This window comes from Passer domesticus, chromosome 15, assembly GCF_036417665.1.
Source record: "Passer domesticus isolate bPasDom1 chromosome 15, bPasDom1.hap1, whole genome shotgun sequence".
Taxonomy (NCBI): Eukaryota; Metazoa; Chordata; class Aves; order Passeriformes; family Passeridae; genus Passer; species Passer domesticus.
In genome coordinates this window covers 5,853,905-5,966,025 of record NC_087488.1, presented here as the reverse complement: position 1 = coordinate 5,966,025, position 112,121 = coordinate 5,853,905, and the positions used below count along the sequence as shown (strand labels likewise).

The 112,121-nt window shown below is 42.7% G+C and overlaps 1 protein-coding gene and 1 long non-coding RNA gene across 3 annotated transcripts; one reads left to right on the top strand and one right to left on the bottom strand.

Moving 5' to 3' along the window:
* Positions 1–34,942: 34,942 nt before the first annotated feature.
* LOC135281791 (uncharacterized) lies at positions 34,943–37,360 on the bottom strand. Its single transcript, XR_010348288.1, has 3 exons — positions 36,952–37,360; positions 36,639–36,769; positions 34,943–35,838 (listed from the first exon to the last, which is right to left on the bottom strand). It is a non-coding gene; the product is annotated as an uncharacterized LOC135281791 (long non-coding RNA).
* Positions 37,361–41,145: 3,785 nt separating this feature from the next.
* USP7 (ubiquitin specific peptidase 7) lies at positions 41,146–111,878 on the top strand. Of its 2 annotated transcripts, XM_064390978.1 has the most exons (32): positions 41,146–41,778; positions 71,643–71,747; positions 72,137–72,169; positions 77,417–77,615; positions 78,994–79,132; positions 79,834–79,922; positions 80,631–80,739; positions 86,424–86,554; positions 88,939–88,993; positions 89,554–89,634; positions 89,741–89,831; positions 90,606–90,688; positions 91,646–91,755; positions 92,615–92,771; positions 93,636–93,780; positions 94,337–94,467; positions 95,563–95,697; positions 95,904–96,005; positions 96,685–96,790; positions 97,132–97,224; positions 98,018–98,085; positions 98,994–99,094; positions 100,445–100,598; positions 101,901–101,968; positions 102,998–103,106; positions 103,200–103,277; positions 103,651–103,751; positions 104,333–104,432; positions 105,290–105,409; positions 106,644–106,715; positions 107,654–107,744; positions 110,497–111,878. In XM_064390978.1, the coding sequence occupies exons 1-32, from the start codon at positions 41,697–41,699 to the stop codon at positions 110,601–110,603; spliced, it is 3,345 nt and encodes a 1,114-aa protein (XP_064247048.1). In that variant the 5' UTR covers positions 41,146–41,696; the 3' UTR covers positions 110,604–111,878. The 2 variants fall into 2 exon arrangements, with proteins under 2 accessions (XP_064247048.1, XP_064247049.1); XM_064390979.1 differs by lacking the exon at positions 72,137–72,169.
* Positions 111,879–112,121: the final 243 nt, after the last annotated feature.

The window sequence follows — 112,121 nt, the reverse complement described above, 5'->3', positions numbered from 1 at the left end:
TCATTCCTGCAATACAATGTAGTGTCAGTCATGATTTATCAGGCAGACTGTCCTGAAATTTGGCTGTGCCTGATGCCCATTCAGTGCAAATCAAACAGGGAGTGGTGATGCATCTCTGGGCAATCCTGGGTAAAACCTTAGCACCCAAATTTCCTGCTTTAATTTAGACAAACCTGGCTACACACTGTTCTCAGGAGTAGCTACAGCTGATAGAAACTGTTTGGATTCTGAGGGTTGTTTTCTCTTTACACATTACACCAGGTGGGGGGGAGAATGTTGCAGTTGTATGAATTGTTTTTGTAGTTTTGTGAAGTGGCCATTAGTGATTTCTGGGGTAGTAATGGAGACAGGCTTAGCTGAGAAAATAGGCATACTGAAATTTGAAATTAGAAAAATGTCATTTTTTGGTAGAATAAAGACATTTAACTTGGTCTACAGACTTCTTTGTGCCACCTGAAGATAAAAAGGGTGTTAGGGCCTTGGGAAAAGAGCCAAGCACTTTCTGGGACTAAAAGAATAATGTACCCAATGAGTACAGCAGGTAGAGAAGCAGAATTAAATGGAGAATGAAGACAATATTGATTGACTTTTTGAGGTTATTTGTGGAGGAGGCAGCAAAGGAGAGAAGAAAAACAAACAACAGCACCGTGCACAAAACCCTTTAACACACCCAAACGCTCTTCTCCCTGACACCTCCGAAGCAGGTCTCAGCAACACTGATTCACTAAAGAACCTTTTCTCCCCGAAATAAAGAACAAGTTTTGTGCTTTTGGCCTGCTGCCGGTGGCCTGGCACAAACACAACTCTGCTGGTTTTGGTTGCTGGTAAGGGATTTGTTGGCCAGAGTCAGATGCACAAAGATTGGGAGGGCACTGATGTGCACATGGCAAATGTGGAATCTGAGTAATCTTAGTGTTTTGCCTCTTAATTTCCCCCATGGGAATGCTGCACTGATGAGAGCAGTGTGGCATCCCAACTGAAGTATCAAGGGAGATAATTACTGGAGCATGATGAGAATATGCTAATTGTAGAAGGCTCTGAAGACTTGTTTTATTCCCTTATGCAGACTCTTACTGGGAGTTGAATTTAATGATAAATAAGGGAAAACTTTTTTTTTTTTAATATGAAAATATGGAATGGGGGAAGAAAAAGGCTGATTGATAATATCCAAAGTGAATACTAACACTAACATTTTTAATTATCTGAATGTGTAGATGGCTGAATATAGACATGGGAATGTTTTCACAGTGCTGAAGCCAAACTTGAACACTTGTATAAGAGAATATCATGATATTTTAAGAGGAGGAACTTAAGGGAGTAAGTATTCATGTCACCAAAGGAAAAAAACATCTGAGTGACAATATTTTCATTTCTCTTCACCATTTTGTCCTTTGGGATCAGACTCTTAGTATGCTGTCCTCCAGAAAAGCAGGTCAGCAGGGAAGGTGGATACTCAGCTGCAAACTGTAATGTTTCTCAGACAAAATTTTTCCTCCCCAGGGAAGTCCAACCTAGTGTGGCTGAGCAAGCAAGCAGCAGGTATTTATAAGGAGTCTGTCTCACAGAGAACAGCCATGCACTGACTGTTGTTTATCACATAATCAAGACAGTTTAAGCTGCTCCTGATGTGCTCAGATGAGTTTTTATGTCTGCTGGCTGTTACTGCTGTTCCCAGCTGAAAACTGTGATGATAGAGCACCCTTAGTGCAAACACTTGATCAGTCTGAAACAGAAACCAATTGACAAAGGTTGAGACCATCCAAGTATGAGGGCTCCTTATGGTTGCAAGAGCCTCATATTCTCCTGGTTTTGAGTTGGGAAAGTAGAAAAGTAAGGAAATAGGATTAAAGGATTTCTTTTCTAATGTGTGCTCCTTGGTAATGGTTTGCTCTGAAAAAATAAAACTTGGTAAGCACTGCAAAAAGGTTAGTTGTATGCTTTTTTGGATTTTTAAATTTTGATAACTTTAAATAAAAATGTATCAACATCATCTGCACCATTCCTGCAATTTTCTCGGAGCACTTTAATAACAGCACTTCTAAGACCATGATCAAAATGGTGTCACATAAAAGCAACTTGAGTAACACTTGGTCAGTTTGGTTTTGCCTAAAATAGTGACCCAGGGACTTTGCCCAAAATCAGTTCACAGTTTGAGAAGGAAAGCAGTTTGACTCTGCGAGAACAAGATTCTCCAAACCTCCTGTCAGGGCTCTGATATCAAAATCATTTAACAATCCAGACAAGGAGCAAGACTCTCCTTTTGCAGGAAAGACCATGACTCCTGTGAGATACAGATCATTTATGTGTGAGTTCAAACTCTACCAAAAAGAGTAGGAGACACAGGTTTCAGTTTTACTGGGTAGTACCTCACTACATATTTGGTTTGGGAAAAAAAAGTCTTGGGAAAAAACCACTGTGGAGGTCATCTAAGTATTTTCTTTGCTAGTAGAGTAGATTATTTGCTCCAGTACCTTCACGAGATGGGAAAGCAGGGGGTTTTAAAATACCTTAATGAAAGCAGAATTTCTGCATGTGAACTCGTGGTGGGATGTTGGGATATTTGGCACAGTGTAAATTACTGCAGCTGGCAGGTGTTTCAGCACTTTCTGTCATGTTAGTTGAAGGAGGAGCAGGATGCCAGAGGTCTCCAGCAGGTTGCCTGCATGCTCCCAAAGGCAATTCTGAGTCACTGCAACATTTAGTTGCTCTCTTTTTATAGAGCATCACAGACTATGAAAGAAACCATAGTTTGCTGTATCACTCTTTGCAGAGTGTTTTGGAATTGCAGATTGTAAGAGTGTTTCTAAAGCTAACCCTGTACTGAGGTGGGTTTGTTTGTTTGTTTGTTTGTTTGTTGGCAGGAAGTCTCCATCCAACGGCTTTCTGTCTGAGCTGTCAGCAAACCTCCACACAGCCAGTAATGTCACATAACCCACCGCTTCTGAAACCAAGAAATGGGGTCACAGGCAGAGCACGAGTTTATTACTTGCTTTGGTGGGTGCAGTCATGCAAACACTCACTTTGTGCTGCTGGAGTTGGCTTTGGAGAGCAGCATCTTCTCATACCTGATCTCATTGCAAATGAGAAGAAGTACCCTCCCTTTCTGTGGTACCCACACCAGTGCTAGAGCAGAGCCTGCCTCAGCCTGGCTGACTAACTCACACTGCCCTGCTGTAGTTGAAACAGTCATGGTTGAGATAGCGACAATATAAACAACACACTCCATTTTCAGAAGGCTTCAAAACCTGTTTTTATTTTAGCATGCATGTTTTTTATACATTCTTAACAAAGCTCATAAGTTCACACTTTACTTATTGGTCAGAAGAGACAAACAAAGTGCTTATTGGAATAGAGAGTTGCAGGTTTCTCTTATTTATCCTTCTGTCTTTCTTGGTTTCTATGTCAACGACCTTGGTAGGAATTTTTTCAGGGATAAACATGGATCCTCTTATCAAACTTCTCTCTAGCTCCAAGAAGTCACTGTAAAACCTCTTCCACACTGGCCTGGACACACACCAACAGGAGTGCTGCAGGCTCTGATTCACTTGCACCCCTGGAGCTCTGTAGGGAGTGATTTTAGCAGGATTAGATAGCTGAGTAAGGTGTGACAGCCAGCTCCCTGATCCAGCCTCTGAGGCTCAGCAGAGCCCCCACTGAAGCTACTGAACATTCTGCTTGCTGAAGGACAAACAAATATGAAGGTTTTCTTTAAAAGAGCAAGTGGATCTATTGTGCATAGTTGTGGGCAGTAATATGAACAGAGGTTAGACATTGGATTTTGGATACCAACTTCAATGCCCTTTCAGGTCTTCACCAAATTATTTTTTAAAAAGTGCATTTCTCCCCACACTCTTCTAATCAACTGAGTAGGAAAAATCCAAACCACCTACTCCCATGTTGTTATGTGTGTAATGACTGACTGCTCAAGTTTAAAGAATTTCAAGTGCAGTCCTGCAGCTCAGCTATTGAAGAATTCAAGAACAGCTGGAATACCAGTAATCTCTTGGGACCCTGGCCAGGGAAGACTTCATTTAGTTTGTGTGGGAGTAAGATGCATAAATCTTCCCAAAATGGGTCCTCCAGCTTCTCTGCTCAATTCTCCACCTATACAGAGGAGATAATACACTTCTATTCCATCAAAAGTATGGAATAATACCTGCACTTCAGGGATCCCCATAGTGTCAGTTCTTGAAAATCTTCTTACCAATTTGTCCTGAGCAAGCAGAACATGAGCTGGGGAAGGCAGTGGAGTCATTCAGTCTCAGTGGATAATGTATGTGATTTCTCTCCTGCAGTGGATGGTTTTCTAGCTGAAGGAAAAAGAGGGTGATGTCCTACTGACTCCAGAACTGCTTAATTAAATACCTTGTCTCACCAGGCAGACTGCATAAGATTTTTGCCATGAGGTGTTAATAAAATGTTTCAAATGAAACAGAATGAAAATACTAAAGAACACCAAGTTTAACAGACAAATTCTGGTTTGTAGATGTAATGTGACATTATCACTTCTGGCTGCCTGGCTGGAACTTGCCAGAAGCCTCAGCCAGGACAGCAGGGGTGGCAGGGCTGTGGCAGGGGTGACAGGAGGTGGCAGGAGCCCCAGCACTAGCTCCCCCAAATCAGTCTAAAATCACTTCCCCCAGGGCTCAGGTCATGATCTGAGCCCCCTTCTTCACAGTGGTGCAGTGGTAGAGGGCAATGTTGTGAGGAACCCCACCAAAACTTCAGCTCAGGTCATTAAACCTCTCCAATACTCTCCACAAAGAGCGAGTGCTGGGCCCCAAAAGGTTGCTGTGTATTGAAGAAATTGAAAATATTCTTTCCCAGATTTGACCCCCTTTTTCAACAGCTCTCTGCAGCACGAGAGCTGCTGCTCCTGTTCCCAGTGGCTGCTGTTGGATGGAGTGCAGGAGGCTTTAAGTGCCACTGGAGCTGGGGCTCGGGCTTCAAGTGCTGCTTCAAGTCCTGAATGCACCAGGCTGCTTTGAGAGGCAGGGGCAGGGGGAGATGGGTGTTGCAGAGTGCAAACCTTCTGTGATGGGGCAGTTTTCTGGGTTGCCATGGTGAGGGCAACCACCACGCTGTGCTCGGTTGTAACAGCCTCAGAAATACAATGGCCAGAGTCTATTCCAGTGCAGATTTATGAGGATGCTGAAGCACTTACTCCAAAGCACATTTTTCTCCCCCCATGGCTATAGTCAGTTGTTGTCAACAAATGATCTGTAACTCTTCCTGTATTTTACTCCTGGGAACAGACAGAAACAAACCCTAAAATCCAATAAATATGGAAATTGAGTATGCTTTCTTGAAAAACTTCTTTTTTTCCTTTATATTCTCTTTGCCTTTTAGTCCAGATCTGAAGTTCTTGTTCTGGCCTTGCAGATCAAAGCATTTTGGGTCATCTCTGCCTACTTTTGCTGCTCCAGCTCACCCCATTTCATTGTGGGCAGTGTCAGCCAAACAGGGATAAAGTACAGGCACTCACCAAAAGGTCCTGAGCCAGAAGTTTCCCTCCATTTCTTTTATGTCAGCATTCCCAACTGTCCATCACAAGCCAAAACAGATAGATTGAAGGCATTTTTTTTCACCTTACTGTGTTTGTAGAAGTACTGGTTTTTAGTCAGATTGGTTCCCCAAGCTGGTCATTGGCCTCATGCAGTGTGAGACACATTACAGGGACAGAGCAGACATGAATCAATACAGAGTCATCAAGCAACAGCAGCTAAATTCTGTGTTCTGTCATTCTTCCCTTCTGCAGGTGAAATATTAGCTGGCAAATTCCTTCACCTTTAGCTTGCCTTTTGGGAGGAAAGAAAAAGGAATAAGCTAAGGGAAGGAGAGTTTTTAAACATCAGCCTTCCCTGAGGTAAAAATATCTGCTGAAATGGTGAGGAAAAATCATAAATAACCCCAGTACAACTTGTAGAACAAATAAGGCATTCTAAAAGTCAGCTGAAATTTGTTTTAAATTCCCTGTGCCCCCTCTGGCACACACTGGCTTTAGCAGGCTGTGTCAGCTGGAGCCCTGCCAGCCCAGGGGGGATGGTGCCATCCATCCAGGTGTTTGTCTGGAATAAAGTGCCCTCCTGCCAGCCAGAAAGTGCTGCCTGTGGGTGGGTGCTGGGTGCCAGGGGGACAAGAGCCTGTGGGATCTGCTCAGGCTGGGAATTCCTGGGCTGTATCACCATTTGGAGCACGGGGTTGGATTCTTGTGCTGCCCCAAGTCTGCCCCAGGTTTGAAGAGACTGAACTTGCCCCCTCAGAGCAGAGCAGTTTTGGTACCTTTGTGTTTGTAAACGAGTACAGTGAGCTCTGCCTGGCTGCAAGGTACCTATGGTGTGTTTTCTGGGGCAGCAGATGGGTCTTGTTGGATATTTTATAAAGTGGTTTTAGGTCTGGGGTTTTCCTGTACCCAAAACCCAACAGCTGTCACAGAGCACAGCAATGGGATCAACTGTTTGATACTTTTCCCTTTTTCCCAGGAATTCTTACTCTTCTTCCTCTGAAGTTGTGCTTTTCTGCTGCCACCTCTTTTGTTGGTTGGTTAGTTCTTTTCATAACTGAATTGTTCTAGCCCACATGGCACATCATCTTTTCTACATAATGTTTTCTCCATTTTGGGGAGAGTGACCATCATATATCATCATATATCCCTTTCAAAAGCTTCATTTGTATTTATTTCTGTCAACTTAAGGTCAGTGTGCCAGGTTCTTCCCTCTGAATCAGTGGAAACAGATTGTAAAAATACATATGGGATATATATTAACATTTTCTTCTGTGGAGCAGACTGAGTGTCTTGGCTCATGTTGTGCCACAGCTGGCAGTTCAAGGGATATTGGGGCTGAGGATGGATGAGAAGGTGTGTGTCAGTGCACAGATGTTCAAATATTTGGAGGGAAAAGATAATTATTCTGTTTTAAAAAGCAATATGTTTCTCTAAATAGCCTAGAAGCATCACATTGAGTTAGAATTGGGAAGGGATGTACTGCTGGTTTTCATTTGGGGGGCTTAATACTGCACATATGCTTTTTACAACTGTTTTATCTAAATTCATGACAGTTAGATTATCCCTTGGCTTTATATTAGTGTTTAATATATTTAATATTCATAGATCCATAATTCAGCCTGTGTAATCAAATAATTACAGATGCCATTAGCTGAGTTATCACACTAATCTGGGTGTATTTCTATGGATAATAATTTAATGAAATTATCACTTAATTTCTGGAGCCCTCTTCTCTGCACAGAAATGAAAACGAAATGAATGTGCTGCTCTTTTTCCTTCATTAAGAAACTCCAGCCTTGATTAACAGGATCTGAACATCCAAACATTTAAGACTTGGTTTCCTGAATTTCCACTCCCAGTGGCATTCACAGGAGGACACCAGATTAAAAAAACAGAGCAGAAACTCCCCATTTTCACCAAGGCTGTGTGGGAGGAGAAGGGAGCAGTGGTGCCTCCTCCTCCTGCACGCCTGGGGCAGGGAGCACACCCAGCCTTGGCATGGCAGGAGCAGCTATGGGGGGAAGATCTGCCTGTAGGGGTGGGTGCCTTCCACCCCTAAGGCCTGTCTGTGGAAGATGTTGCTCATCAGAAAGGCCAGGAAGGCACAAGTGTGGGGAAAGGACATCTGAGGGGGAGAAGGGAGTGGATGGCAGAGAGGCTGCTCCTGCAGACAGAAGGCTGAGCCCTGGCTGAGGTGGGGCTCACCTCTGCTCTGTGTCCTGGCTTTACAGGGTGCAAGTCACACAGCTGACAGTAAATGTCAGCTCCTCCCTGTCACTGACAGCAGGGGTTGGTTCTGCTCTGCTTCTGAACCAGCTTTGAACTCATTTTCTCTTTCTCAAATAGATTTGAGAACTATGAGCTCTGTGCAAGGCTGGCAGCTGCAGAGCAGTTGGATCTCCAGGTGTTCCCTCCAGATGTTGTCTCTCACCTTCCCTGATCCCCCCATCACCTCAGTGTCCATACCCCTCACCCCTGACCCCCAGACAAAGGCAGGGTTGAATTCCCTGGCATGCCCAGAGCACAGCAGCCCTGCCTGGATACCCCAGCCCGTGGGGCTGCCCTGAGCTCTGGAGCCACAGCTCCCCTTGGACTGGGGGTGCTGCGCTGGGAAAGGCTGCTCCTGTGCAGTCAGGGGAGATGGAAACTGCCAGGGTCTCATCAGGAATAAAGAGAAACAAAGGGATTAAAGAAATGAATGGATTCATTACCAGCATCACAGTGGCCTGGATGCTTCTGACTTGGGGATTTCCCAAGTTCCCCTACAAACCTGCAGGAATCTGGCAACCATCCTCAGCAGTGAGGCAAGTACAGAGCAGCTCCTCCCTGGTGCACTCCCACAGCAATGGTTTATGGACTTCCTGAGTCCATGGCTCCATCCATTTCCAATAATAATAATAATGCTGATCTGCCCCTTGATAAATAAAAACAAAGCTGTTGGGAAGTTATGTACTGTGGGACCATTTTCAGCAAACCAGACTGTAAGCAGCCTTTTTTCCTTCTGTTTGACCCAGGAGTGAGTGCAATCTGATGATGCAGAAGGATGCTGTGGTACCAAGGTGTGAGTACGGGGACCTTGCCCTTCAGCACACGTGACACTCCCCTGGTCTGAAACTTTGTGGCTGAGATCCTCTACTCTGCCATATGCAGAAAATCAGATTTTCATAATAGAGTTTCTGGTAAGCAGGGAAAATAAATTGGGATTCTAGATCAAGCTTTTTGTTGAAGCACTACCTTATTTCTGGGTTTAAATCCCTCCTCATTTTCAGACCTATCCTTGGATGTGGTTCTTCACTTTCTATGCTGGGTATTGCTGTGTGCTATTAAGGGAATGTTATGTTCCACTTGAGAGGTGGTAAAGTGAAAATCACATAAACACTCAGGAAGAGCTCTTTGAGATGCTTCAGGACTTAAAGAGCTATGAATTTGCAAGCCCTACTAGCATGATCTCCTTTTATGGCATGTGTTTGTATCAAAATATGGTATTTTTACACTCAGATTTGACATGTGGATTCCTTCCAACAGGAATAGAAAGAAGGCATCAGTCATCTGCATTTAAAATCCAAATGGAGGATGTTGCATATAAGAACTGGCATTAGGTAATGAGAGGGAAGTCACCAGTGACTTCTATTGATCCTCAAAGTGTGACCCTGAGCAAGTCCTTGAATCCTCTGTGCCTCAGCCTGTGATGCTCAGGCATGATTAGCATGTGTACTTTATCAGCAAGGTTGTTGTGCAAGTTATTTAATGAGTGCTTGCAAAATGATTTGCAGCATTTGAATGGCAGAGGCTGTGTAATTGCACAGCACTGCTCTGCTGTATAATTGCAGAGGCTGCAGGGATCCTGTGGCGAGCTCCTGGCTGCCTCCCTGCTGAATAACCCACGGGCAAATGAGCATTTTAGTGCTGGGAGGAAAATCCAGTTACCCTGGAGCGTAAGTGTGGATCCTCCTCATTTCTGGGCAGTTCATGCTTCCTTGTGTAAAACTCAGGGGTAGAAGTTTGCTGCTGAGTGCTAAGCAGCTTTTCCTAGTGCTGTCCTCTGACTTAAGATATTATTTAAGCAGAGAAAAATTTGTCCAAGTCAGCAACAATCTTAACAGCAGGGAGAAAATACCATGCTTTGAGTGTGTCTCCATCAGGATGAAGAGCTTGCCGCTGGAGGTATCCGTGTCCCAGAGGAGGAGTGCAGTCCTTGTGTGCATTTTGCCAGGCCTCTCTCTGTAGCCCTGTACTCCCCACGTGTCCAGCTGGAAGGCCAGCCCGTGGATGACTCTCAGCTGTCACACAATACTAAACCCTGCCAAACAAGCATGTCCAGCAGTGAGGAAACTGGGCACTGCATCTCACACAAGAGCCAGGATCCTGTTGTGCTTGCCTCTCCCTCTGCCACCTCTGCCTTCAGGGCTGATCCCTCCCTGGTGTCCTGCCCCTGGGGACACCAGACACAGCTCCAGCCAGGGCTTTGGCCTTCTGTCTGTGTAAATAGAGCAGCTTTTTTCCAATGTTTGCACGAGAACTCCCGAACTGCAGCAGTGCAGAGAGGTTTGGTTCAGCTGTCACTTTTGCCACTGTTTTTTCTCCTGAGCAGGTGGCTTTACAGAGAGTTCTTCTGGTTTAAACTTCCAGCTGTGTCAGGAGGCTTTTACACACACCAAAAAAACAAAATATTTACTGTTAAAGAACATCTGTAGGACCTGCTCCAAGCACCAGCCTGTGCTGAGGAGATGAATTCCTACTGATTTGGCCTTTTGCCCCAAACCATACCAGTTTTATCAGAACTTCCTCCTCACCTTTTGAATTATGCTGTGGATCTGCAGAGCCAGGGTTGTGTGTGTGTCTCACCCCATGTATGCAAAGCTCTCAGCTCAGGGTTAAAAATTAGGATGGGGTTCATTTTGTCCCATGCCCATTAATTTGAATGTGAGTATAAAGTCCATGGATTCAATATAATCTGCTTCATGCCTCAGCAGGGATTTCACTGGGGTGGAAGGAATAAAGCTGCTGCCCACCCTTGGACACAAGCTGACTTTGGAGGGGATTTGCTGGTGTTTAAGCTTTAAGGTAGCACAAAGACAAGAAGTTTGGATTGCTATAGCTGTCTTACCTGGATTTAGTTTCAGTCCATTTCCTTAAGGAACTACTTGTGAGCATAATTTGAATAAGCAGCCTTTAGTAATAAGCCAGATGTGCTTATGATAATAGGTGATCTGTTTCTATAGCAGGTGTTGAATTATTCTTTGTGATTTGGGGAAAAAATCCTGAAAGAGATTTTAAAACAAATAAGTCAATTTCTTAGGCAGATGCAAATGTAGGTGATAATCTAGAAATAATTATTCTTTCTACCATTGAAATTTAAAACAGCTATGCCATGCCATTGTGACAAAGCATGTGTGCTTTGGACAATGTTGTCAAAAACCATGCCTAAAGTCACTAAAGGCCAGAAGGCTTGTTAAATGGAAAAATCTTGGACAAAACTCTTAATATCTTCCAGAAGGAAAGAAATCTGTGTGAGCACTTCAGAGTTCTTCATTCTGAAGATGCAGATCTAATTTTTTAGGCCAACTGAACAAAATGTCTGTCTAGAGAGCTCCAGAAAGAGCAACAGAAGTAAACTATAAATATTCAGCTCTTGATTTCAGATTTTAATAAATTATGAGCTCTGGGAGAAGCATTTTTTCTCTCAAATAACAACTGGCTTGATTCATTTGATAATTTGGTTGTATAGTGCTTGTCACCTTCTATCTGGATACAATCCATAAGTCTCTGGCAAGGCTTTAAGATGACACATCCTGGAGGAGATTGGGTCCAAGGGTCCAAGGAGGAGCAGCCACTCCCGGTGGAAGCCACAGTCTGTGTCTCTGTCCCGTGTCTCCAGCCATAAATAAATCTGCCCGGGAAGGTCTGATGTGGCACACGGCGCTCGGAGATTACCGACCTATTTAACAACCAGGGATTGCTGCGGTGCCAGCCCCAGGCTGTGTCCCTGCAGCTGGGGACAGCGCTGCTGCCGGCCGGGACAGCGCTGCGTGCTGCAGGGGCACGCCTGGGGCTGCACACCTGGGCTGGCACACCTGGGACTGGCACAGCCGGGCTGGCACACCTGGAGCTGGCATACCTGGCACACCGGGGCTGGCACACCGGGGCTGGCACTCCTGGGGCTGGCACGCCGGGGCTGGCACTCCTGCGGCTGGCACACCGGGGCTGGCACTCCTGGGGCTGGCACTCCTGGGGCTGGCACACCTGGCACACCTGAGCTGGCACATCTGGCACACCTGGGGCTGGCACTCCTGGGGCTGGCACTCCTGGGGCTGGCACTCCTGGGGCTGGCACACCGGGGCTGGCACGCCGGGCACACCTGGGCTGGCACACCTGGCACACCTGGGGCTGGCACTCCTGGGGCTGGCACTCCTGGGGCTGGCACACCGGGGCTGGCACGCCGGGCACCCTGCCCGCTGTGCCGCTGCCTTGGGCGGGCAGTGTGGATGCGGGGACGCTCCCAGCTCTCAGGGAGGCGAAGCCAAAGCAGACAATGGGAATCGTTCAGTTGCCCCTGGCGGTGTCCCCCAGGTCACAGCCGTGACCGCGGCGAGTGTGGCACCCCCGGGCCCTCCTGTCCTGGCTCCCTCCGGGCCCCGCAGCTCTCCGGGGAACCGGCAATAAATTATTATTGCTCCAGTTTAGAAATCGCGTGTTGATGCTCGGTGCTCAGAGGAGGATTCCTGCCCGGGTAAAAGCGCGCCGGGCTGAGCTGCCCCGGGGCCCGGAGCGCTCAGCGGGCAGGAGGGAAGGGAGGGGAAGGCTGGGAATGCCGACTGCTGCCCGGGAAAGGGATCCGGGAAGGTGAACGGCAGGGACTGGCTGTCCTCTGCTGTCCCCTGCTGCCCGCCGCTGTCCCCTGCCCGTCACCGCTGTCCCCTGCTGTCCCCGTTGTCCCTGCAGCCCGCTGCTGTCCCCTGCTGTCCCCTGCCCATCACTGCTGTCCCCTACGCCCCTGCTGTCCCCTTCCCGCTGCTGCCAGCTCCAGTCTGTGGCTGCCAGCTCCTGTCTGTCGCTGCTGTCCCCTGCCCGCGGCCAGCCCCGTGTCGCAGCCCAGCGCTGCCCCAGCTCCCAGGGATGGCTGCAGGGCGCTCCGTCCCTGAAGCCACACGCTGCCTGTGAGAAGAGTGCTTCTCTGGTGACTTCGAAATTATTTCGTGTAACTTCAGTCTAAGCGACATTTCGTCCTTTCTTTAGCTGAACCCCACCTCCAGGGCAGGAGAAGGGTGGCCACGCTTCCATCTACTGACCTTCCAGCGCGGGTTAATTATTTTAAGATCTACCCCAAATATATTTAGAAATTCCAGCAAATAACTTCTCCTCCAAAATAAACGCTTCCCAGCGCTGCGGGGTTTACCACACCATCACCCTACGCTTCAAAGTGAAAACATGAATAACTAACCATAAATGTGACTCCCGCACTCCGCTGAACGCATCGGCAAAATTTCACAGGGAGCCTTTCCTTTAATAGAAACCATCAGATTAAATTCTCCCTGCTGCTTTAAGAGGGGGAATTCAATTTACCCTCAAAGATTATTAAACACTAACGCAGCTCTAACTTCGGGAACCCGTTTAATAGTGTTTGTTTCCAGGAAAGAAAAGCCTCTTGGAGTTAAAATAACGAGTTGTGTAAGGAATGACTTAGACAAATGCTGCAGAGAGAAATGCCGGGGTATCAGTCACTGCTCCAGGTTACTTGCAGGGCCATCCGAGCCCTCTCAGCTGTTAACGAGGGAAGGTCAGCGGCTTTTGTGTGGGGCACAGAACGGATGGGCTGCGCGTTAGCGCTCGATTGGCATCCTCAGTGCTTGTGGCGGTGGGGCAGAGGGACAGTCCCTCCCTCGGGGTCCCTCAGGGCCCCCTTGGATCAGCAGCAGTCCCTCGTTCCCTGGGAACTGCAGCTGGGAGCAGATCTGAGCCCAGGTTCTGTCCCACACTTGTTTTGCATCTCATTTCGAGCTGCTGCGTCCACTTCTCTCGTTCCAGCCCGCGCTCGGCACCTTTGGCTGGAAAATGTGCTGGCAGCGCCAAAAAAGTTTTTCCAAATACCTTCCTCTGGGCGTAAGGAAGATCGCACTCCTACCAGCACACTCACTCCGGAGAGGACAAAATAACCGGGCTGCTGTCCTTTCTGCCCGGCAGCGCTCTGCCAGCCCAGGCTGCTCCCACCTTGCCCGGCTCGGCTCCATCCTCCATCCTACAGCACGCAGGGGAAGCTGCAGGACTTTTTCCCTCTTGTCTCTGTCAGACACCGCGCTGTGTCTGCCCACCTCATCCTTCACATCCCCGGGATTTAGGGAAGTTGCTCTTCGGGTTGATGGGGCTGATCCCGAGCTCCGGCCGTGATTAGGAGCACTTTGGTCGGGCATTGCCTCTAAAGGCACAAAGGTTCCCAAATCACCTTCCCTACCTCTGAAAGAGCAAGATGCGAGTTACGAAAAAAATTAACTAAATTTTTGAAATTCTCACGTTTACACAATTCCAGTATGCGAAGCTTAAAAAAAAATTAAATAAGGCAAACAACTACGTAAATGTTGTTAAATGCCCCATATAATAATAGAGAATTAGCAACTCCGCAGGAATCTGTGTACCTGAAAGGCCTTTTCTGTCCCCTGCCAGCCCACTTTAGGGACAAATAGTTGGTTGTTGTTAAGATCGGGAGATTAGGGGAGCTGGCAGAGCCAGGAATGTGCGCTGTTAAGCAGACATCTCCCATCCATCCTGGCTGGGGGTTGGGTCAGCAGCTGCCCTCCGCCCGCGCCCTTCCCACACAAAATTCACCTTTTCTGCCCCAAAGCTCTCCTCGGACTGGCAGCCTTCACAGAGCTTTAGCTCTGCATTGTTTTTAGCTTCCACCGAGCTGGATCACGGTTCACTCACTCCTGAGATTGCGTCCCGGTGCCTCATCCTTCTGCTCGGACAGGCAGCATCCACTCGCTGGATATAAAGGGACTTTTTTTTTTTTTTTTTTTTTGCTAAAAACCTCCTGCAGCAAGGGGGACTCGCATACAATACCTGGCAGGAGCTCCACGACTCTTAACTGTCAGAAATTCTTGTTAAGGCAAGGCCGCAAAGTTTTAAGCACAATCTTCTGTCCTTCCCACTCCTGCTGAGCGCTCAGATGTGCTTAAATCCCTCTTAGTGGCTCTTGAAGTATGCATGTGCTCAGATAGAGAAGTGTTTGTCATTGTGCACACTAAATGTTTGTGTCAGTGCCATCGCCTGTGGGCAAAACAATGAAATTTCCTTTTCTCCAGAAGTGGGAGCAGAGATGCCCCTCTGTGGGCTCGTCTCTGTGTGACATCAGAGAGGGATCCGCAGATTTAAGATGCATCCAGCAGCTCTGAGGAGTCCCCCTTCCTGCATCACTGTACTCACCTTGGAGATATGTCTGCAGAATTGAAATTTTTTTGGAGTGGGCCAGAGCTAGGCTGTGCCTGGTGCTGGGCAGGGCTGCGGGGGCAGGAGGGGAGGGAGCTGCTCCTGTCCCCAGGCGGAGGAGAGGAGAGCCCGGCACAGGAGCAGCTCGCTGTGGCACGGGCAGGTTGAAGGTAGCAGGGCTGATGTGATGTTTCGATAAAAGCCTGTTCCTCACGGACACGGCAGCCCGGGAAATGCCTTCAGCTGCTGCCAGCGAGGCGTGTGCCCGGCAGCGCCGGGGAGCTGGCTCTGTCCCGGGAATGCTACATGGCTGCTGCTCCCGAGCCAGGGCTCCCGGACAGACCGAGCACAGGCTGGCTTGGTCACCGCACACAGGAGCACTTTGCCTTTAGAGAAGCATGAAAGGTCTCAGCAGGCACCTTCTCACCAGAAACACTCCTGTGTGCTTGCCTTTAGGCGCTGCAGGATCTCTGTGTCCTTGGTGCCTCTGTCCCTGTGCAGTGTATCTAAAGCAACATCCCAGATTCAAATGGAGCACCCTATGGTCCTAACTGGGCTTTGTTTGTTGGTTTTTTGGTTTTTTTTTTTCATTGTTCAGCTTTACAGCTATGTCTTTCTAATGGAACAAGAAAACCAAACCAGACCCTGAATGACAAATGTTGTAAATGCTTCTAGAGCAGGCGTTCCCGGGATAACCAGGGGATGTGTTTCTTCCTGGGAAGAAATAATTTTCAGGGACCTTCATGCTGCTGTTCCACATAAAACCTGTGTCTAGCACCTGCTCAGGGGAACAGAATCTCCGCTGAGGTCAGGGTGCAGGGAGAGCGAGGGAGGGGAGGGATGAGCTGGCCCGGCTCGGCTCGGCTCGGCTCGGCTCATGCTCCTTGTCCAGCCTCCAGAGACTGCCTGCCCCTCCAGGGACGGCGGGATTGGCTGGGAGCCAATGCAAACCGCAGCCCGTGGGTTCAGCGAAGGGAGAAGATTGAAAAGGTGTGCACAATAACGCTGAGTGCTTTGGAAATCGCGGCCATCAGCTCAAATTAGCATTAAATCGCCGCCCCGAGCAGCGCCCGGAGCTCAGAGCGGGGCGGGGAGGTGTCTGCGCCCAGCTCCCTGCCCCAGAGCCCAGCATCCAGCTCCCAGAGCCCAGCATCCAGCTCCCTGCCCCAGCTCCCAGCATCCAGCTCTCAGAGCCCAGCATCCAGCTCCCAGAGCCCAGCATCCAGCTCTGCCCCAGCTCCCAGCATCCAGCACCCTGCCCCAGGATCCAGCTCCCAGCTCCCAGCATCCAGCTCCCTGTGCCCAGCTCCCTTTGCTGGGCTCCTCCTGGAGCCTTCAGCAGCCACAGAAGTCCTGGCTCTGTGCTTGGAACACTCACATCTGTTTCCCATCCAGGCACTAAACTTTCACGAAATAAATAAATTAATTAATACTGGCCACCAGGAGCTGAGACATGAAACATCAAGGTACACAGTTCGTAATGTCCATTTATCTTTTGGCATTTTTCAGTAGTTACAGCCCCTAAAGCAGAGTGATCTCAGAAAATCCTTAACCCCACGGTCAGTGCAGTGCTGAAGAGCAGGCTAGACGAGGCGAGAAGAGTCTTCCAGAGGAGTTGCATCACCCCGCTGTGTCTCCCGTCATCACTCCACATGCGGCTGAACCAAAGCCAGCCCGAGCCCTGCGCTCGCCCCCCGTCCCTCCCAGGGCCCTGGACTCAGCTCTCAGGGATCCCAAAGCTTTCCCGGGTGTCATTGATGGCAGAGTCCTGCTGGATGGCCCGGGGGCAGTGAGAGCACACTGTGCCCTCTCCTCGGGGGGTGCAGGGCACCCCAGGCTCCCCACGGAGCCGCCCAAAAAGGGGGTGCTGCTGGGGGCCCTGCCTGAGCCCCAGGGAGGGGCTGTGAGCAGGAGCAGGCACCGGGGGCTCGGGGCAGCTCCTCTCCCTGGCCCCTCAGAGGTGCTGGATGAGGGGGCTGGAGGGGAATGTGCTCTGCTCCCAGCCCTGCCTGGAGCCCGGCCCTGCCTGCAGCAGCACCCAGAGCCTTCACTGAATTCACTTGGAGCTTTTCACAAGTCAGACCTCCACACTGGAGGGATGGCTACTCTCCACAGGGGGGAAACAGCAAAAGAGATTAATCTTCTCCAGGCAAGTAAGCATTCAAATGAAACTCATCGCTTAGTGAAATGGCTGCCATTAAAGCAATACCCTCTGAACCTCATGAGATCGGTTTTGCCTTAAGCACAGCCTGAATTGACAATTAGGAGACCTGTGGCTGATGTAACTGAGACACCAAGGGGTAACAGAGACCACAGGGAACTGAGTCCAACACAAGAACAGGAATTCCAGGACTGGAATCCCCATGAACCAAGACAATCCTATTAGACCTCCCTACATATTTCCCAGTAAAGCCATGGCAGTCCTACCACATCGTCTTTGGAAGTGACAATGACTCGGGAGCCTCAGCAGAAGTGCATGAGATTTTCGGCTGTTGGGCAAGGAGAGAGCAGAAATCACCAGGGCTGCCCTGCTCATCCTGAGTGCCAGGACTGTGCTGACCACCAGGGCCAGCAGGGCTCTGCCCTTCCCACTTCTCCTGGGAGCTACACGGGAAAGGCAGGGAGGGCAAGGATGGAGTGCACCCTCTGCTTCATAGCACAGCTCCACATGCTGGGACAGGTTGCAGAAAAACATTGAACCTTATTTTACAGCTAGAGTTGGAACAAGGTTTAGGAAACACAAGTAGCTCCACTTTAGAAAATTGGAAAAGTGCCTCCTTGGGAATAGGGCTGCATTAGCAGGGCGTTTTGGCTGATTAAGTGAATTTGCATGCAGATTTTGCTGTTTCAACAAAGAAAAAAGAAAAGATTTTTCATCCTTCTTGGCTGTAATTTTTTCAGAATTTGCCTGCCAGGGTAATTGTTTAGGATGACGAGCGATTAAGATCTGTTTTGCAAACAGAAGTATAATGAGGTTTTAATATCTGGCATTTCCACAGCAATACCCTCAAATCCCCATAAGATAAAATACAGTCAGGAAGAACAACAGACATCTCCTAGGTTGTCACCAAGAAGTTTCTGGCTTCGGTGCTTTTGTGTGGTTTTCAAAAAAAACCGAAAGGAGATGTAAGATTATAATTATCCATGATGGCAACACAATGCTCATAATGAGAAAACAATGCTCTTGGACTTCCACCCAGGGCAGCACCCGCCTCTTCCTCTCCACATCCCTCTGAGTAGCTGAATTAAAAATAAAATATGAGCTGGGGAGGAGGCACGGTGCCCATGGCAGGAGGAGCAGCCCCAGCCCTGCTCGTGATCCTGAGGCTCTGGGCCCAGGCCAGGAGGATATTGGATCATTTGCTGCTCTGACAACAGGAAGCCCGAGACAAGGCATTTCCCATTCTTGTTCCAGCATTCATTGAATGGCCTTTAAAAAAAGGAATGTCCCACAAAGGAGTGGCTTTAAGGAGTGCTCCTCACAAGTCAGAGCAGTGCTGCCCATCAGGGCTTCCTTGGGCCCTGCTCTTCATGGCACTGACCAGGAGACCACCTGCACTGCAAAAACAGCCCTTTATCCGGGGCTCTAGCACTGATGGTCCTTACCTGGCACATTTCCAACAGGATATTGGAGTTCAGATCCAGGTGCTGCCCAGACCAAGTGTTTAATGCTCACTGCAGTCACAGAGGAGGGAGAGGAGGGAACATCCCAGCCGTGCTGGGGTCTCACTTCTGAGGTCTCGCCACCTCCTAGGGATGGCTGAAGAGATTTCTGCTACCCTTGATGCCCAGGGAGAGCCTCTACCAGCTCTGCCCCTGTTGTCTGACTCCTACTGCCTCCTCTCCCCTTTCTCCCACCTTGTCCTCTTCTGCAAACCCCTTTGCTTCCCAAATCCCTCTCCCTACCTTAAGTCTTCTGACACTGTGTCTCTAAAATAAGTCTCACGTTCAGTACCACAATTTACAGAGCAGCTTAGACTTCTCCCAGTCATTGTGTCAACAGCTTGACCTATGAGAAGATAACTGATGCTTTCACTACTGCCCGTTCCCTCTTTCCCCACAGACATGGATGCTGGCTGCCTCCAGACTCACTGTCCATTAATCAATGCTTAGCTAAGTCATAAATAATCTCTTTAAACTCTTTTTGCAAGTCTTCCAGCCTTTGAACTGCTCTGTAAACTTTGCTCCAGTGCATCTTGGAAAGAACCTCTAAATGACTCAAATATTTCCCGAATTTTTCATGGGTCCTCTGCAGAGAGGTGACATTCATTTGAACAATCAGCTTCATTTGCACCACGTGGGAAATGGGACAAGGAAAAGTGAGACGTTCCCCTCAGGTTCATCAGCAGCCCAGACAGAGATGTAGTTGCTTGACCCTCGTCCCAGTCCTGCCCCCAAACCACGTGGCAGGGAGATATCTATCTCTCCAGGAGGATTGCCATGCTGATCTCATCACTGGCATCTCACCCGCCCGCTTTTTTATCTCTAATTATGTACTGACACAATTATCCTTCATTACAGAGAGTGCCCGCTGTGCACACACAGACAGGGAAACAGCTCTGCACTGCAGCTGGGCCGTGCTTTATTCTGTCTGCTGCAAGATTTACCCACCAGCATCCTTTTTAACCATTGAGTGTAACAGAAACCAGTGAGGGGGGTAGGGTTTTGTTCTCTGGATAGAACTGCCCTCGTGTCGTAGTTTACAGCTCATCCACAAAGATACAAATTGTTTTCATTTCTTCTCCCTTTTAGCATTTTCTGCAATATTATCATTACACATGATAAAACTGCTATCACTGAAGCTTTCTGCTTGGTCCAGGGCACTTTCCCATGTCATCTACCTGTATTTATTTCTCCTTTGCAAGGATATAAATAACAAAATGTATGACCTGAGGCAATCTGGGTATGGCAGCCACTTCTGAAATCACCAGATGGAAATCAATCAGATTCTAACTGCACAGGAGTGAATGAGGATGCCTGGCCTGATGACTGCCGTGCACTGGGTCACCCAGGAGTGACATTTTGGGGAGGAGAGGGGGCTGCAAGCGAGGCTGAGGTGGAGCCCCACCCTCCCAGTGCTGCTCAGACGCTCCAGCCTGGCTCCCAGTGAGGTGTGGCTGGTGGGGGTGTGTGATGGTCAGTGCCTGGCTGACCCGACTGCCCTGGGCTCCTGCAGGGACTCGGTGCACAGCGAGTGCCTGTGCCAGCCTGTCCTGCCAGGCTGCACAGCCTGGGCTGTTCCCTGGCAGGGAGAACAGCTCCCTGCTGCCCACAGAGTCCCCCTGGCACCTGCAGGAGGGGCCAAGGGCTCTGCCCAGGGTCTCTTGGGTGGCTTCTTGTGCCTCTGGTCACAAACAGCTCCAGCCCAAAGCCAGTGGCCTTTCCCTGGTACATGGCACCTTCAAACACCAGGACATTTGATGACAGGAGTTTATTTGTCCAAATCTGTCACAGGTCAGTGCTTAAATAACTCAATTCATATCTTGGTTCCTATTTTCTTTCATCTTTACTTTTGGAGTCAGCCTGAGAAAGATATATATACCTGGTTTGGTATAAACCCTGTTTTAGCAGCTGGGGATGTGAGCTTTATGTCTCATACCAGAAGAGCTGTCAAGAGCTGGCTTTCCCATTTAATTCAGTCCTGCTGCCAAGGGAATGGGTTTCAGATTCCTCTGAATATTCTTGGATGAATGGCTAGACCATGCTGGTTTGCAAACTTAATAAAAAAGGAGGCAGGGCTGTGTTTTCATTTGCTTGTATTGTTTTAAGCAAGTTGATACATTCCACAAATAAAGATATTCTTTGTTTTATTCTTTGCATAGCAGTAAAAGAAGTTTGAAGCTCCAGAATCCATCAGGAATTCCCCAGCCTGGTTTTTAATCTGTGTCACCTACCATGAGCGAGGTGCTCGTGACTGATTCATATTTTGATATTGCTGCATTTTATGGGCCATTTATCAGGTTTGGGCACCATCAGAAAGTTCTAGTGAAACATTTTTGTGGAGGACAGAATGGGAGGAGGACTGAATGGGAGGTGGACAGGAAGACGATTCCCCCCTGACTTGGTAGAAGAAATGAAAGATATCTCCCATAGAAAAGAAGTGACTCTGTGAGTTCACAGGGATGTAATGCAGTCTGCCTGTGGCTCTGCCATGTGCTGTGCTCAGAAACCCTAAAAACACTTTTTTTTTTTTTTCCTTTAGAATCGAGAGAAGCTGTATAATATTTACACCCTTCTGAACAGAGCAGAGGAGTGAGTCATCCCACTTATCTCACCAGCCCCTGACAGCAGCTCTGAGGCACTGGGCAGCATCACTGATCCAGAGCAGGGTGGCAGAGGAGCACAGGGGCAGCCTCTGGAGGAGCAGACCCAATCTCTGCTGCTGGGCAGCAGTGACACACAAAAAAATCCTGCTACAGCAGAGTCTGTATCACTCTGTACACTTTCTTAATTTGGGGCACACTGTTAAAGATTTGAGGACTCTTCAAGCCGTTTTTGTTTTTAGAGGAACTTTTGGGTGAAGCCCAAACAGCTTTGGCTTGGTGAGTCAATGTTTCTTTCAAGCTTTTCACCCCATTTCCCCACTTGATTGGTAGCAAACTGTACTTAAAGGACTATTTTCATATGATCCTTGATGTTATTCCACCAGATCAGTGTAACATTAGTCACCACACAGAGCAGAACCAGCTGGAAAGCAGCACAGAAGCCATGTGTTGCTCTTGTTCAGAGTTCAGAGAAACAGACACAGCTCAGCATCCAGCTCTGTCAATGCACCTTAAATTGATCTCTAGTTCCTAATCCTGCCTTCTCTGGAGATAACGTCCAGTGAAATTGCTCTAACTTTATTTGTGTAGGTCTAATGCTGATCAAAGATCAGGATACTTTCACATACTGAACATTATGAGATAAAGACCAATCTTAGACCCAGAGAGAGTACAGAGCATGCCATGTCCTCTCATAATGAGCTGTGACAGGGAAATAAATTTACTTGTCTAATACTTCTGAATCTGGGAGGAATGGAGATAGGTTCCAAACAGGTCCCTGTGTTACTTTGCTCAATGAAAATTACATTATTTTATCATGTTTTCATACTAAGAGATTGGTTTATACCCTTTTGCATACCAATAGCAACATTTCTAGTTCAGCATTCACGACCTTTTATCTCCCCTGCCATTGCACTCCACATATCCATTTCCCCACTGAGAAGCTTCCACCGCTGAGCTGTGTTATCACTGTCAAGCAACCACCTCGATATTTGAGTGTTGTTTCACAGCTGCCTGTGACACAAACTGAGCTGCTCAGGACAGCCCTGCTACACACATTTAGAGAGTGATTTGCCTAAAACAAGGGAGAAGAGATGGGCTCTGGTCTCTGCTATTGAGCCTTCCCACAAACTCCTGCCAGCCCTTCCACCCTCCTCCACTGCTGAGATTAGCCTCTCATTTTTTCCCTGGAGCACTGTGGATCCCTACAGTCTCCTAATAAAGCAGCACATTTTGTTCTTCCCCGTGCAAGATGTCTCACAGTTTGGAATTTAGGAGCCCAGGCAAGAGGTAAGCAGGTTGGTTTGGAATGGTCTCACAGTTTGCCACTATGCCAGAGCTAATGGAAGGTTAAACCAAAATGAGAAGCAAATAGCACTTAGCAAACTGGAGGTGATGATGGGAGGGGGAGATGAACACTTTGGGGGCTGCCAGATATTTTTCTGAGCCACTGTCAACCTACAAGCTTTGCCTTCCATTGATTTATCACCTTATTGCCCTCAGTATCAGGATAACAAAGACTTTCTCAAGCATCTGAGTGTCCCTAATGAGAGAGACTCTTCCATGGTCTCCCATGCACTGCACAGCTCACATTGGTGGCCCTGCAGGCTGTGACAGTCTCCAGAGAGAAATGACAACTGAACATTGCCCAGAAACTTTGGTGACATCTCTGAGAGCTGCTGAGAGGTGTGTGACATTTGGCGTGTTCGCGGTTTGCCACTGCAATACTCCAGGCTTTAATTCTGGGTCTATCCAAGTTCCTTGTGCTGGGCAGTACATCCCCAAGTTTGCCTTTCTGTCCCCACCTGGCTGTGGCTTGGGCTGCAGTGCACAGTAGAAGCCTTTCTCCTGAGGAGCAGGGTAGCCACGCACGGGGGACTCTGATTCCCAGGTTCAGGCTGTACCTGGCATCTACATTTGCTCTGGTGTACCAGTTCTGAGTGTGCCCCTCTCTTGGGAAGGGTCACATGTTAAGAAACAGGCTTCCTCTAATTAGCCAAATTCAAACCGTAGAACTGAGTGGCTTTTCCACAATTCATCATTTACATTTGTCCAGGAGCAGTACAAAGGGTGCTTGGAAGCTGCCAAGGAGGTTCTCACCTTCACTCTGGGAAGAGATCAAGTAGACAGTGAATATAAAATTTCCTTTTATCCCTTTATATTTGCTTATTGCATCTCTCTTTTCAGCCCATTAGGAAATAAGGTCAGCATCACCTCAGAGAGTACTTGTCATGCTGTTTTGCTGTCCCCTACTTTTTGTTCACCAAAAGCCACCCTGATCTTGTCTGAGCTTTGCCTCAGCCCTCACATCTGGAGGGTTTGTGTAGTGAGGAGCCAGGAAGACTGCATAAAGAAAAGGCACATTCATGAAACAGGAAAGATTATTCCCCTTAAAATTATTTCTGTTATTTTATTTTCAGTGAAGATTTGAAAATTCTCCTACAGAAAGACCCTGGCCACGAGGCAGTGAAGTATTTTCCCAAGTCTCTTCCCAAGCTCTTGTAGAACATTGAGTCCTTCTGCTGTAAGAGCTCCATCTTTCCTGATGCAATCAGTGGTCTTTCAGATAAGCTATCAGTTTGATGCTCCCAAATTCTCACTGCTCCCTGAGCCCTGCAAACTTGGTAATAATGTCCAGTGAAAAGTCTTCCAACCTGCTGAGCTGCTCTCTGGTGTGAACTGATCAGTCCTGCTGCCTCTCTGGTATCGAGTCCAGGCTTGTCAGTAAGTGACTCTTCTTCCAGGAGTCCCACATGCTGGAAGCAGATTTAGTTTCATGATTGTTTCCCATGAAGCCCGGATGACTCTTAGTCCCGGGAAGAAGTAGGTCGTATTAGCGAGGCTAACAGGATTAAGCACAGTTCAGTAGGACACTCAGATGGCCACGGATTTCTGCCCTGCCGACAAGCACCGCGGCGCATCAGGAGTGCCAACATCCCTGACAAAGGAAAAACTTAAACACTCCTTCTTTTGGTACATACCTACCTCCACCATGAATAAAGAACAAAACCGGGCAATCTCATGGTGGGGTCCTGGGAGCCCTCAGACCAAGGATATAGAACGAGTCCCATTTTCCCCTTGACTTGTCTCTTTCTGCATTGCTGCTCGGAGCAGCCCCAGCAGAGCGGGGGCTGGCAGCGGGTGGGGGATGCGGGCACATCCCAGCCCCGACTCCCAGCCTCCATCCCAGAGCAGCAGCGATTACATCCTCGCCACCGCCTCTAGAGGGTAGAGCAATCCTGACTCTCCACAGGGGCAGGCGGGCTGGACAGTGCCATTTCAGGCTCCTAAAAGCCTTAGAATTTCCTTAGCAACCCCGCACAGGACCTGCCGGTCAGTGCAGCCAGCCGGCAGACCTGGGACTGGTGATGCAGCAGTTTCGCAGCGCGCTGCCAGCTCCATCCCGCTCCAAACATATTCATAGCAGTCTCATGGACGTCCCAGGACTGCTTTGGCAGCAATTGTGCGGGATAAATAAAGCTCCCATTGTTGCAGATGACTCTGCTTTCAATTGCAGGGGAATCCAGGCCAGCGGGGACTTCTGCCTGATAAAGGCTCGCCCATTTCGCACATTTGCGCCGCTGCTCTGGCAATGCAGGGCTCAGCTGCACCTTCCCGAGTTTATTTTGGGACAGCTGTTTCCTAGCCATGTGCAGCACTCTTCTAAGCAGCTACCCCTCCACTATAAAGCTTAATTCTTGTGTCCCCAGGCTCAGTGCACTGCCATTTGAACAGGCAGGAGCTGATATATTCTCAGTAGGTCCAGCTCTGCACATAAAAACAGAGCGAGACTTTGCTTCAGAAATCTTTTTGGGGAAGAGGGGTTTGTATCATGGGATATAAGTCTATAATCAAGGGATTGTGTGATCTCTGAACTATTGGGTGGAAGGGTGTTCTTTCTATGACATGCCTTGACAGAAAGTCTTTTTGTAGTAGAGTTTGAGCTGTGCATGTTCACTTACAGCAGTCCCGATCATGACCTCTGAACAAATGCTTGAAAACTCCTTGGATTTCACTAGCTGTAAATATTCCTTTCATAGAATAAATTAAAAGGGCCTGATGCAGATGTTTGCATTCTACCTTAACTTTACAACACATTTATTTGCCCCTCCAGCAATCTGCAGAACAATTACTGCTCCTGACTCGTGCACAGCCTGAACAGCACAGAGATGCAGCCTCCTCAGAGAGAAATACCAGTCCATCTTCATTTGCTTAACTACCTTCCTCCTAAAACCCTTCAGAAACTGCATGCAACTTCCCTGGAACAGAAATTTCTCACTGGTAGGCACCTGAATAATTAGAAGTCTTATTGAAAATTTTATTCCAGCAATCTGCTCTGCCTATCCAGCACGTGTGTTTGAAGCTAATCAGAGCTCAGAAGGCAGTTTATATAAATCAGCCTGGGGATGGTAATATGATAGCAGCCGTGCTTGTTTATAACACAGCCTTCTACATGGTGCAAAGTCTGAGTCTGATTGTTTATAGCAGCAATGAAAAGCCATGCCTCTGCCTTGCCCTTTGATTGCTTGTCTCATCTGAACCACTGAAAGCTGCAAAAAAATTCCAACAGCACTTTTTTCTGGGTGTTTAATCCACTATGCTGCAGCCTGTTGAACAGGAAAAAAAAAAAAAAGTAGTAAAGTTAAGGTAGGCAGTTTTTCAGGAGTCTAACCTCTCTCACAGGGGCCAGAATGAGTGTCAAAGCACGTGTCTCTCACAGGAGCACTGGGACAAAGCTCCCCACGGCCCTGCAGGGCTGGCTGGCTGCAGCAGCTCACGGCCTGTGCACAGCCAGCACACACAGCCCAGCTGGGCTCACAGGGACTGGAATGGGGACTGTGAGAGAGTCGTTTGTTTTCCCACTTCTCTGGATGCCAGACGTCTCAATCTGCTTGCAATTTGGGGAGGGAGAGATCCCCAGGGGAGCAGGAGGGAAAGGAATGGAGGAGGCTGCTTCCTATGCTCTCAGCATGGCAACCCATTGAGAAACAAGGGAAGACAGACAAGAAACTTGCTAAAACACAGTCAATTATGCCTAAGGACCCTACAAAAGGGAGAAATGTTGCTATAAACAATGCTCTAGGAACCACAGAAATGATGAGACATGGTTTCTGCACACTGTCCCGTGCAGATCAGATTCTCTGATGTCTGATAGCAGAGTTGTGCTCTCCTTGCAGCTTTTATCACTGGGGAGGCATGGTGGGTTTCTCCCCTGCCCAGCACACTATTGGAGTGACACATGGAGCACTCTGGATGTATTCATTTAGGAGCTAATTTCCTGCTGCTTTTGGAAAAATGACAAATGTGTAGGGCACAGCCTGACCCCTCACAGCCACGCTGAGGACCAGCACAGAGGGCACGTCCTCACTGCTGGAAGGAGGGTGGCACACCCGACCTTGGTCCCAGGCAATACCAAGTAACACCACGTGCCTAACATGGGGCTCACCTGTGCTTTTACAGGGCAAACAGGAAGCTTTTCCCTAGCAGGTTTCCCATGGCCCTTCTCCAACCACGCAGAGCGCGCGTGGCCGGCCAGGGAAGCAGGGAGCCCTTCCCAGCACCCCTGGTTCACCCCACACTGAGAACAGCCAGACCTCAGCTCACCAAACGAGCACCCCAGCACTCACCCTTGTAAAGCTCCCAGTGAACAGATCACCCCTGGCTATGTAAACGAACAGCCAGTGGGCAGGGCTGGCTCTGCAGGGAAGGTGTCTGTGTCCCCACAGGGTCCCCACAGCAGGGTGGGTGACACAGCCTGCTTTATGGCTCTTGTAGAGGCCACGTGGAAAGCCACCTGAGGCTGGTGCCTCAACATGACCATGGTTTATGGCACACTGTTTAACCCTTTGCTGTGCTTCTCCAGGAATGTGGTGTCACCCGAGGTCTGCAAGATGCACTCAGGGGTGTGCAACAGCCCCAAAGTCCAGTGCCCTGAATTCATGGATTGGCTGTGCTGAGCTGCTCCTGTTACAGAACTTGAGGAGGTCTCTTGCACAGCCTATAGCATGTTAGCTATGTGAGCTTTGCATTTATTTTGTTATCAGACTCTCCTGTAGCTCCTGGAGGGGGCCTGTGCCCAGCCATGGCTGTCCTGGCTCTTCCTGCAGGGTGAGCTGCTGCTGGAGGGTGAGCTGCTGTGTGATCCTCTGCTCTGCTGCTCCAGCCTCTGCTCTCTGTGAAACACCAGGATATTCAGAGGATATGCTCTAGTAATTTTATTGGTTCCCTTTATCAGTTTTCAGCATCCATCTTTAACCTTAATTATATATTTATATTTCTGGTGACTGTAACAAATGCCTTTCCTTCTCTCAGCATCACTGACAGTAATAGTATAGACACACAGATGTATTTGCCTCCTTGGTGTACAATGAGTTTAAATCCATAAAGAAAAATTAGAGCTAGAACTGCTATTTTGGTGTTGGCCTTTTTCATTAGAGTGAGATACAAATCATAGAACTCCTAATTTTCTTTATGCTGCTGCCCAGTCCCCTCTGTTCATGAATTAGCTGGCATTTCTCCTAGCTCACCATCAGTGTGCTGAGATGATGATAAACCTTACTGCAAATTAATCTGGGAGTGGGTGTAGGTAGTCTGAATTTGTGAATTTTTAATTCCAGATATATCTCAGAACCATTTTGCCTTTCTGTGACAACATTCCTCTGAGACAAACTGAGATTGCCTACAGGTTACTGCTATCATTTTGTGCTTCTTTCACTTACTTAACCTATTTTTCTGCTTCCTGGATTCAACCATTAAGCTATCCAGTCCTTCAAGGAGTGAGTCAAACTTCCCAACAGGGAAGTCACTGATAGTCAAAGACTTGTATTTCTTAGGAGCAGCTGTTCTAAGGGGCCTCTGCAATACCTAATGTATTCATTTATTTCCAGTGTAAGGGTTAAGGAAGTGTCCCAAGCAGCAGAGGCCACACTGGCTCTGCTGGCTGCAAGCCACCACACAAACACCTCCCATTTATAACATCTCCATTCAAGTGTCTTTTGCACAGTAAAAACATTTATAAATGAACACAGGCCACAAGGAGTTTATGTGAGTCACTGTCCGACACAATAAATGTCAAATGTGAGCATCTGTTAAACTGCAGGGGGTTTAAAATGTCACCAAAAGTGTTTTTGGAAAAAGAATCTCCATGAGTGCTAAAGTAAAGCAAGGTGACAGGTCTGTATGGGAGGATGTGCTTGACAATCTTCCTGCTCTAACAGGCAGTCTTCCTCCTTTTCACTGGCATGAGCCTGTTTTGTGTAATTTCCATGGTGAGTTTTCTGTATGCAAACACACAATTACTACAATATGTGTGTAATTGGTTGTTCTGTTAGTTAATCATGTGGCTAAATCATCTCTCCATAAATAAACCAGGAAGAATCACACACCATCAATCTAGGAAAACAAATGAAAATAAGATTCTCTCCACAAAGTTTTGTGAAAAGACTTAATTCCCTCAGTCTCAAGAGGAGACAGAGTGCTCTGTCAGCCTTGCTGCTGCTGGGTCTGATCATCTCCTGCTCCCCTCTGGTGCCAGCTGGTGTTCCCAAGGGATCCTCCAGCCCTGGGCATTGTCAGATGGGCTCCGGCAGTATTTGCTTGGTGTTAGGGAACCTGAGATTTGTTATTTTTTAATTGATCCACTTCACATTCTGTCTTTAGGAAATGGAAAGAAGTCGATTGAAAAATAACTGTGAAAAAATGAGGAAGCTCCTCTGGGCACAACAGTCAGAGAGCTGATGGAGCCAGGAGAACAGGAGGAACAATAGGCCTTTGTCCTTCTCACAGGTTATTGCTGTTTTGTTTTCCTTGAAGTCCAATACCCAAGAAATTACTCCCAAACCAGTCTTGGTTCCCTCCAGTTGCTTCATATGTTTTCTGGTGGGAATTTTCAAAGTGCTCTGAAGTGTTAAGCTTTGAAAAGTTTTGGCTTCCCTGACAGTTACAAAATGTTTTGGTTTTTTTTTTACCAAAAAAGAGTTTTTTTTACAAAAAAAGATTTTTAACCAAAATAGCAGGGAAAGAAAAGTAATGAGCCTGAATTTTATGAGAAAAGAGAAGGTGGCTGTGGCAGGGCACAAAGCACATGTGGAGCTGCGGCTCCCTGGCAGTGCCCAGACCTACCAGAGCAGAGAGCCACAGTGTGTCCTGTGGCACACAGTGGCCAGAGGAGGGACACGACAGACAGATGGACAGATCCCAGCTGGAGCTGCACCCTGGCACAGCCCCTGGGCACTGCCCGGGCTGCCCTGCTCTCAGGAGCCCATCCACACCAGGACCTCAGCCTAACCTTGGAGATTCTCTTCCCTTCAGACCTGGCCTTCCACTCCTGCCTCCTTCCACCTCCATACCAAGATGTAGCTCCCCCTGCTCAGGCACCAATTCCCAAAATCACAGCTGCTCCTACCAGTCCTCAAGAGTCAGCTGGAGTCCTTCCAGCTGTGGCTCCTCCACGTTTCCTTGCTGCTCTGCTGCTGTGTGTGTCTACTTCACTCTTCTCTCTCCATTGGGGCAGAAGATTGAGGGTGTCCCATGGATTTCCAGATAGCCACTCCTCAAGCTTTTGCCTGGCAAGATTCAAAACTGGCTTATCACCATGCACAAGCTCTCCACAAGCAGCCAAATCAGACCAACAATCTACCTGGCCTCTAGTCCCTGCCACATTGCCCAGAACCTCTCCATCACTGCCACCCTCTGATGCTGAAGCAGCTCCAGCATGCTTGGGCCAGCAGATTAGATCAGCAGCCTGAGGTTACACCACCTTCAGCCTTGCTCCTCTCCAAGGCAGAGATATCTGATCCTCTGGGGAACCAGGCCCTAGATTGTCACTGTCAGCCCAGTACACTGTAGGAAAATAACTCCAGCCTGGATTGGCCTTATTGCAGCAGAGAGAATTGCAGCAGCCCCAGTGCTGACTCACAAGAAGTTGTCCTTGTTTTGAGGGCAGTGACACCTGGCAAGAGGATGGGAAAGGTGAGCACAGTGGTGACATCTTTAAACATACTGACCTTGGCAACGTAATATTTCTGGGATTGTGTGACACTGCTATAAATTATTATTCAGACACACAGGAAATGAGGACATTGGACGGGAAAAAGTGTCCTACCCCCTTGAAACCTTGGACTGAGAGATGGTCAGTAGCAAGTTGGAAGAATCTTTGAAAAACAACCCATTTACACTGCTCTCACATTTAGACAGCACTCCCTCTACTATAAGTAATTTTCAGTTCTCAAATTATAGGCTATAGAGAGGAAAAAATCAATTGCAATAGATTTGCAGGTCTGCAAATGTCCATGTGTGAAGTTATGCTCAGGAACATCCCCTTTGGAAAGCTGTGTGAGCCTGAGGGCATCAGGCCTCACCCTCTTCCATCTGTACCTGTGCTGGCTGAGGCATTGCCTGCCTTCCTCAGGTCCTGAGTGTCTGTGTAACCTGTGCAGAACTGCTTCCTACTAGTTTAAACCCCTTTAGGCATGGGCTTCCACCTTTTTCCTGGAAAGGTATGTCCATGTTTTAGTACCTAGCACTAATTAGACATTTTTCATATACTCAGTCTAAAGGTTTTGAAAATATTCTTTCTCCTCTCTTACTTTTACTCAAATTCCCAGAATAAATAATGGCTCTTTTTTATTTTGTACCTGTGTAAGTCTGAAATATTCCATAGAATAACCCATTTCTGAATTAATATATGCATAGTTTTTCCTAATTGTTGGCTTGTTCTTTAATTCTGGTTAAGTGTTAGTGCTGTGAATGTCTAGTGAGATCTTATAGTGCACTAGCAACACCCAAACAGTATTGACTGTGGAATATCAACTCCTTAAAAAAAGGTTACTGTTGGAGGAGAACATTCAGATCCTCATTTCAGTGAAGATTCTCAGTTCTATATCTTGATTTCTCAGAATGAGATAAACACAAGCATTTATAACCCAGAGAGGTGGTGGCTGGGTAGGCACAAACTGGTGGCCTTCACAACTGGATCAGCTGCTCCATGCAGCTCCCAGTTTGAGCAGGAGTGAATGTTTTACCAGAGAAATAAATCAGAGGGCAAAAAATAAAAGAGGATGAGAGTGGGAAGGAAGCCTGACAGAACAATACAGAAGTTACAAAATCAGTATCTTGTCAGACTCTCCTGTTGCTGAAGGACAGGAGTGAAGAGTCTCTTCAGGGAACTCAGCTCTAGTGAGTGGCTGCCCTTTCCAGAGGGCTGTCTGGACTCTTACCCCTGGAGTATCAGGAGGTGACAAAAAAGAAGCTACCACTATGAGAAAAAACAGGACAGGGTGGAATTATTGGGAGAAAGGGATGGATACAGAGCCAAGCCATATTTGAAACAAAAGGTGCGGTAGCTCAGAGACATTTCTATCACAACATTGCATTCCCTGAAAATGTATGCAAGGTTACAGCAAAAGCAACTCAGAGCTAAAGAATGTTATCCTGAAACAGATGAAGTTTCTACTGGTTTGAAAAGCTTGACTTCTATGATATCAGAAACAATTTCCACAGCACTGCATGACTAAAATAGGACTTCTTGCTGTAGACCAAATCTAAAGCATAATGGTTTGTAGAGGCATGGAGAAAGTCCACACAGCTCATCTTCAGTGGCCTTTACAACTCTACCTTTGGTTGTTAACAAAAATTTAGAACAGGTCTCCACTATAAGATTCAGGGTAAAAATGGCAAAGTGTCTCAAGTCTGTTCTTTGCAGGGACTCTCAGATGAGTTCTCTGCAGCACTCCACCATTTAAAATCTAAAAGATAATGAAGAAGTGGCTGATGCATGAAACTCACTTGCTGTCAGAAAAATACTCTTTGAGAAATCAGACAATGATTGGTTCCAAAGAAGTCAGCAATAGCAGACCCTCATAAAGACCCTAGAACAGAGCTTTTTGTAGGTTTCAAAATCACCCATTGCCACATGAACTCACAACAAAGTCTTAAGAGTCTACCTTGGAGTAATTCAGGTCAGGTAAAAGTTGTTGGCATTTTTACACCAAGGAGCCAGACTGCCTGGATGTACTGCTTCCCACATGCACTGGGGAAGGTCAGTGGCTTAGCTTTGTGCTATGATGGGCTAAATCACCTAGGAATCATCCAATAAGAACACCAGTTCTTCTTCACTTGCAGCTGTAATCTTCCCAGGTTTGAAACCCAGCTGATCACCACTCTGATTCTGATCGGAGGGCAGAAGCAAAAGATTTCTCTTTGATAGAAAGCTATTGACAAGAACTTTAAATACCCCAGCTCCTGGGCCTTAGGCTGTGCTGAAAGATGGGGTTTGCTCCTTCAGCTTCTGCTATGGAGGATCCCTGAGACTGATTTCCTTGAAGCTACTCAGAAGCATAAAATCCTATTACTAAATAAGAACCCCTGTCCCTGAGCATTCAGATGACTCTGTGAGTAAACCCTAGGCAGAAACATCCAGTTTGATGGTGAGAGTTTATTTGGCCTATGGACCAAAACACGACAAAGCTGTGCTACTGAGCCTTTAGAAGCACCAAATTAAGGCTTTTTAAAGAAGATTCTGATTGTTAAGCTATTAAAGAAAAACTTTTGAAGTATCAATGCACTCTGAGCATTGAGGCAAGAGGTAAAATGAGCACCACCAGTCTGCCAAAACACCAAAGCAGCCTCCAGAGCAGCCAGGGAAATCAAGTGTCCAAGCAGGTTCCTACATGCATCATAACACTCCAGGCAACAGCCTTCAGCACTGGCAAAGCTGTGGTGATTCGGTGAGCACTTCCTCGTCGGGCACAGTCAGGAAGAAATTATGAGGACATGAAATTTTCATATACATATAGAGACACACATACATGTACATATGCTTGCTGGAAAGGTATAGGAATCATAAGAATACTGCTTTTTCTTTAATGCAGCAACTGCAGGATCAAGCCAAAAAGTTATTGAAAAGTATCTTGTCCTAAAGATCCCAGAATAAGAAATTACTTTTACTGAAAAAATATAAATTTGTTTTCTGTGCATAGCAAATCTGAAAAATAAAAGTGACAATTCTCTTTCCTTCCCATGCCCTTCTTCTACTGACCACAGCATGCATGAGAGGTGTTTCAAATACAGTATATCTAAAACTGCTCCAAATATCTTCCTCTGATCCTCCCCACAAGTTTTCTCTATAGAATGTAATGGGTTTTTATTGTTAAAACGCAAGCTCAACCAAAATGTAGCCTGAGTGAAAGGCCACTTCACTCCCACTCCAGGAGGGGTTGTGCAGAAAGCAGGGTGTGCTGAAGCAGTGCAGCCTGCTCTAAGCTGTGATGCCAGCACCAGCTGAATGTCTCCTAGTCAGATAACAAACCAGCTTGACTAAATACAATTCATATTCATGGCTAAATACTGAGGACAAATAAAGGTAGTCAGATGCCACAGTTGGCTTTGACTTCACCACCTGTGGAAATGTTAATTCATGCTTAATACTTTCTTCCTACACTACTGTGGGTTCTCCTTCTTTGTTCTTGAAAGTCCAGCTTCCCAAACTCCTCTGAATGTAAACTGTCACTGACAAAAGGAAGAAGAACAATTATGTGATTCCACCACCAAACAACTCCAGTTTCAGTTCCATTTCAGAATTCCAGTTAAATGAATTCCTCCTATTTTCAAGTCTTCAAATGCAATTGCCTGAAGGAGCTCTCCAGATGTTTATCTCCGTGCTCCAAGCCCTGCTCTCTCTATTACTCTAATTGGTATCTTCCTCCTCTCTGCAACATACTGCAAACCCCAGGCATTGCTGGGGTGAGAAACTCCTACTCCCTCTCAAAAAACACATCAGGAGCAGTTTTCTAGGAATTAGTACTCAGTTCCTGCTCAAATGTCTGTAGCATCTACCTCTGAAAATTACCTTAAAGAGGAGTTGGGAAAAAAACCCTCATTTGTTTCTCAAGGTCTTTATGACAAAAGATTAAAGATACCTTTTTTATTCTGCCCTGGGTTTTTGGCTGGCTTGCACTTTGAGATCTCCAGCTTTGCTGGCTGGCAGATAGCATAGGAAAACAGGAAGGTGACAATGGCAATAAGGCTGATATCTGAACAGAGGGCGGGGGTTCTAATCAAACTACTTCTTTCTACTGAATGCTAATTCTTAATAACAGGAAAATTTACTCTGGGCTAAATTCAGCAGTCACATCTTTATCAAAATCCAAATGGCTTTTACTTCATGAGTTTCATCTAGGAATTATGAAGCTTCATAACTCTGATTAAAAAAAAAAAAAAAAAAAAGGAAAATACTTCTGGTCATTTTACTGGGAATTTCTGACCTGAAATAAAAACTTGAGACTCTCAAGGACACTGCATTGATTCTTGGATCTTCCTGCCCAGAGCTACCTGCAGGATCACAGCTCTCATTTGAAAGTGATAGAAAGAGAGTTCTGTCTTCTAGGACCTAGTTTTATTCACTTCAAAGCTAAAGGTGTGTCTTCCCAAGCTTATCTTTTAAAAGTTTCTCTCTGTTCCTAGTTTCACTTCTTCTATTTTATTCTCTCTAGGGTCTTTTCTCTGCCACTTAAAAATGGATCAATTCAGCCAATGCTGTGACACTCATATGAAGTAAAAATGCCAACTACAGATGTCACTTGCCTTGTTTATTTAGCCATTCTTGACTACAGATTTTGTGAGGTTTGCTTGTGAAACAGTTTACAAGAATAATCTTCAATACTGGAATCCGATCCATCCATGCAGACTCCGCTGACTTCATTGGGTCTGATCAAATTGCAGGATCAGTTCCTACATTTGTACTGAGCTCTGCCAGATTGTAAATAACACATTGGAAAAGAAATCAAATCTACCCCTCAGTGTACAACAGATTATTCTAATATGACAGACACAGACTGGATGCAGCCATGGCATCCCCTGGTTGTGCTGTCCTTGGCCTGCATTGGTTTGTTAAAGTGTGGGCATGAAGTGAAGACCAGGGTGAGGAGGAACCAGGGTCACAGAGGAGGTCATAATCAATGTGAAGTCTCGAAAGTGGGAAGGGATTTGTGAAGGCAGATTTTTCTTCTAAGGAAGAAGGCATAGGAAGGAGATAAGAAAATTGCTGGAGTTAGATGGCAGGGTGAGTCTCAGGCTGATGCTTGGGCTGCCATCAGCTTCACAGTACACAAAAGCTAAACTCAGCATCCAGGTTGGGATGTGACGTGCAGTCAGGCAAAGGGAGGTGATTTCAGGGAGAAGAAATGGCTCAAATTTAAAAAACTCATGTTTTATTTTATATCCATTTTCTTTTTAACACAGTAGTTTCCTTGATACTTTGCCTAGCAGCACTAACACCGGCAGAAAAAATTGCATTTTGTTTAGCAGAGACAGCAGTACCTGCCTATCTCTGTGTCCCTTCCCTGCAGTCAAAGCAGAGAAATACATTTGTGGACACACAACTAATGCCTCTAGATGGCAAGGCCAACTTAAATGTGTGCTGTGGTCTTCTGGGTCAGCAGTTTGTTGCTTTGCAGAGCAGGTGTCACAGGTGTGACACAGACAAGTACCATCTCTTAAGTCTCAGTGTGGTACCTTAACTGGAAAGTTTCTGTTCTTGTTGTGCTCAAGAACTCTCTGGGCAAAATGCACAGAAATTCTTTGGTATTCTCATTTGAATAGAAAAGTGGTCAAATGCCATAACAGGTGATCCTTGCTTTTAATGTCAAAAATCTGGAAAATTAAAAAATTTTTAGCAGTAGGGTGATCAATTGCTATGTTAAATGAAGAATTCACCTCATTTTGATCCCATTACTCTGATGGAGAGTGCAATACAGGAATGGACAGAACATACAAACCATTATTTTTTCTAAAAAGGCCACTAACTCACTTTAATATACACACAGCTCACATTCTGGACTGGTAAAGTACCTTCCATTCCGTTTTTACTTTGGATGTCTATTGCCATAATACTTGACTTTATACTTTACAGTGTCCAATAAAACATGATGAGAAAAAAGAATCATTGGACTTCTCAAAGATGGTAAACAGAGACTGATCACCACATACCAGCTTAGGTATAAACATTCAAGTTTTCAGCAAAACAGTCCTCGTTTTATTCTGAGAATTAAAGTTTAACAGTTCTTTTTTTTTTAATCGTTATGACATTAGATGTCTCAATTGCCTGTGAAAGCCACATAAAAATTTTGGCTCTGAGAAACTACTATGAAATATACTTTAAATCATGTAAATCTTTGAATTATGGTGTATTCAGTTGGAATGGGTTCACCACCTTTCCTTACTAAGGAATAAGAATTTATATCTCTCCTTAAAATATAATGTTTGTGTGATCAAAGATAAATCATCAAATCAAAGATGTCTGTATTGAGAACATCCCTGAAAATGCTGTAATTATGTATTTTACTCTAGATTTCTGAGGAAACAAAGCTTAGGTTATTGCACTGTCTGCCTGTCCATCAGTCTCAAAAAAACCACCAATCAGTAAAGGGATAAAAAACTGAAGTGGGAAATACCTGCATACTTTGTAGAAATTGCTGGCACATTAAAGAACCATGGAATTATTGCAGCTTGGAGCGACTTTCAGAAGTAACTGAGTCCAGCCCTTGCTCAGAGAAAGACTGGGGTTATTCAGAGCCATTTGCCACTAGAAAGAAAAGCCATAAAAGACTGAAGTTATTGCACGATATTGAGTGCTACAAAATGTAGAAAATACATTTACAGGGCATGAAACTCCATCCATCCCACTACTTGTGGAACAAGTTGCTATAGCTAAATCCATACACTGCAGTCAAACAAATAACCCAGTTTTCCCAGCTCATTTTGAACCTTTAACAGCATTTTACGGCTTTTGACTGTTGGCTTCCTGTCTCATGTGCTGCAGGAGGCTTGTGATCTTTTCTTTCCTCACACTCAGCTTGAAGGTGTTTGCAAGAGCCACTGATCACCTGCTTCAGCTGGAAAGTCTCTGGTTTGCAATTATGTTGATCCAGAGCACCTGGGACAATGGATATGATTCTTTGGGTCCCTAAATAAAGGTTCCTTTCACTATTTCCAGGTACAAAGCAACCCAAGCAGCACAGGCAATGGGGCAAAGCATGAGAAGGACCATGAACAATGGAATAGGGGGGCTTCTCGCCACCATGAGATAATGCAAACTACTTTTATCACTGTGGCAGCAAGTGTCTGATTGTGCACATGTGAGATGGAGGAGAAAAACTATGACAGACCAGAAGAGGCTGCCTGAGTGGGGCACACTCAGTGGCATGAGCGTGTGTCACTGCCTGCTGGCACAGAGGCACGTCTGCATTAATGGATATTCATCCACAAACACAGCAGAATAAGCTGCACAAGCAGCAACCCCAGTTCTGCTGGTTTAGTGCATCTGTATTAAGGGTGTGTGCTGGTGTAATTGCCCTTCTGTCATTAAATGGCTATACATCTTCTTAATTATAGACATGGCCACCTGCACACATTATGGAGCACCATCGTGGTGCTGGAAATGACTTCTGCACTGGCCAGGAGAGGCCATCTCTAGGCTGGAGCCAGGGCAGCACACAGAGCCAAGTGGGAAGCAAGATTTCCTGCAGCAGGGAGGAAACAAGCAGGCTGGCAGAAACACGCCTGCTCTGGCTGATTCTGACATGGGGCACAGGATGGGCTGAGCACCCTCCTCCTTTCCTTCAGTTTTCTGCAGTTCCCTCCCACAGTTTTCCAAGTTGCGACCATCAGGTCCTGCTGAAGATGAGGGTACCCCAGAGCAGGACAGGATGAACCCCTCTGGCTCTGCCATGGTCAGGATCTCTCTCCTGGAGGGCAGAGACACAGGGAGGCACAGGGAGACACGGAGCTCTCCGCATCCTGAAGGCTCAGCCTGGTGCACAAACGGGCTTGTGAGTGTTTTAAAAATAAACAGCCCGACTTGGATTTATTTTTACATTTCAGGGAGGCTGGGGAGCAGGTCAGCCTCGCAAAACAAAGCCCATATTTTCAATGGCATTTTAAAGACTCCAGCACCTCTAACTCCATCTCATTAGGATGAGTAATGTGGAGGGAATGTGGAGAGGCTGCAGCCAGTCCCAGCCCTGCTGACCCGGGCACACACAAAGGGGATCCCCTTTGCCTGCTGGCCTGTGGCCTGCACCTGGGAGATGAAATCCCTGCTCAGGAGCAGCTTCACCAGATGGCCCAGTGCTCTGTGGGGCTCCAGCGCCAAGAGGGGCAGCCCTGGGAGACAGGCTAGAGGGCAAACTACAGAGACGATTCTTTAGTGGGTATAAGCAATGAAAGGAAGGAGTGAAAAATCAAGTACAAGAATGAAAGGAATGGATACCTAGACTCTAATCACAATGTTCCTGCTAATGGTATTTACTTTAGTTTTTTTGTATGTATCAGTAACCCATGCCAGAGATTTGCCCAACTTTCCTGCACAAGGAATTTGCCATCAGAACTACAGTGGACCGGAGCCACTGGAGGATGCGGTGTGCAGTGCAGAAACAGATTTGTAAGGAAATAGGAGGCATTTCTGGATCAGCTGGATGAGTAAGTGATTTGGAATCAGCACTGGAATGGAGGCAGTGCTGGCAGCAGTGACATGGTCAGGTGGTTATACAAAGGTGACCATCCTTTCCTTCAAAGGACAGAGCCTTCGTGTCCTGTGCTGGAGAGCAGACAATTTCAGGAGGGAGTGCTGAAGGGTCAGGAATACTCAGCAGACGTATTATTCATGTATTTAGGACAAAGTGCTAGCATATGTTGAGATCTGGACTTCACCTTAGGCTCAACAGTTAATAAGATTTCTATTTCCTGCTTAGAAACAATCAAATCACACTGCTACAATCACTGGCTGATGGTAGAAAATGCCTATTTAATTATTTCATAAATGCATTTAACATTACTATATACCCATACTTAAAATTTATTCCCTCTTAAGTATAAATACTTGAATCAATTCTTAATAGAATTTCGCTATTTTGGCACAGTATAAATGACACGTTTTCATATGTCTTTTCAAAGCATCTTAATTTACTTTAGACCTTATTGTAGCTGGACTCTCAAAAGATAAAGTTGACTTAAATTAGGAATATACAGTCAAGTGCTGGATTTTGATATTTTGCCTTCACAAACTGATGATGCATTGTTCCCTCACACAGCTAATGACAGGAAAATTCCCGCCTCTCTCTTAAAAACTATATTTTACACTTTTCCACAGTAAAGGACTTGTACAGGTGAATTTTGCACAATTTTTACTCCCCTAAAACAGTAGGAATTTTGGAACATGATTTCAACAATTTTGGAAAACTATCTACCTTAAAATGAACTGAAGCTCAGAGCAGTTTTTGCATACAAAATGTTTTTAAGGCTTATGATAACATCAACCCACAGTTAATTTTAGGGACTCATTCTTGCCCACAAGCCCAGTGTCCGTGGCTGAAAAATCTGGTAATAACCTGTAGTCACCTTCTTGTTGTGACATACTGGTTCATCCTGTATTGGGGATCACTTGGAAGGGAGCATGGAGGGATGAGTTTAAACCTGTGTATGATTTAGGAGGTTGGAATGGAAGTCGTTAGGAAAGAGTAATTGTTCTGAGAGGTAATTACAGGGAAAGACTGGCAGTGGGGAATGCAAAGTTTAGGACATGAGAAGACTGAAGATACGTGCATCAATCTCTGTCTGAACATCTGTCCTAATCTCCCTCTTTTGCTGAGACACTGTAAACCCAGATTTGGCAGATTTGTCATGTTTTTTTGCCTGGGTCAATGCCAACAAATAATTTCCAGATCTGCAATTCATTTTCCTTTAAAAAGCTTTTGAAAATTCAGAATTTACTTTTTGAGAAGCAAACTATCAAATTAAGTGCTTGTAAAACCTGATCCTCCCACTACTATCCTCATTGTCGCTTATTTTTCCATTTTCTAGACCTGGAATTTACTTCTTAAGGCAGGGTTTCACACACCACAGTTGGAAATTATTTTCCTCCCCTGTACACTCCTATGCTGCTGAGAAGCCAGACATGTTGAATTTTCCCCTCAGATTGGTTTTGCTTTGCTCATTTTACAAACTAGAAGAACAAGTAATTTTTAAAAATTCATTTATCTACTCGCAGGCAGACCAGCTTAGGTACACTTTCAGTCCCTTCAGGAGGCCCAGTTTTGCATGTTCTGAGTCCTTCCCTTTGGAGCCTATCCTGCTCCCTGTCTTCCAGGATCCCGAAGTAAACACTGGGCTGTTTAATGGAACTCTGCACGGCCTTCCAACTACACTTTCGTCCTTAAATGAAGTTGCTTCCTTCATTGCTCTAACGACAGCCTGGACCAACCAGATATTATTTATTCACCCGCACTCCTGCCTTCTCCATCCATCCTGAGAAAACAGTCCTCTTCCCTGGGAGCCACTACATCCTCCGGACAAGGCCCGTGAAAAAAAGCAGTGGCACGCAGGCGAGGCACAGTCTTGTTTACAGATCTTTCCCTTCGCACACACGACACAAACCCGTCCTTTACAAGCGGCAGCGGGTGCCGGCCAGGCCCGGCCAGCCCCGCGCGGGTGAGGGTGCGCCGTGAGCCCCCGCACCGCCACACACCCGCGGGCCCGGGCGCAAGAGGCACCCGAGCCCACGGGGCGCCGCCGGAGCCCCGCGCGAGGCGGCCGGTGCCGGTGCGCGGCCGTGCGGGGCTCCCTCGCTCCCCGCGCGGCGAGCAGCGCACGGCCGGGCCGAGCAGCGGGCTCTCCGCCGCAGCGGCGGCCGCGAAGGGCCCGGCGGGCAGCGCAGAGCGGCGGCCGCAGCGCTCCGCGCGCAGGTGGCGGCGGCCCTGCGGGGAGGCCGCGGCGGCAGCGCCGGCCGGCCCCTGTCCCCGCCCCTCCGGCCTCCTGGGGCGGCGGCGGCGGCCGCGGCGCTGTTCCCCTCCCTCTCTCGCTCGCTCCCTCCCTCCCTCCCCGGCTGCGGGGCTGTTCCCCCTCATGCGGATGTGACATTTCACGGCGTTACCGCAGCCGCCATTTTGAGGCACAGAGCGCTGGCGGCGGCGGAGCGGCAGCAGCGCGCCGGGGCTCGGGCGACGGGGGCGGCCCGCGGGCCGGGAGCGGCGAGCCGGGCGTCGGCCAGCGGCGGTGCCGGGGCGCCGGGGGGGGCGGGAGGGCACGGCAGGGGCCCCGCGGCGCCTCCCCGACTTCGCAGCGCCGCGGACACCTCGCCGGGGGAAGGGGAAGCGCCGGGCGCCGCCGGGCCCTGACTCCGGGTCTCCCGTCCCCCCCTCCCGGTCCCCTCCCCTCCGGCCCCCGGGGAAGCCGCCGCCCCCGGCCGGACCCTCCTCCCAGCCCCTTTTCCCCGACCGGGTGCCGCCGCCGAGATTGGGCGAATAGCGAGTAAATACGTGCGCGTCTCGCTGCCTCCGCCGGCGCCCCGCTCCCTACTCGCCGGAGCCCCGCCGCAGCCCCCCGAGCCGGGCGCCCAGTCCCGGCCGCTGCCGAGGCCCCGCCGCTCCTCCGCCCCTTCCCCTCCCGACACAGGCCCGCAGCCCCCCGCGGGAAAGGCCCAGCCCGCCGCCGCCGAGCCCCAGCCCCAGCCCGACATGAACCACCATCAGCAGCAGCAGCAGCACCAGAAGCCCGGGGAGCAGCAGCTGAGCGAGCCCGAGGACATGGAGATGGAAGGTAAAGCCGGCCAGGGCCCGCGCCCTCAACTCCGCGGAGAGTTTCCCCCTCGCCCCTCTGCCCCGCTCCCGGGGCTCCCCCACCGCCGCGTCCCCCCGGGGCTCCTGGGCCGCTCTCCGCGGTAAACACGCTCTGCCCGGGCCGCTGCTGCTGCCCCGGCACCTCCGGGGCGCGGGGAGCGCTGCTCGGCGGGGCTGCGGGGGCACGCCGGGGAAAGTTGCGGTGCGGGGCCGGGGGAGACGGCCCGGGGGGCTCGGCAGGAATTCGCACCGCGGGAGGGGGAAGGCGCGGGGGAAGCGCCGCTACAAAAGGAGCCCCGCGCCCCCGGACCCTCGCAGCCTCCCGGCGGGCGTGGGGCGAGCTCGGAGGGGGGCTCGGGGGTCCGGTCAAAGTAGTTGCCGTGATTCCGGGGCAGGGTTTTGCCTGGGGCGGGAGAAGGGGACGCGGCTGTGGCGGGGCTCCCCGGCGGGGCGGGCGGGGGGCTGCAGCCCTGCCCTGCCCGGCCGCTCATTGTATGCAGGCAGCTACGCTGCTCGCCATTTTTAATTAACCCTCCTCCGAGGGTTATTTACAGAACCCGCTGCCGGCCGGGCCTGCGCGGGTCGGCGGGCAGCGCTGGCCATGTGTAGCGCCTGCACAGCCCGCGGCCCGCATCCTGCACCGTCATGCAGTTGCGCTGGTTCCATAAAGGAGGCACTACGTTTGCATGTTCCCTACCCCCGTCCGGTGTAGTCTCCACTGGTGCCTTTAGCGGGGCCTTTTTTTTTTTTTTCCCCCTCTTCTTTCTCTTTTTTGCATTGTGGTGTTGTTTTTGCACGCCCTTCCCTCCTCTGAACAACACCTTCCATCTGAATTCAATGCTGTAAAATTATTTTGGGCAAACGTACAGCAGGGTTTCGTTCCCAAAGGAAGGATGGCCACAGTGAGCTAGCTACTCGTACTGATTGACTTGGAGGTCAAAATCGCCAACTACCTAAATATCTTTTAGAACGCCTGGCTGTGAAGATGACAATTCTTACTCAGCCGTTTTAGTCAAGACTGACAGAAATATTTGCCAGCACAAGATATTTTGCTTGGAAACGGGACAGTCGACTTAGCAAACGTACCTTTCTGCTAAATAATAACGATTGGAATTGGGAGGAGTAAAGGTGTTTCGGTGGAAGTTTGTCACAGTGACTGTGAGATTGCATTTCGATATTAGAAGGTCATTACATAAAGCCTGGTTTATAGGTGTCTATTTCATACAATAATGGCTAAAACTTATTTATTACCTAAGTTACTCTTCAGTTCTGTTTTAGTAAAATCTCCAGAGTGATGTTCTTTACAGTGGGACAAACACGTAAAAGGAGTTGATTCAAAATATACCTCCTGTTTGTATACATACAAGTATTAGTGTCTTGTGGGTTACAGTTTCCAGCAGATTGTTTGACAGTCATCTGCATTTAGTAATCTGCATTTTCTCAGTGTCCTTTTTAAGTCCTTTAGAATATTGACTGTATTTACTGTGTTTATTTTGAATTTTGTGGGCTGGATACTCTGCCATTCTGGGCTCACTGTGACACACTGGATATTTTTATGCAGTTTAAGGGTGTCCTGAACTTCTCTGGATTGCTCCCCCTCTGCCACTGGGAATACAGGAGTCCAAAATACATGCAGAAATAACTGATGGTTGTGAAAATCATGCTGGTGGCCACCTCCACTGGAGGAAAGAGTCTCTGCACATGTCAACATAGTGACACTAAGAATACATCATTGTCTCAGAAATCTATTTGAATCTATTAGACCACACACAGCTGATTCCAACTGATATGACAAACTTGGTAATTTTTGAGACTTTACAGAACTGTCCATTTATGTAGAAACAAAACCAGAAAAGTTTAGCCTGTGGAGGTTTTTCCCATACTTGATTTTTCTTAGAGAAACATGTTAATTTTACTGGACTGCAGAGATCAGCTTATTGCTAACTTTTATTAAAAGTTGACATCATGGGTATATATTAATTTAATGTGTAAAACAATGTTTGTTATCTTAATATATGGGTGTTAGTGCTTTCTTTAGAGATGTTTTCAAGCAGCGAGGAAAGGCTTAATAACATGTAGTTAGCTTAATTTTAACATGCACAGAGCAGTATTGGATGCCATTCTTCAGTGAGTGATCACATTAGATTTAGGAGGCATGTGAAGAATGCACAGTGGAAAATTGCACATCTTGATTTGAAATTACTTGAAGGTTTGCTTAGTCTGTGTACAGCTACACCAGATGAACAATTTTTTAAAGAGTGAAACAATTTTAGATGTAGTAATCGAAGTGTGGAATTAAACTCTTCAGGGTTCAATCAGATATGGTATTTTGAGTGTTTGCTCTCATGTCCCTATTTTTTCCTCTCCCCTTTCCCTTATGACTAATATACTCTTCCTTGATGACCTTATGGGCACTGTGTAAATGAAAGTACTACTGGACAGGGCTTTTGGACTTCACAAGGGATGAAGACACTTGCTTTAGAAAGAAAACTTAATCTCTGCATCATGGAGGAGAGCAGCTGTGGTAAGGGCCAGGTACACGCTCAACAGCACTGGGGGATGCAGCCTCAGCTGCTTGCAGTGCTCACTGCAGTGCTGTGTGTTACTTGTCACCCCTCTGTGTATTTGGAGCTGTTACCCGTGGGTGTTAGCAGTCAGCTTTAGCCTTACTGGGGCTTGGCAGCACTGATATGTGGACAGAGAAACTTTAAATTTCAGGGCACGGTAGGGATTGTGTCCCTGTAGCTGCAGGCAGCTACTTCCAAAGCCAAAGGGACACTTGCAGTGTTTGCTGCTTCTGGCTGTCCCCTCATGTGCCACACCAGCAGCAGGGGGTCAAGATGCAGTTCAGGTTTTTAATTGGGTTCCCCTTGCAGTCCCATTTAGTGTTGTGTGAATGTGGTGAGAGCATTGGGGCAGGAAGGATAAGAAGGGCAGCTTGAGGTAGCACAGGTGCCTGGCCAAATTCTGTCACTGGTCCTGCATTCTGTGTGCAGCCCTCATTTATTCACTGCTGCATAAGAGCATGTGATTCTGGCTGCCTTGGCTGCCTTTGGGCCGAAACAGAGTGGGAGTGTGCAGATGAGCCGTTGGTGCCTGGGTGTTAGATAAATTAACAGTTTGGGCTGGTGATTAGTAAATTATCCTGTGGAAATTTTGAAGAGTTTATTTATATGCTAAATAAATTTAATGGAAGAAATAAATAATAGTTTTTTCTGTACTGTAAGTAGGGTGTGTAGTTTGCTTTATCATGCGTAGAATTAGGGCTCTAGCGTTGCTAGTGAGTTGCTCCAAAAAGTGTAATTGAATCCAAGTCTGATACTTTATATATGCTTCCTCTGTAACATCTTTTCACAAATGCGTGAGCTTCAAAGAACTCGGCTGCAGTTACATGTTGCATAGAGTTCTTTCATGAAAAGTCTCTCATTTGCAGCTTAATAACTGTAAGTTTCCCTTGTTTATAAGTTGAATCTGGTTTTTTGTAGGTTCAGCCTCTGCCCATAGTTCCATAGGTACGTGTGTTTCTCATTAGGAAAGTTTCTTTCCTGAAGTAGCCAGCACAGGCTTAGCAACACAGTGTCACAGGCAGGGAACATGCAGTGTCTGGGAGTTCAGGTTGCACACTTGTGTCTTGTCCTTGTGTCAGCTCTGCGGCCTCTCAGGCAATGCCATCTTTTCAGTTTTCCCTTAGTTTGGGCAATTTAAAATTGAAACTTGAATTGCAGGTGAAATGATGCAACATATGTACAAAAAAACCCAGGAAAAACATGTTTGTGTGTATGTGCAAAGTTTAAAATCACACTATTTTGCTGTTTCTATGCAGCTGAAAGTTTGTGCTCCTTGCTCATTCCTGTTTTGCTCATTACTGACAGAATTTGCTAGATTTCAGACCCACTGTGGAATACTGGTCTCAAATACTTAACTTCTTTTTGCCTGACTTCTGAATGCTTTCTTCCCTCTCATGTTTTGTCCTCATTAGTATTCTCAATTCCTGGCAATTTAATATCATTTGCATATATAACCCAGTGTTCACTTCTTTTTCTGCTTGCTTCTATGCCTTCGTCCTGAAGGCCTGTATCCCTCTTTTTCCCTGCATTCCTTTGCTGTCTTCTGTGTTGCTTTTAGCCAGGTGGTGATGAAATGGGGCTGTGTGTTTGAGAGGAGAATATGCAGACTAATTTCATTATACAGCTGTGGATATCTGCTTGTTTATGTGTTCTTCCTGCCCCTTCCCCTCTCCCGTGTTTTCCATGAAATAGATGATGGTCAAATGAGTGAGTATAAAAATTGCTGATGCAGCAGACAAGGAGCAAAATTAGGTTAATTCTGGGGTTATACCTATTGCAAAGAACCAGGCCTGGCCTCTTGCAATAATGATCATGATTGGTAGCTCTGGAAACAGCTTGCTTGGCCTTGGGAGAAGATGTGCATTGGATCATTCTCAAGTAGCCACTACATGCCAAGCAGGGAAACAGCCTTGGTGGCTTCTGAAGAGTGCAACTATGTCTGGAGTTCTTTCTGTGCATTCTCCATAAATCTCCACTGTGGATTCTCAGTAAGTTGTCAGATTTAGTAAACTCTCTGGGAAGAAGTGGAAATAGTGGGATAGTGGAAAATGTGTGCAAGCTTCAGAGGGAAGTGCAGATCCCACACTCCTCAGGATGAGCTGTGTGTCTCAGACTTCCTTACAGCACTCCCGTTGTTCCACGCTGTTGACTGAATTCGGAAGTGGTAAAAACTGCTCCCTGTTGTTCCTAGGGAGTTAAACAAAGTCAAGTAGCAAGCTGTCAAGTTGTGAGAGGAGAAGCAATAAGAGCCCAAACTACTTTTAAAAAGCAGGTGAAGATAGCTGTTTAAAACTACCTGAATCGGTTTCATTGCTGCAAAGTAATTTATCACAAGAAAATCTAAACAGTGCATCCAGCCTGTAGCAGTTAAACCAGTTCAGCCAGTACATCTTGAATGACATCATCTGATATTTGGGGTAAGGGTGAAAATGAGCTGGTTTAAATCTTGTGAAGCATCCAATTCTTCTTGAATGATAATAAATTTAAAATAGGGCATTGTTTGCTTTAGTTTGTGCTTTCAGGTGCCTCAGATCAGTTGCTTTAGTTTGACTTTGTATCTTGGGGCTGTAGGGCTTAGGGCTGTTGATTGTGCAGGAGTAAAATACTGGGTGGCTTGCAATACAAGCTATTAGTAATCCATAGCAAGTATGCTTTTTCCCCTGAAATACATATGTATATTAATATATTCAAAATCTGCTACATACTGGTTTGACATTTCCAGCAACAGGGTTAACAGTTATTAAAAAGTGTTCTGACAAGTAGAAGGGGGGTTGGAGATGAGCTATCTTATTTGTCAGGTTATTAAATATAGAGTGTTGTTTTCTGAAACATTTCCATTGGTCACTCTAATGTATTTTGCTGCAGTGGTTATAGCATTTTAATTTCATATAATAGCAAAAAGAGTGAAAGTGCACCTAATAAGTGGCAATGGCTGTAGCATAATCTGTGCATATTGTTGCAGACATAGACTGCAACATTTTAACATTTCTGTTAATCCATTTATTTTTCATCTTGCCTTGCTGATTGTAGTAAAGCTATTTCTATAAGTTTAGAAACATTGAATAGTGTTTGAATGACTTGGCAGCAAAATGAAGAATGGTCAGCTTGGAAATAGTGTCTTGTTCTAACTTTGATTTGCCTAGATTCCCTAGAAGGTTGAGATTTTGTCCACTAGAAATAATTAGGCTTCTGGAAATTAGTAGATGCATTTTGAAAATACTGTGCTGACTATTTCCAGTTTGGGGAAGACAGTGTAGTGTGTAAGAATCTTGGGGATTCTCTTCAGAACTTAAAAATACATTTGAAAGTGTTTTATATTGGACTGGATATGGTCTGGAATATCACAATTTGATTGTCCATTGTAACAACGTGGGCATATTTGTTAGGCAAAACGTATTAAAAATATGGAGATTAAGTGATAAATTTTGTGAAAATTTAAATTCCATGTTGTAATCAATACAGCATAGCTCAGTTAGTGTTTTTAATTGCTATTTGGCAGCTGTATGAAACATTACCAAAATAAGTCATTCCTGACCCATATAATAGTGAAGATTTAAACAAAACCATCATGCTCTGTAGCATCAGATGTCTTAGGAGAACAGGATGTTCACTGTCTGCAAACCTGAGTTCTCCCTGACTGCAGCTGTAAAGTGAGCTCCAGAGTGATGCCACTCAGAGAAGGTGTGCCAGGAGCATCCTACTTAACTTGGGGAAGGAAAAACACTGTTCCCTCAGCCTGTTCTTGCATATGTGCTGGTGTGTGGATCTAGACAGGCTTCCAGGTGTCCTGAACAGCATCAGCTTTTCTGCAGCACAACCAGCCCCTCAGCTGGCACTCCAGAGCATATTGCAAGCCAGAGGAAGATGATGTGGATAGTGAGCTGGGATGTCGTATGAGGAGAAAGTTCAAAATAGATTTTTTTTTTTAACAGTACTGCAGTGTTTTGAAGCCTAGGAGAGGTGATGAGTTTTTTTAATATAGTCACATCTCTTTGATATGAAACATAAAATTGCTGAGAAACAGAACTTGGAGCTTTATATGTTGTGTTAAGTGGTTTAGTGCACTCCAGTAGAACTTGATTTAAATGCAGAAATCTGTGGAAATTATTAAGGTCATTTTTCATAATTTCCCTTTTCCTAGTGTAAATAGCAAAGGATGTGTAGGAGTATCACTGGTGTTCACTGAGCTCTATCTTGATCATCTGATGATTTCACAAAGCACAATGTAAGGGTGTTTTTTAAGAATATGGCATCTCCAGCTGTGCATGTGTGTTTTGGTAAAGGTCTAAGGACAGTTTTGGTTTAGGGTTCTAAATGTGCTGTTACCCTAATACAATAAGTTGGATTAATTTCTGCCGTGTTTTTAAAAAAGGAATGGTTCTGCATTCCCACAACAGAGATTTTCCTGCCTGTGCATTTCAGTCTTTTCTAAATATTCCTGATACTGTTCAGCAGAACTTTGGTGGAGATTTGATAAAGTGTGAGAGTACATTAAAATTTGGTGATGGTTTTAAACTGCAAATACAACTTAGGAGGTTAATATTCTTTCTAGTAAATAGATCAGGCATTAGTGGTGTAAACTGATTTCATAAAATACATAGTGAATTAGAAAGGTACAGACATTACATCTATCTTTAGTAGATAAGGTAATAAATGATGTTATTTATTTTAATATATGACATTTAAGAAGGGAGAAATTACATTTTTGAGAAGAGAAACAGACTTTCCAATATAAGACCAACACATTGTTGTGGGAGGAAGCCACCCTGTCCAGGCACTGGGGCAGCTGTGCCACCCCCTCTTGTTGCCCCTGTGTGCAGCTGAGCCCTCATCCCTCAGCAGAGGAGGAGGATTTTGGGGAGGTGCTTTGAACTTCCTCATGTTCTGCACTTATCCCCCTGTGCTGGACATGGTTGTTGCACTGGCAGAGGCTTGTATACCAGCAATATTGTATCCCAGTGTATTAGGGTCTAAAGGCTGGCCACCCTGTGCCTGGGATCTGTATTTCTGTTCACTGCTGTTCTGCCCATCAGCTGTGATAAGGGACCATGATGGAGCCAGTCCTACCAGGCTGCCTCAGCCCCCTGTATGACTGTGCTCTTCAGCAGTGTGCAGTTTTTGCACAGTAACCTGTTGCATTTTTCAGTCTTGCCAGTCTCTGATTGCTGGAAAAGAATGAAGAGATTAAGAAATGTTTGGGGAGTGAACATTTTCTTTAATTTTTATTTTTTTTCCTTCCTCTCCCATCTAAAAATGCATATTGTTTTAGTCAAAGTGGAATTCTGAATCCTGGTACAGGTCCATGGTGATTTCTGCATCATCTTTGGTTTTTTTTCAAGACCTGAGATCACTTCATTTGGAGGTTGGGCAGAACTTGGATTCTCCCTTCCTGCTTACAAACCCAGACAGTTCTCTTGATGCAGCTGCCTCTTTGCTGCTCACTAGTTGTGAAATGTGTCTCAGTTGCTTATAACCGGGTATTTCTGGTAACTGCAGTCAGGTAATAATTGTTAGGCACAAGTTTTCCTTCAGAGCATATCTTAATTCTTCCAATTAAATAAATGATTAATTTGTTTTTGTTACAGATGCAGCTGACAGGACACTCACATGCTGCTGTGTGGGTATAGAGGCTTCAGGTCCTAAGACAGTGTGAGGTGTACTTGTTGTAAAAGAAAATTTGCTTAAGCAGAGTCTGGGTGAACCTTTTGTTGTTCATTAAATCAAGCTGAGGATTAGTTAGATTTCCTTCTCCCTTGGGAATAGCAAGGAACTGACCTCTTCTAAAGAATTTTTCACCTGGTTAAGTGTTAGTTGTTTAGTAATATCAAGGGGTGAACCTAATTCTAGAGAACAGGAGAAACTATTAGAAGCTGAACACAGAGATAACTCAAATGTGTCTGTGTATGATATGAATTAAATAGTGGGTCACAAGGCACATGCAAAACCCTTCCTGCTAATTGCAATTAGAGTACTGGTGTTTCAGTTCTCGTCTGCTTTCCTCTCATTCTTCCTGTGTGGCTTTCACCTCCTCTATTTCAGTCTGACTGCTTCAAATACTTCTTGCACTCTGCATCAAAAAACCAGTCCCCTTAAAAACTAAGATAACACTTTGTAGTATTTGTCTTGCCACAAAGGTAACCATAAGCTTAAGTGTTGGGTTTTTTTCTTTTTTTTTTCTTCTTTCTAAAAGTGTCCTTGTGGCTGAGGAATTAAAAATAAGCAACAGTAAAATCAACCCCAAATCTGCCAGAACTAAAAACTGACTAATAATTTCTTTAAAAGTAGTTAGTTCTGAAAGCTTCACCACAGAATTTTATAATAATTGGGGTTTTTTTTTCAAATATTCAGTTTCATTTTGATTTAAAAATATTTCCTTATCCTCAGCAGGTTTGTCTTGTTTTTTCAACTTATTTTGTTCATCAGGCTCATGCTTTGACCTAATACCTGTGCCCTGGAGTGTGCCACCCAAAGCAGGAGAGAGGGCTGGTGTGGGTAGGATGTGGTCCTTACTGGAAAGGATTCTTGTGGCTTCTCTCTGAAGGAGGGAAAGCTGTGCAGCCCCTTTGCTTATCAGCAGAGCTGTGCTGGGGAAACCCTCTTGGTTTTGATAATAGCACAGATTAATGGGAAGGTAATTAGGAAGTTGCACAAGAATGGATCTCGCAGTGCCTGTGTCAGTTGCCTGTTGATGAGCCATGGCTGCTGTGTCCCCTGTGCTGGGGATCAGGAGTCAGACCCAGGGGCTCTTCAGTCCCTGCAGCAGAGCAGGAGCTGAGCTGGCTCCGGGGCAGGGTGGGTGTGGAGGTGGGCCAGCCTGTGGGCATTGCCACTGGAGAAAGGTCTGTGGAACCTCAGCATGTGTCTTCAGGCTTTTCAGCTCGGGATAAAAACACTTCAGCTTTGTTGGTCAGTGACCTCTCTTGCTGGATTAAGAAAACATTCCTACTAATTCTATAAGACCTTTGAGCACCCTGCAGTTACAATGAGCTGAGTGTGGTGAGAGCCCATGCCTCAAGTGATCCTCCTCAGTGTGTTTATCTGTTTGTTGTCTTTCAGATCATACATACCCCAGAACTGTGTAAATCTGTATTTCAGCTAATAATTAATAAATATTTAGATAATTTATGCCACCTTTGAAGAACAAAACTGAGGTCAAATCTAAGAATAGTTTGTGATTGCTTGAAGTAAAGCTTACTCAAAGTCTGAACATGAGCCATGGGAGCCTTACTTATCCAAATGTGTAAACTTGCTTTTGCTGGTGAAGTTGTACCAGTAGCACTGAATTCAACACAGACTGCACCTTGAAGGCCCATTTTGTTCAAGATGATGATTATTATTATTATTCTCACCTGGATTTGTTTAAATTAGTCCAGCAGAAGTTCACTTAGCAGGTGTGCGTGCTTGACCTCTCTGGAGCCAGAGGCATCAAGCATCTCCCACGTCCAAGGAGTCTCTTGGCTGCTACAGTGTCAGGTGGCTGTGCAGCAGTGCAGCTGAGAATAATGCCTGCAAGAAAGAGGAGCTTAACCCAAAATTGAGCACAAGCTGCACAGAAGGTCCTTGCTTTTGGTCTGGGCACCAGACTTCATGATATCAGATGACTTTTACATGCTGCTGGGAGCCAGGGGAAGAGTTGTGTCAATTCACTTCAACATTGCTACAGAGAAGAGGTGTCTTCTAGACAGGGTTTTGTCCTCTGTGCTTTCCTTTTGCCACCTTGCTCATAGGGAGATGAATGAAGAGATCTGAATTTAAAATAAGGAAGTTATTTTGTGTTTATTTTTAACCTAGCTCAGTTCATTGGTCTGCTTTATTGTTTGGCCCCACAGACAAGTGGGTCAACTGTACTGAGGAGGCAGGAGGACGAGAAGATTCTTAAGCCATTAATGGCTTCTAGAACTTGTTTTTAAACATACCCAAGACCCTTTGTTGGGCACCTGTCTCCCCCAAGAAATGCATTGCAGGGCCATAGCAAAGTTCCAAAGGTATAAAATCCAGGTTTGCAGAGCTCTTGGTGCAGACACATGGTTTTACCATTATAAAAATTGAATGTTCAGATGCAAACCACTTCTGGGGATGAAGTTGTTCCTATTACAGGTCTGCTTGTGCATGTCTTCATTTCTTTTACTTATTTTTTTATTTTCTTCTCACAAGGGTATTCCTTGTTGCTTAATATAGTTTCTTGCATTTTCCAGCTTGGAGATACCTCTGAAGGGTCTTCTGTTTTTCCACCTGTATAAAGTGGGCTACTATTTTCTGATTCAAGTACACATTAAAAAGTCAAACAGTTACCTAATTAAAATTACAAATTTAAATAATAATATAAAATATACATTTCAATAATAAATTAAATTAAATTATGGTCTAAATGTATTTGTGGGAGTTTTAGTCTCCTGTCCAAGTTGTCTTTTCATGTGGGCTGAGAATTTCCAGCTTGCATTCAAACCTGGAGTTGGTGTTTCCTGCAGATGTGTGATCAGCCAAGGTTTCTGGCCAGTGTAATGGTACTAATTTAAACAGGGGACACTGATTTCTGGAAGGTGGTTGGATAATGAAGGTTTTTAGCAGGTGTGCTAGAAGCAGAGTTTCAGAGTTAACCTGATTCCTGATCTGGAAGGTTTGCAGAAGAAGATGCGTGAAATTTCTGTCATTTTGAATTCAGCTTGAAGTGTGCCTATTGCTATTAGCATCACATTCTCAGGTTAGACCTAAGAAGGTAAAAGTGGCTTAGAACTGATGAGCTTAATGCTAGACATGGTCTAGTTAGCATAGCTGGAGCAAAATGTTGGCAGAGATTACCTGGGCTAATGCTAATTTTTGATCTCTCATTTTTAATATACCTTGAAATGCACATTAACCACCTCAGATGCATGCTTTATTAAATCAAAGGATGGGAGTACAATAGAAGTATTTAAAAATTTGGCAGCATACAGTTTTGTAAATAGATATTTGTGTTTTCTGGAGTAAGAAATTTTTTAAAGTAAGTGGAGTTGTTGAGCAATTACGGTTGATTTCTACCCTAAATATGGACCGTTGCCTTCTGTGAGAAGCTAGTTAAACCCTTGGTGTTGTAAACCCACTGCTGGTAGTGTGCAATTTGATTTCTACATCATGCTCAGAAATTTGGGGGAGTTATTCATTTGGTAACTTGCTTCTCCAGTGGGGATGTACTGCAGCCCATAAGCAGTCCTGTTCCTGACAGCACTTCCTTCCTGGGGAGCCATCTCCCAGCTGGGATGACAGGACACTGCTCTGTACCCCTGTGTTTCCCAGGTGAGGGTGCCCCAAAGGTAGAGGAAGGGCTGCCTGGGGAGGAGAAGCTTTGGAAAGGTGTAATTGCTCCGAGAAGAAAAGCTGTGCCCTCCCTCCTGGTCCAGTTCAGAAGGGCAGCTGGGAAGAATGCCCTGTTGTTGGCTGCAGCCTTGTCTGGGTGCTCCTTGCACTGAGCAGAGGAGAGGCTGGAGGGATACCTGCTCCTTTTCCTGCTGCCACGGAGAAGGAAGATGGTGTGTTAGCTGCCTGCCAGGCAGGGAGTGGTGCCAGCACTCAGCTCACATGGAATTTTTACTGGTATATGTTCACTTCAGAAGTTCAGCTTATATTCAAAAGATAGCTGTATACTTGGCTGTGTTGAGTGGCCTTGAATTTTCTGGGAGCTGGAATGCTTTCCTCACCATACTGTTTTTCTTTCCCATGTTGATTCACTCACCAAGATCTGTAAGTCCTGTAGTGGTTAAATGTATGCAGCTGTCTCCTTGATCTGCAGGGAAATTTCTACTGTCTCTGTAATCTTCAGCAGTAGCAAAAGCTATTTTAAGATGCTGTTTTAATAGTAGTCCAGCACCTGAATATACCTGAATAATTTGATTTATGGCCTCCCCATATTGCTTAATCGCTCTCTGTGTTGTAAGATTTGGAAGAAAATACAAATTTCTGTAGATATGCCTCTTGTAGTGGTGAGAAATACCTTCTCCTTTCCACAGACTTCTACCAGCTCTTTGAGATGTGTTCTTTCAAGCAACGATAAATACAAGGATTGGAGTTAAGTTGTTGGAGCTATATTGAAGTGCATGTTACCATTTTAAAGACTTTGTGGAGCACCAGTGAGATAGCAGGAGCCAGCAGTGACAGGAACAGCTCTTGAGTGCACATCACGTACCTGCCATCTCTGTGCATCATGTACCTGCTGAGGTTTTCACTCATCCTCTCTGTATTTCTGAACAAAACTCAAAAACTGAAAACCCTTAATGCCCTAGAACGCCTGCTTTTCCTTTTGTTTCCCCGTGAGGATGAAGCATCATGAAGGTTCTGGACCTGAAGGTTCTGATTGTTGGATGGTGAGAGACTGTATTGCTGGCACTTGGATTGCTGATCCTGTTCAGGATCTGGCCAGACCAAGTACACTAGTATTGAAATAAAATGTAGGGTCATTTCTTTGATCTCAGATATTTGTGTAAATTAGGTATTACAATAATAGTGCCAGTAATACTAAAATAATCCTAAATTCTATAAATAATACCAATACTGCTCTTTCTGATTTAGTCCTCACTTTTACAGAACAGAAAGTGTGAAAGCTGTATCTCATTGAGCTAATCTGATTGCATAGTTGTTAAAAGTGATAACAAAAATCTCATGGAAACTCTTGTACATCCAGCAGACTTTTTTTCTAAAAAAAAGTCATAGTTGTCCCTAGAACAGCAGTTGTAACATGCAGTTAATGCAGTGCTGTTGTGTAGCAGGAGTTTGTCACTCCATGCTGGCTCTTAACCTCAGTGCAGAGGGATGCCTGGATTCTGCTGGAGTGCTGGGGACCAGTGCCTTGAGTTTGTCTGCACGTGTGCAAATGATGCATTTATTGGTAGATGTGGAATAATCTTTGCTCTTCCCCAGTAGCTGGAGCTGAGCATTCAAGTGGAAGTTCCCTGTACAGCTCAGCAGGGTGAGTTCAGCATTGTGCCTGAGAAGGAAGCTTGCAGGGATTGGGGTTGTGCTCAGACTTAAGGGGTGCTCGGTTGCATTAAGGCAGGGAATAAGCACTATTGGCATTGAAATCCTTACATTTGTAGCCTTTCTGTTTGCTTGAGAAATTTGTGGACTTGATTGCTAATGGGATTTGCAGAAAACAACGAAAATACTCTTCCCCCCAGTTATAAACCCAAATTTGGGTGTGAACACTTGCATGTGTTAGGTACGATGGCAATAGCAAATGTTAAAGCCAGGTGCCTCTAAGTTAATTGAAAGGTGTTTCTCTTTGTTCTGGGGTCATTTATTCTGTGTCAGCACTTTGAAGTAAATATTTTAATTTTCAAAGAAGAGAGAGTGGCATTTGCAATGTTTTGAACACTGAAGGAGCACCTTTTTATCTTGCACTGTGCAGCCCAGCAGTAGTGGTGTGGTGTTTTCCTGTGTGTGCAGCCTGGTCCTTGGTGTGCATTGCCTCTCTCCTGCAATTCAGCTGCAAGTGGCTTAAATCCCAGGGCCCTGCCTTGAGGAGGGCACGATGGGGAGATCCTACAGCTTGACAGAAGTTTTCTGATAAAATCCCAGAGATCTCTAGCATCCCACAGATTATCATCTAGGTGTTTAGTGAAATATCTTGTTTAGCCAGATTGTCCAAGTCAAAGTGAGCCAGAGATGTACTCACCCTGTCCCCGTGTCTGTGTTTCTCTCTTTTTGGTCTTGTGGGGTTTCTTTGATCTTAAAGCTTGTTGAAAATGCATCAATAATAAAGCATCCACGGGGACATTAAAATACCTGAGCTTGGCCATATGTATGAACAGTGTATGTTTATTTTAACATTTTTATGGTCAAAAGATGTAATGGTGGGGAAAGGTACATCTGCTAGGTAGAAATCTAGACAATATGTTGTGTCTGATGGGGTTTGTGAACAAGCTTAAACAGGTAAAGACTCTCCTGTTACATGTGCACAGATAAATTTCCTGTTGTGTAGCTTAGCTGTTTGAAGTATGCCAGTGTTGTGTTACCACCCAGATAAACACAGCACTGCCACTTGTAGCCACCTGGCTTCTGTAGGTAAAATAACTGAATATTCTTTGAAAAGGTTGGTTTGGTTCTTTTGCTGGTCTGAGAGCTGTGTCCCAGAGAGTAGCTTCTCCCTGATAACCTCCAGCAAAATAACCATTCTCTTTTCACTCCCTATTTTATCTTCTCCTTTTTAAAAATTGTCTTTTATATCTCTTCTTATTTTTTATTGCGAAGGCACAGTGTGTCTCTTCCTTTCTTTCAGAGAAAAAGTTTCCCCCTCCGGAAGGGATAACAGTTGCAGTTAAATTATTACTGTCTCAGTAATTCTTAAATCCTGCTCTAATTCTGATTTTGACCAGTAACATCTGGAGCTTGTTTGAGGTTTGGGTCAGACCTGACTGTAATGGCATTTAAATTGGAGCTCTCTCCTTCAGTTCAGTTAGTTTAATGAATAAAAAAAATTAGTCACTTTTCAGTGGAAAAACCTGCAAATAATGCACATTAATTGCAGATACTTTTTTTTCGTACGTACTTCTATTTCTTCAGCAAGATCTCTTAAATCCTCTCTGCTTCTGAAAGAAGGAACATCCTTATGGCTTCTTAATTGAATTTTTTTGGTGAAAAAGGTCTGGAGCTGAAGAAGTGCCAGGAATGACATGCTAGACAGTTTGTGGTGTACCTCTGTGTTGGGGTTTATTTTTCTCTTCTCCCCTGTGATCCACTGCCATGCACTATCCCATGCTCACACCCCTTCAAGGAAAACTGTTCACAGTTTTAAAGTCATAGAAAAAGAGGGGCAATGAGGATCCAGTAGTGAGGAAGACTGACCAAAAAAGTCTGCTTTTGTATGCTCCAAAGATATACTCCAAATAGTGAGAGCATTTGTGGGAGCAGGAAATGTGAATGGAGCGAAAAAGTGCAAGTAGTGAGGGTTTCCGTCCCAGCTGTGTGTGAGGTTGTAGTGGCTGCTGATGACACAGACCACAAAACACTGCGTTATTAGGAGAGAAAAATACAGGGTGGGGAGTAAACTTAAGGGACTTAGTGTTGTCCTGAGACAAAGGAAGAATCATTCATCATCAACAGAATAAGGAATTTGAGATACAGCTTCATTTGGTGATGGTGTTTATACCAGCTTCTAGCCAGAGGCAAAGCAGGAAGGCACTAATTAATTTTGGAAGTCCTTAAAGTTTGCTTCAGACGAGTGGCACTAGCAGTGGAGTGAAAATAGAAGTAGTTGGGAAGATTTGCTGGAAAAAATAGAGTCTTGAGTTTGGGAGTGTGTTTCTGGAATGAGGGTGTTCTGCAAAACGTAAGAAAGATGTAATTCACTGAGGGGGACAGGCAGTAGCCAATGTCCTAAAATGTGTTTTCAAGTCTGTTTTGTTGCCTTTATGTTCTAAGAATAGTTGACCAGAAAGCTATTGAAATACTGTCTGAGGATTTGGCTCATGATAACAAAAAATAAATGTAATATGTAGTAAGAAAGTAAATATGCAACAAACATGTGAGTAGTGAAATGCAATTTCCTCTTCAGAATGTATTTCTGGTGAAAAATGTGCTAATTATAATTGCTGCCACATGTGAAGTAACTAGGTTTCCCAAAGAAAAAGGAGAAAAATTTTGACCAACTTGTTTTGTCTCCCTTTACAAGGGAAAACTAATTTGGATGATTATTTGGGATGGTGACACATCAGGGCATTACTGAGAGCACTGAAATATCCAAGAGCCCCACCATATACAGTAAACTCCATCAGAAGCATCATTATCCCTCCACTCCTGTCATTTGGTTGCTCTTTAAAATGAAATGAAAATAAAATTACATAGGTGTGAGGTCTTCCTTCTTGAAGACATCTCTCAAATTTCTGTTTCTGAAATAGTTGTTTGCATAAACCATGTAGTTTTGAAGTTTGCAGCTGCAGTTGTTACTGTATGAGGTACAGGGTTCAAGAAGCTCTGTCTGTGATGAGGTTCTAAAAGATTGCTGGTTTAGAGGTGTTCCAGTGTATATCAGTAGGTTCTTCTTTATTCTTGTTTGTATTACAAGTTGCTCAGGTTTGCAGATCTGAATTTGGCTGTTCACAGCTAATGTGCCTGTGAAATACACAGCAGTTTCTTTGCCTCGTGGATTTCAGCGTGTTTGTGTTAGGATTTGGAAAAGCAAGTTAGCCTCAAAATCTGTATATGGCTGGGTCTGTATGCTGTTTTCTATAGAATACAGAGTATAACTTCATTCCTGATTGTGATTGCTTAACTAATAGGCCTGGGGAAGCAGGGACTTGGTTGCGTGGTCCCATGGCAGCCTGTTGGCACCAGAACAGCTGGTTGGCTATTTAACACTGAATAGTTAAACAGGAAAAGCTTTCTCAGTCACTTAAAAGTTTTCTTTTGTTTTCAGTAAGAAAAGAATGCGACTTAAAATTGCTGACAAAGAAAAAGTGATAAAATTGTCAGTGGAGTGCTTAACTGAGGATTATAAAGTTCCTGTTCTGCATTCTTTTAAGAATTCCATGGTAAATAGTGGAGAGTGACACCCGAGATTCCATACAAAACAGTTTTTCAGCTGTGTTATTTGTTTGAAGAAAGTTGTTCTCTATATAGGCAGTTTTAAATAATTAACACTGTTTAGTGCTAATTTTGGTGTCTGCTAACATTTGGATGTTTTCAGTACAGTAACTTTCATCTTCAAAGCAGTGAAGTGAAGCTGATCCTCAGAACATTTTACAACAATAATCAGCTCTTTCTTAGAGCCTAAGTAATAATTTTCTTGCATTAACACTTAGGGGTAGAAGGGTTGCTGTCAGAATGCAAAGGGAAAATAAAGGTTAAATCTTAGTTAAAACTAATACTGAAGAAGGTGTAAACTGCTTTGGGATTTAATGGTTCTGTGTTAGAGACTGAGGAAAACTCTTGAATCAATGCTTAAGGCTTCTAAAATTGTTTTGATGATTGCTAGTGTTCATGCTACAAAGCAGAAGAAAGCAGCCACCTGGCAGATGATTCAGTAGATTAAGGCTGGCCAGAAATTTAGTGGTTGAAGTTTCTTGGGAGCGTCTAGACCCCAAAAATCTTCATGGAGACTCCAGTCAAAAGGGGACACTGATGGAGGGGAGGGGATTTCCAAATGGGAGCAGGATGGGGTAAACCACCCCACAGTCTCTGCTCCCTGGGGCACCAGCCCTGAGCCTTTTTCGTATTCAAGGCAGGGACATCTCCAAATCTCCCATCCCAGCTGGGCACCCCTTCCATGCACAGTCATTCTGTGTTTGTCCTCTTTGGTCAGGGAAGCTTTTGTAGGACATGGCACAGTGCTAACAGGTGAGGCTGGAAAATTGAGCTTATTGAGGAGCAACCTCACAAGCTCCTGGGAACCATGTCTTTTAGGAATTTAGGAAACTAGTGGAGAATAGAGCTCTGAGATCTATGTCTTAGAGAACAAGAAAGCAGCTTCTTTTCCAGATCATCCCGTTTGAAAAAAAGGAACATTTTTTGTTTTGCTCATTTTGCAGTTGTTAATTTTAGATGAGAGCGTAATTACTTCTTGTTAATCACATCGAAAACAAACGTTAAAATTAACCCATAGTGTAGATTTTTTTTTTTGTAGTAGGAATCTCTTAAAATCATGGTTTACTATTATACGTGAAATGTATCTGTTATTAAACACAGTGAAAACTGAATTTCAGTAGAAAAGAATGATTTTGTCAGCAGTGCTCCCTGTATGGCTGGCAGGAAGCAGTAAATGTTCCTGTGTTACCAGGCTGTGCACGTGTGCATGTGTATCAGTTCACATAAAGGACTTAACAAAGCAACCTCAAACCTCAGGCCTTGAATGGTTTAATTGTTGTTGTCGTTTTCCCCACGGTTAATCTACACTTGTAAAAGCGACCCTGGTGTGAGGTTAGGATTTATCAGCACCGGGCACCCCGCACTAATTGGTTCAGCTCTGCCTTCACTGCTGAGGTGCTTCTTCAGAGCAGAGCTGCTCGGAGCAGTTCCCTGCTCAGACCAGGAGGAAACACACCTGGGTGTGTGGGGCTGATCCTGCTCCCAGCCCTGGATGCTTCTCCACAACTGGGAATGGTTTTCCTGAAGTGGAAGAGAAGTATGACTTGGGCCTGCTCTTTGTTTTGGATGAAAAGTGCCAAACACTTTGGCAATAGGCATTTCTTTTTTACAGTAAAGTTTTATAGATTCTGCAGAACTGTTCTCAGTCAAGAATTTTGGGGTTTTTTTCCATATGTGGCTAGTAACAGGGTTTTTTTTGTATGAATGTTCTAAAGTTCCTTATGGAAACCCTGAATATTTGCATAAGATTAGCCAGCCTGATTGAGCAAAAATTGTTTAACCTGGTGTATTGGGGTCTGTGAGTGGCAGATGCTGATGTTAACCATGAGTGCAGGGAGGGATGGCAGAGTTCCTTTGCTGCTGTGCACACCCCGAGGGTGTCTGAGCCTGGCCATGCTGCCTCTGTACCTTTTCACTGCTCCTCATAGAATCTTCTTCCATTCACTGCATCGCCTTTGGAAGTGAACTGGGAATAATAAAAGCTTTGTGTAAGTTCACTGTGCTGCTGCATTTTGAGCACTGAGTGCAGCCTGGTTAACAGCCTTGCTTCCCTCCTCCATCTTGAAAAGATATAGCAGAAGTAAAGAAGTTACAACAAGGAAAATAAAGATGGTACAAGGTATCAAGTGGCTGTTTAGAGGTAATGTCTGAGTAGACTAGGAAGGGTCCTGGATAATTGAGGAAAGAAGTGCTAAAAGTCTGGAGAACAGATATTGTTTCTTTAAACTTGCATTCTGGTAATTTAGTATGAAGTTCCTTGTGTGTTATAAGTAGTAGAAAATTCTGTATCCCCCTCTACTCATGAAGAAGACAAACCAGCACACACGAGTCTTGATTTACAGTTCTTCTGTATAAACAATACCTTTCTACTTCCATATTGCATCTCAGATTGCTCTGGTACTCATTTCTCTGTGCTAAGTAGAGCCTGTAGTGGTTCTTGGTTGCAAAGCTACTGCCCCAAGGAAAATGTAATCAGGTACTGTGCTACTGAGATCTTCTAGTTGTGTGTCCCAGCTGGGCAGGGTGCATCCAGTGGCATGGCAGAGATCACCACTCCTTGTCCTCAGGGACACAGTGTTTGCATTTCTCTGGATTTGCCATGGGACTAACTGATGAACTTTGGAGATGCTTTGGCCAGGGATTTCAGGCTGCTTTGCTGTAACAGCCACCTCTGAAACACATTCCATAGTTATCCTCAAAGGAGTACTTTCTTGTGAGTGTATTTGATGTTGACTCCTTTACTATGCAGCAAAGAAGCCTGGATTTAAGCTTGTTTGTGTTGTCAGGTGAGAAAGAAATATGATTAACTGTGCTTGCCTGCTTTTTCACAGTTTATATAGTTTTTAATGTTATTTTCCTGAATCTGATTTATTTGCTTTTCCCTCTTCTCACCAGAGCCTAATCTAGAACTACCAGCTACCTGCAACCACTGAGTCAGATTCTGTGAGCCTGGAATACCTTATGTATCTATCCATTTCTCTGCACAGCTGGGAGCATAAGGAAGCAGAGGGAAACAAGATCAGTCTTAGCAAATCTCCAATGATAAAGGAAGACCTTTAAAAGCATTACTGAAAATAACAGGAAGAAGTGCTGGAGGTGTAGATCCCTAAATGTGAGGGGTTTGGACATATTGCACAGTTTCTGTGGCTTGGAGTGATCTTTTCTCTTAAAAGATAAATTAAAAGATGGGGCTAAAGTAGGTGATTTATATTTTTTGTTCCAAGTGCCTATAAAATTAATTCCAGTGCAAATCCATATTGTTATCCAATGTTGTTCTTTACTAGGAAATTAATTTTGCTTTTAAACTGCAATATGGACAGATCAAGTGTTTCAACAGTTTAAAAATCATGTCACTATTAGGAAAATAAAGTCGAGCTACTTTCCTGTGCTACTGCTAGCGTGAGCAAAACTCAGCGTGCTCCAAGGCTGAGTTCAGGAGTGAGCAGAACAATTGGCATTTGCTGTAAGGATGAATCTGGTCTCAAAACAGAGTTACAGAATCTGAATTGTGATGAATAATATTTTGACTCTGTAGCAAAGTTACTGCGCAGAAGCAGTGTACCTTCAGAGCTGGTTTGGGCAAGTGGTGTGTGTGATCATACCCATGTAAGGCAATGTTTTGTGCTACTGGTAAACGTGCAAAACCTTCTTGCTGCTTAAGCATATGGTGAGTGTTCAGTTATTGTATTTAATTGAATACATGTACCCCAAGACTCTCTGAGGCTGTGGGTTGCTCTCATCCAAAATGATATAGGAGTGAGTTCTGCAGAATTTATGTATCTGAGTAATAAAAATCGTGCTGGTCCAGGTGATGGAGGTGTGTGCTTTTCTGGACTTCCACAAGGAAAGAGGGAGGTGCTAATGGGAGCAGAATCACTAATTACATCGTGTGCTTATATATTATCCAAATACACGCATTTTAATTGCTTTTTAATTGTCTGTTTTAAACACACCAAGAACATGTCCACAGCACTGTAGCATGCTGGGTATAGTGTCATATAAATGTAAATACTCTCTGGCCCTTGGACTGCCCTGGCTCCAGCTGAGGCTGCATCCTTTTCTTCCCTCTTTCAGAACTTCTTTCCGTGAGCAGTTTTGCAGCCTCTCTAATGATGGCATAGATGGTAGCTTTTACTGTTGCAGTAGAGAAAGCTATTACTTAGTAGAGCAGCAAAACATAAAGAGGGGTGTGATACTGGAAAAACACATTGTTCAGGGTGTGTTCGGTGGGTTGGGACCGAGTGCCCGACCCGCAGCAGAGATGTAATCACGCTGCCATCTCTGGAATGTGCAGAGACAAGACGTGACGAGTTGGGAAGTTGCTTCTGTAGCCTTGCTGCTCTAGATACAGCAAGGAGAAGGTAGTGCAAGTCCAGGAGCTGCTGCCATAATAGGTCATGACACTTCTGATGTTTTGGACTTTCCTGATCATGGAGGAAAATAATTTATCTTGTCAACTGTTCTAGTTACTGCTTTTGAGTATTACAGGATAGCCAGAAGCAGTCTTGCTGCCTTTCTTCCTGATCTGATAGTGTTCTAGAAGCATAGCCTAAGCTAAAAAAACTCTTCAGACTAGAAAAGGGACTGTGAAAGATTTTTCAGCAGACCTTCTCTGGTCCCGATGAGTGCCAAGAGGTTGTGACACTGTACAATGCATAAAAGCCAGGATAGTGAGACAGGCAGGTTGATATCTTCTGCTAAATAATTTCGCTGTGCCGAAGAAAATCTCATGCCAATGCTGCTGTCTACCCCAGTTATTAAACACCTGGGGCTTAAAAAACTTTTGAGAAATCCTTTCAAATATGAAGGCTGCCCATACACACTCTTCACCAAGAGCATGAAGTTGTAATTTTGTTGGATAATTATGGGTGTGTTGTTAGTGTCCAAACTGAACTCTGGTTCATGCAGTCTTTCATCTGACACTGAATTATTCATAAAGCAAAGGGTTAAACTGCTGAAAGCAGGTAATTTAGTCACTCTTGGTATCAGTAAATTTGTGGGGTTACTTCAGTGGCAGCTTAAATTCCACTGAGTAGTTGTATTGATAATACTCTAAATGCTTTTTATGTGTCAGTAGGAAGTTAATCACATTTTAAAGACATTTTAAGAGTTTTGTTTTGTAAAGTGCCATCAGACTGCTCCTGTCTTTGAAGATCAGCAGATAATAAGTTGCTGCAGCAAACTGCTTAGTTATAGAGCAGGTTCTGAGTAGGCTATTTGTTCTCAGCTATTTTTCTGTCCACAAAGTTACATTGTACCTCCCATTTCTTTTCCCATGAAGATAACTGTATCAGTGGGATGAAGCTTCTGATACTATTTACCTTACAGACTGATGGTGTTCAGGGGCATCTTAGAGTGTAACTGCTTTGTTTTATCTAAGAATAGAATAATCATGTACTCTATTAATACAATTTTGTTCCCATTCATTAGTTACATTGGCGCAGTTGGAAACCAGTCTGGCCATCCTGTGCTTTGTCAAAATGTCCTTTTTGGCCAGGCAGAGCCAGTGATGGGAATGCAAGGCAGCAGCAGCATAATGATTGATCAGTGTAATAATAAGTGGTGGCTGCAGTGTTGTTACTGTCTGTCTAGTCATTGCTACATATTCTGTGGGCATGGCAGAGATGACTCTGCTTCCAGGAAGTTGTCCCATCCCAGTTCTTCATTCGCTGTCTTGTGTAACATCATCTTCTTCTGTGGGAGACTTGCAATTCCCGGTAATAATGCAATAATTACTTGCTTCAGATGACAATTAGAGAGCAAGAGACTTCCATATAATACTACTTTATTTTTTATTTATTTTTTTAATATTTAACATTGGCTACTTGCTCTTTAGAAAATAAATGTCTTTTCTCCTTTCCTTCTAAATGTAATAGAGCAAATTTTGAAAGGATTGAATATCTTTAAACCTTATTTCCCTAGCTGGAAGTCCCCTCTCTTCCTATGCCCCTAATACCTTTTCCCCTTAGTCTGTAAGCTTGGCTCTGCCTCCTGATGCTTCTCTGGAGGCTTTTTCCCTTTAAGACTTAGACATTGTCCTTCACTGTACCTGTTAAGGTGCATACGTTTCTAGATACACCTTTTGACCTGATCAAGTAATGAACCATGAAAAAAGAAAAATAATAAATGAAACCAAAGCAAATTTTCTCCAGCTTTACTAATGAGAGAATTAACTTTTTTAACTAAGACAAATTACCTCATATTTACAAGTAATGGAAAGATCCATGACAGCAGTTATCTACATCTTGATCCATAGGATCATGGGGGTTTGTGTTCTTCCCTTGTCCCTCCTTCCATTCTTCTGGCCAAACTAATCTCAGTCTCTGTTACTGTTCAATAAGTTTGAAATGTTTTAGGTGAATTGGTTTATTTTTGGATGCCTTTTGAAAGGCAGCCACAGTTCAGAAATTGCTTGATTCCTCTTCAGATTTTTCATTATAGCAACCTAGGACTGTCTTGAAAATATGAAACTGTGTAGAATGCTTTTCATTTAATTCCTTTTCTCTTGAGTCCCTTTGTGAAATAAGTGGTGTTTGTATTTTAACTGCAGGTAGGGATTAGAGGCCAAATAGTTTCTCTTGGTTTGGAAAAGCTGAATTCTTTCAGAGCAAGTGAGGAGAAATTTTTGTCAGAACACTTCTAGTAGTTCAAAGATTGACTACTGTAAATTAATTCCATTCAGATCATGGAGTTGGGAGCTTGTTTGGCTAATTTCGGTATGTGTGGTTGTTTTGGTTTTATTTTTTGGCTTGGGTATTTGGTTTTTTTGTTTGGTTTTTGTTTGTTCTTTTTAAACCCTGCCCTCCTGGGAGCCAGTCTATTCATCTGGCTTTCAGAGCAATGGTTTCCAGACCTCGGGAGAAGCAAGCTGCTGGAATCCAAAAGTTTTCCTGTGAGCTGTTAGAGCCACATGAAATCCATCCCACGGGAGTGCCTGCAGCCCCCTTGCAGGCATGGTCTGGGCAATCTGTGCTCCGGAGTTGTGAAGTAACCTTGGCATTGTTACTTCCAGCTCAAGGCAGTATTTGTTCATCCTCTTCTTCACATTTTTCAAACTTTCTTGTTTGTTTTCAAGAAGTTATATTATTGCTTGTTGTTTGAGTCTTTTGAGTGTCCTCTTTGCACCACCACAGTTTGCTAACTGCTTTGGAAAGTGTGGCATTTACTGCTTGCTTTAGGAATTTCTCAGTTATGTATTTTGATATGCTCCCAATACCTACAATAGCAAGGATCAATTTGGGGATTCAAGAGGTGATATTTATGATAGCATTTGAAATCACAGAATGTTTATTCATTATGATTTCTAGTAGTGATGATTTCTTAATTTTTTTAGCTTGTGTGCTATTATGCATGTCAGGCTGGTATTTTAAACTACACACTGAGGTAAACTTTTAGATATTGATTTATTTAAAATACTGACATATTTAAAAAAATAATTTAAAAAAACTTTTGAAGGGATTGTGCTTTGTTCCACAATAGAGGAGGTGTTCTGTAGTGAGTACAGAGGACCATGGCTCTGCTGGACTGCTCTGAGGGGTGTGGCAGCTTCCAGTCCTGACACTGAGATGCAAAGCTAGACCTGGACTGTGTGTTGAGCATGCAGTGGATATCCTTGATGCTGATGTAGGTTGACTGCTACAGCATGGATTTTGCTCATGTGCATTCTCTGACTTTATTCTTATCTCCTGCCACCTGATATTTTTGCTCAGTAAGTCCTTTTCCCAGTGTTTACTGCAGGTTCACTCATACACTGGATTTCACACACACACCCCTTTATCATATCTGTCTATAGTGTTGTATTTGTATTTTTAAAAAATTGCCCTTTTAAAACTTCCATGAAGGCTTTGATTCTGGAATGTCCATTTAGTCCAGCAGAAGAGGAGAAAGTTGTGTTGTTTTCTGCTTTCCCCCACTAAAAGCAAGACCCTGGATGTGAAAGATCGTGGCATTCTTCAAGCCGCTGCCAGCAGTGAATGACTGACTCCCTTCATGCTGCTGAAATGCCCTTGGTGCAGCTCCCTGCTCGTTTTGGGGTTGCTGTGGCACTGCTGCCTGGAGAGCTGTGCTTGCTGTGTGCAGGGACTGTCCCAGCCCTGGTCCCAGCGATTTCCAGCCTGAGGCGGATGTGTGTGATAACTGTAACCAAGTCTTTAGTATCACTGTTACTCCTCCGCTGTGGTCTCCTTAACCTCAAAAGGAAACAAATGTTTCATACCCTGCTGCCGACACTGCTTCAGTTTCTCCTCTGTGGCTGCCAGCTCCCAAAGCTAATGACAGACATTGTGGATAAGCTTTCAGACTTTGACTGTGGCTGTGATGTGAGTCACGACTGAAAGCTCCGTGAAGTTTTATAGCTCGCCGTCGTCATTGTTAACTAGAGGCAATTTCTGCAGTAGTGGAATTGCTGTGCTTGTGCAGTCATTCTGTAGCTTTTGGCCACACGTGACTGTAAACACGTGTTTGTGCTGAGCAACGTGTCCTGCAGCTTAGGGACAGAGCACTCTGCACTGCTTCTCTCTTAGAACTGCATTTAAGTTAGGCCACAAGCCACGTGAACTTGACAAAATTTTTTTCACTTTCCCATCAGTAGGAAAAAAATATGGCAAACTGAAATTCTTTTCTTGTAGATTTGAATTGTTGTGAACAGTAGAACAACAGAGCAATCTTACTGTGACACACGAGTTTATATTATTAAACAGGCTGAATCCGCCAGAAAAACTTTTCTTTTTTTTGAATACAGGGATCGTTTAAAAATCAGTGGTGTTCTAATTCTGATTGCTTACTAGTGTGTTTGAATATGGTAATACTGATCTCATAGTCCATAACAAACAGGTTTTTTTCATATATATACTTTCTATAGAGTCTCTCATTATATGGCAAGTTTACAGTTTCAGAGAATTCAGTTGGGTTTTTTTCTTCTCTCTCCCTCTTTCCCCTGCAGCAATTGCCACAACCATTTTGCTTTCAGGCTTTCATCTCAGCACTTCAGTAACAGACCTAGTCAATGAGCGATGAGAAGTGTGCACCTGCAGAGTCACTTATATATAATCCAGTAATTTGTTTGTGTAAGATAACTGACACTTCTTACCAGCTTCCCAAACTGTGGCGTCACGCTCCAGTTTTGTTCCAGTTGCGTATCTCAGTGTTTAGACTTATTTCAGCATTCATGATATTTCAGTAACTAAGTGAAAGCTTGTTTTTGTGCACAAACTCACTAATATATGAAATGTCTCTTCTTGGAAGTTGTCTTAGCCTCCAAACTCAGAGACCCCCTGTAAACTCTGCAAGTTGTATTTTTCATTTGTAACACAGTGTCATGGGCAGAGATGCATGTGATGTTAAATGTTTCAGAAGAAATTGTCATCACTATTTTTGCGTTGCCTTGCGTTCCTTTTTGTAACAAAAGAGTATCTACAGAGGTTTATGTGTTGCATTTTGAGGAGGTGAAAAATAAATGCTTACAAAACAGTCTTTTACAGTGTCTACAATTTTGCTATTGAAGGCTGTATTCATTGAATATTGTAGTAATATACTTAAAGAGTTAAAAACATTTCCTATTCCTAAAGTCACTTTGTTGTGATACTTCCTTAATTGATGTGGTTTATATTAACTTTCAGTTGATTCACAGACTGCATGTCAAATTTATTCCAGGGGTATCATTAAAGCTGGGTATTCTGATGTGGGAATGGACAGGTGACATGACTGCAGTGGTGTTGACACACTGTGGTTTAAGCTGCATTAAAGACAGCAGTGTATTAAGCAGTATGTTTGGTAGGAAGGTTTTCCTGGCCAGTGTGGACAGGTATTTTTTCTTTTTCTTAATCCTGTAATGTATAATTTGAATAAGTTTTTGGCATTGCCTCTGCTTGAGGCAAAGGAAAACACGTTTCTTAATTAAACCTTGGTATGATTTTACAGTTCTTTCCTATGAGCTCTTAAGGACAAGAGAGAAAAATACAAATTATAAAAAACAGGTTTTCAATGCTCTACTAGAAAATGTATTTTGTTACACCGCTTGCTAGTACATCTGTTGAAGAGGGATTGTGTTTTTTTTGTGTAAAGGATTAGTTGACTTTTATTAGCAGTTAAAATGTTTCCTTTGTTCTCAGTAGCCAAAAGCATTGATTGGTGTTATCTGGTTTCCATATCTGAAAGCTGTATCACAAACTTTGTGTCCATCTATGTCAGAAAAAGCAGCAGGGGCATTCATCATGGTTCATTTGTCTTATCACTAAACAGTATCTCAGAATCTGTCTCTGTTTAAGTTGATTGCTGTTGTGTTGCTGTGATCTCTAACTCCTCATACTTTGAGAGAGCCGTATCTCGTTTAGTTACGGACAGTTCTTTCCCCATGAAACATGGTGTCAGTATTTAAATTCCCTCTTTAAAGATAACATCGGTTATGCTTTTAGTGAAGAACTGATCTATTCCTCAGGTGTTTGCTTCAGTTTGTTTCCAGACACTAAGTTGCACTGATGAATGAAAGTTGCACTTTTTAGGAAGAAAGCTGCACTTTTTAGGAAGAAAAAAAAAAAAAAAAATAGTATTAATTTAGTAAACAATTGTTGCATTTTGAGAACATGCTGTGTGCTTCTCGAATGCAGTGACCCAGAGAATAGCTTTCTGTTTAGACCAGCACGTGCTGTTAAAAGATTAAAAAAGCAGGGGGGAAGACAGGATGTTGAAATGAAATTGGAGATCTTTCCTTCTCACTCTTAATTTGTGTCATTTTTCCTGCTCTTAAGTTGCAGGAGTTCTAACCTGTCCCCCCATAATTTTGTTGTGGTAAACCTTGAACTTGTTCTACTGTGGCATTGCCAGTGCCAATTGCTGCTGAGGGGGCCCCTGTGGCTCTACCACACCCGAGCCGATCTCCTGCAAACCTTTTTCTTACAAAGCCAAAACTTCCAAGTCCTACTTGACTTTGCTTTTGTTCTAAAGCTGAGAATTTAGAAAAGTGCATGTGTTAGTGCTGCAGTATGTGTTTCACAGCACCCCTTTCACTGGGACTCAGTGCTGCACCCTAGTAAGTGTCCAAAAGCCGTGGGTGTGCATTAAGCTCGTGATCCAGCGTAGCTCTAATCCAGGAGTAAGTCTAACCTGAGCTGTTTCTGTCGTGCTGAGGGCAGAGGTTACTACTTGTGCGGATTTACTGGGAGAGTAAACAATCAGAATAGAAGTGCTGGGTGTGAAAGTATCTTCCTGTGTGCCGTGAATCGGAATGAGGCTGCAGAAGTGTGGTGTGCTCTGAGGAGAGGGAGCGCTCCGAAGCTCCTGGTGACTGGGGCTGCTGCACCTCTGCCGTGCCTTGTCCTGCCTTTGCTGGGGGCTCGCTGGCTTTTAAAAGACTCGGGAGGCGATCACACAGCGGTTCCTGTGGTCGCTTGTGTTTGTCTCTTTTGCCCAGGAGGATCTCAGCTGCAGTCTGCTAGAAGGCAAGTGTCCGGGCTAGCTGGCAGATCTTGCAGACAGCCGCAGCCACGGACCGGGACACCCCTGGGCATCCCTGCCCTGCGTGCCCGTGCGGAGCTCGGAGCCGCTGGGAGCTCGGCAGGGCCGCTGGCGAGGGCAGCTCTGTCCAGGGTGCTGACGGGCGAGGGCACGGCCAGGCTGCTGTGCAGAGCTGGGATCGTGCCGTGTCCCTTGGGAACGGTGTCCATCCTGTGGCACAGGTTGTCTGCATCCCCAGCAGTGCACACAGTCACTAACTTGTGTGGAGCTTTTGGGTCCAAAACTGCTGCTCCTGGTTACACCAATCAACCTTGGGGCTTTTGAGGGGTAGTAGAATATATAAGTTAATAGCATGACTTGTATAGCAATGCAAAACTCATCAAACCTTTTAAATTAGAGTGTCTTTTAAGTAGTGCTTGTCCTTGAGATGGTTGCAAGGGCTTATAGGTTTTACAGTTTGATGATAGGAGCCAGTTTAGTTTATCCAAGAATATATCCACTTTTCTGGAGTCGTGCTGAAACTGTCCACTGGCTTTTGGTGTGGAAGCAGTGGAAGGAGCTGTTGTTCAGTTGTTGGAGGAATCAAGAAGGTGCTTGTTCAGTCAAGGCAATGCAACTTAGAAATAGTGGGGTTTCAGTTCATCAAGTTGTCTCATATCTCTTGGTTTAGTGGCATGTACATATGTAATGGTCACTGGAGCAAAACTTAATGGCAGTGTTGGCTAGAAACTGGAAAATGTTATATCTAAAATGTTCCTTAATCCTAAAAGATTTCCTTTCCAATTTTCCCCAAGTAAGATTTAAATCTTACTGTTGCATTTGATTAGAGGTTCAGATTTTTTCTTGAAAAACCAGTAACACTGAATAAGTCTTAAAGTAACTTGTTGGTTTAGAAAGTCTGCTATTAGAAACTTGTGTAAAAATTTCTTGCATTCTAAGAATGCAAGAAAAATTGAGGAAAAAAGTTCTTATTTAATGAGACTTGATTATGAGATACTGATTGCAAGGCAGTCTGGAAACTTAAAAGTCGGTTTATGTTCTTTGTATCTGTATTCCACATTAATGTGGACTTTTCTTCGTCCATAGGTACTCACCTATATGGGGGATTTTTGTTAGACACATACCACTACAACTTTTTGAGCAATAACTTAATTAAATACGGTTCTGTGCAATTGTATGCTATTTGTCTGTCTCATAAATACTCTTAAAGACAAAAAAAGTTAATTTCTGATTATTAATTACATATTTAATTTTTGTATACTTTTTTCTGTCTTAGCTGGAGATACAGATGATCCTCCAAGAATTACTCAAAATCCTGTCATTAATGGGAATGTAGCAATGGCTGACGGACATAACAACACTGAGGAAGACATGGAAGATGGTAAGTGAATATTTGATAAATGCATGGTTTGTTTGGCTTCTTTAGTTTAATGATTTGGAGGAGAAGATAGTCCATCTCTTACCTATGTCCTATGATCTGCAGCTCATTAAAAAATTAATCCCTCTGTAGTTATGGCTGCTGGTTTTCTGTGTAGGCATCCTTTTCACATAGCTGTACAACAGGATTAAACTTCTGAAGGATGGTTTTTTTTCTTGTACTCTTTCTAGGTACTCATTTAAAAATTGCTGAAAGTGCTACTGTCCGTTGTTATGTTTTGTGATACAGCCCTTTAAAGGTGCTGCAGCTGGGCTTTGCTGAATAGTAATTTTATCAGTTATGCAATTCCTTCAGGGTGTTTAGAATCCTTATCTGTCCTGCTCTCTTGTCAGGTGGCAGCTGTGATCTGGTTTTGTCTTTGTGTGGTAAGTCAGTGGTAACTATTCTGTTGAAGAACATCTTTTGCTCTCAGTTGACACCTAATTTTACTTGCAAAGGCAAAAGAAAAGTTATGTATTAATGTCCTGTTAATAAAAGGGGACATGTGGTTTTGAAGTCTTTTTCTTGGTCCATTAAATGAAAATAAGGATGTACAGTTTGTTGCAGAGGATCAAATAATTATAACTCTGGGTATATTTAAAGAAAGGTAACAAGTTTCTAAATATGTTATGTTTAGTGAGGAAAATGTGCAGTGATACTTCTTTTCTTAGGAAAGGGTATGGGCAGGGACTGCTCATTTTGAAGAATGAAGTAAAATTGAGTTGGGAGAAGGGAAACATATGAGTGGGATTTGTTCCATATTCCATGTTGTCTTATGAACGTGCATTTAGGATTGGGCTTAAACATTTAGTTAGATTTGTGCAAACATGTTAAGTAATTTTTCTTTTTTTTTTTCAGAAAAATCAGAGTTCGAGGTTAAAGGTGAAAAAAGTGCTTACTTTCATGAGTTCAAGGAACATAGAATACTGATAGAAAATAGTAATGTTCCATGAAGAGAATAGGGTTTAAATTCAGAACAAAAGCGTCTCATGGTTGAATCACTTCTGTGTCATTGGCAAAGATAAAGTTTTCTATGACCAGAGTCTTGAAATTAAAGAAAAATGTAATCTTAGCATATGAATTTTATTTGTGTGAATGCCTAATCTCATTCAGAGGGTTTTGATTTATTGCTCAGAGTCTGTTCTTATCAAAAGCTGTTATAAAAGATGTTAAATATCTGTCAGGCCATGGTATTTAGAGGGTGGTAAGAGCACACCACATGGGTTGACACCAACTGGCTAGAACAGATCTGTTTAAGCTGTGTTCTTGGTAAGGATGTTTATATGTAGAAAGTCTGGTGGTGTTTGCTGTTGATACAACCAGTACATAGCACATTGGTGAATTAGTAAAATCATTTGTCCACTAGTTGGTCTGTATATACTTGCACAAATTAACCAAAATAGAGACTTAACCTGCAGAAATAGCTGATGAAAGCCAGGCTATATCAGGGCTGGCAAATAATCAGAGATTCACCTCTTCATTCAGAATAACATTGACCCTTTAGCCAAAAAACTGCTGTGAACCTGTTTGTATCAGTTCCCAACTGTTTGACTCCTCTCAGAACTGGGTATTGAAGGTGTTGTACTAGGGAGAAAAAGTATCTGTAAGTGTTTGTCAGAAGGTTTGTGAAAGTTTCTCATGCCTTTACAGACTTCCAGCGTGGTCAGGAGCTTGGGCCCACTCTGCAGTGGGACATCCTTTAGGATTCAAGTGTGATTATTAAGCAATACTCTTAATAGTTCCTCATTATCATATTTGAATAAGGAGTGTCTGGCTACGTGTTGGTGCTGCTACAGCTGTGCATTGACACAGATAGAGTGTTATTGCAAAATGTTAGAGTTGCAAAAACATTCCTGAAGACTTGCATCACATAAGTGGATGATGCCTCTTTTCCAAGTCTTGTAAATCAGATTAATTGCTTGCTGTTGCATTATTTACACATCAGTGCAATTGTTCTCTTGTTGTTTGTGCTCTTGCTAACCTGGTTTGCAGCGTGATGTGCATGGGTAATGGACAGCTCAGAGATTCCAAAGGCAGGGAAAATGGGAGATATGGGCTTCTCTGATAAACAGGCAGTTTTCCTTTGCTGTTGCTCATAGAAAGGGACATCAATCTGAGCTGCTGCAGAATGCACAAGGAGAATTTAGAGACCTCTTCAGCAAAACTAATGAGTTTAATGGTTCCTGTGAGAGAGGTGAACAGTAAGATGAAAGGTTGATGCTTCCAGCTGGATCATAGAAATCAGCTTTCTGGTGATTTTCTGAGTTCAAGAAACTTTAGAGCTGATTTTGTTCTCCCAGCTTAGCACATAAAGAAATGACTGATAAGATTGGGGGGAAAAAAAATCCGTGCAGCTCTCATCCCCTTTGCTAGGCAACAGGCTGCAGGCATTGTGAGGCACAGGCAACAGGAGCAGCAGTGGACCAGCAGCAGGACTTTCAGATAAGGCTGTGTTCTCTCAAGGCTGTGACCAGTACCTGTTGCTGCTCTGTGTGAAGTCTTAGCAATTAAAAAGAACCAGCTGAAGGACTGTGCTGTGCTTTGTATGGAGAAGGACTTAAATGAACCAGACTTTAAAAGCTGGAATAGCAGCCTCTGCAAATAAAGTAAAAAATAATAAAAACAAGGCTCTGATCAAAACTTGTTTGCAAGTGCATCAGTATTCAAAGCAACACATAGAGTAAATTCTCTTAGAAGTTCAAGTTCAAACAGAAGGTCCCTAGCTGAACATAAACTCACAGCTTTGCCATTACCTCCTGAAGTCTCATTTCTGTGAAGAATTGCAGAGGCAAGAAGGCTTTCAGAAGCATCAGTCTTAGCCATATGCTGGTATTGCATGCTGTATTTGGATCATTATTAAAATATTCATAGAATATTCAGCCAGTTTCTCCATTAATAATTCAGGTTCAGAATATTTTAATAACTCCAGTGCACTTTCAAGGTAGCAACATTTACTAAGAGAATAAAGAAATCTGCTTTTCCCAAAAGTATCCACATTTAAATATGTGTTTCAGCCTTAAAATGGATCGTATTCAGTATTTGGATCTCAGATTTGAAGGATCTTTCTTCTGTGAAGATGCTGAATGTGACATTCATCACATCAATGAAAAAATGTTTTCCACATACCAGAGACAGTCCATTGCATGTAATTTCTCCAAGTACTGTCAACTGGATCAGTCCTTTTGACCTTGTAGTTCTGGGATTTAAAAAAGTCTCACTTGCCAGTCACTACTAAATTGTCCTGCTGCCGTTGCAGTCTTTAACTGGCATCTGGAGGACATGTTCATGATGGCAAAAAAAGGCTTTGTTTATTGGTGTACTCCAGATAATTTTCACGTTTGCTATGTGAACTTCCCTTTCTAATAAAATTCATCCTTTAATCCATTATACTTCCTAAGAAAAAATAGGCTTACTGGAAGGAAAGGAAGGTTGTTATTTTTAAAGAAACTTCTATTTTAGGGTTGACCTGTGTTACAAGGCTGCAATTTTATGGAGCAGTTACTAGTGCTTGCTCAAATATTTTACAGAGAAGAGTTCCCATTCCCTGGTGAGCTCTCATGCTCAGGCTTTCCTGAAAAGAAATCAAGAAATACAGGCAAACTTTCTCTGAAGCATCTGCAGATGCTGCGTGGGCTGCATTTTTTAGCTGACACTGTAGCAGCACTGCTGCATCCTTGTGCTGAAGTGCTTTGAAAGCTGCATCAAAGGAGGCAGAAAGCAAACTTGGCTCGTTTTTTGGAAGCTCAGACTGAGCCCAGAAGCACTGATATCATGATTGTGAGTAGGGAGGTGGCCTCAGGTTGGTTTGATATCCACGTGTGATACAAGACTGATTTTAGATTGTTAAGTGTGTTACAGATTTGTTTTATCTTGGCTGCAAACCAAGTTAGAGCTCCTCTGTCTGCAGCCTGTCAGGTTCTTAGGTGTAGAAGATCAGCTCTTCACTCTGTCAACGGGCAGTGAGTAGTGAAACTGGGAAGAGAGCATTTTTTAAGTAGGTGACAGACTGCTAGTTAGCTGCACTTCCAGGCAGGGAAAAAGGAGAAAGTAATCCTTTGAACTCTTGTGTTACTGAGGAAGCTGACAGCACGGGGCAACATGAAGGTCTTTGCAGGAGTGGAGGGGGCAGGAAGCAGATTTGGGCTGTAGTACCTTCAAGAGATAATTGGAATGCTTAGGGCTGTCAGACCATACACAAAAACATATTCTGTGTTGCAGTTCAGGAGTAGGACAACTGCTTGAAAACTGCTTCACAAGGGAGAGGAATGAAATCTGCCATAGCTCCCTGGCAGTTGTGGATAAAACTTGGTAATTTGCTCTGTGAAATGTATAATCTTTACCCTGTTGCATGTTGTAATCAAGAGTGTTCCATTTTTAAAGTAAGGTAGCAATCAGGGCTCACCTGTGTTTTGGAAAAATGATTCAGCGCTGTGTCTGGTGCTGTGCCAAGCTGAGTAAACCTCTGCTGTCCCTGTATGGCAGGGACACTGTGGTACTGTGTGCCTTGTCACAGTTCACACTCTGACTTCTGCCTCAGTGCTGTTGTGCCTCAGTGCTCTTTGTCTTTGGGTGTCACTGCGTGTGTGACACACCTTTGGTTGTGCATCCCTGTGGGTGCAGTGAGAGCAGCAGGGTGACCATGGGTGCTCCCTGCTGCCCTGTGTGCTTGTCCAACCTCCTTGGAGCCAGGAGGATTCCATGTCACACCAGTGTCAGACTGGAACCATGGACTGGGAGTGTCTTGTGCATCCCTGGCCTGTCGAGCTGTTGGGATAAGTTGCAGGTTTTTCCCTCTGAGTGCAATATGAGGCGTGTCACAGCAAAGAGAGCCTGGCCTTGCTGAAGCTGTCACAGTCTCCAGCACCCTGTTATAGCTGTGTAGTACAGAAGCAGAACAGATTGTGGTAGGTGAAGAACTGGGTATGTGGGAAGAAGGCAAAATTGCTTTAATTGCGTGTGTCAAAATAAGCTCTTTGAAAAAAATAGTCTCATTTAATTTAGTGCTAGACCACTAAAAATCTCTGAAGTCTTTGCATAGCACAAAGAAAACAGGACTGTGTTCTTGAGCTGATTTTCAGCAAACTGATACGATTTTACAAAAATCCCAACAACCATCCTATGGTATTCATCTGTTTTAAAATATACTATTGCAAGCCAAAACCAACTAAATGGTGGCATGATATCAACAGGGCATTTGAACAGATTGTGAAACTCCATTGTGCATATGGGTTCACACAGAGAAGGGACTTAAACTGGGCTGTGGAGATGCTACACAACATGAAGAGTTAGAGTGGGCTGTGATTTAGTTGTAGAGCATTTGATGTCTCTGTCTTACTGCATCTGCTGCTTTAGAAGAAGCTGGACTGGTAACAAATACTAAAGAGGCATTTAAGGAAATAGTGTACAAAAGGAATGTGTCTTGCAGTGCCATGTTTGCCTGAATGGAGTTGCAATGTTTTTCAAAATGAAAAAATTGAGATGTCAGTAATTAAGTAGTTCACTGTCCCTCTGGGATGGGGATGCTTTTGTTGCTGCCAGTATTCCACTATGAAACATGCTCATGTTCCATGCTGTTGGTCATTTTGGAGTGAAGAAGGTGAGGTGTTTCAAACAATGTTGTGTGTGTGTTACAGATACAAGTTGGCGATCAGAAGCAACATTTCAGTTTACAGTGGAACGCTTCAACAGGTTGAGTGAGTCAGTGCTCAGCCCTCCCTGCTTCGTTCGGAATTTGCCATGGAAGATCATGGTAATGCCACGGCTCTACCCGGACAGACCACACCAAAAAAGTGTAGGATTCTTCCTTCAGTGCAATGCTGAGTCTGATTCCACGTAAGACCCTTTTAATTATTGTACAAGTCTCACTTGATACTGGTTAATCTATTGCAAGAAATACAAACAACCCCTTGCTTTTTACAAGAGGAGAGAATTCTTGCAAGGGTGTGAGTGCCCTTTACCCCCCATCCTTCTAAATCTCAAAGCATAAGAATAATCCCCTCTTCAGGATGAGCTAAAATCAGCCTGTGTGACTAGAAGTTTGTGGTAGAATTTAGACATGTGCCTGCTGAAGGAGAAGCCCTTGACTGACAGTTTTCTTGGCATGGAAAAAGTTCTGGGTTTATTTCAAATGAAAATGGAGCTTCTCTAGCCATGCCAAGCTATAAATGCTGCCCTGTGAAGCGTGTGAACAGGTAACTGCTACCACTGCAGGCAGAGCAGAGCATGAGTGCTCTCCTTAAGTGGAGTCCCTCACTCATCCAGAAAGATCTGAGCATGTGTGTGTTCTTGGGGTCCTGCATGCTAATCAACGTGGACTACCTTTGGCCATTTTTTTAAATAATAGAGAAATTTAAAAAGATAACTACAGATTTCTGGAGCATTCCTGTAGCTTATCCAGGAAGAGTGTAGACCTCTCAGGTGTCCATTCCAATAGGGTAACTCCATTCTGGCGCTGAATCTCACAAAGCTTGTTGTTTTCTCTGAATAATAAATTCTACTTCTTCATAATTTTCAGAATTTAGAGGTGAGTGCTCAGGGCAGAATGTAAAGAAAAAGTTGTAAGTGTATTAAAAAGTCACAGGACATGTGATTCACATCCAAGGATTTGCAGAAGAAGGGTGATCTTCAGACGTACCAATGCAGGTGCAGCTGGTGAGGCTGAGCAAGCAGTGCCACTGCATGAGGCAGTGACAGGACCTTGTCCAGGCTGTGTCCAGACTGACTGCCTGGCACAAGTAGGGTGGTTTTGAACACCAGTGGTCATGAAGAAGTGCTGCTGAGACAATAAGATTTGGGGAGTTTATCTTGTGGGAGGGAGGGTAGAAGCTCCTCATCCTTTTCTTACCAAAGGCTGAGACCTCCCACTCTGTAGGCACCAAGAGCACTTGGAGCTGGCCCATCCATGTGCAGTGAGGCAGATCAGAGCTGACTCACCTGGGGGAGCCGTCAGCTTCTTAAACCAGCCCGCAAGTCACTGACACACTTTCTTGTCAACACTGTTGCCATAAGAAAATCTCCATTCTAGGTTCATAATGTGGCTTCAGAAAGCCCCAGAGGTTCATGCCCTCAATAACAATTAGCATCTAATAAGGAAAAAAAAAAAAGGATGTGTGAAAGTAATGTACCAAAAATCCCTAACAAAAAAAATTATGTAACGACTATAAAAAGCTTGGTTTTGAAAGAGTTTCAAGTGTTTCTTCTGTATTTATAGGTCATGGTCCTGTCATGCACAAGCAGTTCTGAAGATTATAAACTACAAGGATGATGAAAAATCATTCAGTCGTCGTATTAGTCACTTGTTCTTTCATAAGGAGAATGACTGGGGCTTTTCTAACTTCATGGCCTGGAGTGTAAGTAATTGGACATGTATTAATCTATTGCTAGGTAGGAGCATTTTTGTACCTGTCCTGCATACAGAAGTGCTGATAGCAAAGGGGTTTTTTCCCCAAGCTGTTGTTTTTTTTCTATCTTTGCTGTAGATTTCTTTTCAATTTCTTACTCTGTTAATTTGATTTTTGTAGAGTGCTTTTACTTATGTTGTAATTTAAATATTCCTTCATTACTATTTTCTGCTCAAGTGCTTGTATTTTGTTAACACTGTGTGATACTCGCTGACATTCTGAAGCAGCATAAATTTGCTTGCATTTCCATATGTTCTTTATGTATATGTACATGTATATTTAATGCCCTAATAATACTACTAAGATTTCTGTTGAATTATGAAAGCTTTTTAAGCATTTGCAAAGGTTTTGGAATATTGTCCAGAAGAAGCAGAACATTTGATTACCAACTGTTACGTCATTGAAAACAAAAAAATTACTGTAAAATCTTATAATGCAGGAACAAGTTTCCTGCATTGAGACATTAAAAAAGAATTAAAGTCTAGTAAGCTGTAAAACAAATACTTTGGTATTCTTCAGTTTTTCTTTTGCAGTTGATTACTGCTGATAGTTCAGGCTTGGAAATTAAAAGTGATGTCTAAGTGGATGCTTCACTGCAGCCATGTTGCATGTTCCACTTTTCATGTTCCTGTGTCACTCTTGTTTTACAGGAAGTTACTGATCCTGAAAAAGGCTTTATAGAAGAGGACAAAGTTACTTTTGAAGTCTATGTTCAAGCAGATGCTCCACACGGAGTAGCGTAAGTACCTTTGATTAAAAACAAAGCAGGGTTAAAAATTCTTAATTCTAGTATTTTTATGTTGCTTGTGATCATTCAAGTATTCTGTGTTATTGTCATTTGTAGCTCCCATCAGATATTCTCCCTTTGTCACTACTAGTTGATGAATTCTCACATGGCAATTTTTTCATAGTCACATAGAGATTTTGTATAGCTTAAATTTCTGTTTGCATCAGTCAGCAAAATGCTGTGGAGCCTCAGCTTCTGTGTGAGTTGATTTAATACCTCTGCAGTTCTGGCCTGAGCATTTGTGGTGTGGGAGCTGCTGGGTTTCAGGTGCAGCCAAGTGCTGTCTTACTTGCCTTGGTTTACGGTTGTTGTAAAACTGCTTCATCTCAGTTGTTCTCCTTCATGGCACTTGTAAACAGTGATGTTGTACAGAGGTGCAGACTTGCCCTTAAAAGTACAGCTTTGAGCTCCAGGATACTCTCACAGGATGTCATTTTTCTGCCATATAGAACATATTTTTAAAAAAGAGGTAATAAAATCACTAAGCATCTAATTGCAAAGAATGTTGTTACTGGCAGGAAGCAGTGGAGTGGGGTTTATTTGAACCTTCAGTAGCACTGGAGAATAGCTGATACCTACCAGCAGCACCACCTTAGCACAAACACTCTTTATTATTGGAATACAGAACTTCCTTGTTTTTAACCACAAACTATTTTCTAGGTGGGATTCAAAGAAGCACACAGGATATGTTGGCTTAAAGAACCAGGGAGCAACTTGTTACATGAACAGTTTGTTACAGACTTTATTTTTCACGAATCAGCTACGAAAGGTAAGTAATACATGAAAGAACACGAGATTATAACATTGGCTGTTTTGAAGCATTTATAAATGCTAATTAAAACAGACCTGTGTGATCCTTTTGCTTCTTTTATCCTTTCAGAGGAGTTGTGACTTGCATGGTGGTGCATGTCTTACTGCAGGCAGAGTACAGGAAGCTCCCTTTTGTAGTTTGTGGAACACAAGCTTTTGCCTTCTGTGGAAGCAGGCAGAGCACCTGAAGAAGACCTGAGCTTAGGGGGTGTTTCTTTGACTGTATTGTATGTTAATATTGCTAGGAATGCTGGGGGCGGGGGAAGCAGTTTAATCTTGCAGATAAAAGATGGAAGCAATTTCCCTTTTCTGAAATAGTTAAAATAGGGAATTACGGCTTCTCAGCCCATAAACAATGCACAAAGATACACCTTTTCTCCATCTTGAAATTGCTTTTATGCAGCAGAATTTTTTTGTTATTATGGTTGCCATTCTGTAGTGATGGAAAGCATAGTATTTTCAGTAGTTTAAACATAATTTTATATTTACTTTAGTAGTATTTTTTGTTTACTGTAGGTGTTATTTCTTTGCTGGAAAGAACTTCTTTAAATACCTTTTTAATAAATATCTCATCTAAAGCCAGGATAAAATACACTAGATAATGTATAATTTTAAAATGGTGCATTACTCTTACTGGGAATAAAAACAGAAGTGATGACTAGATACTGGAGGTGGCTATTTAGAAGAGGGGATGTACTTGGAGAGTATAACAACTTGGCACTATTGAGTGTATTGGAGTTTTCTATTGATCCTAATTCATCCTTCTGTGCATTTCTGCGCTTACTGTCTGCCTCTTAGTGAAAATGAACTGTTCTAACTTGGACTTTCTCTTATGTAGACTAGTTGCAGTTCAGTTAAGCTTTCTTTTCTCTTTTTAATGTACCTGCTTTCCACTGTTTGTAATTTCCCACCATCTTATTTTTTATATCCCTGTGGCCTGTAAGTGTCCTGGTTGGCATTTCTTCTTTCTCTTTGCAATGCTGTTTACTCTGAAGCACTGCAAAAAAAAAGAATACCTCAAATTCCAATAGAATGTAACTGAGATCTTCCTAATGCCATGGACAGCAGATAAATTAAAACATGATGCACCTGTTCATTTTTTGCAGGAGGTATAATTTACTCATTCAGTTTATCACTCATTATAGTGCCTGTTCTTTTTGCTCAGCACTCAATGTTTGTGTATTTTAGTTTTTTCAACAACTTCACTTGGCTCTTGAGAGAAAAAAAAAGTGCTTTTGTAATAGCTCCATCTAATGCAGTTGGGTAGTTTGTTCAAAACTGTCTTGTAGTCGCTAAATCAGTATGTACCATGAAGTAGTGAATCTGTATTCTTATTGTAATACAGACTGGTTTCAACTGAACTGATTATGCCAGGCATTCCCCTGCACTTCTTCCCCAGACACAAAATAAAAGCAACTTTTAGTGTCTCTTAATATCTGGCTAGTGACCATGCGAGAAAACTTAATTTACTAGAGTTGGTAGCTGCAGCTTCCTTTGTGGAAGTGTTCCTGGACATCAGCTGGAATGTCCAATTCCTTGCTCATTCCTCAGGCTTTCAGAGCCCCTTCATACAGAACAGGTGACAGTGGCAGTTTTAGACAGCTTTAGCATTTATCTGCCATTGGTACAGATCAAGAAGAATCAGTTGTTGCTTTGTCTGAAAAAAGTATTTTTTACATTTTTGTTTTCACTTTGACCAAACTTGTTCCTCTCAAACCAAAGTAAAATAAAACAAAACGTGCAGTATGCTTGGTTTGCTTTTCCCATTTTCATAATTTCAGTGAGTCCTCTTTCCTTGGAAGAAGTAATGATTTCTGTTGCTGTTACTTGGAGCTTTGTTCACAGAGAAGCTGCTGTCAGGAGCAGAGCTGGGGAAGCAATGAACAATAGCAAAGGCAGGCACATACCTATGGCAAGTCAGGCCCTGGGGAAGCGTGGGTGAGGATTGATGGAGAGGTCCTTTCTTCTCTGCTCTGCTTCCCCATAGCACATGGGAGGCTCTGGGTGTTTGAGATGAGACTTCCCTTTTAAGCAACGAGGTGGCTTCAGTGGCAGGGAATAAAGAAAGGAACTTTGACATCAGAGCATATTGTTATTTGTTCTTTAGGACTGATAAATGTGTTTAACCACAGTCTAGTAGGCAAGGGGAGGGGGACTTCCCAGGGGTCCAGGTCTGACCCTGGGCTCTGTTATGAGGTGTCCCTTCAGTGTCTCCAGCCTGTCAGTGCCTGTGGCTGCATTCAGTCCATTTTAGAACTGTTTGCTGGTTCCCTTGTAAAAGTCCCTACAACTCATGAGAACATTACAGAATATTTATATAAATACATTAAAATAATAAATGCTGGTCCATTTCTCCCTGATCTGGCTCTTCTCCAGTTATCTAATATATTTTACCTAACCTTGGAATTCCACGCACAGTATTTATTTCCCTTCTTTAATTCCTGGCTTTAAGCAGTGTGTTCAAAGTTACCTGTAGCATTCTATTGTTATATAAATACCTAAAATTTTTCTCATATCTCTCAATATGCCTATACATGTCCCTATCCCTCTTTAGTGCTCATTTCCTGAGGGAACTTCTCAGGCTCTTTTACATGGATCAGAATGCCTCACACCTTTATCATGAGGTCAAGCTTTCAGAATCTGGGAGGGTAAGGCAAAAAAATAAAGGTTTGAAGAGGATAATATTTAAAAAGTGGTAGTGTGGAGAAACAGTTAAACTCGGAGAAGTGAGCTCCAGTATTACCTAAACACAGAAACAATGAAGAGCCAAGAAAGGCTGTGTTAAATGTCTGCTTTGTCATAACACATGTACAATTTCCAAAGAAATAAAACTGGTGTTTTTATTCAATGGCAGCTGGAATGTAGTAATTATAAGTAAATTGTAAATTATTATTTGAGTGTTACTTGAGAGATATAGGAAGGGAATTAATTGTCCAGATGGTATATGAGAAAAACATTTTAAAAAAACGGGAACTAAAGGCAAATGATTTGATTTTGATTAATTATCAAGGTATTCTGAACTCCAGTTTATGCATTTTTGAAGGAAGAGTCAATCACAAGATTGATTTTTAGCCTGCTGTAGGTTTAGCATATTAGTATTTATTTTTTGAATATATCAACACTGACTGTATTTGCATTTTTTCATGACTTGATTTTCACGCCTTGTTTCTTATTTGTTTAAACATAGCACGTATCTATATATTTGTTTTTTAAAAAAGCAGTTATAAGATGTTCAAAAAAGATAATAGGGGCTGATGATAGAATTTTGGAAGATCTGAGACTTGGTCATTCAACTACTTCTGTTTCTACCTTTAGCTAGTGACACTCAGTCTTAAAAAAATTCATAAACCAGATACAGGACGAGGTTTAAAGGTGACTCTTCAAGGTGCTGACTTGTTCTGGTGTTAATATTTTAAAGCAAAAAATAACTTTTGCTTGTGAAATCAAAGGTATAACTCTGTCTAGTGATATTTGGGGTTTGCCCAGATTGACCTTGTTAACTGGGATTCTGCATTTGGATGATAAACATAAAGCAATTGGAAATTATTTACTTTATTAGCTTATATGAATTGCTCTGGAATTGAATGTTCTGATTTTAGGAAGGAGATTTTCATAATCAGGGTGGTCCAGCTTTACATTAGGATGTATGGAGGGGTGGTGGGATCTCCATTCCTGGAGATGCTCAGAACTTAACTGGATCTGATCCTGAGCAACTGGACCCCAGTCAGAACTTGGCACCTGTAGGCAGAAAAGAGATCAGAACCTACAGAGTTCTCTTCCAGACTGCATCACTAGAAACTCTTGAAGCAGTACTTAACACCTTAAAAAAAGTTGAGGGTTTATTGAGTTTCAGCAGTTAAAACCTGTTGCCAGTGATAAAATTGAAGATGCAATTTTCTTCAATTTATAAAATTTATAAGAGCGGTTTAAGCAAATCTCAAAGTGGAGCAAAAAGAAAACTTTTTTTTTGTTGTCATTAGGGTGAGGTTGGAGTATTGTTCTTAAAATTACCCTAGCAAAGACTTCTGTTGACTGTCTTTCAGAAAGAAGTTGATGATAAATTTCAGCAAATTTTTATTAATTCTTCCTTTTAATTTGTGTAAGTACTACTAACAGTGTAGCTTGCAACTGAGGAGGAATAAAATTTGGAAGTTACTTGTGTTCATGATTCTGTTTTAGGTCCTCTCTATTCACTGGTAACTTCTGAAAATTAAATAAAAAATCTTAAAGATACAGTCATGTGAGTTATCATAATAGTTTACAGTTGTGTAATTAACCATTGTTTTCCTGTCAGAAGGGATTTGCTTTCTTAATGAAATTGTTTCTCTTATCTTACTGTAGCTATTCTGATGATATTCTTTGAAGTATTTCTGTTGCTGTACTTTTGGAAAATGTAGTGAATCCTCAGAACTGGAGTAGAAAACTGGCCTGCCAACATTTTAGGCACTTCCTTTGTTGTTTTTTTTTCCTTTCTTATTTTGTCTTTTGCCACACGCTTGTATTGTTTTAGCGTCAGTGTTGCTTTAACCTGGTGCCTGTCCCCTGTGGTTCCCATCCCTTGCACTGAGCTGTCCTGCAGCAGTGCCTGGCTTTGCCCAGAGCTCCCAGCTGCCTGCAGCAGTGCTGCCCTTGCTGTGTGTGTGGAGCTGGGGTCCAGGGTCAGCCAGATGTGCTGCCCACCTCAGGAGTTCTGCCTAATGCACAGACTGAGGTCAGTCACCGAGGTACAGTTCAGCACTTCACTCACAGAAATGGATCATTCCCTGGTGTTTCACAGGCAGAATTTCAGATGGCAATTTTTCAGGTTTTAACAGGTTATTTTCTCATATGCTACTTAATATTGGAGTCTTTTTTAGTTTCATTTGTTGCCTAATCTCCTTCCAGGGCTGTCTGTTCCTTTTTATATTTACGCTTCTCAAATGAACATCTCTCTTTTGTTTGCTCTTCCTTTTCCCTAGATGTATTGATGTACACTTTTTAAAAAGTAAATCTCATCTCAGTGACTATTGAACTCCCCTAATCCCTGTTTGGTCTATTTGTGTAATTTTTTTGTTCCCAATCCTTCCCAGATCAGTATAATCAGTGAATTGAATTGTTAAGCTGTTTATTTGCTGGACAGCGATGATGTTAAGTAGGAATGAATGAATCAGGGACTCTCAGAGCTTCCTCTGACATCTTTCTCCATGTGGACCATTTCTGGTTTTGTTCACTTGTTGCCTTTGTTCACTTGTATGATTTCATGGGGTTGCTTTTTCACAAAACCAGTTATTTTCAAGTCTGTGGTATTGACTGCTGTATCTGGTCCTACTGTGATGATTGCACAGACATACTGGGCATGAGAAGGTATTTAAAGGTGTTAAATGCTTTAGTGCATTTACTGTTCCAGGCTGGAATAAGGGAACTATTTAGATAAAATAACCATGAATGGAATCTGTTGTTCACGTTTTTCTAACCACTGTGCTCTAAGAAGAATTGTTCCAGACAATTAACATTTTTACACTACAGTACAAGATTTTTTTCAGACTTTTCTGAAGTGTTGATTAAATTGAGTTCTATGAAAGAAGTCACTGAAGAGGAAAGAATGCATTAAACAGGATGAGCAATAAACCTTTCTGATACTAATTGAACTAAATGCTTTTTCAGGCTGTGTACATGATGCCCACAGAAGGAGATGACTCATCCAAAAGTGTTCCTTTAGCATTGCAAAGAGTGTTTTATGAGCTGCAACATAGTGACAAACCAGTTGGAACTAAAAAGTTAACAAAATCATTTGGGTAAGTTTCAGAAACTTGGACTATTTATTGGACTCAAGCTTCATAAAAGCTTCTTCTTTAAAAAGATACTATTTTAATAAGGTTGCTTTTAGAGAGGTGCAAAGAAGTGTTAATGCAATATGATGTTAATTGTTAACTTTTGGTAGTCTACTTGCATAGGTTTTTATTTTTAGCCAGTACTTAAGATGGCTGATCCCAAAGATATTTTGGGAAAAGGAATTGTACAGAAACAAAACTGTTAAAAGCAGGGTTATCATTTACCTGAACATTGTGTGATGCAATTGACTTAAGTAAAATTCAGAAGAAAATAGTCATTGAAACATTGCAGTTCATGTGTTGTTAATGTCTTTAAAAAATGGAATCTGTGCTAGTTTTAGTGCAATAGCAGTAATTTGCATGTCCATGTTGTTGAACACTGATGGCTGCTGTAACATTTTCCTACAACATACTGAAGACACAAGTTAGGACAGAAAGATTAACATTAGTATAACCTTTACAAGTCTTCCCTTTGCATGTCCTGTAAGTATGGAGTAGGATTTTATTAAAATCCATTCTAAAATACTTTATTTTGTATTACTGTGTCTCACTGTATTTATAGGCTAGTCTTGTAGTAATACTGACAGGCACTGTTTTATTTCAAAACACATTAGCAGCGCATCTTATTTCAAAACACATTTTGCATCATCTTTTTCATACAGTTGTCCTCGTGTTCATCCTGCATCTGCTGCTACAGCCTGCAGTCGTGCTCTGTCCTAAAACAACCTCTTTGCAACCTTGACTCTTCCCCTTTTAGGGGAATCTTAAAAGGAGATCAGTAGCCTGTGTTGTCTGTTTATCTGGCCATTCCCTCTTCCTACTAGCACACTGTGTATTTGGTGGATCAGTGCTCCTGCTGTCCTGTTATAGGACAGGACTTGGTGACAGAGTAAATATTTCATCTCCAGTTAAGATCCCAACTGTGTTATATTCAGTAGCTTGAAGAAGCTGTTCCCAAGGGTGTTGCAGATGCTTAATTTTGTATCCAACAGCAGGGTTTTAAAAATGTATTCATGCCTGCTTTTGTTCTTGGAAAATAATTTTAGAATGTGTTTGAAGATTTAGGATTCCCCCTTCCCTCATCATTGAATCAGAGAGGGGTTTTTGGCCTTGTGAGCCCTAGGTGCTCGGGTGTTACTAGGGTATTACTTTTTACTGAGTGTTGTGAATTTCTAGGTTTGACTTCTTTAAGTAGGAAATGATGCCATGTCTGAAGGAGCCCTTCTTTATCCTAATTTTAGTGTGTGACCTTTTTCTTTGCTTTGTCCTATGAGCTGGCTAGTTTTTAAAGCCTAGAGAGTCAGGGCATTATTTTCTATTCTTAATTATCTGACAGGCCACTTGATTCAGCTCGTTTAATGTGGACCCCACACAGTTGTTGGCACACTTTGGAGATTAGTTTGCTACCATGTGACAGTGGGGGTGAGTCACTGAGAAGAGAGTGGGAGGGAGGATAAAGTCAGCCCTGCTCCTGATCACCCTGCTGCTGGTTCCAGGGCCAGGGTGGAGCATCACACTGAACCTGCAGCTACAGTCAGCCGAGTTTACTTTATACAGTTGGGAGTGCTGGCTGCAAAAAAAAAAAGTTGTCAGAGACTTAGAACTTAAAAAGTTTTCTTGAGTTGAAGTTACAGTTCTCACAGGTGTATTTAATGCTGAACTAGAAACACTTGGTGCATCTTGTTTTATTAAAGGCAGGAGTGCTGAACGCCCTTGTTGTGGTGTGCCATGCTGGCTATGAGGCATTTACATCCTGCTGCCCTCAGCCCTGCTTTCACACCGTGTGTTTGCACATGGACAGTTCAGAAAGCTGAATGCCTCCTTGCAGTTACTGCATGCCCAGGATTAACTGTTTAGATGAGCACAAAGGAGCCAGTCTTTCCTACAAATCCATTTGCTTCCTTCCCTGTGCTGAAATAATCCCTGAATGCCACTTGACTGCACCTGAAGGGCCCTCAAAGAGAGGCAGCTGGAATCCTGCTGTGGAAACTGATGGCATTGAATTGCTCCCAAGCCTTTATTTAAGAGGTTTTTTGGCATGAACTGAAACTGGGTTGTAGGCTGGAAGAGCAACAGTCAGGCTGTGGCCTCCTCAGCTGGCTCTGGGTGCCTTTGCTGTCCCTGCCCCAGTCCCACACAGGCGAAGTGGGGTGGGCTCAGAACAGCTGCCACGAGTTCACTGCCCCTTCTTCCTACACAGCTAGAGAACCTGTGCATCAGCCAGTCCAAAATCTCAGTCTGTACAGCTTGCTGTGTATTACATTCTTGATCTGCAAAGAAATCAAAAAATGTCTTTTGAGGTGTTTTTTCCCCTAATTAGTAATTTTTTATTTATTTGCCTTACAAAGGTGGGAAACTTTAGACAGCTTCATGCAACATGATGTCCAGGAATTATGTCGAGTGGTATGTTTATACTATTTCTTGCTGGTCTGTATGTATAAATTTCTCTTGATACTCTGTGTGTGTATATATAAATTACAGAGTTTAGGAACTATTAGAATTAATCGTCGCCCTGATTAATTTAAATGAGATCTCAAAGGCAGAGTTTTTGCCTTTTTTCTCTTTAAGAAAAACTTTAGAAAAGTTTTTCTCTTTAAGAATGGGATTGATTGTGGCCTTTTGTGTGTGAGGAATTTCTAAAAAGTAGGGAAGCTTGAAAGTTACTGGAACATGTGCTAGTGGTACTTTTGTACCATGGATAGAAATGCAGTTTTGAAGATGAAATGCATTGTTACATCTGTGGGGGTTTCCAGACTCAAAGAATGGAGTAGCTGGAGTAGCCCTCAGTCTGGGGGAAAGGGGAGGATTTAAAGGACTAGAAAGGAGGTGCCGGTACAAATAGACTAACGTTTCGTGTTTGTCCAAGTAACTTAGCATCTAATCAGTTAACTGATAGTGTGTGTGTGATGAATAAATTTAAAAACTGCAAATTCATCTTTTGTAAAAACTGGGGTTTTTTTCAGCTGCTTGATAACGTGGAAAATAAAATGAAAGGCACATGTGTAGAAGGCACTATCCCCAAATTGTTCAGAGGGAAGATGGTGGTATGTATTTTATACCTTTCTCAAAAATAATTTAAATTAGCTCTCATGACTTTTATAAAATTGAACTTCTGTTCAACTACTGTTCTTGTTTTGGTTTTGTTTCCAGTCTTACATCCAATGCAAGCATGTAGACTATCGATCTGAACGAATAGAAGATTATTATGACATCCAGCTAAGTATAAAGGGAAAGAAAAATAGTAAGTGATACATTGTGATATGCACCCATGCAGTACTTCAGCATTGTGGACAACTTTAGTGCCTGTTGTTTTCAAATGGGTTTGTTTTGGTGCACAGTGATTGGAAGTATGTGCTTTAGGACACCTTATTGAAAACATTTTCAATGCAGAGAATGTTTCTGCCTGGATTACTTTTCTTTTTTTCCTTATTCCATTTCCTTTGCCTGCTCCTTCCTCCCTAATTCTCTTATTGGTATCTTTTCATAAAACTCTAAGAACTTTAGGAGTTTTCTGGTGTCATAAAAATGTGCCATGGTGATCACAGTGGTATTGTCACAGTAGTTATAATTTATATATAAAGCTGAACTCGGATGAAATGGATTCTTATTTAGACCTGGCCATAGTAATAAGAAAAAAAAAAAAAAGAATTAACTACTCAGAACAGCATAACAGTGGTCCCTTATCATCCCTTCACTGAGCACTTGGGGTACAAGGCACAGGAAAGAAAGCATGTATAGGAGTCCAGCAAACAGAGGCATCTGGCTTGATGCTTAACAGCTGAGAAGTGAGGAGTTGTGGCAGACAGCTGTAGCTGTGTGATTTTAAAATCTGCTGGTATTCTTAGATATGCCTCTGCAATATAGTACCTTTCTTGATATTCTTAAACAATGGAAAATTAAAGTAAGGAGAGAAACTCTCCTGTCCTAATATTTCATTTGATTAATATGTTGCAGGCTGAAGTAAACTTACATTTCTTCCTTCTTCTGTACAATTCCCCAATCTTTTTTCATTCAGTTTTTGAGTCCTTCATTGACTACGTTGCAGTGGAGCAGTTGGATGGTGATAACAAGTATGATGCAGGAGAACATGGCTTGCAGGTATTATTTTTTTAACCTGGTTTTGAATCTTATTTCTTTGACAAAATAACAGTGTTGCAAAAAACCCATTCTAGATTTTATCAAGTGATTTTGGTGATGTTTCTTCTTACACAAGCTTTTTATATAGCTCTTCTTATTTGGTGTTAGGTTTCTTAATATGGAGCTCAGATTTTATAGCAATTTAATTTGTAGTGAGTTTTATATGTCCAAGTCTTCCAGTTGCTAGAATGATTTACTTTTCCACCAATCTCAAGACTGCGAAGTTGTTCCTCTATGAGTAGTCTGTTTTTCCATGTGTCAAGTAAAAAAACAGCATAGCTCTAAAAGTAACTTTGGAGAGCTCATGTTTGTATTCTCAGCAAGAGCACCAAGTGAACCCATGGAAATTAAACATTTATGTGTGTGCACGTGTTTCTGAGCTCTTCAGTTGCACTTTGCTGCACCCACTGGAGTAAGCTGAAGTCCTCTATAAATAATGTTCTACTAAAGCTTATTACTGCAGCTTTGACATACCAGTTTTTGTCAGTAATGTTCTATATATTCTTTAGCTGTTCTTAGGAAGGTATAGCACAGTAGCCAAATCCTTGCTGGCAGGTTGCAATGAACATGAAATTCTTAATTGATCAAAAATGAGCTTTTACCTCCATATTCTCCCAATTTTGTTTATGCAGGTAACTTGCTCCTAATGCAGTGAGGTGTCCACATATTCTTGTATGAGTGGCCTAAATTTCATTCAATTGAGTTTTTGTGTTAGTGGAGTAGCTCATGGGAGGTGAGCTGCCTAACAATAGGCAGCATTAGGATAACTCAAATTGCACCCAAATTTTGAACCATTCTGGTGTACATTGTGTTGTCAAGTCTGTAAAGGTCCATATGAAGACTGTCTGCAACAAACAAGTATTTTGAGTTGCTAAAAATCTTGCAATTTCAACCCTCTATTTCCTTTAAAATGTCTAGGAGGCAGAGAAAGGTGTGAAGTTCCTAACACTGCCACCAGTATTACACCTACAGCTCATGAGGTTTATGTATGACCCTCAGACTGACCAAAACATCAAGATAAATGATAGGTAAGTGGCTTGGTTGGTTTAGTGTGTGGGTTGGGTTTTTTTATAGAATTTAGACCTGTGAATGTATTTTAGCAAAAAATAGCTTCCCAAAATCCTGGTTTTTGACCAAGCTCTGAGAAGCAGGCATGTGCAGTCACTCACAGTGGAGGTCCCCTAAAGGTGCACTGGTTGAATGTTGAAGTTCAAAATGACAAATTGAATGTTTGGTAATGCATAGTGATTGTTCTGACCATGAGCAGGTGCCTGCATCTTTTAATGGCTTGTGTAGCATTTTTTGTGCAATGTGTGGCTAGGCTGCCACCAGTGTAAGCAGGATGAGTAAGGAGTTACCTGCTTGCCCTCCATCTGTTTCCATGGATGGAGGGAGAGCCATTTGCCCACTCACTGTAAGTAGAGGCTGATAATTTCTCAAGAAGATACATGGTTGGTTGTAAACTAAATGTTTATTGCAATTATCTCATTCTCACCAAGGTGAGATATTTCAGAGTAATGTTCCAGTCCAGTGGTACCTGTGCTAGGGAAGCTGCATTTGTCTGCTAGAAAATAACAGATTTCAAAGCTTCTGCCTTGACACAGTGAATCCAAACCAGCCTTAATTCAGTTGAAGTGCTTTTGTCCTTGTTTACTGAGGGCATGCTTTCCTGAGCTGCTTGAGAAGTTTATTTTTATTCCCATATTTAAACAGTATAAATTCTGCCACTGTATGCAGCATGTCCTGGTTACAAGTGGCATTGTAACAGTAACATGTTCAATTTTTATTCTTTGCTTTAGGAGTTCACATAATGTTCCATAGTAGTGCCTGATAATGTGTGTCTATCTTAACTACAAATAAAATTATCTTAATTCTTTTTGAAACTAGGTTTGAATTTCCTGAGCAGTTGCCACTAGATGAATTTTTGCAAAAAACAGATCCTAAAGATCCTGCAAATTACATTCTGCATGCAGTTCTAGTACACAGTGGAGATAACCATGGTGGACATTATGTTGTTTACTTAAATCCAAAGGGCGATGGCAAAGTGAGTATTGAAAAGCATCTAAAAGTATTTGTGTGTTGTAAATGCAGTTTTTATAATGGGCAAATCTTCAGAATTTTCTTCCCCTAAAAGAAGAGTGCATACACACTTGGCTTTTAACAAAAGACTTTTTAACTGAGGAAATCCCTTCTCTTGTGTGTGTATGTATTGAAGTTCTGCAATCAGATTTTATCCAGCATTTTTTTGAGGTTGACTTTGCTGAAGCAAATATGAGCATTTCCAGTGTTTCTGTGACTCAGAAGTTCAGCATGTTTGTGTGTGTCCCACTGTTCCAGGTTTAGGTGACTTGATTGGATCGGACATTTATAGGTCAGGTTCTTCTTCCCTTGAGTTGACTGGTTTTGTGTGTACATGATTGTTCACAGTAAGAGTAGAAGTCAGATTTTACTGTGGATTTGTTGCTATTTGTAATTTGTTCTTAATTGGCTTTATTGTTTTAATTTAAAATTTGATATATATTGTTCTAAATATACAGAGAATTGCTCATTGTCTTTTGTATCACTGCTTTTTATTTCACTTTACAACAGATGAAGTAAATTTTCTGTTTCCTACAGAAATATTAGATGTTTGAAGTCTTAAGAAAAGCTTCTTGGAATCATTATTGTGCTTTTGGTACTCACTGTAAAGTGTTCAGTAAAGGTTTGGTATTTATGGACTTCCTTATGCTGAGCACAAGTAGCAGGTAGCACAAATACTGAACTAGATTTCCTTTTAAAAGTCATGCCGCTTGAAGGTAATTTTAGTTACTTCAAAGAGCTGAAAGACATGCCAGAAATAGGATTAATTTATCATTCAGGAACAGGTTTTTACGTGTAAAATCACCTTTCTGTGAAACTTCCTCCCTAGTGGTGCAAGTTCGATGACGACGTTGTGTCGAGGTGCACGAAGGAGGAGGCGATCGAGCACAACTACGGGGGGCACGACGACGACCTGTCCGTGCGGCACTGCACCAACGCCTACATGCTGGTGTACATCAGGGAGTCCAAGCTCAGTACGTGTCCCCTCTGTGCTCAGGGGGCACGACAGGCAGGGCTGCTTTACCTCTGAGTTGTTGGCATGTTCCTGCACAGCAGGACTGCCTTTTCTGCAGTCGGATCGTAGCGGGATGAACCAGCCGTTCTCTCGCTTTGGGAGAGTGTGTGCTGCTCTGGGTCATCTTCTGCCTCAGTGAGGCACCTGCAAAGTGCTTCAGCCTTGGCTGGTTTATAGGATGGGAGACTTAGTGAACTGACTTGGGTAATGGAATTAAATCAAATTGATTGTAAACATGTAGATACATATGCGCTTTAAAAAGGGAGTGGTGGCAAATATTTTTTTAATTCTGAACTGACTATTTCATTCAAAAGTCTATGATATATATTTCATGGGAGTAGTGGCTTGTTGTAGAAGTGCTTCTTTTGCCAAAGCATGATGATATCAAACCATGTTTTTAAGTGAAAGATGAAGAAAGTTGGTTTTGACTTCAAATCAGAGGGAAGTCAAGTGTGTATGAAAAAGAAATTGTTTGATGTAAATCTTGAAATAACATCATAAAATCTGCTTTATAGGTGAAGTTTTGCAGCCTGTCACCGACCATGATATTCCTCAACAACTTGTAGAAAGGCTACAAGAAGAGAAGAGGATAGAAGCTCAGAAGAGGAAGGAGAGGCAGGAAGCTCACCTCTATATGCAAGTGCAGGTCAGCTTTTGAAACTGGAAGATTAAGTTACAGCTGCTGTACCATGAAAATGTAGAATATTGAACCACTCTGGAGGCAAACCTTGATTTTCTTGCTATTTAAAAAAATTTTTTCTTCTGAAGTAGCATTTGAAGAGAAATTATAATTTAGTGCTTTTAGGTATATTTACATATGCAATGAACTCTAATAAAACACACAGTACTGTATGTTATAAACATTTATGTTTACTTTAGAATTTATTGTGCTTGTAAATAAAAATAGTAAGTTCAGGTGAAAGGGAAAAGGACCAGGTTATTTCAAATGGCTGCCCTGCCACTGCACTTCTGTCTCCTTCAGGAATTATTTTCTAAAATTAGAATGTATCTAGCCATAGGCTGCAGGTCTGGACTAATGCCAAACGGAGCTCATCAAGTAGAAGCCGAAGGAGAGAGTGCTTATATTTGCAATTATCTTTTTGGAAAAGCCAGATGGACTAGATTGTTATGAATTGCCTTAAGGAACCCTGTTTATGGCTCTTTCCAGAGCCCATCTGGCACAGGGAAATAGAACCCATTTTCCATGTGCCTCCATGTTTCCTTGCCTGTTCTCTCTGGTGTTGATAAGCAGAGATACTGGTCAAGTCCAGCTTGTTCTGCCTGCATTTGCACTGAGTTTGCAGTGGGACACTGGCAGCATTGCACTCTTTGTGCTTCTGTTGCCAAAGAGTGCAGGGGAGCTGTGGGAAATACAGCGAAAGGGTTCAGTGGCCTCCTTGCATTGCACCACTCACAGAACTATGTAGCCTTTTTATTTTCTCCAAGTGCCAGGATTGTTAGAGCACGTTCCAAGACTTGGGATCTAAGCACAACTGGTTTTTAATTGCTCGGGATTTGTAAGAATTAATGCATTTTAATTACTTACACTGATGAGATTATCAATCACGATTTTTTAATTTCATTGTAATCTGTGTTCTTGCAAATTTGCTCCCTGAGAACATGAATAGTGTTAGCACTGTGCCAGAGGGCCAGGGAGGTTGCATAGTAAAGCATCCTGAGAAGGTATTACGTGGTACAGGTGGGCTAATCTGAAAAGTAACCTTTAAATGTCATTTTTCAGATAGTGGCAGAGGATCAGTTCTGTGGTCACCAAGGCAATGATATGTATGATGAAGAAAAAGTGAAATACACTGTTTTCAAAGTATTAAAAAACTCCACACTTACAGAATTTGTTCAAAACCTCTCTCAAACAATGGTGAGTTTTCTGTAGCTGAATACCTGCATGTATTTTTTTTTGTTACATTATGGTTGTTTTCTAGCCCTTACCTTTTCCACATATTGACAGCAATCATAATTTAGACCTTTTAACACAGAAGATCTGTTTGAGTTTAATGAAAGCATCTTAGCCTATTTTTCCCTTGTTTTGATTTAGTTTCCTGTCACAATTTTTATGTATTTTAGGGATTTCCCCAGGATCAAATCAGATTATGGCCAATGCAAGCTAGAAGTAATGGAACAAAAAGACCTGCAATGTTAGATAATGAAGCAGATGGCAATAAAACGGTAAGTAGCCACTGAGAGATGATATTTCTCTACATCTCTTGTGATTCTTGGTTCTCTTAAAGAATATCTAACTTTGAGGCATGAGATTTTTTCAGGCTTTTGATTTTAAATTAATTTCATTCAATCTGGTGAAGTTGGATGCTTGGGAAAACTTGGTGTTTAGTGGATTAATTTGGATAGGAAGCAGGAGTGTGGTAGGTGCATGATTTTTCTGCTATGGAGAAAAGGGTGTAATCATGATTTCTTGTGTTAGATTAAAACAGAACTGTCCCTTTGACAAAAGAGGCAAACCCTCTAGATTTAAGGAATTCTCTTGCTTAAAATGTAAAACGTGTCTAAATACCACAGGATGGTTTCACCCTCCTTTTATTCTAAAATTAAGTCATGTCCTTGTCCTTATAAAGATAGCTGTAGGTAACCTTTTGAAAGATAAAGAAGTGGATTAATTTTAGATAAAACCTACTGTGACTGCTTTATCAAAGCTTTTGGTGGTTTCATATCCATATTTGTTTGTCTTAATAAATTTCATAAACTTCCTTTAACACAACTTTGTACAAATGGGAGAGGCTTTTTTTTAATGTCATAAAGTTCTTGTATCTGGTTAAAATGCTGATAGCAGGTTGTATTAGGTTCTTCAGAGACTTTTTTTTTTTTCCTTCTCTCACATCTTTCTACATAGATGATTGAGCTCAGTGACAATGAGAATCCGTGGACAATATTTTTGGAAACAGTAGATCCAGAGATGGCTGCTACTGGAGCAACATTACCCAAATTTGATAAAGATCGTAAGCATATGGGCTAAACATTTCTAAAATACAAACTGCTTTCATGTTGGGTGTATCTCCAAAAACTCTGTGCACTCCTTTTTTCAGTGATGTTGTTGATGTATCCATCAAACTACTACAGTGCTGAAACTAGTTTTTCTCATGCAGTTTCTTCTTCATTTTTCTTGAAATGGAAGGCATGCTTTTTATGTTTTTAGACTCACTGAATAAATTTCTACATTTTAAGGGTACTGAATTAATAAAGGGACATATTTGTTACTGTGTAAATAAAAGCATCTAGGTGATCTCCTCCCTCCTCCCCAAGCCTTACTTAAAATTAAATCTTGTTTTTTACTTTGTAGATGATGTAATGTTGTTTCTGAAGATGTATGATCCGAAAACTCGGAGTTTGAATTATTGTGGACATATCTACACCCCTATATCCTGTAAAATACGTGAGTTCTGAATTTCAACTTCGTTGTAATCAGTGAAGTTTTTGAAGTAGATTGCACATACTTTTCCTTTAATAATTCCATCACTGAAACCAAAGGTACACCACAGAAGCAAATTCTTGCTTCCCCCAGTACCTGAGAGTTTTCTGCCCATGTTGTGTCAGTGACATTTGCTGCAGGTCTGAGCCTCAAATCCCCACAGGTGGGCAGTTCATTGTTGCTGTACTCACCAGGTGTTACAGCTGTTTCAGACCTGTTGTAAAGCTTTGGGATGTGATACGTCCCTCCCAATAGCTTTTCAAGTAACTCTTCTATAACCTTTCACTGTGGCAGCCTGAGCAGCTGCTCAGCCTGAATTACATGTGAGCCTTGATTTTTCATGTAGTGTCCATTTAAGGAATTCAGCAAATATCCACTGACTAAAAGTATTTTAGTTTTTTTATTTTGACTGTCTCATTTTGTTAACTTATACATATGTTTTAATTTTGTACTTTAGCTGTCTTTTTTTTTTAAAGATACTAAACCTTCTTTCTGGGTAAGGAGCAGTGTTATTTAATCTCTTGGATTTTAAATGAACTTGCACATATTTTTGTAGTTCAGTTAAAGTGGAAAGGAATCACAAATGTGTGTGATTGATTGAATGTCAAGAAGGGAAACTTAAGTGTGGAAGGCCTTTTCTTAGACGTTGTAGAACCATCTACCCAGGGTACAGAAAGGGATTTTCTCCTGTCTGTGGTTGGTTTCACTAGCAATTAGTGCTACACATTTCACATTCCTTTTTGTTTTTCTCCAACAGGTGACTTGCTTCCAGTTATGTGTGAGAGAGCAGGATTTCCACAAGAAACTAACCTTATCCTCTATGAGGTTTGGATTTATAGACTTTTTGTAACTTTTGTCTTTTGCATGCTGTAAAGAAAGAAAGTCATTAAAAAAAGTTGCTCATAACAATGGTAATTTATAAATTACCAGCACTGTAATCTGTAACTTTGAAGTCTACAGTGCTGCAAAAGAGTAGCAGTAGAGAGTTAACTTCAAAACAGATTTTATATTAAACAGATAAAAGTGTAAATCTTTAAAACAAAAAAAACTGTCTCCATGAGGGTTCTATATGAGCAGCTTTGTTGTGCTAAACCCATGTTGCTGAGTTAGAGAACTGAATGCTGCTGACATTATTGGCCATTGTGTTTTCAGTGCCCACCTTAGTGAAGTTGAGAAAATGTGGCATCTTCTCCTTCCTTCCCCAAGCCAAAGTCAGAAAACAAAATCCTTAGTCTGCTGGGCTGTTTCTGTCCAAATATACAAGCAGTGAATCTTCATAACTGCTACATTTATTGAATGCTGATGATGCAGATCTGGCCAAGGCAAAGTCCTTGCTAGAGTAAGAAGAAGGAATTGGGGTTTTGTTGCAATTTCTGGTAGCAGTCCTGCTGCTCTCTCTGGTGGTTCCAGGGCAGCACACACAGTGCTATCCTAAAAAGCAAAGCTGTACTCCTTGCTCTGGGCAGGCCAGGGTTACAGTGCCATTCCAGTTTGTTTACACAGGTGCTTTTATCCCTGGGTCAGCCCAGAGGTCAGCCTGCAAGTATAAATATGCATATAGATATTTTATAATACCTGCATTGGATTTGTATAGATACATATCTATCCATGTGTTTCAGTTGAAAGAATGTACAGGTTACCTTATCTGATGATTTCTTCCATATTGTGACTTATTTGTGACCTTTGTTTTTGTCTTTTATTCTGTGGTAAATATTTTTTGTTCTTTGTTGCAGGAAGTTAAACCCAATTTAACAGAAAGGATTCAAGACTATGATGTATCTCTTGATAAAGCTCTCGATGAACTCATGGATGGTGACATCATAGTGTTTCAGAAGTATGTATTTTAAGGGGGCACCTTATTGCAGTTAAAACACCTGATTCACTTTGGGAGCTGAACTTCCTTTAAGCTTTTTTATCAAGAGCTAAGTTACATTCCAATTGTAGATGTGTTCTCTGCAGTTCTCATTTGTTTATTCAAAGGGGAAATGAGCAAGTATTAGTGGTATCTGAGTATCATGTCCCACATTACTTAAGGAAAAGGTGTTCTCCTAGTTTAGAAAACCAATAACCTCAAATAGCTCATAATATTACCAGAGTGTGTTCAGCAATGCATCTGCTTTGTGCAGCTTTGTACTGGAGCCACTGTAATGCAGACACTGAAGAGCCTTCCAGCATTTCAGATACCATGGCCACTGGACAAGGCTCTTGGAGCTCTTTCAGCCCAGAACTACACTGAACTGCTTTCCCTTTTTGCCTCTCCCTTGTGCTCACAGTCAGGTCCTTACTGGTCTGCAGTGATGAGATGCTCCTAGTTTGCCTGAGCACGTGCCACTCTTAGGTGTACTGGTGCTTCAGCTGGAGATTTCTCCAAGGCAGAAGGGGAGCTCCTGCATCTTGTATCCAATAAAGGGATCTTTCATAAGCTTGGCAGGGCTATAAATCAGCATTTCTATGCTCTCACTCCTGATGGTCACACCCAACTGTGTTGCTCTGTTTCTCTCCATGGGCTGACAGTGGGTGGAAGCCAGCTAGTCTATCTTCAGCACTCTTACCCCAGATTATGTGAGATGAATGTATTTCTCATGTCATGCCTTGGAACTCGCATTCCCAGTTGACCCAGTTGGTGTTATGCACCCTTGGCTGGCTGCTGACTCCTGGGTAAGTGCACAGCTTGTACCCTGGTGCTATTTCTCTGCAGAGAAGTTGGGGTACCAGTCAGGAGTGACCCAAACCAGCCCCTGTGCCCACTGTTCTGCCTCTCTGTGGCAAGGAATGCTGTCCATCTGTCCTCTGTGCAAAGTGATTGATACAGGGGTCCATGAAAAGCTGTGCAGCACTAGAACAGACACACAGGGATGTGCTAGGGTGGGAGGGAGGGACAGCTCCTGCTGCAGTGGTGCTGTGAAGCCACAGGAGCCCAGCAGGGCCGGGCTGCCAGGGGAGCAGCAGAGCAGGCGAGGGCGCCGGGCCCTGCAGCACACAGCCACGGGGCTCTGGGTCACTGCTGACTGCACCAGTCCTCCTGTGTGCCAGTGGTGGCTCTTGCACAAGGTTTCTAAACTTCATCTCTGTATCTCTCCACTGTTGCTGACTTACTGTAGAACATGTTTTTTAAAGCCCCAACTGCCTGTGTGTGTGTAGCAATGTGATGTGTAATGGTATCTTCGTTTGTTTGCTCTTGTAGGGATGACCCAGAAAATGATAACAGCGAGCTCCCCACAGCTAAGGAGTACTTCCGAGACCTCTATCACCGTGTGGATGTCATTTTCTGTGACAAAACCATCCCCAATGACCCAGGCTTTGTTGTTACTTTATCCAATAGGATGAATTACTTTCAGGCATGTGTCCTGTTTCACTTTTGTTTCCCTGTTTGGAAAGGAACTTTTGCACTAGCTCACAAATGCATTATACATACTTTTAGAAAATTTCTTAAACTATGTACGTTTTTTTCATTGTGTACATTTCATTTTAAATGAAAAATTTAAGGAAGCCACTAAGGCTTGTGAGAAAAAAATACTATAAACCCCTCGGTTTTATTAATAATTATTTATTTGATAATTGGATTCTTTCTTGGTAGACCATTCTGCTCTGTCAGGGAAATTATATTCTCATGAAATTTTACTTTCAAAGTGATATGTAAAACATGCTCAACTTATTTGGCCATTAAAAGGAAAATACCTCGGGAATCTAGTGATTACTTGTTTTGTGCCTGTAGTAATCAACAATATTTATTTTGTAGACCAAGCTGTCTTGCTTTCTTCACACAGTGACGTTTAATGCTTGGTGACACCAGCAGATCACCTCTTGTGTTGATAATAGATGGGTTAGGATGTTTAGATGAGGAAAATTAAACATGAAAACATAAGAAAAAAACTGAAGTAAAGTTGGTCTGATCTAATAAGAGACTGGGTAGATTTGACTCCCTACAGTTCTCCTGCAGTTGCTTTTGTCAATGTCAAAAAAAATTACTTAAAACCAGATATTTTCTGTCCACAAAGGCAGAAACTTTGAGCATCTGCATGCACAGGAAAAGTCAGGGATTAATTTTGCTATACTGTTCTTATCATTTGTTTTTAGGCCAGTTGCTCTCTCTTACTTTTTTTTTTTCACTTGATGTGTTAGGTCTGTATGGTTTGAGGTTTTTTAGCAAGGCAAAACCAGAATGGCCCTGCCTTTTGTGAGGCAGTGATGTGAAGTGTACTTATGGGAATAATATGGTGTTATTAGTCAGCAAACTAACTAACTTGGAGTGAATTAAAGGAGTGGGAATCTTCAGAGTAAGTCTTACTTACTTCCCTTATAGTATAATTAAAAAAAAAACAAAACAGTAAAAAGCAGCCCAACAAAAACAAGCAAAATAAGAATGGAGCAATTGTTGTGGATTTAGTGGCCTTTTGACAACAGTAACTTACTGTAATAAAACAGTTTCCTCTTTTTTTCCCTTAGAATATCTTATTCTGTGTCAACTGTTCAGAAGCTAACAGTACTAGTTTATTTAGCCTTGGGGAGGTAGGCATAGTGGGTTCTCTCAGAACTTCAGCAGCATAATGTTCCTGTCATGGAATGAATGACTGTATGATTGTAGAGCAATGTCATAACTGTGTGAAACAATTCAGAACTTACCAAAACTTTATTTTCAGGTTGCAAAGACAGTCGCTCAGAGACTTAACACGGATCCAATGCTATTACAATTTTTCAAGTCCCAAGGGTAAGACAAATTCCTTCGTATTCTGTGTCTAAGCTGTTCCTTAAAAATTAGCTTTTCCAGGTCATTAACTAATTCTTTACCAGTAAGTTGTTACCTTTCTGGCAAGCACAGCAGGTTGCTTTGACAGTTGAAGTATTGCAATGTCTGTCTCTAGAGCCTCAAAGAATTGCATGTTTTAGAAGAGTTCAAGTAAATGTCATTTTAAAAACCATTAATTATTTCAAAGCCTAATGCAAGTGCTGTTTCAGTGAATGCAGATTTCTAGAATGGAGGAGAGCAGAAACAAATGCACATAAAAGCAGTATTTTTGCTGATTTTACAAGTTTAAATGCAGGATTTAATTCACTGAATTCCCCCCTCCTCCCTCAAAGTCTGCAAATGAGGTTTTATGAAGATGATGACAATCTAACAAGTTCTCAGGTGCTCAGAGGGATATTTCTGCTTAAAATGGTGGTTTTATACATGTTTGTATAAAACTAGACTTGAATGTGTATAAAACTAGAGCAGAAAGTAGTGTATTATAACTCTGTGTATGTGCTTCAGGAATAATGCACACTCAAAACTTAGAGCTCTCTGTATTCATGGAAGTGTAGATGCTCTCTAGTTACCTGAGGCTATCTCCCTTCATCATCAGTGAGAATTTGAGTAGCTCTGTGTAGTTTCCAGTGCTGTGCTCACTGTGGAATTTGCTGTGTCATATGGCTCCACAAATTAACCTTTCACAATCTAAAGCGCGTGCTGCTATGCCAGTAATTTCAGAGGAATGTAGGTCTGCCAGCCTGCAGCCCTGACATCAGTGAGCTTGTAAACATCCAGGAGAGTTAACACACACCCTGAATGGTTTTCTGTTCCCCCAGCCCAGCTGTGTGTAAAAATCACAAGTTCTGTGTGTTGTGCTGCTTAGTCTGTGCTAGCAATTACATGAAACTGAAAACCAGTAATAAAAATGTTCTTGGCGCTTCAGTTTGCTGAGCAGTAATGGATTTTGAAGAGATGGATTTTAAGAATATGTTTTCTTTCCTTCTGTAGTTATAGGGATGGCCCTGGTAATCCTCTTAGACATAATTATGAAGGTACTTTAAGAGATCTTCTGCAGTTCTTCAAGCCTAGGCAACCGAAAAAACTCTACTATCAACAGGTAAGAGTCTTTTCTTTTTATTGGGGTGAGTTATAAAAGATAATTCTGCCCCATTCAAAGTATGCCTAAAGTGTTTTTCTTTTCTTTCTTAAGCTCAAAATGAAGATAACTGATTTTGAAAACAGAAGAAGTTTTAAATGCATATGGCTAAATAGCCAGTTTAGGGAAGAGGTGAGTGAAGCCATTACACACTTGCTGTCATTTCTGTGTCAGAGCTGGTATGGCTGTGGATATGGGTCTACCCCTGAGTAACACAGAATTAGAACAAAGTGGTACATAATGCAAATAAACCTAACAAAACAACAGCAAAAAACCCCCAAAGAGCACAAAAATGTAAAAAAAAATCAGATCTCTTAAGAAAAATATTGAAGATTACATAGGTGTTGTCTTAAGTTATCTTTTCAATATAACTGTGGATGTGCTTCAGGAACATGCACAGTTATCTTGAGAAGGTTAAGGGGAACAATGTGGTGTGTTCTGGGCTTTAATGTGGTTGCTTACTTTTTCAGATTTTCTAATGATTTTTGTGTTTCAAATTCCACAGGAAATAACAGTATATCCAGATAAGCATGGGTGTGTGCGGGACCTGTTAGAAGAATGTAAAAAAGTTGTAGAACTCTCTGAAAAAGGTTCAGGGAAATTAAGGTAAAGCTGGAAGACTGTGATTTCTTCTATGTGATCATGTAGATTTTATGCAGCACAGTATCTGTAGAATTTAAAATACTGTAGAAACCATTATTAACAGATGAAATGTGATATTGTGTTAAAAGCTTCCAGATTGCCACTGTTAAGGTTTCTGCTTAGCTATAAATATAATTTTTACACAGTTATTTATTTTGTGTTTAATAAAGTTACATCCTGGAGTTTCATCAGTTGCATTTGTTAGTCAAGACTTATTAATTCTTTCCAATCCAAGCATTTCATGCTATTCACTTCTCAAGGGTTTCAGGGGTTAAAAGTGAGGTCATTTAAAAAGGATATATAAAATAATCTCCACTAGAAACCTATATTTTGTTATGGCACATCCTGGCTTTTTGCCATGAGCCAGAAATAATTTAACCTCTTATGGCTTTACTGCTTAATTTTTACTATGGATTGACTTTATAAATACAATAGCAGCATCAGTGTACATTCTACACTAATCTCTCTCAAGATTTGAGAAAGAAATGTTGCATTGAGTCTTTTTTATTCTCTTCTTAAAAATGTTTTTCCTGTTTACCTTTAAGGCTGCTAGAAATTGTAAGTTACAAAATAATTGGTGTCCATCAGGAGGATGAGCTGTTAGAGTGTTTGTCACCTGCAACAAGTCGGACGTTTCGAATAGAGGTGAGTTGTGCTTGTCTTAGAGAGCTTTAAAACCTGACTTGGAGAGAGGAAACTCTTTCAAGTGGTAATTTTCTTTTTCTGGGTGCTGAGCTTCAAATACTGTGATGTTTGTATTAAGATTCCCTTATGATATTATATGTATTTTTAAAGATAATGCTTTAAAAAATATAAATTATCCTTTGTTCCATCTGCTTCCCTATAATAGTTTCATTATTTCATTTTTACATAAGTTTTATAACAATACATGAAGACTTTGCAAGAGCCTGTCCAAAGGACATTTAATGTCTTGGCAGTAATTCCAAGGTTTGTTTGAGAGTTCATGATAGAAATGTTTATGTTTAGAACCCACTTTTGTACTGTAATATTCTAGAAGGTTTTGTTTCCTTTTCTGTTACACATGAGGTTCTTGAAGCAAATTTGATACTTAACATGTGATTTTTTTTCTAAACATCTCATCATTTAGATCTCCTAACTTGCCTCAAAGATCAGAAATGAAAAAAAAAAGTTTCCAGTGTAAACTGTAATGAGGAGCTGGCAAGAGGCCTGTGTTACTGTCAGCTAGTTCTGCACTGATAGAAGATTTCTTGTCAAAAAAGCCATTCAGGGAAGCCAGGAGAATATTTCCTGAGTAGGGGAAGCTGAAGTGCTGTCATGCCAGGGATGAGGGACTCTGGTAAAAGACTCTGTCAAACAACATGGCTCTTTTAATTGTTTTTTAATAGAATTGTTTGAAATCAGTAACAGTACATCAATAATGCTTTCAGTTTCTCAATAACTAGAAAAAATAACTTCAAAACATTAGTTTCTTTATGTGGAAGTTTAGCTGATTGGAGTCACCATTCTCTGTCTGGATCTAGGAAATTCCTCTGGACCAGGTAGATATAGATAAAGAAAATGAGATGCTAATCACAGTGGCACATTTCCACAAAGAGGTTTTCGGGACATTTGGAATTCCATTCTTGCTGAGGATACACCAGGTGCAGTATGCCTCCCTTTTTCTCCTGTGGGATTAAACTGATGATGTTTTCTTTAAGTACTGTCAAAGAAATGCATTAATGTAGGAAGTGTGTAGGAAAACACAGCTCTTGTATCAAAGGTTGTGCCCCATCTCTGCCTTTTTATGGTTCAGTCATTTCCCAGCTCAGTTCCTTTTGCGTATCCAGGTTGTTCAGTGTTTCAGTGAGCCTCTGCAACACCTAGAAAGCTGTCACCTGGCAGCAGCTGCCATCCCCTGCCCCCTGCAGAATCCCCCAGCAAACCAGAACCCTGTTTCCAACAGCACCTGAGTAACTGCAGAGCAGAGTTGTTGGCCAAAGTGGCCCTGCCATGGTTGCTCTCACTGAGACAGGATTATGGAAAGTGGGGTTGCTTTCTCCATCACTTTCTGAGATGACTTTGCATTTCATGCCTTCTGTAATTTGATGTGCTTTATCTTCTAGGGCTGAAAGTTAGTACAAGAACAAAAGCTAATTTTGAAAGCTTAATTTAAATTCTCAAGTTTTTCCTGTGGTGCTGCTCCAGCTGAATGTCACCCTGATTCTTTTGATATTAAAGTGTATTTCTGGGAGCAGTTAGCCATTTGCTTCTAAGCTTTTTCTGGTTCATGTATGTTACTTTGTATGAAAATTACCTACTTAAAAATTTGGGAACGAGAAATGTGTCCATATCTCTCTACCTCTAAAATTATAATTTTACTAATTTCCATATTTTTGATCAAAGAGTGAAACTTGTTTGGTGATTTTTGGTGGAAACGATTTGTTCTGCATTTCCTTGTTATGACAGTTAATATATATTATTCATCTTTAAGTTCACAGTATCTATCACTTTTTTTGGGCACTTTACATAGACAGGGAGCAGAAACATACTCCCAAGCTTAGCAAGAATATGGGGCTTTTTTACAAATTCCTATTTTTGCTTCTAATTTTCTAATTTTGCTACTTTACTTTAACCTAGTTTGCACATATCAATGGCAGTGCCTGATCAATTTATGGGGCAGTTTGCATAAAAATAAATCAATAAGCCTTAAAGTTCCTGAATGTAGAGCAAGTTGCCTGCTGTTGTTCCATATTGTAGGGAATGATGTTATGTAATTTTGTAAATAAGAGACATTGGGGCAATCTATTTCAATGAAGCTTAAAGGAGGAAATACTAACAGCTTCCCTTCTTTTTCCTAGATTTTTTTAACATTAAAAATCTTGTTGTAATTATTAGGGTGAACACTTCAGAGAGGTTATGAAGCGGATTCAGACAATGCTGGACATACAAGAAAAAGAATTTGAGAAGGTAATTTCAAATTGGGAGAGTTTTTATTGCTGACTGTAAACCCTAAATGAGTTAATTGTAGAAGGTTGGAACACCACAGACTTGGGATAGGTGTAGGTTTTGTGTGATAGAACAGCTGCTTGACTGAAATAATGCTTTTTCTAGGACTAATTAATTACAATGGGTAGGATCAGTATTTCTGTACTGCATTAAAAGAGATATTCTGCAAAACATTAAAGTAACCCAGAAAAATGTAGCTGGTGTGGGACCTTTAGAAGCCACCCCCACATCACATTCCTGTTCAGAGCAGAACGTGACTCAGTCAGGTTGTGCAGGGTTTTTTAGTTGCAATTTGTAAGCTCCCAAGGGTGGGAATTCTGCCCTGTTCTGGACACTGTGTTTTGGAGTATTTCCACTATCACTGGGAAGCCTTTGCTTTCCTTGCATGTAATCAGAATGTTTCATTCTGCAACTTGTGGAGGTCACCTCTGTGCAGTTTTTTGAGAAGAGCCTGCTCCTGTGCACCATCCTTCAGGTGGTGGAAAACTTTAGATATCCTGTCAGCCTTTTCTTCTCTGGGCTAAACAGAACCCATTTCCCAGAGGTTCCTGAATGCCAGGTCCCCCCCAGTCCTCTCAGTCTCACTGGACTGTGGCTGCACTTGCTGCAGTTTGTTGCCCTGCCTTTTTCCTTGGAGGGCTTAAACCTGGACACAGTATCCCAGGATGAGGGTTCATGATTTCCTGAGCTTTTCTTTTGTCCCATTATACAGGTTGTTGATGAGGGTTTTAACCAGGATTGGCCTTTTTCAATTCCTGAAGTTGAAACTTATAAGTTGAAGTTACAGGTTTTCTGCTTATAACCAGCTGCAAGTTAGACTGTGAACTTAGGCTTGAAGACTTAATTTTAATGTAATATCCTACCACTTGGTTTTTGAGATGTTTTTTTTCTTTGCATAGTTTAAATTTGCCATTGTAATGATGGGCCGACACCAGTATCTCAACGAAGATGAGTATGAAGTGAACTTGAAAGATTTTGAGTCCCAACCTGGTAAGTTGTTGGACAACCTCACTTTTCTTTTGGCCTGCTGAAGTTGCTCTGCCAGTTGTTATAATGTGTTCATCCTTCACTCAGGATGCACAAAGAGTTTGTTCTTTTTATATGCCATACATTAGATGTAGTGACCAATACTTGTATTTATATATACCAGTGTGCACACTGAGCAGTGTTACATGAATGTGTTAGTCCAAGAAAACGTGTTTTGTAGGCATATAGATAAACAATCTGTTTCCTTTTGAGTTAAAAGATTGCATGTGAATGACCAGCTGGGTCCAGTGTCAGTATAACACACTTTACAGCATCAGTTGCACCTCGTGTTTATTGTTCATTTACCCCCTTGAATATTTGATTCTTGTGGAAAGATAATTCTTGATGTCTTCAATGAATCTGAAGATTCTAACAAGAACCTTAACTATGTCAATTAGATGCTGTTTAGATTTCTTTTTTTTTTCATAAGAAATGAGTCACCAAGGTACAAATGCAGCTCTATTCTAAATTTGTCTCTGGATGGGCTGCCCTCTTGTTTACTTGACTGACATTTAAACCTCTATTTTCTTAGACATTTACACATGGGAGAAACCAGGTTAATCCTTCAGGAGTTCCACCACAGGAGTGTTTTCATAGCCATAGAATGGGTTGGGCTGGGAGGTGCCTTATAAAGAACATCCTAACCCTGCTGCCATGGATGCCACACACCAGACTGTTCTCTCAGGGCCAAACCTGGCATTGGACACTTCCAGGGGTGGGACAGCTACAGCTCCCCTGGGCAACCTGCACCAGTGCTTCTAAATCCAAATCTCTCCTTTTCTCCTCTGGAGAATTCTGTTTGGGAATGGCACCTTTGGATCCACAGTCAGGGATCCATTGAAACCCTTGAATTCATTGGGGTTTCTTCACCCAGCCTAGCTGAGTGTTCCTCTCTGTGAGTTGCACTGACTCTCTGCAGTTCTGTTTTTCTGACAATTAGGAATTCTGATTTTATTGGTAGGTTTTGATGGACTTGAGCTTTCTCCAATTTTTCCCAGCTGTGCTCTGGGATTGATGTAGCAGCTGTAAAGAAATCCTGTACCTGTCCATTTATTTGAAAGGCTGCAGAGAGTTGGAGCTGTGTTATTACTGGGCCTTGCAGGAGCCTAGCAGGGAGTCCTTCTGTTGTGTGTGTGGCACAGGCAGGCTTTGGCTTGCCAGGGCTGAGTGCCTGCAGCTGCACAAGTCACCCCAGAGCCCAGGACAGGTCACTGCAGGACCTCTGTGCACTGCTGCTGAAGGGTCTCTGAGTGCTCAGCTTGGAGGTGGACATTTCTCCACAGACAGATAAACTCCATCTTGTGTGGTCAGAGCAGGCAGAGTCCTGATTTTATTCTGGGAGTCATCTCTCTTGGGTCAGGAAGGGAAAGGCAATAGTCTGGAATTAACCACTGGGCTTGGTGAGCAAGGCAGAGCCAGTGGTGCCAAAGCAGCTTGAAAAATTAACCAGGTGACCGGGTCAAAGGCACAGAACATGTCAGAATGTGGAGAAGGGAGAACTGGAACTGTTTGGAGGAATTGTAGGGAATGTGAGAGCAAAAGGTTTTCATTTGAGGGTTGATGGAATTCACCCCTGTGATAGAATATGCTTTGATGTAATTAATTTCTACAAATGCCAAATTTTAGCACACACTGGACTGATGGAACCAAAGCTGGAGCATTGCCCAGGTTGGTTGGCATGGCTGATGTCAGTAGTGTCCCTCTGCTTTTGCCAAGGTACACTAACTATAGCTGTGACTGTGCTGGCACCAGCCATGTAGGATCTCATTTCTTTCTTCAGAAACATTCAAATTCTCCCACTAAGATTGGCAGCTCTCTTTTAATTTGATATTGACCATTATGTCAAACAAAAAAAAAAAAAAAAAACCCAAAATAATTTTGGTTGAAGAGAATATATCACAAAATGCAGATGCAGGCAACCAACGAGGTCACATGTTTTATGCTTTAGTGGTTGCAGCTGATGGCTTTGAATGTAGAATGTACTTTCCTTGCTGGGGGCCTCTCTAGCTTCTGCCTTTATCATTTCACTTCAAAGAACATTGGATGCTCTGCATTGAAAACATCTTAAAAGAGAATTTCTTCTATTTGCAAGAAGTATGTGGACTGTGGTTTTTCATTAAAACTAGCAGTAGAATAAATAATATTGGGTTGAACAAATGAAAAATCTGTTTCTTTTCTTTGCAATCTAAGTGACTAGGGTATTCTTCTTAGAAAATGAAGAGGAGGGTCAGTTTCTTAAAAGAGGAGGGTCATGATTTCTTAATTAGCATTATTTGCATTTTACCTGAGTTAAAACAAATATTTCCACTTAAACCAGGCGACAGGGATAGCAGAGGTGATGGCAAATACTGTTGGTTGTCATGTTTCAATGGCAGATCCTCCCTGTTTGAAACAGGCTCAGCCCTTTGGTGAAAGCTGGTGCTGTGATGTGCTCTGGCCATAACAGTGGTGATGTTGCTTTAGCACACCCTTCACTGCTGTAAAGTCCTGTAGGTGACTGAAGAGGACAAAAAGCAGGTACCTGCTGCAGAAGGAGCTGTGGAGTGTGCTGATGGAAGGAAGCCCTGCCCTCCTCCCAGGCTGTGGGGCTGCTCTGCCCTCCCCGTGATCCCCAGCACACTGTGGGCAGGGCACACAGGACTAGTTTGTGTAATGGAAACATTTTTCCAATTTAATCATAAAAGTTCATTATTTTTTTTTCTCTTTTCTTTTCTAGGCAACATGTCTCATCCCAGGCCATGGCTAGGGCTTGACCATTTCAATAAAGCCCCAAAGAGAAGTCGCTACACTTACCTTGAAAAAGCTATTAAAATCCATAACTGACTTACTTAACCAGATTGTCAAGGCAAGGGACAAAAATAAGTGTGTGTGTGCACCTTTTTAACAACTGTAGAACTTTGGTACACGTGCACTATATCTGAAGTCTTCAGCAAGAGGATTTGCTGCTGATGTTAATTTTATTTTGTTGAGGCTGTTCAGTTTGGCTTCTCTGTATCTATTGACTGCCCTTTTTGAGCAAAATGAAGGTGTTTTTATAAAAGCTTGGATGCCAATGAGAGTTATTTTATGGTAAACGTAATGCAAGGCAATTGTCAGCATAATGAGGGAAGAGTTTAGTAGAACAGTTGACATTGGCAAAATTATTTGTCTGTAGTACGTTTATAGATGGCATAAGCTGACTGGCTGCCCTTCCCGTGTGGTGTTCACCATCACTGCAGCTAGGAAGTCTTATGTTTAGACTCACATCAGATTTATTTCCTTCAGTTATACTTTAAATGACATTTTTGTGCATTTGTAAATGCAAAAGAAAAACTCACATCATCAATAAATAGCAATCTCTACTTTATTGTGTACATTGTTGGCACTTATTCGGGATTTTTGTCTCCTCCAGCTTCATAGAATCTTTTTTAATAAACTAGTTTTCATTTAATTTAGTCAATACTTTGCATCCCGTTTTACCAAGTGGATGCCCCGAGTCCTAAAAAGAGATCTTTGGGTCTTTTTATGAAATTTCAACCATTGAAAAATACCGTTGTGATTGATTGTGCCATCCTCTGGCAAACAGAATGACACTCAAAAGTTGGCAAGAGCAAGTGAAAAGATTATAAATATCATTAATTTAGTTACCATGGGAAGAGATGGGGAAAACACAAGAACTAGCCTTTTAGCACAGAGGGCATGCTCACTAGTGTTTAGTAAGCTGTTGACTTTGTATAAAAAAGGAGGAAAAAAAACGAAAAAAGAAGAAAAAAACCGAAAAAAGCAATTGTATATTTAATGAATGAACATGTACAATTTAACACTTGGAGGTTAATTTTATTGGGTGAGTCTGCAAGTGAATTTCACTGATGTTGATATTCATTGTGTGTAGTTTTATTTCAGTCCCCAGACTGCTTCCTTTTCTTTGGAGCTAATGCCAGCCGCGTGTCTAGTTTTGAGTGCAGTAAAGATAGAATCAGCAATTCACACTTAATTTTACATTCTTTTCCAGTATTTTATTTTGTTTCTGTAGCCGCAGTGTACAACTCCTCTTCCTGTATATTGCCTTTTTTTGCTGGAAAATGTTGTATGTTGAATAAAATTTTCTATAAAATTTTTTTTGATGAGTGATGACATGGACATTGAAGAAGATTTCTCCTCTCCTTGGAAATAGAGTTTTGGGAAACGTTTTCATTCATGAGATTTTGCTGAAGGTGTGATTTTCTTTTTTCTTAAGTGTTGACAATTGTATAATCCTCATTCGTTGTTTTGGGGAAACTTTGTGGGGGTTTCTGTTTAATAGTTTTGGGGTTTGGAGGTTTCTGTGGGGTTTGGTTTTTTTACGTCCTAACTAGTCACATT

Coding starts and splice junctions, on each gene's coding strand:
- USP7 (XM_064390978.1), top strand. CDS start 41,697: ATGAACCACCATCAGCAGCAGCAGCAGCACCAGAAGCCCGGGGAGCAG. Junction 92,772..93,635: donor ATCCAAAGGGCGATGGCAAA/GTGAGTATTGAA, acceptor CTTCCTCCCTAG/TGGTGCAAGTTCGATGACGA. Junction 97,225..98,017: donor CCCTATATCCTGTAAAATAC/GTGAGTTCTGAA, acceptor TTTCTCCAACAG/GTGACTTGCTTCCAGTTATG.